This window comes from Nomascus leucogenys, chromosome 24, assembly GCF_006542625.1.
Source record: "Nomascus leucogenys isolate Asia chromosome 24, Asia_NLE_v1, whole genome shotgun sequence".
In the NCBI taxonomy this organism is placed as follows: domain Eukaryota; kingdom Metazoa; phylum Chordata; class Mammalia; order Primates; family Hylobatidae; genus Nomascus; species Nomascus leucogenys.
This window is the reverse complement of record NC_044404.1, coordinates 26,539,907-26,677,868: the sequence shown is the minus strand read 5'-3', so window position 1 is coordinate 26,677,868 and position 137,962 is coordinate 26,539,907. Positions and strand designations below refer to the sequence as shown.

General features: G+C 46.3%; 2 protein-coding genes across 6 annotated transcripts; both read right to left on the bottom strand.

Annotated features, from left to right (window-relative positions):
* Positions 1–20,564: 20,564 nt before the first annotated feature.
* Positions 20,565–30,866, bottom strand: PIGV (phosphatidylinositol glycan anchor biosynthesis class V). Of its 4 annotated transcripts, none has more exons than XM_030805670.1 (5): positions 30,786–30,813; positions 29,734–29,825; positions 27,864–27,996; positions 23,727–24,848; positions 20,565–21,404 (listed from the first exon to the last, which is right to left on the bottom strand). In XM_030805670.1, the coding sequence occupies exons 3-5, from the start codon at positions 27,939–27,941 to the stop codon at positions 21,123–21,125; spliced, it is 1,482 nt and encodes a 493-aa protein (XP_030661530.1). In that variant the 5' UTR covers positions 27,942–27,996; positions 29,734–29,825; positions 30,786–30,813; the 3' UTR covers positions 20,565–21,122. The 4 variants fall into 4 exon arrangements, with proteins under 4 accessions (XP_030661530.1, XP_030661529.1, XP_030661531.1 ...); XM_030805669.1 differs by lacking the exon at positions 30,786–30,813 and adding an exon at positions 29,945–30,472; XM_030805671.1 differs by lacking the exon at positions 29,734–29,825 and having other exon boundaries at positions 30,786–30,866.
* A 5,761-nt stretch (positions 30,867–36,627) lies between these two features.
* On the bottom strand, positions 36,628–123,329 carry ARID1A (AT-rich interaction domain 1A). Of its 2 annotated transcripts, none has more exons than XM_030805666.1 (20): positions 121,813–123,329; positions 88,285–88,497; positions 86,531–86,983; positions 85,356–85,472; positions 57,709–57,949; positions 57,331–57,420; positions 56,485–56,652; positions 55,495–55,807; positions 52,403–52,548; positions 52,203–52,312; positions 50,769–50,978; positions 47,439–47,646; positions 46,139–46,271; positions 45,783–45,958; positions 45,262–45,412; positions 45,038–45,178; positions 44,857–44,953; positions 43,535–44,426; positions 43,043–43,173; positions 36,628–39,719 (listed from the first exon to the last, which is right to left on the bottom strand). In XM_030805666.1, exons 1-20 carry the CDS (start codon positions 122,941–122,943, stop codon positions 37,986–37,988), a joined length of 6,855 nt encoding a protein of 2,284 aa, XP_030661526.1. In that variant the 5' UTR covers positions 122,944–123,329; the 3' UTR covers positions 36,628–37,985. The 2 variants fall into 2 exon arrangements, with proteins under 2 accessions (XP_030661526.1, XP_030661527.1); XM_030805667.1 differs by having other exon boundaries at positions 37,986–39,719; positions 45,783–45,955; positions 121,813–122,990.
* Positions 123,330–137,962: the final 14,633 nt, after the last annotated feature.

The following is a 137,962-nucleotide window of genomic DNA, read 5'->3' as shown; positions in this document are numbered from 1 at the left end:
GGTAAACCAGGCTGGATGGCTGGAGATGCCTATTATGCTATAGCAAAATATTTGGTGAAATTGTCGTCTTCAATAATGTGGAAGGTAAATGCTATGCCCACTCACCCTGCAACTATAAGGGAAGGAGTTGGAAAGAATCAGAGTAGGATATGGTTGGCCACTGTTGGGGTCTGAATCAGTCAGACTCTAGTCAGGAGACAGAAACCATCCCAGTTGTTTGAACAGAAATAATTTAATATAAAGAATTGGCCGGCCGGGCGCGGTGGCTCACGCTTGTAATCCCAGCACTTTGGGAGGCCAAGGCGGGCGGATCACGAGGTCAGGAGATCGAGACCACAGTGAAATCCCATCTCTACTAAAAATACAAAAAATTAGCCAGGCGTGGTGGCGGGCGCCTGCAGTCCCAGCTACTCGGAGAGGCTGAGGCAGGAGAATGGCGTGAACCCAGGAGGCGGAGCTTGCAGTGAGCCGAGATTGCGCCACTGCACTCCAGCCTGGGCGACAGAGCGAGACTCCGTCTCAAAAAAAAAAAAAAAAAAGAATTGGCCAGGCACAGTGGCTCATGCCTGTAATCCCAACATTTTTAGGAGGCCAAGGCGGGAGGATCACAAGGTCAGGAGTTCGAGACCAGCCTGGCCAATGTAGTCAAACCCTGTCTCTACTAAAAATACAAAAATTAGCCGGGCATGGTGGCACACGCCTGTAGTCCCAGCTACTCGGGAGGCTGAGGCAGGAGAATTGCTTGAACCCTGGAGGCAGAGGTTGTGGTGAGCAGAGATCACGCCACTGCACTCCAGCCTGGGCAACAGAGTAAGACTCTGTCTCAAAAAAAAAAAAAAAAAAAAAAAAAAAGAACTATTTGCAGCCTGGACAACATGGTGAAATCCTATCTCTATTTAAAAAAATACAAAAAAAAAAAATTAGCTGAACATTGTGGTATGTACCTGTGGTCTCAGTTACTCAGGAGGCTGAGGCAGAGGGATGGCTTGAGCCCAGGGGGGTAGATGTTGCAGCGAGCCATGATCACACCACTGCACTCTAGCCTTGGCGACAGAGTGAGAACTTGTCTCAAAAAAAAAAAAAAAAAAGAAAAAAAAGAAAAGAGAAGAAATACTTGAACTGAGTTCCTTGAGCAAAATAAAATTATAAATAAATAATTGTCAATTTATATAAAAAGCTAGGGCTGGGCGCAGTGGCTCAAGCCTGTAATCCCACCCTACCACTTTGGAAGGCCAAGGTGGGAGTATTGCTTCAATCCAGGGGTTCAAGACTAGCCTGGGCAACATAGGGATACTATGTCTCTACAAAAAAATTCAAAAATTATCCAGACCTGGGCTGGGTGCGGTGGCTCACACCTGTAATCCCAGCGCTTTGGGAGGCCGAGGTGGGCAGATCACGAGGTCAGGAGATCAAGACCATCCTGGTTAACATAGTGAAACCCTGTCTCTACTAAAAATACAAAAAAATAGTCGGGCGTGGTGGCAGGCACCTGTAGTCCCAGCTACTCGGAAGGCTGAGGCAGGAGAATGGCGTGAACCCGGGAGGTGGAGCTTGCAGTGAGCCAAGATGGCACCACTGCACTCCAGCCTCGGCAACAGAGCAAGACTCCGTCTCAAAAAAAAAAAAAAAAAAATTATCCAGGCCTGGTGGTGTGCATCTGCAGTCGCAGCTGTTCAGGAGGCTGATGTGGGAAGATCACTTGAGCCCAGCATAACTGAAAGGTTACAATATCACACAGGCACTAACAACAGGAAGCAGCTATGAACTCCTTGGCTGAGGGAACAAAGAAAATAGGTTGGAATTATAACAAATTAGAAGCTTAGAGCAGAACCCAAGGAAGAGGAAGAGTGCCAACCAGATTATGGTTTTTGTTTATTTTTTAAAGAGGTGGGGTCTTGCTATGTTGCCCAACCCAGAGGGCAGTGGCTATTTATAGGCATGACCTTAGCACACTACCAGCTTTGAACTCCTGGGCTCAAGCTATCCTTCCCCCTCAGCTTCTTGAGTGGCTGGTTCTATAGGTGCACACCACCACATACAGCAATGCTGGTGTCTTTGAGGTGAGGCATGATAAACTTGGTTCTGTAATCAGAAATACCTGCAAACTAAAATCGGCTCTACTGCAGAAAAGTACTACTTCTGTCAGGGGTGAAGGAGCACTGTCAGGTTCACTCATAGGAACTGAAAGTAATAGAAGGAGCCAATCTCTTCTTCCCTTCCAGCTCTGCGGTCTCCCTCTAGTGCCCCCTATTAGCAGAGCCAAACATAGATCTAGCTGGTAAAGCAGAAGCGTGTCTTGCAGAGCCCCAGCCTCAGTAACTCAAAGCTGAGTATAGACAGGCTGGTTTGGAGCTCAGGTAATAATACTGGGCACAGTCCACCTCTTTGGCTACTCAGTATCCACATGCACTTGCCTCTACATTTTTTTTTTTTTTTTTGAGACTGAGTCTTGACGTATCTCCCAGGCTGGAGTGCAATGGCGTGATCTTCGCTCACTGCAACCTCTGCCTCCTGGGCTCAATCAATTCTCCTGCCTCAGCCTCCCAAGCAGCTGGTGCACACCACCAAGCCCGGCTAATTTTTGTATTTTTAGTAGAGATGGGGTTTCACCATGTTGGCCAGGCTGGTCTCAAACTCCTAACCTCATGATCCACCCACCTTGGTCTCCCAAAGTACTGGGACTACAGGAGTGAGCCACCGCTCTTAGCCTGCCTCTACATTTTTGAACCTCTGTATAACAAGGCAACTCTAGTCTTCCACCTAACAAAGTGCAACTATACAACTGTCTTTTGTATAAGTACATTCTCACCCACTCCACCAAAATGAAGAAACGTGGAATCTTTTTTTTGTTGTTTTTTGGAGAGAGTCTCGCTCTGTCACTCAGGCTGGAGTGCAGTGGCGTGATCTCGGCTCACTGCAACCTCTGCATCCCAGGTTGAAGCGATTCTCCTGCCTCAGCCTCCCAAAAAGCTGGGACTACACGCACATGCCACCATGCCCAGCTTTTTTTTTTTTTTTTAGACAGAGTCTTGCACTGTCACCCAGGCTGGAGTGCAGTGGCCCGATCTTGACTCACTGCAACCTCCGCCTTCCAGGTTCAAGCGATTCTTCTGCCTCAGCCTCCTGAGTAGCTGGGACTACAGGCGCGTGCCACCACACCCAGCTAATTTTTGTATTATTAGTAGAGACGGGGTTTCTCCATGTTGGCCACGCTGGTCTCAAACTCCTGACCTCACGATCTGCCCGCCTCGGCCTCCAAGTGCTGGGATTACAGGCATGAGCCACTATCCGGCCTTTTTTTTTTTTTTGAGATGAGTCTCGCTCTGTTGCCCAGGCTGGAGTGCAGTGGCGCGATCTTGGCTCACTGCAACTTCCACCTCCTGGGCTCAAGCAATTCTCTTCCCTTAGCCTCCCGAGCAGCTGGGATTACAGGTGTCCACCACCACACCCAGCTAATTTTTGTATTTTTAGTAGAGACGGGGTTTCAGCATGTTGGTCAGGTCTAGAACTCCTGATCTCAACTGATCTGCCCACCTCAGCCTCCCAAAGTGCCAGGATTACAGGCGTGAGCCACCTCGCCCAGCCAATTTTGTATATTTAGTAGAGACGGGGTTTTGCCATGTTGCCCAGGCTGGTCATGAACTCTTGAGCTCAGGCAATCTGCCCACCTCAGCCTCCCAAAGTGCTAGGACTACAGGCATGAGCCACTGTGCCTGGCCAGAAATGCGGACTCAACAGTCATTCTATCTATCTCTGGGATATGTTAATAACTCCTCAAAATCAGTCGCATTCCTGTCTGGAAATGCTATTACTTAAAACTGAATTGTAAAGTTAAACAAAATTTGTATAAAATAATAAAAGGAAGGAGAAGGGAAAATTATATGCATGTATTTATATATTTATATATGTGTATGTATAACTACAAATTATTTATAAATATATTTGTCTTTATTTTATAATTAAAAAAATTTTTTTTTGGTAGAGATGGGGTTTCACCATGTTGTCCAGGCTGGTCTTGAACTCCTGGGCTCAAGCAACTCACCCACCTTGGCCTCCCAAAGTGCTGGGATTACAGGCATGAACCACCATGCCTGGCCTATAATTATTACTTTTTTTTTTTTTTTGGAGGCAGAGTCTTGCTCAGTTGCCAGGCTGGAGGGCAGTGGCATGATCTCGGCTCACTGCAACCTCTGCCTCCCAGGTTCAAGCAAGAGCCTCAGCCTTCCAAGTAGCTAGGACTACAGGCGTGCGCCACCACGCCCAGCTAATTTTTGTATTTTTAGTAGAGACGGAGTTTCACCATGTTGGCCAGGCTGGTCTCTCACTCCTGACCTCAAGTGATCCGCCTGCCTTGGGCTCCCAAAGTGCTGGGATTACAGGTTTGAGCCACCGTGCCCAGCCGATTTACAGAATTTTGGACCACCAGATAGTTCTCTGAAGTACCAGGCCCATGAGTTTTTGTGGTATTTCCCTCCCATCCTTTATTTCACGTTTTACTAAGGCATCTAAAAGTACTTTCTACTTCTTTGTTACATGCCAGGTCAAGATAATCAAGGTCTCTGTGGACTACATCATGACAGAGAACCAAGAAGTTGACACAAACTTGAGGCAAGACTGTGCAAGTGTACTTTGGGCTCTAAAATGTAAAAGCAAATGGCCTCTGGTCTTCCCTTCCCTCTCCTTCCCTCCACTTCCCTCCCCTCCCCTTCCTTCCTTTCTTTCCTTTCTTTCCTCTCTCTCTCTCTCCCTCCCTCCCTCCTTCGCTCTCTTTCTTCCTCCCTCCCTCCCTCCCTTCCTTCCTTCCTCCTTCCCTCCCTCCCTCCTTCCTTCCTCCTCCCTCCCTCCCTCTCTCTCTCTCTTTCTTCCTTTTTTTGAGATGGAGTCTCGTCGCACTGTCACCCAGGCTGGAGTGCAGTGGCACGATCTCGGCTCACTACAACCTCCACCTCCCGGGTTCAGGTGATTCTCCTGCCTCAGCCTCCCGAGTAGCTAGGATTACAGGCACCTGCCACCACGCCCAACTAATTTTTTTGTATTTTTAGTAGACACAGCATTTCACCATGTTGGCCAGACTGGTCTCGAACTCCTGACCTTGTGATTCGCCCGCCTCAGCCTCCCAAAGTGCTGGGATTACAGGTGTGAGCCACCGTGCCCAGCCTTCTTTCTTTTTTTTTTTTTGAGATGGAGTTTCACTCTTGTCGCCCAGGCTGGAGTGCAATGGTGCAATCTCAGCTCACTGCAACCTCTGCCTCCCAGGTTCAAATGATTCTCCTGTCTCAGCCTCCTGAGTAGCTGGGATTACAGGCCTGAGCCACCTCTCCTGGCTAATTTTGTATTTTTAGTAGAGACGGGGTTTCTCCATGTTGGTCAGGCTGGTCTCGAACTCCTGACCTCAGGTGATCCACCCGCCTTGGCCTCCAAAGTGTTGGGATTACAGGCATGAGCCACCATGCCTGGTGGCTCCTGGTTTTTCTTACAAACTATATGGAGGAAAAAAAATCATGTGCCAGGTCAACAGCTGAACACCAAATGCCAGGTGCACTGCTACAACTGGAACAGCAGCTGTAATTGGAGTTATTATTTGATAAAATTTATTATACTTTTTTTTTGGAGACAGGGTCTTACTCTGTTGCCCAGGCTGGAGTGCAGTGGTGCGAACATGGATCAATGTAGCCTCGACCTCCTGGGCTCAAACAATCTTCCCACCTTAGCCTCCCAAGTAGCTGGGACTACAGGTGTGTATCACCATACCTGACTACTTTTTAAATTTTTTGTAGAGACAGGATCTCCCTGTGTTGCCCAGGGTGGTCTTGAACCCCTAGGCTAAAGTGATCCTCCTGCCTCAGCCTCCCAAAGTGCTGGATTACAGGTGTGAGTCACTGTGCCTGGCCACTTTTTTTTTTTATGACAAGCACCAGGGTCTTACTATGTTGCCCAGGCTCAAATGCAGTGGCTATTCACAGGTGCTATCTCAGTATTGATCATCACAGGAGTTTTGACCTGCTCCATTTCTGACTTGGGCTGGCTCACCCCTCCTTAGGCAAACTGGCGGCCCCTCGCTCCCAGGAGATTACAATATTGATGCCAAACTTAGTGCAGACACCCAATCAGAATAGTGCAGTATAGCTCAGAACTCCTGAACTCAAGCAATCCTCCTGCCTCAGCCTCCTCAGTACCTGGGACTACTTTCATTCTCCAAGATCCAGTTGCCTTATTTACTGGCCAAACATGTGTGTTAAACAGGAAAATGACAGAATGCATCACCTTAGCATCTTTCAAGTCTTTGATGGTGACACTAATATCTGCAACTCCTCCAACGTATTAGTCAGCTAGGACTGCCAGAACAGAATGCCACAGGCTGGGTGGTGTGAAGAACAGAAATTTATTTTGTCACAGTTCTAGAGGCTGGAATTCCAAGATCAAGGTGCCAGCAGGGTTGGATTATGGTGAGTCCTCTCTATGGCTTGCAGATGACAGCCTTCTTACTCTGTTTTCACATGGCCTTTTTTCTGTGCACAAATACTGCAAGTGTTTCTTCCTCTTCTTGTTTTTCTTTTTTTTTTTTTTTTTTGAGACAGAGTTTCGCTCTTGTTGCCCAAGCTGGAATGCAATGGTGCAATCTCAGCTCACTGCAACCTTTGCCTCCTGGGTTCAAGTGATTCTCCTGCCTCAGCCTCCCAAGTAGCTGGGATTACACACCTGTGCCACCATGCCCGGCTATTTATATATATATAATTTTTTTTTTTTTTTGAGACGGAGACTTGCTCTGTCGCCCAAGCTGGAGTGCAGTGGCGCGATCTTGGTTCACTGCAACCTCTGCCTCCTGGGTTCAAGCGATTCTCCTGCCTCAGCCTCCCAAGTAGTTGGGACTACAGGTGCGTGCCACCACGCCTGGCTATTTTTTTGTATTTTTAATAGAGGCGGGGTTTCACCCTGTTAGCCAGGATGGTCTTGATCTCCTGACCTTATGATCTGTCCACCTCGGCCTCCCAAAGTGCTGGGATTACAGGCGTGAGCCACCGCGCCCGGCCTTAATTTTATATTTTTTTAGTAGAGAAGGGATTTCACCATGTTGGTCAGGCTGGTCTTGAACTCCTGACCTCAAGTGATCCACCCACCTCGGCCTCCCAAAGGGCTGTGATTACAGGGGTGAGGCACCGCACCCGGCCTCTTTCTCTCTTTATAAAGACCTAAGCCCTATCAGATTAGGGTAGGCCCTATCTCTAGATACAGTCACATTGGAGGTTTAGGGCTTTAACATATGGATTTTTGGGGGGTGTGGGGGCGGTCACAGTTCAATTCACAACAGCCAGGTATGCAGTTTACTTCTAGTTTGCTGTCTTCATAGAGAGGGGGAAGGCCCAGAGGCATCTACTTGGCCTTTCCCACCATAAGGGCCCTTACTCTGTGGGTCAGAGAGCCAACTGAACCCATGTTAGTTGTTAAATATGTCAATTCCAATTATAAATTCAGGAACTTGGGAGATAACTCCAAGGTATGTCCAAAGAGGCCACCAAGAGCCCCTACTTTAACTGGCAGGCCACAGTGGCATTTTGGGTCCCTAGGAATTAGCATCAGTTCAGAGCCAATATTTAGTAATCCCCTAAAGGTCTGGATATTTCCTTTTCCCCACTGCACAGTTGCTCTAGTAAAGGGTTATAGATGTTATGAAGAAAATTTGAGGGAAAATTTACCATATATATTTCGGCAGTGTTGCTGGGTCCTTTCTTAAGGGGACTTGGCCTCCCTTTCAATCAAGGGGCCCTAGGTCTGTTAACTGACTTAGGTCTAAAAACTGGATAAGAGGCCATGGCTCCCCATTGTTGGTGATTCAAATCATATTTCTGGCCACTAGATTCTCAAAAAGACTCTACTGCTCTTGATGGCAAATGCATCTACCTTGTATTTGTCAGTTAAGCACTACTACTTGGCCTCTGATACTCTGAGATCCTCTCATCTCTACTGAAACTAGGGAGCCCATCTCAATGGCAGAATTTCCAACTATCATTCTTGAATCACAGAGGGGAGTCCCCACAGAGCTTTCTGAGAATGCAGATGCTCCCCTCACCAATACATTTCTCAACGCTGTGGTGAACAGAGTGTCCTCTGGGCCCTCTTGGGAGACAGAGAGGACACAAAGTTTACATATGATAAATTTATTACAACATTCTTTTCTCTCTGGTCCTTTGAATTTTGTCCTCTCCAGTGAATTCTTCCCATCTTAGCCTCATTAAACATAGGTACCAGCTGGACACAGTGGCTCACACCTGTAATCCCAGAACTTTGAGAGGCTGAGGCAGGTGGATCGCCTGAGCCCAGGAGTTCGAGACCAGCCCAGGCAACATGGCAAAATCCTGTCTCTACAGAAAATACAAAAATTAGCTGGGCGTGGCCGGGCGCGGTGGCTCACACCTATAATCCAGCACTTTGAGAGGCCGAGGCGGGTGGATCACCTGAGGTCAGGAGTTCGAGACCAGCCTGGCCAACATGGTGAAACCCCGCTTCTACTAATAATACAAAAATTAGCCAGGTGTGATGGTGCATGCCTGTAATCCTAGCTACTTGGGAGGCTGAGGCGGGAGAATTGCTTAAGCCTGGGAGGCGGAGGTTGCAGTGAGCTGAGATTGCACCACTGCACTCCAGCCTGGGCGACAAGAGCGAAACTCCATCCAAAAAAAAAAAAATTAGCTGGGCGTGGTGGCACACACCTGTAGTCCCAACTACTCAGAAGGCTGAGGCAGGAGGCTTGCTTGAGCCTGGGAAGTTGAGGCTGCAGTGAGCTGAAGTTGTACCAGCCTGGGCATCAGAGCAAGACCCTATCTCAAAAATAAATAAATAAATAAAATAAAATAACAGAAGTAACATTAAGTCAGATTTTCAGTCAACCAACCAAGTAAGCCATTAGAGCCACTTGTAGCTATGTGAGGTAACACTTTAAATTCAGAATCGCTAACAAGTGCATACATGTGAATACATTTGGCTCAGTCCTGTGTTATATTTCATCCTCATAGGTCTAACATGCTAAGAATGCACTCCCATGTGTATTCCCCAGATTTCTGTCTCTATGTCAGCAAAATCTTGAAATGATTGTGATGTGTAAGTTATTTCCTTCTGAGTCAGATTTTGTACTTGCCTCCTTGGAGAATGCTGAGATTGCATCCCAGTTGTGGGTCTGGTGGCAACAAGGGGTAGCTTGGGTGGATCTTGGGGAGAATGGCATATCTTTGCGAGGTATATATCCTGCCCCAGAAGTTATTACAAGATTTTCAAGCAAGGGAAGCCTGGTTTCCTGAGACACAAGTCAACAAGATGCTTCTACCAGCAAGAGAAGCTCAAAGAGAAAGATAAATCTAAGATTTTCACATTTGTCTGAGTCAAATCAGATGTCCTCATTCCAAGTTTTGGGGTCCTACTCCTTCTGAATCACAGGAAAGACTCAGTTAAACTGAATTCAGCTGATGGAATTCTGCAATATGCACAATTTTCATGTTTTATTTGTAGCAAATCAGTCTGGTGGCTACAGGAAATAAGAGATTCTTTTATGGCTATCAGAGAAGCCCTACAGTTCTCTGACCATGAGTTCAGCTGAGAGTTTAAAGACCTGAGCTGGTAATTTTTTTTTTTTCCTGCAAGGCCTATGATGCAACTGGAAGAACTGATCCCATATCATAGTCCCTATAGTCATTATCACTGCCATAACAGTTAGTGCAACCACCACTTGGGCCCCCAAGACACTTGCTTTGGTTGGCACTTCATCACAAATAACCACAGGCAATGATTTCATTAATTATGATGCCACAGCATGCTATGGATCACATTCTCATTGGCAAGGAGCTCAGCACATTCAAACCCAATGACACAGCCAAGCTGATTTCCTAATCCCACCTTTTGGGGTCTTTTTCCTGGGGCCACTCCTAGTACCAATTTCTGTATCAGTCAGGGTCCAGGCAATGAGAGAGAAACCGCATCAGTCACTGACAGAGAGAATTTAATATAAAGAATGGTTAGAATAGTTAACTACGAATAAACTGTTAACTAGATAACTGTAAGGGTAAAAAGAAAACTAAGATATCATGGAGGCAGCAATAGACAGCAAGAAGCATCTATAACTCCTCGGGCTAAGAGTACAAAGGCAAGAGTTTGGAATTACTCAAAGTTAAAACCTTAGAGGAGGGCCTCTGCAGAGCTGAAACTTGGACCTCTGTCTGATGCTCCATCTAGTCTTTGAGCTTGAAGAACTCCGACCTCTGAAGACAGGATACTACCCAGCTGGTGCTGGTGTCTCTGAGTGGAACACAATGGAACTGGTTTGGCAATTGTTGGGAAAAACTACAAAGTGGATTCAGCAGCTGCTACAGGAAGGACCTGCTGCTGCCTGGGTGAAGGAGTGTTGCCAGAGTGACCCTTACAGGAATAGGAAGCAAAAAGAAGAGTCCCAGCTGGGCGCAGTGGCTCACGCCTGTAATCCCAGCACTTTGGGAGGCCGAGGCAGGCGGACCACCTGAGATCAGAAGTTCGAGACCAGCCCGGCCAACATGGCGAAACCCTGTCTCTACCAAAAATACAAAAATTAGCTGGCGTGGTGACGGGCGCCTGTAGTCCCATCTACTCGGGAGGCTGAGGCAGGAGAATCACTTGAATCCGGGAGGCAGAGGGTTGCAGTGAGCCGAGATCGTGCCACTGCATTGCAGCCTGGGCGACAGGAGGGAAACTCCATCTCAAAAAAAAAAAAGTGTCCCTTCTTCTTCCTCTGGCCTCACTATCTCCCTCTGGTGGCCCTTATTGGGAAAGCCAAACACAGAGCCCGCCGAAGCAAAAACGTGATTTTCAGAGCCCCCGCTCCAGTATCTCATTGTAGCGAATAGGTGGGTGGGTTTGGAGCTGAGAGACAATAACTTAATAACTAGCACTGTTGTCTTTATAAAGTATTCTAAGAAAGAGGTGAGTTTAGGTGAGAATATGCTGGATTTCAACAGAAATAGAGGAAAATAGAGAAAGAACAAAGATCATGGGTCTTTCAGGGTTGGAAAAGCTGACAGCTTCTGGACAACCAATAGTACAAAGTAAGATAGAAATGGTTGGCTGGGCACGGTGGCTCACGCCTCTAATCCCAGCACTTTGGGAAGCTGAGGAGGGCAGATCACGAGGTCAGGAGATCGAGACCATCCTGGCTACCGCGGTGAGACTCCGTCTCTACTAAAAAAAAAAAAAAAAAAAAAAAAAAAAATTGACCAGGAGTGCTGGCGGGCGCCTAGTCACAGCTACTCGGGAGGCTGAGGCAGGAGAATGGCGTGAACCCGGGAGGCAGAGCTTGCAGTGAACTGGGATCGTGCCATTGCACTCCAGCCTCAGCGACAGAGTGAGACTCCGTCTCAAAAAAAAAAAAAAAAAATTAAAAAAAAAAAATGGTTTTAGGGCAGGGCACGGTGGCTCATGCCTGTAATCCCAGCACTTTAGGAAGCCGAGGCAGAAGATCACTTGAGCCCAGGAGTTCGAGACCGGCCTGGGCAACATAGCAAAGCCCTGTCTCTACAAAAAATAAAAAATAAAAATTAGCCAGGCATGTTGGAGCGTACCTACACTCCTAGCTACTTGGGAGGCTGAGGCAAGAAGATCAGCTGAGCCCAGGGAGGTGGCGGCTGCAGTGAGCCGTGACTATACCACTGCACTCCAGTCTGGGCAACAGAGTGAGACCCTGGCTCAAAAAAATAAATAAAATAAAAATAAATAAATAGAAAAGGTCTTGAACAACATGAATTTAAAGATGCAATCTTTTTTTTTTTTTTTTAAACATTGTCTGGCTCTGTTGCCCAGGCTGGAGTGCAGTGGCGTGATCTCAGTTCACTGCAACCTCTGCCTCCTGGGTTCAAGTGATTTTCATGCTTCAGCCTCCCAAATAACTGGGATTACAGGCATGTGCCATCACACCCAGCTAATTTTTGTGTTTTTAGTAGAAATGGGGTTTTGCCATGTGGCCCAGGCTGGTCTGAAATTCCTGGACTCAAGTGATCAGCCTGCATTGACCTCCCAAAATGCTGGGATTACAGGCATGAGCCACTGTGCCTGGCCTAAGGATGCAATCTTTCTAAGGTAAATATCAGGTTAAGAGTGTGGCCTGCATGGCCAGGTGCAGTGGTGGCATGTGCCTGTAGTTCCAGCTACTTAGGGGGCTGAAGTAGAAGGATTGCTTGAGCCTGGGAGGTTGAGGCTGCAGTGAGCTGTGATCACACCACTGCACTCCAACCTGGGTGACAGCATGAGACCCTGTCTCAAAAAAAAAAAAAAAAAAAAAAAAAGAGCAAAAACTATAAAACTCTTAGAACAAAACATAAGGAGAAAACTTCATGACATCAGATTTGGCAATGATTTTGAAAAGGCAACTCACAGAATAGGAGAAAATTTTGCAAATCATATATCAGATAAGGGATTAATACCTAAAATATATAAAGAACTCCAACAACTCAACAACAATAAAAAAAAAAAAACTCCAAAACAGGTAAGGTTAGGAATAGATATTTCTCCAAAGACATACAAGTAGCCAATAAGCACATGAAATGATACTCAACACCACTAATCATCAGGAAAATTTAAATCAAAATACCACTTTACACTCACCAAGGTGGCTAGAATTAAAAAACAGAAAATAACAAATGTTGGCGAGGATATACAGAAATTGGAACCCTTTTGCCTTGCTGGTGGGAATGTAAAATGCGCAACTGCTGTAGAAAACAGTATGGCCATTCTTCAAAAAAGCAAACATGGAACTACCATATAATCCAGCAATTCTACTTCTGGCTGTATACACAAAAGAACTGAAAGCAGAGATTTGAACCGATATTTTTATATCTGTTATATAAAATGTTCATAACAGCACTATTCATTATAGCCACAAGGCAGAAGCTATCCAAATGACCATTGACAGATGAATGGATAAACAAGATGTACTACAATGGAATATATGCAGCCTTAGAAAGAAATTCTGGTGGCCGGGCGCGGTGGCTCACACCTATAATCCCAGCACTTTGGGAGGCCGAGGCGGGCGGATCACGAGGTCAGGAGATCGAGACCATCCTGGCGAACACAGTGAAACCCTGTCTCTACTAAAAATACAAAAAAAAAAAAAAAATTAGCCAGGCATGGTGGCAGGCACCTGTAGTCCCAGCTACTCAGGAGGCTGAGGCAGAAGAATGGCGTGAACCCGGGAGGTGGAGCTTGCAGTGAGCCGAGATTGCACCACTGCACTCCAGCCTGGGTGACAGAGCGAGACTCCATCTCAAAAAAAAAAAAAAAAGAAATTCTGATGCAAGCTACGATATGGATGAACCCTGAAGACCTTATGCTAACTGAAATAAGCCAGACACAAAAGGACAAATATTTTAGGATGCCACTTATATGAGGTACCAAGAGTAGTCAAGTTTATAGAGACAGAAAATAGAATGGTGGTTGCCAGGGGTTGGAGAGCAGGGGGAATGTCAAGTTATTGTTTAATGGGTACAGTTTCAGTTTGGGAAGATAAAAAAGTTCTGGGCCGGGCGTGGTGGCTGACGTCTGTAATCCCAGCACTTTGTGAAGCCAAGGTGGGTGGATCACTTGAGGTCAGGAGTTCAAGACCAGCCTGGCCAACATGGCAAAACCCTGTCTTTACTAAAAATACAAAAAATTAGCTGAGTGTGGTGGCGGACACCTGTAGTCCCAGCTACTCGGGAGGCAGAGGCAGGAGAATCGCTTGAACCCAGGAAGCGGAGGTTGCAGTGAGCCAAGATCGTGTCACTCCACTGCAGCCTGGGTGACAGAGCAGGACTCCGTCTCAAAAAAAAAAAAAATAGTTATGGAGATAGGTAGTGGTGTTGGTTGCACAACAGTGTGAATGTACTTAATGCTACAGAACTAACACTTAAAAAGTTAAGATGGTGATGTTGTTAGATACATTTTAGTGCACATACATACACAGTCTGACTAGTTGAGACTTAAAATAACTTTACGCTCCCTTGTTTTCACCAGTAGGAAGTGGCTTGGTGAAACCTGAGCATTCTCCAAGGAGATTGGTCATAATTCTCAAAGGAGAAGGTCATATTCCCCAAAGCCAATCTCAGATGTGGCCATGAAGAGTAATCAACAAGGAAGAAGTCAGGCATAGCAATGTGTGCCTGTAGTAGTTGGGGCTACTTGGGAGGATAAGGTAGGCAGATCGCTTGAGTCTAGGACTTTCAGCCTGCAGTGAGCTATGATCCTGCCACTGCACTCCAGCCTGAACAACAGAGTGAGACCCTGTCTCTTCAAAATAAAATTTTAAAAAGGCAAGGAAGAACTTCCTAGAAAGTCACATCCAGGAGTCATGGAGAACAATGGACAAAAGAGTCCATCCCAGGCCGGGTACAGTAGCTCACGCCTGTAATCCCAGCACTTTGTGAGGCCAAGGCGGGGGGATCACAAGGTCACAAGTTCGAGATCAGCCTGGCCAACGTAGTGAAACCCCATCTCTATTAAGAATATAAAAATTAGCTGGGCATGGTGGTGCATGCCAGTAGTCTCAGCTACTCTGGAGGCTGAGGCAAGAGAATCACTTGAACCCAGGAGGTGGAGGTTGTGGTGAGCCAAGATCGCGCCACTGCACTCCAGCCTGGGAAACAAAGCGAGACTCCGTCTCAAAAACAAAACAAAACAAAACAAAACAAACAAACAAAAAGTCCATCCCATAACAAAAACAAGGTCTAGGCTGGGTGTGGTGGCTCATGCACATAATCCCAGCACTTTGGGAGACCAAGGCAAAAGGATTACTTGAGGCCAGGAGTTCAAGACCAGCCTGGGCAACATAGCAAGACCTTATCTCTATAAAATATGGCAAAAATTAGCCGGGTGTGGTGGAACATGCCTGTAGTCCCAACTACTTGGGAGGGGCTGAGATGGGAGAATCCCTTGAGCTCAGAAGTTTGAGATTACAGTGAGCTAGTGAGCTATGGTCACACCATTGCCTTCCAGCCTGGGCAACAGAGTGGACCCTGTCTCTAAAAAAAAAAAAAAACAAAAAACAAAAGTCAAGTTCTAATCCAGGAACTCCCTGCAGTCCAGGGAAGGGGGCTTTGACCTACCTGAGCAGTGGGAATTCAAAACTGCTTTGGACCAGTGACTGTGGCACTTCTTCCATGCTTTCCTTTTCTGAACGGGAGTTTGTATTGAGGTTATCCTTTTCTTGCTCTACCAATGTATACTGGGTATGTTTGTGAAGTGCAGATATCTTCCTTTTTCAGTTCACAAATCACCATAAGGAACCACACTGAAGCTGACTGAGAGACTCTGAGCTGAATACAGTGACTAGATGGGATTTGGGGCTATTTCCCCTGGGCATGGGTAAGTGTATTCTATGAAGAGAAACAGGTATTTGGCTCACAAAGGCAGACTGTAACATACAATTATCTGTGTTCTCTTCTTGAACTCACAGCCAGACTTCACTTCCCAGTAGGGCTACCAGATATAGCAAATAAAAATACAGGATGCTGGTTACATTTGAATTTCAATTAAGCAAGGAAGAAATTCTTAGAAGTACGTCCCATGCAATATTTGGAATGTAATTATACTGAAAAATAACTTGTTTACCTGAAATTCAAATGTAACTGGGCATGCTGTATTTTATCTAGGAACCTACTTCCCCACTCCTTTGCGGTTAGACATGGCCATGTGACTAAGTTCTAGCTAGCGGAATGGAATGATGTGCTGACTCTTCCAGGCTGGCTCCTTAAAACTTTTCTGGGAGTAGCCAGGCGCGGTGGCTCACACGCCTGTAATCCCAGCACTTTGGGAGGCCAAGCTGGGTGGATCACGAGGTCAGGAGTTCGAGACCACCCTGGCTAACACGGTGAAACCCCGTCTCTACTAAAAATACAAAAAATTAGCCGGGAATGGTGCCAGGCACCTGTAGTCCCAGCTACTCTGGAGCTGAGGCAGGAGAATGGCGCGTGAACCCAGGAGGCGGAGCTTGCAGTGAGCAGAGATTGCGCCACTGCACTCCAGCCTGGGTGACAGAGCGAGACTCCGTCTCAAAAAAACAAACAAACATAAAAAACCACTTTTCCGGGAGTAGAGGACTCTGAGCTAGAGCAGGACAGTAACAAAATGGACAAGACTGGGTCCCCAATAATTGGGCGGAACAGACCTCCCTTCCTAAACCTGCACTAGACTATGAAGTAAAAAAGAAAGGAACTTTTATTATTAAGCCACTGAGTTTTGGCAGTTGTTTGGTATCGCCGTTAGCCCACCTTGGATAATATCCCTAATCCCTAAATTCAATAGTTTTTCTCATCCTTTCCTTAACAGCATATGACCCTGCTAACCATTTCTTTCTTCTTGAAACTTTTTTCTTGAGACAGGGTCTCACTCTGTCACCCAGATTGGAGTGCAGTGGAGTGATCACTGCTCACTGCAGCCTCGACCTCCTGGGATCAGGTGACCCTCCCACCTCAGTCTCCCGAGTAGCTGGGACTACAGACGCCCACCAGGATGCCTGGCTAATTTTTGTATTTTTTGTAGAGATGGGGTTTCACCATGTTGCCTAGGCTAGTCTCAAACTCCTGGGCTCAAGCGATCCACCTGCCTCAGCCTCCCAAAGTGCTAGGATTACAGGCATGAGCCACTGTGCCTGGCCTTGAAACTCTCTTTTCCGCCAATGGTACAATTTGTTTCTGGTCCTTTAATGATAATAATGATAATAAAATAGCTACCATTCATGAAGTTCTTGCCATACAGGCACTGTGCTAAGTGCTTTATCTTCATGACTGCCCATGTGGTAGATGCTATCACCCCCACTGTAGATGAGAAAACAGGCTTAGAGAGGTTGAGCCACCTACCCAAACTTTTTTTTTTTTTTTTTTTGAGACGGAGTCCTCGCTCTGTTGCCCAGGCTGGAGTGCAGTGGCGCAATCTTGGCTCACTGCAAGCTCCGCCTCCCGGGTTCATGCCATTCTCCTGCCTCAGCCTCCCGAGTAGCTGGGACTACAGGCGCCCGCCACCACGCCCGGCTAATTTTTTGCATTTTTAGTAGAGACGGGGTTTCACTGTGTTAGCCAGGATAGTCTCGATCTCCTGACCTCGTGATCCGCCCGCCTCTGCCTCCCAAAGCGCTGGGATTACAGGCGTGAGCCACAGCGCCCGGCCAACCTACCCAAACTCTTACAGCCCCTCTCTCTTCTCTCTCCACACTCTTTTTTTGACAATCCCATCCAATAGCATGGCTGCTGTAATTACCATGTCTGTGTGCGTGGTTCCCTGACCACTCTCTTGGTCTCCAGTTCCACATTTCCTGGCAAATAAATGTGCTGCTTGGCATCGTAAACCCAACATGTCCAAAATGCAGCTATTCCTTTGTTAGCACTGTTGTCAACACGTTTCATATGGTAACATTTAATTCCCACCACCACCCTATGAGATGTTATTATTCTTTTATCTATGAGCTAGATATTATCTACATTTTACAGATGAGTAAACTGAGGCTTAGAGAGTCAGTATCTGGCTCAAGTTTACACAGTTAGTACACAGTAGAGCTGGGCTTGGGGCTGATTTCAAAGCCTAGATTAAGACTTCAGCTCCGCTCACACTGGGCTCTCCCTGTCCTATCCTGTTCCATTTCCTGCCTTCTATATTCATTCTCTACCCTGAACTTTCAAATCCTACCTATCCTTCAAAGTCTAGCTCAACTATCATTTGTCCACGAAGTCTTTTCAGGTATCCCAAGCTGGAAGGGATCTCCATCTTGTGTGAACTTACAGAGTACATGCTCTGTGCCTCACTTACCTTTTTCTAAGTGCACAAATAAAACCTGAATTCATTCTAATCATAAAAAGTTCAAGTAGGGCTGGGCACAGCGGCTCATGCCTGTAATCCCAGCACTTTGGGAGCCCAAGGAGGGCGGATCACGAGGTCAGGAGTTCGAGACCAGCCTGGCCAACATGGTGAAACCTCGTCTCTACTAAAAAATACAAAAATTAGCTGGGCGTGGTGGCGGGCACCTGTAATCCCAGCTACTTGGGACGCTGAGGCAGGAGAATTGCTTGAACCAGGGAGGCGGAGGTTGCAGTGAGCCGAGATCGTGCCACTGCACTCCAGCCTGGGTGACAGAGAAAGACTCCGTCTCAAAAAAACAAAAAAAGTTCAAGTAGTGAGATATAGAGCAAGAAGCTTCAGTGTCCTTTCACTCCCCAGAATTTATTGCTTTCTGCCTTGATTAATGTTTCTGTGTCTATTAGCAACCCTATTAGACAGTTATTTGAGGACAGGAGGCATAGCTGAGTCATCTTTATTCCTCTAAAATAGGCATTAATAAACAATTACTGAAAGAATCAATCAGTTTCAAATCCCTTAAGCCTGCACATATTACATTTTCAGATGACAGTGAGAGGGTCTATTCAAGAAAAGTAACATTTCTCCAGGAGGACTGGTAAAGGTATGTCCAACACTCTCCTCCCACCTTCATTAAAGAACAAAAAAAAGCATCTACTTCTAGGTACGTGAGGCTGAGGCGTCTGGTTTCTGTTTTAGCAGGGTCTCAGAAGGAAATGACTTTTCTCTGAAACTGTAGACACCCCACCTAGCTGTGGCATTGTTAGGCCTCAAGGGTAAACAGGAAACTTCCTGCCTTGGGCCCTTCATGTCCCTCTCCCAGACTATTAAAGAGACTGTTAATAGGATGGTAAAAGGACAGCTGCTGGTCATAAAATCAGCCCATTCCTTAGATCCTTAGAGAACGACTAAATCCCTGCAAGGTCAGAGAGAAAACCTTGTCCAGCTCATGCCAGGTGAGCCCACCTAGCTGGGCTCCTGTTACAAGGTTTCTGGGCATGATGAGATCTAGTGTGAAGGTTAAACTGAGACTGCCAGAGCAGTGACATCACACCTACTCTGTGGGGTGTGAGTCACCTCTTCCAGTAGAGGAATAATCAGTCCTGATTATCCCCTAAAAGGAGGCAAAGAGGAGAGCGAAGAACCCAGTGCTCCTACCTTGGCAATAAAGAGCTGAAACAGGACCCCAAGACTTCCTGCACACAAGGTGGAAGTCTCTGGATTTGCAGCTGTTGGCAAGGAGAAAGGGAACAGTTTCTGCCAACTAACTGGAGGGATACTAGGGCAGGGGTGATCATCGTTTGCCAAGAAGGGCACTCGGTGTCTTGGCAGAAGGCAGAGGGCTGCCCCGATCTGTGTGTACATTTTCAGAAGCATTTGACTCTGGACCAAATTCTCTCAGCTGTCCTAGTGCTGGGGCGATGGATGGGAAATGCTTATTGGCCAAGCTGACCAGAAGCTCCAACAGAGGGTGCTGGGGCTCAGCCAGGAGCTTCCCTTCAGCTGGCAAGTTTAGCTGTCACGGTCAGAGGGACTGTGTCAAAATTCCAATTCTCGAGGCTCTCCAGAAGCTGCTTATGATTACCCATCTGTTTTGAAGAGTTTCTGCTTACTGGATTTTTTGGCTTAAATGTGAAATTAAAGAGGTGATGGATGATACAGAGCCAAACTCTCATCTGGCTCAAGGAATGGGCAAAAGTAGCTCAGCAGGGGTCAATGATCTTACTACCATTATAGTGATAGGCTTATGACCAAACGGGGGCCAGGAAGCAGGGCAGATACCATTTCATTCCACCTTGGACTTACGTACAATTTACCAATTCCTGCCGCCGTGTTGGCGCCTCTGACCCATGTCTACTGATCAAGTAAGCAGGCACCTGAGAATGGCACAACAGGCGCCTTATCTGCCAGATGTCACTGCTTTCCCTCATTGAAAGGAAAGACCACCTAAGTTACTCCCAAGAGTTGCACTCGGTGGAGGAGGAGTTTCTTCTAATTGCTGAAAACAGGAGAACTGGGTATTTTCTCCTAAAATCATACATTTAAGCCTCTATATTAGCGTTTAGACTGGGGTGATTCTGTTGTTTAAGGCAGTTCTTAAGATCTTAGAGCAGAAAGGGACCTACAAGAGACTGCATCGTTCACCACCACCCCCTGAAGAATATCATCATTTCCCATGGTTTCAGAGGTGGTAACTAAGGTTCTGAAAACTCTGCCAAATCACATGGCTGGTAAATGGGGTTTTACTGAGAGGACTAGAATCCAGGGTTCCTGATGCCTTCTTCTTGCCCTTTTTTCCCCCAACTGATTTATATTATTTTAATTTTTTTAAATTATTTTACTTTTCGCCACAAGAAGGGAACAGCATGGAAAGATTTGTATTATTTTTATTTTTTACTTTTTTTGAGAGAGAGCCTCACTCTGTTGCCCAGGCTGGAGTGCAGTCGCGCAAATGCAGCTCACTGAAACCTCCGCCTTCCAAGTTCACGCAATTCTCATGCCTCAGCCTCCCGAGTAGCTGGGATTATAGGTGTGTACCACCATGCCCAGCTAATTTTTGTATTTTTAGTAGAGACAGGGTTTTGCCATGTTGGCCAGGCCGGTCTCGAACTCCTGGCCTCAGGTGATCTGCCCACAGATCACTTGAGTGCTGGCATCACAAAGTGCTGGGATTACAGTGTGAAACGTCGTGCTTGGCCTGTATTATTTTTAAAAAGGCAATTCATTGCATGTACAACTGAAAGAAGTTTAATTTGCATATCTTTGTAAGATTTTTTTCATATAAATAAAAATACATGCACAAATCATAAAAAAAATACATCAGAAACAATGTCCCATTTGGAAAAAATGGTCCCACTTTACTACTGCCACTACACTGTTCAGGCCTGTATCATCTTGTGTGGACTGTTACCAGCCTGTCAGCTAATGCCTTTGATGAAATTTACACTTCAATAAATTGACATTTAAATTTACACACAGGTCAATGGTAGGTTTAAGACCGTCTCTGCTATGTTGATTGACTAGACAGATCCAGGTGTATTTTAGACTTGGAATAAGACAATCTTCACTTACAGAGAAAATAGTTATCTAAAATTTGCCCTAGCCAGGACCAGAAGGGGCTGTCTAGTGGCTGACACTTCTCCCATTGCTGACCAGCTTTCAAAGAGAAAGAGAAAGATTATAATGGACACAGTAATGATCCCAGGGCAGCAGAGGCAGTTCCAATGTGTATTTGTGTATTTCAGACCCCTGGGTTAAGTTGGCTTCCAGCCTGTCCCTGGAGAGTCCCCAGGTCATGTCCAAGGCAGGAAGTTGCAATGTAGGAGTAGTCCCAGGAGCCAGTAAGTCAGGAAGTAGCCTAGAATGTATCGTGTGACTGGAGAACAGGTTTTCCAGTGATACAAAAGTCCCATGATAGGATTTCTGGGGACCTTTTGTCCTGGTGGGGAGTCCTCTGCAAGAGGCTTCCAAGGCACAGTCTTTAAGGATCTCAACAGCGGCTCTTGATCCTGAAGCAAGTGAGCTGGAAACCAGTACATAATAGGAGTGGAGGAGCCCAAAAACCTGGTGAGAACCTAGAAATCATGAGAGGGGAATATCCAGACATTTACTGGAATGTCACTGACTCAAACTGGACCAGCTTGGGGACTTCTCTACTGCTGGGTGAACTACGGTCCCGTGACTAGAAATGTATTACACTGGAAAAGAAATTGAACACAGCTTAGGATCTGTCTTAGAAAGATGTATGTACAGCAGACAGGCATCCTCCATGTTACAAATAAACATAGCTACAGACTAATTACATTAATTACTATTAAAATAATGGGCCAATTAATACTAGAAACTCTATGGGGTCTAATTTTAGCCCAGGGCCTGGACTCTAAACTCTGTGATATTGATTTGGGGATTGGGAACCTGAGGTGGTTCCCTTATCCCATGGGATGGCAAAGCAGAGGGAAATGGGCAGAAGACCCATTGCTTGAACATTCTCTCTCCTACTGGAGTTCAGAAACAAGTTTCCAAATGGCCTCCCTCAGCTAACCTGGAAACTTTAAGCTTTGCTGGCACTCATTCTACGATTTAATCTAGCTAAAAACACAGAATGCTACTTTCTATTTCCTCTGTGTCTCTCATCCATACAGCTTGGAGAATTTTAGAAACAGCCAGTGTGCGACTCCAACAGGAAGAAACTGCTAAGAGGTCAGTATGAGGAAAAAAGACGTCCCCAGGGTGGGGCCACAGCCAAGAACAGAAAATCAGATATAAGATCAAACCCTTCCCATCCCTCTCTATCACCACCGCCACCACCCAAAACATTGGTTAAGGTATCTCCTCTGGAAATTGGGGGCCTGCCTGAGTTGAGAACCTCCAGAAGTCAACAGTCAAGAACCAATATGGATATAATTGTGTATTAGGGAAAAAGATCCCAGAGATATCCTGCGTGCTTATTACTGTATCTCAGTCCGATTAGGTCCTTTCACAACCCTCGTGTTTTTGCATATGCCCTTCCTTTTACCTAGAATGTTCCTCCTCTGCTTCTTACATGGAAAATCTCATTCTGCAGGACCCAGCTGAAATATGATGCCTTTCTCAAGTACTCCAGTGAGTTACCTACTTCTTCTTTGCCTCCATAATACTTTACCTGAGCTTTAAAAAAAAAAATCTTGCCGGGCTCGGTGGCTTGTGCCTGTAATCCCAGCACTTTGGGAGGCCGAGGTGGGTGGATCACGAGGTCAGGAGATCCAGACCATCTTGGCTAACACAGTGAAATCCAGTCTCTACTAAAAATACAAAAAATTAGCCAGGCATGGTGGCAGGTGCCTGTAGTCCCAGCTACTCGGGAGGCTGAGGCAGGAGAATGGCGTGAACCTGGGAGGTGGAGCTTGCAGTGAGCTGAGATCGCACCACTGCATTCCAGCCTGAGCAACAGAGCAAGACTCTGTCTCAAAAAAAAAAAAAAAAAAAAAAAAAAAAAATCTCAGGCTGAGCGTGGCGGCTCACGCCTGTAATCCCAGCACTTTAGGAGGCTGGGGCGGGCAGATCACTTGAGGTCAGGAGTTCAAGACCAGCCTGGCCAACGTGGTGAAACCCCATCTCTACTAAAAATACAAAAATTAGCTAGGTGGTGGTGGCAGGCGCCTGTAATTCCAGCTACTCGGGAGATTGAGGCAGAAGAGTCGCTTGAACCCAGGAGACAGAGGTTGCAGTGAGCTGAGATTGCACCACTGCACTCCAGCCTGGGCAACAGAGCGAGACTCCATCTAAAAAAAATTTAAAAAAATAAAATAAATAAAGTAAAATAAAATAAATCTCAAAATAGCACTCCCCTTTCTATCCCACTGTACTATAATTTTATGTCAAATGTCTGTCCTCCTATTTATACCATGAGACCCCCCAAGGCAGTAATTTTTTTTTCGTTTTTGAGATGGAGTCTCACTCTGTCGCCCAGGCTGGAGTGCAGTGGTGCAATCTCAGCTCACTGCAACCTCCGCCTCCCGGGCTCAAGCAATTTTCTGCCTCAGCCTCCCAAGTAGCTGGGATTACAGGTGCCTGCCACCACGCCCGGCTAATTTTTGTATTTTCAGTAGAGACGAGGTTTCACCATCTTGGCCAGGCTGGTCTTGAACCCCTGACCTCGTGATCCACCTACCTCGGCCTCCCAAATTGCTGAGATTATGGGTGTGAGCCACCGTGCCTGGCTGTAATTTTGTCTTATTCATGTTTCATCCTTAGAGGTCTGACCCAGAGTCTGGCACAAAGAATAACCCTAAATAGTCATTGAATGAATAAATTCAGTATGGATCACTCAAATGGGAGATGTTAGCTGCCTTCCCTGTCCTTAGCCAAGGGGTTTTGCCTGTATTCACATCCTTATCTCAGTCAGGAATTCACCTCACCTGAACATGCATGCACAGACCTCCAAACAGCAGCAGCACTGCAGCGTGGACCACGTACACAAACACCTGAGGACTGCAGAATCCAAGATCGGGCTTCTCTAGGGTCTTATTGTTCTTGCTCCTTTGCAGCCCAAGTGTAAGGCAGAGCCAAGGGTGGGTGGTCATGTATGTCCAAGTTGCCCAGGCAACCAGTATAGCCACTGGTGCAGCCAGTAGAAAATTGGGCACCTGCTTGAGCTCATAGTATTTCAAAAAGCCAACATTCCAGTAGACATCCTGGATATAGCTGTATATTAGTGGAACATCCCAGAAGCACCAAGGCGGTTCATTTCCCTCTGCAATCCGGTAGCCCTTGTCTATAGCTAACTGTACCAAAGGCTCAGGAATGGGGCGGGCTGAGCCTGGCAGACAGAATTGGGTGTAGGCATAATACTGAAAGAGGGCAAAGGGAAGGCCAAGTGTGAACACTGACAGAAACAGAGAGGCCATCAGCTTAAAGAGCTGTCTCAGAGGATTCAGCATCGTAAGAGAAGAGAAAAAGCCTTGGCATTGAGAATGCATGAGGAAGCCAACACTGACCAGCCCGTTGGAGCGTACCCCAGTGGCAATGGCAAAGAGGAGTCCACTCGTCCAGACTCGGCCCCTCTCCAGCTGCCCCATGGCACTGAATGTCAGGAGGGCAAACAAAGCTTCTGAGTAACCAGCTGCCAGGAAGACATTGGCAGGGCTGAGACAGAAAAGCAGAGTTGCATAAAAGGACTGGCGGGGACAGTGCAAAACCAGACAACCCAGGTCATGAAGTGCAACTGCAGCCAACATGAAGAACAAGAAATTGAGTGATGCTACTGAAATCAGCAGGCAACTGCGTAGACTCAGTAACCCCCGTAAGGGTCTCAACAGTTCAGTCCCCACCAGCAGGGCCAAGGGGAAACCAGGAAAGAAGGCAAAGTTGTGCTCATACAGGTAGCCATGCTCAGCAATGAACAAGAAGTGTTCAGCATCCCAGCGAGACAGGCCGCCCAGAAGACCTTCCACGAGTTGGTCCACAAAGCCTGAGGGGGCCAGGCGAGGAGGAGAGAAGGCCTCTGCATGGTGATCTGGGATGATGGCATTGAAGAGGGCCTGTGGAGTAAAGAAAAACCAGAATTTTGGTTCAGTAACTGGAAGAAAAGAATTGCCATTTAATAAAATGAGGAAGAAGGCCGGGCTCATGCCTGTAATCCCCACTTTGGCAGGCTGAGATGTGAGGATTACTTGAACCCAGGAGTCCATGACCAGCCTGGGCAACATAGCAAGACCTTGTCTCTATAAAAACTAAAAAAAAAGTCTGAGCACAGTGGCTCACGCCTGCTATCCTGGCACTTTGGGAGGCTGAGGTGGGAGGATCATTTAAGCTGAGGAGTTTAAGACCAGCCTGGGTAACGTAGCAAGACCTTGTCTCTACTAGAAATAAAAAAATAAAAATTAGCTGGGTGTGGTGGCACATGACTGTAGTCCCAGCTGCTTGGCGGGGGCCGAGGTAGGAGGATTGCTTGAGCCCAGGAGGTTGAGGCTGCAGTGAGCCATGATTGTGCCACTGTATTCCAGCCTGGGTGACAGAATGAGACCCTGTTTCAAAAACACTCACAACTCTTCTTGAGGACTGAACCCTGGACATGTTAACATCTGAAGGCTAGAAAGAGGATGAAAATCCAGCAATAAAGACAAAAAGGAACAGTCCGTGAGGTGGCAGGGAACCCAGGAGAGCATTAGAACCAGGGGAAGAAAAGGAGTGATCAACTCTGTGAAATGCTGCTGGTAGGTCCAGTAAGATGGGGGCTGAAGAGTGAGCGCTGGATTTAACAATGTGAAAGTAACTGGTGACTTTGACAAGGGCTACTTCAGTGGAGTGGAAGAGACGGAAGCCTGAGAGAATGGGAGAAAAGGAACTTTGAGGAGTTTTGCCATAACGGGAAGCAGAAAAATGGGGCAGGAGGTGAACAACCATGTGGGGTTAAGAGAAAACTTTAACGTGGGAGGTAAAGGTTTGTATGCCAGTGGAAATAACCCAGTAAAAGGGTATGCAGGAGAGAGGGGAGAATTGCTGGGTAGGCAAAAAGGGTACAAAGGTAGAGGAGCCAGCCTTAGAGAAGAGGACGGACGGTTCATCCAACCTTCAGTACTGAAAGCACAAAGGTGCAGACATAGGTAGGCTGAAGAATGTGATGGGCGCATATATGGAAGGTCTCTTCTAATGCCTTCTATTTTTCTGAGTTGTCATTTAGGAAAACAAGTTGTTACATGTTACGTGTTTTTCTCTTTCCTCAAATCTCTAACACCCTTTCCCCAGAACTCACACTGAACTGATAGACTCTTTTTAGGACACTGCACACATCATCTTCATTAATAATGAAATCACCAGGAAATCAATAGAAGTAGTGCTGGGAAGAGTGACAGTGAACCAGGAGCTAAAACCGTCAAGGATTAGCTGTCACTGACAGAGATGACAGCAGCATGAAGGGTAACTTAGGGATATAATCTGATGGCTTGAGCGTTGGAGGTAGAGGGATGATAATTAAATCGCATTTACTGTTAAATGTCTTTTTGCTGGCCGGGCACGGTGGCTTACGCCTGTAATCCCAGCACTTTGGGAGGCCAAGGCGGGCAGCTCACAAGGTCAGGAGTTCGAGACCAGCCTGGCCAACATGGTGAAACTCCATCTCTACTTAAAATACAAAAATTAGCTGGGTGTGGTGGTGGGCGCCTCAGCTACTTGGGAGCCTGAGGAGGGAGAATCATTTAAACCTGGGAGGCAGAGGTTATAGTGAGCCAAGATCGCACCTTTGCACTCCAGCCTGGGGTGACAGGGCGAGACTCTGTCTCAAAAAAAAAAGTCTTTTTGCCCTATTAGATCATCAGCTACTTAAGAGAAAAGAGACCATGTCTTTTTACACGTACCACCTAGCACAGTTCTTGGAACGCAATAGGTACTTTAAACATTTTTGGTGGTTGAATGAACTGCCTAGAGGAAATATACTGTTTCCAAAATTACCACCTGAATTAGAACCCAGCTGTCATGGTTCCCTATCCTGGATGCTGACTTGCAGCATTGCTCCTTTGGTTCTGCCAGTAACCCAGCTGATGCTGGTTGAGAGACATCACTGAGTAAGTCTCCCTAGACTGGCAACAGGAGCATAGCCCCATTTTTAAGGCTTTTTAACTTTTTGGTCAGTTTCCTTATCAGGCCACTTCAAACAGTAAAAACAAACAGGACAGCAGTGACAGTCACAGATAAACAGCCCTAGCCTGCAGGGGGACACGTTTAACTAATCTCGAAACCCAGCAGAGTCTGCTATGCCTCATATAGTGGGGAAGGAGAGAGGAAAGTTTCCACAAAGGGACCAGTTATGAGCCTCAGAGAGAATGGTACAGGGATAAAAGGCACACATCATTATGTGAATCTAACACCCCTAGGGTGTTGACATACATTCAACAACATTTATTCATTTATGAACATACTGAGCTAGGCACCAAGCACTGTGCTAGGCAGCAAATAATTCATATATACATGATATTTTATTAAAATGTGTATCAAGGGGAGCCTCAGAGGGAAAAGGGAGCTGCAAATGGGCAAGTGCACTGAAAATTGTGTGTGGGTGAGGCAGGCAGGGGAGGCACTCGGGGGAACAGGGGGAACCATTATATATCCAGATGGTCTCAGGACTTGCACATTGCCACGTTTCTCCCACTCAACTGATACAATGCTCAGTCTCCTAGTAGGGGGGACACAGGGCAATACTTTGAGCTGTCCCACCCTATAAGCATCTCTGATTACGGAACATCACAGTCTGTTGGAGAGACCACTAGCTCAGGAATTAGGAAACATGAGGTCAAACTCCAGCCCTTCTCTATCTTGCTATGTGGCTTTGGGGATGTCACTTAACCTTTCTGGGCCTCTGCTGCTTCATGGTAAAACAAGATTAACAGACCGTGTTTCTAAGATTCCTGACCACTTTTCAGCTCTAAAGTCTATGTCTCTGTGGTTCCAACCACACGGAGGGGCACACCTGAGAGGTGGAAAGGAGATGGGGACTCTTCTTATTGCCTAGTCCAGTCATGTAGCAATGGCATGTTCAGGACAAAGGATGGGAGACTGACCTGCAGCATCAGAGTCAGGATACGGGAGCTGACTGCAAACCTCAGCACCTCCTTCCGGGATGGGTCCTGGGGCCACATCCTCTTACCACCAGGAATTCAGGGGTGTTGCTACCAGGATTGAGCTCCCTCAGGCCTGTAAACCCCAAAGGAGGAAAATGTCACACATCGAGTGAAAGCAAATTCTTGAAAGCATTCTTCACTGGAACCTCCCCTCTCAGAATTACTATGACAAACTTAACCAACCACCTAACTTCCCAGATGAGGGGAAAGCATCTTGACAGCAAATGGGTTCGGTAGGTGTCACTTTGAAGCGCTGAATTGTCGTCGGTAAAGTTCCATACAGCTAGGCAAGTAGCTGGAAAGCTAAGGTCACAGAAAATCTTTTAAAGCCTATTGAATGCACTTCTGCAGGAACTAAAGATCTGGGTTCAACTCCTGACTCTGTCACTTACAAGTTCTCATTAGTCCCTCTGAGCCTCAGTTCTTTATATAAAAAATGGGAGCAGACTTTTTGTTTTTTTTTTTCCTATCTCACAAAATTGTCATGATGGTGAAACAGACCAAAGTGTGAAGTTCTACTCAAATCTGTGTTGTGGTTGCTATTATTTGGTGTGTGCCCTTTTCCTCTTGCCCAGAATAATAAACTAGGTCCCAAACCAGAGTCCCCAAAGTGGGGCATAAAACCATACTGGAAGACCATAATGACTCCACACTCTAGCTTAGCTCTCTGATGTGTGTTCAGCTGGTCTGTTAAATTAAGTGGGGAAGGAAAAGAAAACCACCACTCAGCAGGACCTCAGCCAGCTCACACTGCTGAAACAAACTGAGGGTGAAGACAGAGTAGACTACCAGGGATGGAGAAAACTGTTATTTGCCATCTCTTTGTTGGGATGGTAGCAATGTACAAACAACCGCAAAGCCACTCTGAGACAGGGAATGCACCTTAAGGCATCTTTTATTAATTCCTTGGGCTAAAAGAAGTCATAAAGGCTCCTCAAGAACTTTCAAACACCAGCCTGGCAAATTCAAAAGGAAAGCAAAGGCATCAGAGGCAGCTCATCAATTTGGGATGAAGAACTATGCCTAAAAGGAAAAAAAAAATTTGAACTGAGAAATTTAAGGAGGAGGGCTGGAAGACTCTTTTTCTTCTCTTATCTGGCGAATACCTAAAAAACCTGTATCACTTGTTTCTGGAATTCTCTGATCCTCACTAGACAGTGTGCTATGCCCTCATTACATTCTGCCTATTGCCGTTATTGCTATTGCTTATTTAAGTTGCTAACGGCAGGGGCTTTACATCACAACTATATGCCAGGGCCTAGAACACAAACAGGCATCTTAAACCTGTGTTCTGAATGAATGGAAGTGGTAGGGACAGGATACAGCATCAGCAGTTCATTGACTCTAGATATGAAATCACTGCCCCAAGTATTCTTCCCACCATATCTCATGTCAAGAGCAAGACGACAAAGTCACAGAAGCCACAGGAAAATAAAATTTCCCCAGAAAGGGAGCCAAGTTGGCCAATGGCAACAATACTCTTTCCTTGGCACAAGGGGGCGCCTGCTGCTTACTCCACCGCCAGGAGGCCTGGAGGAAGGGAGGGGCCCCCAATTCCACACCGGTTGGCTCACGAAAATTCAGTTCAAAGACAAGCTTCTGAAAGCCCCAGACAGCAACGGTAGTTTGTGAATCTAAACGTTTCCAACGTATGACTCGCTGAATCGAGAGAAATCACGGAAATGGGCATACCCAACCTCACACGGCTACTCCTCCCCTATCCTAGGGCGAATTCACTCTTTTTTCCTCTTCCTTGGCTTCCCACGCGCATGCAGAAGAGAAGCTGGGATCAGAAAAGCACTTAACCCACCTCTGCCACTTGACCATGCTTGCTTTCTTCCTCTCCTCTCTCGAGTCAAGCTTTAGCCTCAGCGACTATAGATGTGTGTAGCCCACACTTTGCTTACAGGTAAACCAAGTAAAAACAAAGCTAGTCAATTCTCCCTCTCAGCTAATTGCCCACCTCACTTCCCAACAACCCCTTTGCCAAATCACAGACTCTTAACTGGCAGGACACTTACAGATCAACTAGTTTCACTCTTCAAAAATTTTCCCGTGAGATAAATAGGCTCCAGAGATGTCATCAGATACTGTGAGGCCAGTATAATTACCATCGCCATTTTATGGGTATGGAAACTGAGGCTCACTGGGGTCAAGTGACGTACCCAGGGCTAAAGAGGCTGTCATGTTTTTTGCTTCTTAAACCTCACGGTACCAGCCCGCATCCCTCGCCAAAGGGTATGCGCCCATTCCGAGCCAGGATTATGACTCAGGTCACCCAAACGCCTAGCCCAGTACTTCCATGCCACAGCCTGCCCTTGCTGGCTATGCTTAGGGTAGTTGGGCCCTATCTGAGAATCTCGGACATCCTGTTGAACTGCAGCTCTGGACCCTCTGAGTAAGACCAACACCCCCTGCGCGGGCTGGAGAAGTCGCTCTGACCCAGGGTCCTCAGAGCCAAAGGCCTCGTGGGCCATCCCCAGATAGGGGCTGCCTTCTGTGAGCCCAGCCGTGTCCGCAGCCCGTTTCTGGCCGGCTCCTTTGGGACACAGTCCCTTCTGGGTACTAATCATCTACGCTCACCCCAGAGGGGCCACAGCCCAAGGACCACTCCCGAGGGAGCCTACGGAACCCCACCAGGCCCCAGGGCCGGAAGCAGGCGAGGGCAGGAGGCTGGAAAGGAAGAGGCGGTGCCCGAGGCTGTTATGGCGGAGGGGCGGGGCTCCCCGCTTCTCCGGGCCTCTGTCTCATTTCTACCGGCCTCCATTTGACAGCTTCCCTCCCGCCAGAACTCCAAGGCTCCCCAGCTGGCGCCGGGTCCTCAGCCCCTGCCCGTCCAGACCTCCCCGGCGGGGACCGAACCTCAGCTCCTCCATCCGGGGCCCACGCGGCCCGCGCCTGCGCGCTGGCTCCGCCGACGGCGCCCCCGCCCCGCTCCTGCCCGGACTTGGAGCAGCCCCGCCTCCTTTCGCGGCGGCCATGTTGACTCCGGGCAAGCGGGGTGGGGGCCGCTGCTCGGCGCTTCGCCTCGTAGCACCTTCCCACCGTGGAGACACCTGAAGAGTTCTCTCGTACTTCGCTGTCCTTCAAGGCCCCCCGCCACCCCGCCTTCAAATAGTGAGCCGAGGCTGCTGTCTCAGAGTCAGTGCTCTTGCCCCAGTTCCCGCTGACGTTCACTGAGTTCCCGGTGTGGGCCGAGGCTCTTGTAGTCGGGGGCTGACTCGCAGCCTCTTCACAGAAGCCAGAGCCGCGCTCTTCCTGCTGTCAGGCAACAACAGCTCAGCACAGGGCCTGACACAATAGATGCCCTCTGAATAGCCAAAGAAAAGCATTCTTGGGGTTTCTGTGGCCGGCAGCGGCACCCTGCGTCTTGGGTGTGAAGAAAGTGGGGGATCCCCCTGATTTTCCCCTCCTCTAGCTACCAGAGACCTTCTGTCCTACTTCAGTCCTCAGCCCCACCTCAGGTGGCTAATGAGGATGGTGAGGACCACCTCAGAGAACACCCTCCAGGGCCCCTTTCACCTCCCTCACCCAAGCAGTTTCTCTCATAGGAAGTGGGGTCAAAAAAAGAAGAAAAAAAAGAGGCGAACTCAACAAAACCGTCTACTGGGGGGAGCGGCCAGTTTGTACCCTTGTAACGGAAACTGTTAGAACAACTTTGCACCCTCCTTAAAGGAAACAGATGATAAATCCTTCTCCGTTGGTGGATTTCTTGTTTCTCAGGATTCCAAAGCCTTATGTGGTTTCAGTTATCTGCCCTCCAAACGAAGCCAGGGGCCGGGTTAGCCTCTGGCCACAGCCTGGCTCAGGGAGGGGTTTATCTTCTGCAACAGCTACTCATGTGGGTGGGAACAAAGAGATGGTTGCTACCTCTCCAGGCGAAGACCAGCCCACATCAGTCTGTGGGGGCCTGGGACTGTATCTCTTGACTCTTTATAACTCATTTCAGGCCCTGAGACCTAAATTGCCTTCAGATATTTGTTGTGTGCAAGGTGGAGAAAATGCAAATCATATTTAGTCGTTGTGTGTTGGAGAAGGGGGAAAAATGGAGTTTCATGGCCCTTCCCCCAGGTTTTTCAGTGCCACGCACTTGTTCTCAGCTCCAGAGGCCTGTGAGTAACGTGGCAAAGCCTGGGGGCACACTTGTGACTGGGGCCTAAGGCTGTGACTTGAATCTCTAGAAGTCCACCATGAGGCTCCAAGCAGCACTCTCTGCAAAGACAAAACTGAGAAATGAACTGTCCTTGCTCTGTAAATTCACAAGGGGAAAAAGACATGCATTCTCAGGGCTCCCTCTGTCCACATCAAATTCTCTCAAAAATCTATTTGTAAAAAGGCCAGGGGTCTCTAAAGACAAGTCAATGTTTTTTAAAAGCTCAGCTGTCACCCTGTAGAGGTAGAACTTTATCCAGATTTTCAGCTGTACTTTCCTGCAATTTCTCTTTTCCTTCTCTGCTACCCAACCCCCTCCTCTTCCGCTCTGTTTCCTGTTTCATTTTCTGACTTCTGCTCTGACAGGAAAACAAGGAAGCTGAATGTTGTGCTCTCAAAGCCCTGACTCCCTGGTTTCAGATTGGAAGAAGGCTAGGTGGGATAGGAGGGGATTCTGGGGCTCCAAGGCTTTGAGTAGTGGCGGAGGCAGCCTCTCAGTGTTCTTGTAGAGTCTGCAGCTAAGATGGAGCCTGCATCTACCCAGGGAGCCAGCTGAGCCACCAGAACTGTGGAAAGCAAGTGAGAAAGAGCTATATCCCAGGCTCCAGAAAGACTCCACACTTCCCAGCCACTTCCATTAAGAAGCACATATCCCACATCACCAAGAAACAATATCACATACAAATCCCTAACCAGAACAATGCAAGCAATGCATTACTATTCTAGAAGCTTAGGATTTAAGAGGGTTACATCATTTCTGTTCTTTGAACTTGCCTGGCTCTGCTCTTGCTATTTTCCCTGCTTGAAGCACTCTACTTCCACACCACCCTTTTGGCTAGCCCATTATGTTTGGGTCTCAGGAGAGATGTCACGTCCTCAGAGAGGCTTTCCCTGTACTATCCCATCAGTCTGTTCTGTTTTTTTTTTTTTTTTTTTTTTTTTTTAAGATGAGGTCTCACTATATTGCCAAGGCTAGTCTGGAACTCCTAGGCTCAAAGGATCCGCCCGCCTTGGCCTCCCAAAATGCTGGGATTACAGGTGTGAGCCACCGCGCCTGGCCTCTGTTTTCTTCATAGCACTTACCACCATCTGCTTGTCCTGTCCATGAATTTTACTTGTTTCAATGTCTGTTTCCCTATTCTGGAATGTAAGCTTCTGAGTGTAATGAAGGAGCAAGGGCTTTTGTTCACCAATGTATTTCCAGTGTTAGAACAGTGTCTTGCACACTGTGTGTCGTCAATAAATCAATTTCTTTAATCCTATACCTATATTTTATGGATGAGGGAGCTAAGGATCACAAAGGGGAAGTGACTGGCAAGAAGTCACATAGCTAGTGGTAGCAATGGGACTTGAATTCAGGTCTCCAGCCTCCCAGGCTGGTTCTCCCACTCCACACTATTTTAATCTTTCACAGATTTACCTCTTTCCCTCTCTTCCTTTTTTCCCATATGACTAAGAGTCTTTACGGGCTGTGCTAAGATGGGCACACCAAGTCTTAACAGCTCCGACCTACTCTTTCCTCCATCAAATTCCTATCTTATCCGTTTGATTTGTTCAACAGTACAGGAATGCCTACTATGTGATGGGATGAAGATGCAACACTGAGCAAGACAGAAACAATCCTTGCCCTGGTGGAGATGATATCTACCTCATAGGATTTATAGTGCTTGGCATACAATGCTCAATAAAGATGGGCTATTACAACTCACTGAACAAAAAAGTGATTTTCCCACTGAAGGTGTAGAGAAAAGTTAGGTGGTTCTCACAGAACACTCACTTCCCTGGAGCAACTGACAATTCATTTCTCTCTGTAGCTGCCTTGCCTTGCTCCTGCCTCCACTTCTGGAGGTGGCCTTGGCCCCAGGCTGGGCAGAGGACCAGCCCAGTAAGTAGCCCAACTACTCTCAGCAGTTCAGTTTCTAGAAGCTAAACTTTCCATGGCCCCAGTCCTATGGGATTGGAATAGCTGATACTAATCTGGGATGCTGGCTCTGATGTCATGCCATTGTGGGGCGAAAGTGACCATACTGGCCTGCTGTACTTTACCAGAACTTTATGCTACTTCTTTTTGCTGTGGATAAAAGGCATTCATTGGCAGTTTCCAAGGATGCTGGGTGACATTTACATCCATCCTGACACTTGGGGTGACACCAGTCAGGTCTCATATACCAAAAGCATCCTTTTTGGCCTCTGCCCAATCACTTGAAGATGCCCATCCACCCAAGGACAAAGACTTTACCTTGCCTCCAACTGCAGTAGCCAAACACTCATCATTTAAAGCCCATGGTCACTAGATATTTTTCACCGTTCCTTCAGTGTTTGCCTTTCAGTGGTTAGAAAACATTGACCCCACTGGGAGGCCTAGTGGGAAGGCCTTAGCCACTTGGGGGTGGCAGTGGCTGCAAGGCAAAAGAGCCAATGAGGTTGAGAGTATTGTTTAGGCTGGACTTGGCTGCTCTCCAGCCATGAAAGAAGGTTAAGGTCATTTGGGGGGTGGGGAGGGAGGAGCCTGGGAAAAGAACTACTGGCCACACCCCTGGGTTCTCTGCTGGCTAGGTTCTATTTACTTCTCAAAAGCAAATTACTCACAGCTCACTGGCCAGCAGTTCTCTTGGCCATGGTAACTCCAGTCAGAAACTGGAGACCAGGCTAGGCTCTCCCTGCATTGCAGGAGAGCAGATGAAAGGAACCCAGGAAACCGAACTCCTAGGTAATGCTCCACACACAGCCCAGATATGCACTTTCTAGATTAGCAAACGGAGCTCGAGGCCTACAACAAAAATAGCCACTAGCAATATTGCTTACCAAAATTGTAAATATGAAAAGCTTCCCATTTACCTTTTTCTAGAAGAATCCTAGGAAGGCATCTTGGTTACAAAGGGTTTCCTCTCTCAATTGAGAAATACTAATTATTCAAATCCTGTTCCTGACCCAAATATTAACAGCCACACTTAGTCTGATGAACACTTGATTGAAATTCTGAGGACAACTTTACCTCGTGCTAAAGACAATAAAAACCAATCTTGCTTGCTGAGCTCCACAGCTGGATCCCTTACTCCTGGTTGGGTTCTCATCCAGAAAGGAGGTAGTGTGGCATATTAAGAAAAGCATGATCCTTGGAGTCAGGTGGAACTTGCTTGGTGTATGAACTTAAAAAGCCTTTCACTTTTCTTAGCCTCTTTCAACTGTAAAATGGGAGCCACATACTGACTTCACAGGCACAGGGTTGTTGTAGGATTGTGATGTGCTATGTCCAGAATGTAAGTAGGTACACAGTAGAAAACTGTTGTTTCTTGCTTCAAATTTCACTTCTAAGTGTCCACAATGATAGCATTTTTTCTCTTATTGCTTCTGATTTCTCCTGAGGAACTTGAGGCTTCTCTATTGTTTCCCTAAGGGGGTGAACAGAGAAACTATATGTTGTGACATTAGCCTCAAAATCAACTGCATCTAGCCAACATCGACAGTATCATTCAACTACTACTTAAGTAGATGCTATGTGCCAGGCTGTGTGTTAGCACAGGGATGCAGCAGTGAACAAAACACCCCTCCCACCACCCTCACAGTTTACATTTCAGTGGAAGGTGACAGGTAAGTACAACATACAATAGGCCAGACGGTAACAAGTGCCACAGGAAAAATAAGGCAGACACGGGAAACGTAGTGGGGGGCAGAGATTGCTATTCTAAGGTGACCAGGAAAAGCCTTACTTATATATTTGGACAAAGACTTGAAGCAGTCGAGCACTTAAGCCATGCAGTTATTTGGTGAGAGAGTATAAAGTACAAAGACTCCAAGGCGGAAACATCTCTGTACAGTAGGGTGAACAACGGGCAAGACAGATGGTGCAGGAAAGGTAGAGGTAAGCTAGATAACTCAGGGCCTTGTAGGCCACTTTTTAAGTCTGGATTTTTACTTACTCAAGAGTCAGAAGCGCTGAAGGCATTTGATCTGACTTACCTTTTATAGGGGTCCTTTTGGTTGCTCTGTTGAGAATAGGTTCAACCAGGCAAAGCAGAAGCAGGGCGGCCAATTTGGAGAATCCAAGATATGACAGTATCTTGAACTACAGTAGTGTGGGATTGAGGATTTATGAAGAGTGCTAACAGATTGGATGTGGAAGTGAAAGAAGTCAAGGATTTTTTTGGCCAAGTGATAGAATGGAGTTGCCATTTACTAAAAGGAAAACACAAACAAAAAAAACAAAACTATGGGAGAAGCAGGTTTCTAGTGGGGAAGACAGGACATTTTAGCTTTGGCATGTTCAAAGTAAACTTCCAAGCAGGGATGACAAGAAGGTGGCTGAATGCTCTAGTCTGGAGTCAGGGAAAAGAGCCAGTCCAGAGATATTATAAGTGATTAAGTTGGAGGTTGCCTCCAGATAAATGGTTGTCTTATTTCGGAATATAGTAAATAAATGACAGGGTCCAGGATGCCACTATTTAGGGGAGATCTCACACTAAGGGAGCTTTGCAAAAACAGGACTATCCCCTTGCCCCCCCACAAAAGGTCAAGTTTTAATTTGAAAACAATAAAAAGCTTCACAAAAGTCTTACCAAGATTTAATGTACATTTATTCTTAACACGTGGAACATATAGTATAAAGATTTCATACTGAATAAATGATATTCATTAAGCCAAAAAAGGAAAAAAAGGAGGAATTTACATCAAGTTTTAGCTACATTGTTGAAATACAAATATGCAGATTTTATCACTGAAAAAATCTCAATTGTGTTTCTTCATCAGAACTTCAACTGAACCTAGAACTTTTTCACACCTCGATTAGAAAGAAAACAAAACAAAACAAAAACCCAGAAAAAAATAAACTATAAGTTGATTGGCTGCTGAGACAGCAAGGACTTTTTACAGAGACCTGTACAGCATCGCACCAAGAGGGGCGATGTCTGGCAAGAGATTAAATAGCTGTGTCTCGCTTTGTGCAGGTCACCAACTTGTTAACTCGTCATACTATAAAGGGGTAGCTGGGAGGAGGACCAAACTGTGGGGATCCAAGGGTATGTGCAATGTACAACGTCATATATATACACACGTGGCAGCGCAGCCGCTGCAGCTAAAGGTTAAAACCAGTTCTAAGAGGTGATCTCAGGGTTATTCATACAATCAAGGAGGAGAGAAAGAGGTCAGGGTGTTGTAGGTTCACACATGATACTTTGGGGGAAAAGCCTTTTTTTTTTTTTTTCTCCTCAACGTTTAACTAAAAACATTTTTAAAAACTACAGCTTGCTGCTGACCCAGCGTTTTCTCGTTTCCATGTGAGACATTATTATTACAGTATGTTTACAGTATCAGGTGTACAGTACAGTACATGAAAGGGTCTACACTCTACTGCACAGGCCTCTCCAGTGAACAGGGTCTGTTCACAACTGCGAACTTCTTGGCTCCTGCAAGATTGTGAATGTACAACAATAAACCACACACAGTTCAGCAGTCACCTTTTTTGTCCTTCAGAATTTTTTTTTGTATTTTTTTTCTTTTTTTTTTTTTTACCATTAAAAACAGTTATGAAATGTGGCGTCCCGTTGATGCAAGGACTGGGAAAGCCATTTTTATTTTATTTTTTTTTCCCCAAACTCACTGTAAACAACAGTAACTTTGGTTAAAATAAAAAAAGTCTTCTATGTAGGCAGAGCTTTGTCTTTTCAAAGAGGGTGGGGTGGGGTCCTGAGGGGAGTAAGGTGAGGACAAGGAACAGAAAGGTGTGAGGTGATAGAGGGAGGGGAGGTGGAAGGAGGAAAGAGAAACAGGAGAGATTTTTTCCCAAGGGAGAAGCTGGACAGCACAGGGTAAACTGGATTCTGAGGTGGTTTTGCATAAATAAAGGGCAACAGTCAGTTTCTAAGTTCTCCACACACGCACACACACACGGGGGGGGGAGGTGTCCCACGGCTGTCATGACTGGCCAATCAAAAACAGTACATCACAAATGACTTGTGAAACCAATGAGTTCATCAACGGTGATACCGAGATGTCCAACAGCCGTGATTCGTACAGAGTAAACTCTGAGTGGTTCTCGTCCACCTTGGCCAGGGCAAGCAGCGCGCGGGCAGCCCGCCGCATCATGTCCACACTAGTTGGCTCAAAGGGTGGGTTCTGCATGTGGAGGAGGCTCGCCTGGCTCTGCTGGAACTGCGTGGCGGCAAGGCTGTCCTCTAGGAAGCCCAGGAGGTTGCCGATACTGCCCTTCTGCACTGCAATGGCACGAGCTGCCAGGCTGTCCCCCTGAGCCAGGTTGGCCAGCAGTACCACAGCCATCTCCCGGCACACCGGGTTCTTTCGGTCACTGAGGAAGCGCACCATAGTGCTATACAACTTCTCCAGGCGGCTGAAGGGGGGTGTGGCCAGAATCAGGTCCACATTGTTGTCCTGGATGCTGAGTTTGCTGAGGGTTTCCAAGACCAGTCTCTGCGGGGAAAGGACGGCATTGGGGCCCAGGGTGGAAAAGGGGTCCTGGGCTTCAGCTGAAGGGCAAACTGCCCAGTGTAGGAGTCCGTCCAGGACAGGCAGGCAAATGCTCTCGGGGTATGGGGATAGGTCCAACTGCCCCGAGATGTTGGCGAGTGTAACCAAGGTATTTTCCCGGAGCATCTCCAAGCAGTCCCACCACCACTCCACTTTGTTGCAGCTCACCCCTTGGTCCTGTTCCTCCTCCTTTTCATAAGTTAGTGGTGCCTGCTTCCGTTCTGGGTGCTTGTGGTGCAGCAGGATCAGCTTGCCCAGGATGAGCAGCAGCCCTGGGTGTTTGGACATCTCAAAGTCATTGCCTGGCACAAATGACAGGCTTCGAATGGTATTGGAGACACAGACGCAGCGCTTGGCAAGAGAATCCTGCCAGTCCAGAAGGGTACACAGTGGGGTCTCATCCTTACTGTGGGGTTCGTCCTCTAGGATCTTGATGTTCCGGTGGCTCTGTGCTGGGCTAATGCCAAATGGAAACTTGCTGCTCTCCTTGATGGCCTCTGAACTCTTAGCTCCATCCTCGGTCAAGGTGCTAGACCGAGTAGACAACATGTCATCCATAGTGGCTGTGATCCGTTTTTCTGGAGGTCCATCAGGCGGGGGCCCCTCCTGGTCTGTTGTCCCTGGCGTACCCTCTGCCGTTGTCACATGCTTCCGAGGGGCTGGTGGGCAGGGTGCATGAGGCCGGGAAGGCAGCAGCTCTGTCTTGCTCTCGAAGTGGGTCTGGATATGCTCAGTGGTGTCCCCCCCACCAATCCGCCAGTGCAGCAGGCCACTGTCAAACTCCTGCACACGCCCAAGCTTATCTGAGCAGTCCACCACAAATGGGTCATTCTTCTGTACGATCTTTACTGGAAGCTTGTCAAACTTACTGATCAGCTTCTCCTCACTATTCTCTGAAGCTGGCTTGTCCTTGCCTGAAAAGGCTATCTCCTCATCATTTTCAACTACTTCCTCTTCTTCTTCCTCTTCTAGTTTAGGACCTAGAAGTTCTTCTTCTTCTTCCCCACCCTCCATGGGAGCTGGACTAGACACCTTGCTGAACCTCCCAGGATCCAGTAGCGTTCTCTGTCCTGGGTCACCCACCTCATACTCCTTTAAAATGCCAAAGATCTCAATCAGGCATCGTCGGAAATATTCTACAAGGAGCTCTAGCAACCCTGGGAGCTAAAAAGAGAAAGAACAGGAAATTAATTAAGGGAGAAAAGTGGCCTAAGAACAGAATTCTTGACTTGAGAGACCTCCCCAAGTCTTCTCTATCAGTTGGGAGAGGCAGAGTTGTTCCTTTCCCAAAGGTTCTCCACAGAGCAAATTGTTCATCTTAATCTCTTCTACGCCCAACACAAAGTTCTTTCTTCTGCCCAACCTACCTTCATGTAAGCCTATCTCCAGGAACACTAGCCAACAGCTTTGCACCTCACCCACCAGGGCCAATCATCCCTTAGCCTTCTCTTTTCCCAATCAATCTTCTGCTTTTCTTCACCAGGCCAGTTTTCAACCTGGTGGTCATTGCCATTATCTCTTTTAGGACACTCTCTCCATCTCACTGCCAAGTGGAACCCAAGCTTAGGCATGGTGACTCAAGCTAAGAGAAGAGAATGCAATGTGGGCAGACGTTCATGGCTCTCTTCTCCAAGCTCCCCACTAGTCCGGGGGCTGGAACTCCATGGATCTTGCAGCATAAAGAGTGGGATGAGGCTTCAGCTCTCCAAATACTGGTCCAAGCTGGTGCTACAGAGACCCAAATTCCACCTTGGATAATATATAGGCCATTTATTTACCTCTAGAAGAAAACACTCCTCTCCAGTCACAATCTTTGGCTGAACAGTAGAGCAGATGGAAAAAAAATAAGGACTTTCGAATTAGATCTAGGGGCTGGAAGCAGTGGCTCACACCTGTAATCCCAATACTTTTTTTTTGAGACGAAGTCTCACTCTGTCATCCAGGCTGGAGTACAGTGGTGTGGTCTCGGTTGGCTGTAGCCTCCGCCTCCTGGGTTCAAGCGATTTTTCTCCTGCATTAGCCTCCCAAATAGCTGGGATTACAGGTGCCTGCCACCACGTTGGGCTAGTGTGTGAGAGAGAGTGTGTGTATTTTTTTTTTTTTTTTTTTGAGACAGAGTCCTGCTCTGTTGCCCAGGCTGGAGTGCAGTGGCGCGATCTCAGCTCACTGCAACGTCTGCCTCCTGGGTTCAAAGTGATTCTCCTGCCTCTGCCTCCCAAGTAGCTGGGATTAGAGGTGTGTGCCACCAGGCCCGGCTAAATTTTATATTTTTGGTAAAGACGGAGTTTCACCATATTGGCCAGGATGGTCTTGAACTCCTAACCTCAAGTGATCCACCCACCTTGGCCTCTCAAAGTGCTAGGATTACTGGCATGAGCCACTGTGCCCAGCCTAATTTGTGTAGTTTTAGTAGAGATGGAGTTTCACTATGTTGACCAGCTGGTCTCAAACTCCTGACCTCAAATGATCCTCCTGCCTCGGCCTCCTGAAGTGCTGGGATTACAGGCATGAGCCACTGCGCCCAGCCAGTAATCCCAACACTTTGGAAGGTTGAAGTGGGAGAATCACTTGAGCCTAGGAGTTTGAGACCAGCCTGGGCAACATAGTGAGACCCTGCCTCTACAAAAAATAAAGAAGTTAGCCGGGGCCTGGAATGGTGGCTCACACCTGTAATCCTAGTACTTTGAGAGGCTGAGGCAGGTGAATCACTTGAGCGCAGGAGTTTGAGATCAGCCTGGGCAACATGGTGAAGCCCCATCTCTCAAAAAAAAAAAAAAAAAATTCGCTGAGCATGAGCATGTTGGCACGCATCTGTAGTCCCAGCCACTTGGGAAGCTGAGGTGGGAGGATCACCTGAGTCTCGGAAGTCGAGACTGCAGTGAGCTGTGATTGCACCACTGCACTCTAGCTTGAGTAATGGAGACCCTGTCTCAAAATAAAAATAAATAAATAGCTGGACATGGTGGCATTTGCCTGTAGTACCAGCTACTCAGGAGACTGAGGCAAGAGGATCGCTTGAGCCCAGGAGTTTGAGGCTGCAGTGAGCCATGAGGGCACTACTACACTCCAGCCTAAGTGCCAGAGCCTCTTAAAAAAAAAATTCTGGCTTTTCCAGGAAGTAGCTGTATAAAATGATAAAAATTCCTAAACTTTACAGGGTTGTTCTGAGGTGTAAATGGGAGATGTAAAATACCTGGCATACGAAAATTGCTCTATCAAAATTTTTCCTTTCTCATGGTAGGCAATATTATGCAATGGAAATAAAATCAGGTTTAGGAATCAGATAGATTCTATTGACAGCTATGTGAACCTCAACAAGGATAAGACTGTGAGCCTATTTACTCATCCCTAAATGGCCATATCTCCTGTCCCTGAGGGCTGTTGCTAGGATGACATGAAACAAAATATTAAGGACCTGGCACAAAATAAGAGCACGATAAATGGTAACTATTAATAAGTCAGTTCCTTGATATACAGGTTGGTAGGTACTAAAGATGATCAAAAGAAAAAGAGTTGGATGATGCAGCACAAACTCTTTCCAGCACCTCCACTAGTGTGCACATCCTATGGAGAGTGGGTCTGAAGGATCAGCTTTGTAAGAATATTGTAGGGCCGGGAGCAGTGGCTCACGCCTGTAATCCCAGCACTTTGGGAGGCCGAGGTGGGTGGATCACGAGGTCAGGAGATCGAGACCATCCTGGCTAACACGGTGAAACCCCGTCTCTACTAAAAATACAAAAAATTAGCCGAGTGTAGTGGCGGGCGCCTGTAGTCCCAGCTACTTGGGAGGCTGAGGCAGGAGAATGGTGTGAACCTGGGAGGTGGAGCTTGTAGTGAGCCGAGATTGCACCACTGCACTCCAGCCTGGGTGACAGAGTGAGACTCTGTCTCAAAAAAAAAAAAAAAAAAAAAAAGAATATTGTTAAACAACCAAATCCCCCATCCACTCTCTATCTAAGGAAACTGGGATCAACAAAGGCCCCTACTGTTCAGAGAAGAAAGGGAGAAATGGAAAAAACATACTCTGCTCACTGAAAAAAATTTGACCACAGATTCAGGCTGGGCCTGGGTGGCTCATGCCTGTAATCCTAGCACCTTGGGAGGATCACTTGAACTCAGGAGTTCATGAACCTAGGCAACATAGTGAGACCTTGTCTCTATCAAAAAAAACAAAAAAACACAGATTCTTCTAGAAAATGTGGTGTCCCCACTGGCATCAATAGAATCTGCATTCTTACTAATACCACAAAGTGTCTCCCAAATTCCTTTTGAAGTCAATCCTGTGTTAAGGTTATCATGTAAACAAATCATTATTGCTCTAAAAATCCTGGGCCCGTGCCCAGAGGCAAAGGAAGCAAAGTACTGGCATGGAAGATATCTACAAGAGAGAAAGAGAAAGACCACGGTGGCTAAAGATGAGACATTCCCATTGTCTACACTAAGAAGATCCCAAACCCTCTCAATCTTCCCCAGGCACTGATACTCACCTGACTGAGGTTGAAGGTCATGATGCTGTTGTCATCATATAGCAGGATGTTGATGGTATCTAATGCCCATGTGCTCTCTGCCAGGAGACCAGACTTGAGGGACATCATTACCCGCCATGCCTCCGGGGTTCCTGAAATAAACCTCCATGTCATCCATCCACCAAGCCCAGGTTGGCTAGAGACACTCCCAGGGCTGCCCCATCAGTGAAGCTACTCTGAAGGTAACACAAGGTGGAAGGTTGTTTCTGTCTGGGAGATGACACACACCAGCCCCTCATGGGTTCTAAGCTGTCTGTCTAGGACTTCATTGCATGGCAATGTTTTGAAGGAAAACCTTTAGTTAGCTTATTTCTTCCTTTTCCAAAGTTCTTTGGTTCTATTTTAGTCAACACTGGACCAGATTCAACCTCATCCAGAATAGTAAGGTGGAGGGAACAATGGACAAGATGGAAAGGGGCAGATTAGGCAACCGAATGAGGAAAATCTCCTTACCAATGTCTTTCATTGTGAGCCGCCTCCTCTGCTTCAACACAGGCTGTGTGGCTTCAACAGAGCCAGGTGGGAAGGTGATATCCCGCCGAATCATGGGGGGCTGCACAGGGGCAGGTGCTATGTGCGAGGCAGGTACTGGGGGACCTGCCTTCTGCATTTTCATCCCAGAGTGCAGGAATGGAGACTTGCTAGGAGAGGTGCGGTTCTCCATTGGCCGGGGCAGGGGAGCAGGGCTGGATACCTGAGGAATGTGATTCTGCATGCTTGGCGGGGGCTGGTAGTTAGACGGAGGGGGCCTTGTCATGGGGGGCACAGGGGCAGAGGGACCATATGGGGGCTGGCGTGTGCCATGGGAAGGCCACGGGCCTTCGTGGTTGGCCCTCTGATCTGTGTGCAGCATTTCATCTGTTCGGTTCACGCCATGATAGGCGGGGCCCTGGGGGGCAGAGCCTGTGCTCTGCCTGTTGGCATAATTATAGGTCATGTCATTACGCCCCTGCCACATGGTGCCTTGCTGAGCAACCTCAGCTGATGCCTGTATGGGGCCGCCCATCATTTGCGGTGGCATGTTTTGCTGGGCATTGGTGCCAGGGGGTGCAGAGACACGGTCTCGGCCAAACTGGAATGGAAATTGGTTCTGGGGGCCGCCTGCTGGTCGGCGCTCAGTAGCAGCGGTGGCAGTGGCAGGATAGGCATTGCCATACTGGTTGTATACATCTTGCTGAGGGGAAGGCTGGGCAGCTTGTTGCTGGCTGGCAGGCTGGGGCTGGGCTGGGGGCAACTGCTGCTGCTGAGGCTGCCCCTGCCCAGTGCTGTATGGCACGCTGTACATCTCCCCTTCGTGCCGCTTGGCAGGAGGGCCATATGTGCCATCCATTGGCCGCTTGTAATTCTAAGGCAGAGACAAGCAGAGGGGAAGTTAATATTCTGCACTCAGGGACATAAAGCCCACAGATGCCAAGACGGCTACAACCAGATGCTTGGTGGACACAGACTCCAAGAAAACATGGGAATCACATTAACAAATTGTCTTTTGAAGTTGCTTCCAAAAGCAACCACCACTCTTTCTTCCCTTCCCTTGCTTAAGTAGAAAAATATACAAAACCTAAAAATCAAAATAAGGTCTATTTCTAGCCCTTTCCAACTCCAAATGGAGAAGAGACTGATGACTTGGCTTTTCAGGCAGGACTGGCCAGTAAGGTGAGAGAAGAATGCCAAAATATCTAAAGTGAGCTTCTTAGACTTCAACACGTTAGATTAGTGTACTAACTAGCTTTCAAGGCGAACCAGCATGCCAGTCTATTCCCAGCTACCCTCCTCACCTGCTGCTGCTGTTGATACATTGTGGTCTGCTGGCTGGGGAAGGGGCTGCCAGAAGGGGTGCCTTGGGTGGAGAACTGATTGCCATAGGAATCATGTCTATAGGAGGCAAAGAAACACAGGATCAGGATGGGCAGTGGCGAAGCCCGATCCACAGCAGCACCGTGACCAGGCTTTACTCACCGTTGCTGCTGCTGCTGCTGCTGCTGCTGCGGGGGGTAGCGGCTGGGAGAATACATCCCCGAGTCTGGGTTGGAAGGCATGAGATTCGGCTGTGGGGCCCCAGTGCTCATGTTTCCCTCAGGCCCTATTCCAGGCTCCGTCCTAAACAAAATTGGAGAGGCAGATTGAGCCCACTATAGCTTCAGGGTGCTGGGGGAGTGGACAGGAGCTGGGGTCATGCTTACCTCACTCTGTCATAAGGACCTCCATAGGGATAGTGCTGTCGTGGTCCCATCGCCACATTCCCTAGCCCAGGGCCGGCAGCACGACTGTAGGGGTCACCCATCCCGCCGTTGGGGCCCTGCCCTGAGGACATGAAGGGATCACTCCCTGGAGCTGAGTGTAGAAAGGCAAGCAGTGAACAAACTGCTAAGTTGGCAAGCCTGGTAATCTACCCTTTGCCTGCTCCAAAGACCCAGGCCCTCTTTAGAGTTCAGGTTTCATCTCATCGTTTTCCAGACAAGTTAAAAACAGAGATCTAAAGAGGCCCCAACCAGCGAAAAGCATGTACTTGTTAAGGGATGACAAGGTGAAGCCAAGGAGAAGACAAGAAAGGAGGTAAGGATGAAGAGGGGTAGTTAGGGCAGGAAATGCATTATCTCAGAGGATGGCTCCACAAGAACCCTGAGCCACTCTCAAGAATTCCCCCCATTTCACTGGCCCTGTCTTTTCGAGCACAAGTTCAAATAGCAATCAGATCAGTCACCTTTCCTCATGCTGCCATAAGGATCCTTATTTGGCTCATAGGACATGCGCCCCATCATGTCAGAGGTATTCATACTGGGCTGATACCCAGGGTTTGGAGTCATGGAATTCCGCTTCTGGAATGTGGAGTCACTTCCATCATTAAAGGCATCCTGGATCCCAACTGAATTGCTCCTGCTCCAGAGTGAGGAAAACCAAGTAAACCACAAATAAACCAATTCCTCCAATATAACAAAGGACACGCAGGAGTCACTGGCTGGGAAGGCAGAGGCAAGGACCACCCTTGGGCTGCAAGGAGTTCCCATGCACTTATCTCCAGCCATCCTCCCAACCATCTGCCCCTGCTCTTGGCCTTACCTCATGCCTGGCAATGGGGGGATCTGACTGTGTGGTGTGGATGCTGGAGTTGGTGGCTTTAAGTCTCCTCCTTCTGCCATGGAACTGCTGGTTGACTGGGGAGTCTGGGGCCCCTGCATAGATCCTGATCCCGCTGTGGACAGAGATACAAGTTGAGCAGTTTGCTTGGCATGAAAGTGTTTAACTCTCACACAAACACACGAATGACCCAGAATCTCTTTGGGAAAGTTCTTCCTAAGGCCTTTAAAGCCTGATCACCCTTCTTAGCAGAGGATCTACAAGGCCAGGTCATAAAGACGGGAATTTGAGGGTTTTGTAGCTCTGTTTTTGTTTTACATGTAGAAAAGAGGAGTGATGTGGCCATGACATCACCATGCTGGTGATTCCCTGAGTCACTGCCAACTTCCCTGGCTATCTTCACTCCTCCAAAGGACCTCGTCTAACCTACTAAACCCTGTAATGTTGGTGCATGAGCTCCAGTCAGAGCCTCCCAAATCCTGGGTGGGGAGGGGGTCCCAAATCTGGGATGTGTTTTAGGAGTCTAGGAGTTCCTGTTCTAAAGCATCCAGCATGGTGTCACCCCTCAACTTCGAATGTTCTTCTAAGCTGATGAGTACAAAACTACTAGTAATTAATGTTTCCAATAGTTACCATTCCCAGCAGTAGATATCCCACTGCTGAGGCCTCCCCAGCTGATGAGTCATCTCAGGCACTCATTACACCCTCAGAGGTCAACACCAGGGCACATGTGTTTACACCCACCTTCCAGGCACCCTGGCCTTCTTCCCTCTCTAGGCTCACCCTAGGCCTCAGCCTCCTCTCAGAAAGGAGGGTGAACAGAGGCACTCCCAACAGGGAGTTCCATTCATATCCCTTCCCCACTCCCTCCTTCCCATTCATTACCATCTCAGCAACCTGGGGAATTCAGGGCTCTAGTCTGAGCTGCATTCTAAGGTGCTGACATCAATGGGCCAAAGCTCCCAGATGGCCCTGCCTTGCTGCCATTTGTCAGTTCCCCCAACTCCTCTTGTGCCTCTCTCATTCACCAGTTTACAAACATTTGGCAAGTTGCCAGCTGCACAACAAAAATTAAAACTTAAGGGCTGCTGCAGAGTACCTCCCAAGGGAGTTTCCACTGCCCACTCTCTAGTCAGCCAACCTGTTAAACCCTGTGGTAGGGCAAGACAGAGCACAGATCCTTGGCATATCCTGTTGGATAAGCCTCTTATTCATATCCTGAATAAGAGGCTAGGGCAACAGGCCCTCTCAGCCTTGGTGGGGCCGCTGACCCCATCCTTACCAGGAGAGGGAGGCTGGATCTTGGGCTGGGACTTCTTGGAATCAGCAGCTGCAAAGATGTCTGGGGGAGGGTCTTCTCCCCGTTCAATCTTGCATTCAAAGGCATAGAGACACTGGATATACTGCTTTTTCAAGGAGCTGGCAGCACTGCTTGATGTGCCCACATTCAGGTTGGTTGCAAGTTCCCGCCATTTTTTGTTCTTGTTGACCTGTGTAACCAAACCAAAGGAGTCGGGGTTTATCTCCCGCCTGGTTTTCCTGCCCATAAGCCCCAAGCCCCATCAGGCTGTAAGGTATTCATCTTTGTAGAATCACAGTTCTTAGGTAATTGAAAAAGTTAATCTTGCTTGGTGGATAGTCCATAAGAAGTGTTAAATCTGCAGCTGGCTTCATTTTACCCTCAGGATGTTCCACTGCAACTATCAGACTGTGCTTATTCACAACAGGGCAAATTTCACATTACTACTGGAACAGAATTCACAGTCCGGTTTTTTAGTACACTGCTGAAAAGTGGTGTACAAATCATCTGGATATCTAAATCCTATTTTATTTATTTATTTTTGAGACAGAAAAAATAAATCTTGCTCTGTCGCCTAGGCTGGAGTGCAGTGGCGCGATCTTGGCTCACTGCAACCTCTGCCTCCCGGGCTCAAGCGATTCTCTTATCTCAGCCTCCCGAGTAGCTGGGATTACAGGCGTGCACCATCACGCCTGACTAATTTTTGTATTTGTAGTAGAGACGGGGTTTCACCATGTCGATCAGGCTGGTCTCAAACTCCCGGCCTCAAGTCATCTACCCACCTCAGCCTCCCAAAGTGCTGGGATTACAGGCGTGAGCCACCACGCCTGGCCCTAAATCCTATTTTAGATGCGCTAATAAAAACTAACATTTTATAAAATGGAGACTCATGATAATATCAATGACCACTCTGCTTGACTTGCTTTGTCAAACTGGGGATTTACACATCTGATTTTTTTTTCTTGGGGTGGTGCTCCCTGCAAATTTGACATTCTTGTGCCACTGCTCCCCTACATATCTCATTGACAAATAACCACAGGTCCCTCTCCCTCACCAGTCACTGTCTTGACGGTCCGGGTGTTCAGGGTCTTATTTATTTAGAGACAGAGTCTCACTCTGTCACTCAGGCTGGAGTGTAGTGGCACCATTTCGGCTCACTGCAACCTCCGCCTCCCGGGTTCAAGCAATTCTCCTGCCTCAGCCTCCCAAGTACTGGGACCACAGGTGCCTGTCACCACGCCCCACTAATTTTTATATTTTTAGTAGAGACAAGGTTTGGCCATGTTGGCCAGGCTGGTCTCAAACTCCTGACCTCAGATGATCCGCCCATCTCGGCCTCCCAAAGTGCTGGGATTACAGGTGTGAGCCACTGTGCCTGGCCCAGGGCCTTATTATGACTTTTGTACCTCCCCAGCAGCCAACATACAGTTCTGCCTCCTTCCCTCAGCTTCAGGGCACATTGACCAAGCCCATTCCCCAGATGCTCCCTACAATTAGTCTTTCTGCTCTAACTGGACAAGTCTCCTTCTTTATGTATTCTTTTGCTTATTCATCTACCATATGGTAAGCCTGTTCCCCCAAGGCCTGGGAACAAGGGTTTTCCAGTCCCTATACACAACGGAAGTTCGATAGGTTGTAATGTCTGCTGATATGGTACCCATGATACTAGAAAGAAGAGTTTAAAGAGGCACAAGAGGAGGACAACCTAGAGGGGCAGAGGTGACTAGGAATACTTCTTAGAGTGGGTAACACCTGAGCTAAGTCTTCATTGTTGGAGATGGCCTTGGTGGTAAATATCCAGACCCTCTCCCATCTCCGTGGCATCTAGGCCAGTCTACTGGATTGGCCACTCTTCCACCTAAACCCTACTAATCCTTTAGATAAGCTCAAGATTCAGCTTTGCTTTCTTGGAGCCTTCACAAACTAACTTATAAACAGCACTCTTTTGCCCCTGAATTATCACTGTCTCTATAAAAGTTCAATTACAATCATGGCATTTTAAAGGTTTGCATCCTTTTGCAATCTGGAAGACAGGCTCAGGCATTAGAATTCTCTCTGTATCTCATCCTAGGTTCAGTGAACCCTGAAGCCCACCCAATCAGAAGTGAGCGAAACCTAACCCAATGCTCCCTTTCCCTATAGGCAGGGAAGGCTTGACTATGAGATCTGAGTATTAGGGAGAATGGCAGGAATATGCATGAAGTCACCTCAAAAGCCTTCCGTGGCTTTGCTTCTCATGCCAGTTATGTGGCAGTATGCACGTGTCTTGTTTTGTTTTGTTTTCCTTTGTGGGGGAGGGGAATAAAGCCTGAAGGGAGAAGGAATTCATAACTGACTGTTGGCTGGCTTCATTCCAACCACTTTCTTTTCTGCTGGTGACAGCTGTTTTCCTCTTCTGATTTAGAAGGTTTGGAATAAGTCCCTCCCTGCCACGCCTCCCCGAGCTCAGCCACAAACTGATCCAACAGCAGGCTTCTGGTCTGGTGACTACAGAACACACACAGGAGGGAAGTCTGCAAGGCACAGTCTGCTGTCTGTCTGTGCTGCCTCACCTGTTTGCCTCCTGGGCTGAGTCTACAAAATTGTAAGGTATCAGAGTAGGCGCAAGCTCTGGGTAGTGTCCAATTCAGGTTTTCATTTAAGTTTCCCATACAGAATAACTAAACACATAATTTCCTACTACTTCTTCCTTTATTATAAACTATTTCTACTAAGCAGTTCCTGAAATCCTATCTCTACTGGGAAGCTTCCAGGAATGGGAAGATCTGCTTCTACTCTGGCTGCCTCTGTACCATCTTGCAGGCCGATTTATGTGGCAGAAACCTTGCTGAAAGCCAAAGTTATTTCTAACTTTTGACAGTCTAGTGGGTTATATACTGTTACATACTCTTTGTATTTTACAAATAAGGAAATTAAGGTTCAGAGTGGTTACACACCTTAAGGTCATATATGTTATAAGTGGCCAAGAAGCAATTCAAAACCAGGTCCATCTCTCCAAATCCTGTCTTTGCTACTATGCCAAATTGCCTCCCATGGAATCAGAATGTCCACAGACTTTCCCTAGCTTTACACCTCAATGGGACCCTAGATACACGGTAAACTTACTGCTAATACCTCATACTACCAGGGAGGTCTCTGCTTCCTGTCTTATCTTCTGGGAAACCTGTGCTCCCCGGTCTATCAATATTCGACTCAGAAAGCAGGAGAGGATGATGTCCCTGTGGGATGCATGGTACCACGTGAAGCCAGTGAGTACCTAGAAAGGGGTTTGTGGAAACCACAGGGGCAGTCAAGTGTCAGGCGCCCACTCACCTGAGTCAATCCACCAATCTCCTTCACAGACACATAGAGGCGATAGAGGTCCAGAGGTTTCCTACCCACAGCAGGCAGATTTGTCATGCCCATGGCCTTCTCCTCAGTGAAGGCCAGATAACGGTCCACCCACATCTTCCTCTCAGGCTCACCACCCAGCTCATACAACTTGGTGATCTTCTCATTGGTTGTAGTAGAAGAACTGGATTTCTGGAAGGTTCAGGTCAAAATTCATAGGAATGGGTCAGATTCAAAGCCTATGCTAAGGGTCTCAGAAGTCTCTTGACTGGAGCAGTGTTAACGCTTCTTACTCTGGGGTGGTCACTAACACCTGCCCTACCTTCATAAGGTTGAAGGGCCAAAAGAGAACCAAATTTTTTTTTCCTATAAAGGAAGGAAGCTAACGGTGAATATATGTTATGTACTGGGTGCTGTGCTAGATGCCTTTATATGTTAGGTATTATAAAATTATCCCCATTTTTAAAGATAAGGAAGCAGGCACCAGGAGGCAAAGCCTAAGATCTCACAGCTTTTAAGTGGCAGGCTGAGTATCAAATCCTTGTCCACCTGACATCAAAGCCACTACTGCTCCCACACTACTACCCAGGAGCCTGAACATACTTAGGTACTATGTTTTAGAGAAATCGAAAAACTCACAACACGATCTTGAGGCAATGGGATGGACTAAAATGAAAAGAAACTCTTTGCCTCTTCTAAACAAAGGAAGGGTCTCCCACCTGGTTGAAGGGCTTTGGATATCATCCTGTACAAGACAGGAAGATGGTCAAAAGGGCTGGGAGCCAGAGGTGAAGACTCACAGGAGGTTAACAGCTATGATTTTAATTTTCCCTATGTATATAGATAGGGAAAGTGAGGTATGGCCAAGGACAGAAATATTTCAAATGACCCAAATGCTGAGTAGGACCCTTTACTACCGCACAGCCTAACAGCACACCCAGGACCAACCTAAGGGAAGCCAAGGACTCAAGCCTCATCTGCCTTATCTCCCTCTTTACAGAACACAGGGTACCAATCCTGCTGCTATGAGTGAGGTTCAGGAAGAGAAGAGCAACTAGTTGCCCATGGCACACCCCATCTATCAATGCTTGAGTACAGGAGGCACGGTTTCAGAGAGGGCACCAGCCAAACAGTACAGAGAGTTTGATGCTGCAGGGTCTGACATTTCCCCCATAACAAACAGCTGTGAGAATATTATGTTATTTACCAGGATCCCTTAGACCAAACCAGACCCAACTCACTGAGCTATTATTCTGGGACCCTTCATGGTAAGAGGAGGCAACAGCAGCTTTTTCAGAGACTATCTAGTCCGGTGTCATAAAAGGCTGGGATCTTATCACTCTCTTTTCTTTTTCCTTCCTATCACTGAAAAAGATAGGACACAAAGTTGAAAGGAGTCAAAACAAAAATCACTACCTTGGATTTGGATTCTGTCTTGGGTGTCCCATCTGCCTTGTTGTTCATTTTGGTGGCTGGAGTTAACTTGACATCCCCAAGGCCCATCATCTCTGGGCTGGCTGCCATCCCTGTAAAAGAGAAAAAAATTCTCAAGTCCAGTAAGTTTAGCTGTGATGTGACTCTTGAAGAAATCCCTAGTGAGAATGACTAGCTCTTACCTGCAGAATTGTTGGCCATGGTTCCACCCATGGAATATGGGGGTCCCTGAGGGTTGATCATGCCAGCCATACTATTAATCCCTTGTCCATAAGGAGGTCCAGTTCCCATCATGCCCCCTTGATTCATATTGGGGTAGCCTGGCGGCCTAAGGAAGAAGATGGAAAGTGAGAGAGACAAAGGTTAGACTCTGAGCTTTTAGATTTGAACTTGAGCCAAATAGTGCTGTGTGATCATCTAGAAAGGATTAAAAGGAAAACATTTATGGGTCCCCAAACTAGAACTATGCAACATCCAGATATTATTTTTCTTTATTTTCTTGAGACAGGGTATTGCTCTGGCACCCTGGCTGGAGTGCAGTGGTGTGATCATAGCTTACTGCAGCCTTAATCTCCTGAGCTCAAACAATCTGCCTTCTTCAGCCTCCTGACTGCCTAAGACTATGAGCCATGCACCACCATGTCCAGCTAACACCCAGATTTTTTCTTTTTTTTTTTTGAGACGGAGTTTCACTCTTGTTGCCGAGGCTGGAATGCAATGGCGAAATCTCGGCTCACTGCAACCTCCGCCTCCCAGGTTCAAGCAATTCTCCTTTCTCAGCCTCCCGAGTAGCTGGGATTACAAGCATGTACCACTACACCCGGCTAATGTTGTATTTTTAGTAGAGACGGGCTTTCTCCACGTTGGTCAGGCTGGTCTCGAACTCCTGACCTCAGGTGATCCACCTGCCTCGGCTTCCCAAAGTGCTGGGATTACAGGCATGAGCCACTGAGCCCGGCCAACACCCAGATTTTCTTATCTTCTACCTCCCATGAAAGATACTAAGAGAGTTCAAGCTCTAGATAGCAAACAATAGTTTAATTCTTTTTTTTTTTGAGATGGAGTCTCACTCTGTTGCCCAGGCTGGAGAGCAATGGCGTGATCTCAGCTCACTGCAAGCCCCGCCTCCTGGGTTCACGCCATTCTCCTGCCTCAGCCTCCCAAGTAGCTGGGACTACAGGCGCCTGCTACCACGCCCGGCTAATTTTTTGTACTTTTAGTAGAGACAGGGTTTCACCATTATTAGCCAGGATGGTCTTGATGTCCTGACCTCGTTATCCGCCTGCCTCAGCCTCCCAAAATGCTGGGATTACAGGGGTGAGCCACCGTGCCTGGACAATTTTTTTTTTTTTTTTTTTTTGAGATGGAGTTTCACTCTTGTCTCCCAGGCTGGAGTGCAATGGCACAATCTCGACTCAATGCAACCTCCGCCTCCCGAGTTCAAGCAATTCTGCCTCAGCCTCGTGAGTAGCTGGGATTACAGGCGCCTGCCACCATGCCTGGCTATTTTTTTGTATTTTTAGTAGAGATGGGGTTTCGCCATGCTGGGCAGGCTGGTCTTGAACTTCTGACCTCAGGTGATCCACCTGCCTCAGCCTCCCAAAGTGCTAGGATTACAGGAGTGAGCCACCGCACCCGGCCACAATAGCTCAATTTCAAAGGGTACAATTCTTTGAAGCAGAGCCCTGCTGTGTCCTTTAAGTACTGCCTTCCTCAAATCCACCTCCAAAGTCAAGTTGTATTTCCATTTAAGGGCCCTGTCTGTGGCAAAAGGCATAGATGAAATGCCGAACTGTACCACTTTTCGTCATGCTAAATCCCAACCAGACTGGAACCCTCAGCATAGCACCCAGAGGTGGCTTTGCATTATTTCTTGAGGGGCCTAATGCAAACTTTGCACTTCCATCATTGTGAAGTTCTACCAAATCTACCTCTTTATAGTCAATCGCCCTATTCTACCTTGGTTCATCAACAACTCAGTAAGATTTAGTAGCCAAAGAAGTCGTTAAACCTAATCCCATAAGCCTTCTGCACTCTCGCACCAGAGTCAACACGTAGGACCACATAAAACAGTAGGAGAAATGGCAAACCACAAGCTTACCATTTGCTATTTCTAACACCAAAGATCCAAGACATATGTATCATTAAGAATCTTTTTGGAAACCAAAAAGTTGACTGATAGAAGTTAAACCACCTACTCCGAACACTTATTTTGCACATCAAAATAAGCAGTCTTTAGCCCTGGCAACATAGTGAGACCCCATCTCTATTACAAAAAAAAAAAGGCCGGCCATGGTGGATCATACCTGTAATCCCAGCACTTTCGGAGGCCAAGGCAGGCAGCTCACTTGAGGTCAGGAGTTTGAGACCAGCCTGGCTAACATGGTGAAACCCAGTCTAAAAATATAAAAATTAGCAGGGCATGGTGGTGGGTGCCTGTAACACCAGCTACTCAGGAGGCTGAGGCAGGAGAATTGCTTGAACCTGGGAAGCAGAGGTTGCAGTGAGCTGAAAGTGCGCCATTGCACTCCTGCTTGGGCAACAGAGTGAGATTGTCTCTAAATAAATAAATAAATAAGTAAAATTTAAAAAAAATTAGCCAGGTGTGGTGGTGTGTGCCTGTAGTCCCAACTACTCAGAAGGCTGAGGTGGAAGGATCACTTGAGCCTGGGAGGTCGAGGCTGCAGTGAACTGTGGTCATGCCACTGCAATTCAGCCTGGGGAATAGAGCAAGGCCCTGTCTCAAAAGACCCCAAAACAAAACAAAACACCCCACAAAACCCTTTTTTTTTTTGACAGTCTCGTTCTGTCGTCCAAGCTGGAGTGCAGTGGTGCAATCTCGGCTCACTGCAACCTCCTCCTCCTGGGTTCAAGCGATTCTCCTGCCTCAGCCTCCTGAGTAGCCGGGATTACAGGCGTGTGCCACCACGCCCAGCTAATTTTTGTATTTTTAGTACAGACAGGGTTTTACCATGTTGGTCAGGCTGGTCTCAAATTTCTGACCTCATGATCTGCCCGCCTTGGCCTCCCAAAGTGCTAGGATTACAGGCGTGAGCCACCACGCCCGGCCAAAAACCTGTCTTTTATAAAGCTCTTTACATATGATGTTTAGTCACGTGAAATTTCAGACCCATCTAAGGTATGTAAGAATTAACACTTCATACACACACACCCATTTTCCCCCCTGGTTTAGGTCCAGAAGCATCTCAATAATCTGAGTGGGTCTATAATACATTTTCTTGCACTGACGCCCTCTCCACTTCCCAGGCCTTACCTGTTTTGGATAGAGTTGGCAGTAACATGCATGGCGACAGCAGTTTCTTGGGTTTTCCGGTTCATGCCCCCTGGTGGGGGACACATCCCTGACCCAACCTGAGGTGGCATATTGGCCATGTTAGGGCCATAAGGCCGGTTGCCCATGGAGGCATGACTCATCCTCCCTGGAGGAAGTGTGCCATAAGGTGGGATGCCAGGCTGTCCATGCATTTGACCTCCGGCACCCATGGGGTTTATGCCTCCAGCCATGCCTGCACTGGGGTAGTTGGCATTGGGCAAGGCATTATAGTTTGGCTGCCTGGGGTAGCCACCTGGGAGGGGAGGAAGAGAAGACTTGGTTAGTCACTCACTAGCAACTCACTAATATCTCTCAACTCTAGAACACCAAACAATGTCATTCAATATTTTGGTTAGAAAAGAGATCAACTTCATGGTAGCCTTTATCGCCATGAGAAAAAGGGGGGGATGCCAGAAGCAATGTAAAAGCAGGTCAGTTATCCCCTCCATCTTAAAGGCAGCACAGAGCAAGGCTGGCTTTGCTGCCACACAGGCATTTCAACTTCCAGAAGAAGATAACTTCCTTTCTATTTCCACGCTCTGTGTAAGATTCTCAACTTTTGATCGGCCTAGGGCTGCAATTTTGAGCAAAGATCTATTCCATTATGACTTATTCACTAAAAATAATAAAAAAAATAACCAATAGCTACCATGTATAAATTGTCTGTGCTCAATGGTGGAGTAAACACCTAATCTCCATTTTTATAAATGAAACAGAGGCTCAGTGAAATTGAAAGACTTTCTCATGGTGACAGAGTAAGTGAAGACAAATGGAATCTTGCCTTGCCCTACTTCAGGGCCTGGGCTGGGTGGATTAAAGGCAAAGGACAGACCTTCTCTCACAAGGTTACAAGCTAGATGGCAACATATCAGACAAGGAACTGTTTTCTCCTCTCACCCCTATCTACTCCTAACTGGGTAGTATACTGACCTTGTGGGCCATACTGACCCCCCTGGGGACCATAGCTCCCCATGGAGTTCTGCTGGTAGGAGCCCATGCCTGTGTGTATCTGTCCTCCGGAAGGCTGACGCGGAGATAAGGCTGAGCCAGGCTGGGGGGAACTGTACTGGGGCATCTGGGGGTTCCTCTGCATATAACCTATTTGAGGGTAGTATCCATATAGTTATTAGCTTTATACAATGCGAACAAATGCTCTCCATCCTTATCCTGGGACTTAACCATCTACATTTTCTTTAGCAGCTACTTGCACGGAGTCTCTAACTGATTTTCTATATAGTGCTGTGTCATTTTAGGCACCTTCAGAGTGACATAAACCATTAACCAGGGCATGCCAACTGTTTCTACTAAATGGAGGTTTGAAAAGACAAAGAACAATGACAAAAACCAAAATGAATGACTTAATGAGTGAAGACCGAATGTTGAGTCTTCAGCAACTGCCGACCAAATGAGGCAAAATGTAACGGGGCAACCATCAAAACACAGACAAGTACTGAGAAATGGAGACACTAACATGGCCAAGCCCACTCTAACTTCACAATTTGCTGCTGGGTCTCAGCACAAAGAAGTAGTAAGTGTTTGAGATTATATATCTGTTAATTACCCTGATCTGATCACTATACGTTATATCTACTGAAACATCATTATGTACCCCATAAATAAGTACAATTATTATGTCAACTTTTAAAGAACATAAACACAATTTGCTGCAGGGATTGTCCTCAGCTTCACAGTCAAACAGCTCTCCAAAAGCTACTGCACACGGCACTCAAATGTCTGCCCTAGCTCCCTGCCCCTCCCCAACACCCAGGCTCTCACCTCGATCTTGGGCAATGCTTGATTGGTTCATGGAAGGATGCATGATGCTGTCCGACTGGCCACTGGGTGGCCGAGGTGGCATCTGGTTGCCTGCTCCAGACAAAGAACAACATAAGCATATCATGGCTAAGCCTGGGAATTCTAACTAGGAAGTCAATTCAGAGCTAGAAATGGCTCATGAAGAGGCCAAGCACCTCCCAGTACCACCCACAAAGAGATCCAGCCAACAGGTTCCAATCTCCCTTCTCCAAATGCTAAGGGGAAACTATGCAGGCATGAGCCAGAGATGCTTTCTCTGCCAGTGGAAGACTAGGGCTCCTTAATATTCCTGGGGGCAGTCACCTTTCCCTCTCCCTAAAGCCCAGCACTTGAGGGTACCTGGCACTGCAGCAGGCGAGAGTGGTCCTGAGCGAGACTGAGCAACACTGGCGGGAGAGCCAACAGGGGAAGGGGAAGGGCCTCGGATGCCAGGCAGGTGAGGGGAGGTATGAGGAGAGAAAGGAGACTGAGCTGGATTACTCTGCTCTCCTTGGCTGCTGGAAATCCCTGATGTGCTCACTCCAGGACTCAGAGCTCCTTCTGTCCCCATAGGGAGGTCATCTATTGAACCAGATAGATCCTAGAACATATATGTAAGAACATGGATTAGTAATATTAAGCAGAAAAATTCTACTTTCAATAATCCTACTACTTGCTTAGCATTTTCCTTAAATAACCAAGAGCAAATACATCACACACGTTCTTTAGTCATGATACTATTTTTATTAAAAATTTTTTTTTTTTTTTTTTTTTTTTTTTTGAGACAGAGTTTCGCTCTTGTTGCCCAGGCTGGAGTGCAATGGCGCGTCTCGGCTCATTGCAACCTCCGCCTCCCGGGTTCAAGCAATTCTCCTGCCTCAGCCTCCCGAGTGGCTGGGATTACAGGCAAGTGCCACCACGCCTGGCTAAATTTTTGTATTTTTAGTAGAGACGGGTTTTCTCCATGTTGGTCAGGTGATCTCCCGACCTCAGGTGATCCACCCTCCTTGGCCTCCCAAAGTGCTGGGATTATAGGCATGAGCCACCGTGCCTGGCCCCAGTCATCATACTGTAACTTACATATGGCAAACTCCGTTAAGGACCAGGTGGAATATATATTAGATCTTTGTGGGCCATAAAGCCTCCTTCAAAACTACTCAACTCTGACACTATAGTGCAATAGTAATCAGACAATATACGAACAATGGTGTGACTGAGTTTTGCTGACTCCTATTCTATCCCTTCAGAAGCAGATCTAGCACTTTCGTCTTCTTTCCCAGTCATAACTTCTACAGTCATAAGAAAGCAACTATTTCAGTTGAGTCTTCAGTTCTTTTCTAATAGCAAAACTTTACAAAATGCTGCCAGGATGGCACCAGGAGCTACAAGAGAATGTTAACAAGTTTGGGAAACATTTATAGATCCCCTCTCCTTCTATTATATATTACAATGATTATTATTATTATAGATTATCATAGCCTCCATTTGCCAAGGACTCACTCCAAGTCACCATACTTTGCAACATAAGGGGTAGGAGGTAAGAAAGAGAGACATTGGATGAGAAAGACAATTTCTTAACTGCCAAGAAGGTCTGGGACTACACTCCTAACACCTGGTCTATAACAGTAATCAACAAATGTTTGCCAATTGAACAAATTCTGTTTTTTTTCCCAGCTTTTATGTTTTTCAGTGAGAACTTGGTATTTATTTGTTGGCTTTGCTTGTCTTGAGTTAATCAATGAAGAGTTCACTCTAGGTCAACAAACTCCAGTATTAGCAAACAAGAGCTCAATATGAAAAATATTCACCCCAGAAAATGTACCCTAACTCCATCCCCTGCCCCATGTTCATTCTCTAGCAACATTACTTCAGGCTGAGAACTAACTGTAATTGAAGAAAGGATGAAAACCCTGATACTTAAATGGTAAAGAAAAGAGTTCTCTTAAAGAAACACACCGGGCCACGTGCAGTGGCTCATGCCTGTAGTCCCAGCCTTTTGGGAGGCTGAGGTGGGCAGATCACTTGAGCCCAGGAATTCGAGACCAGCCTGGGCAACATGGCGAAACCCTGTCTCTACTAAAAATACCCTCAAAAATAAGCCAGGTGTGGTGGTGTGCAGCTGCAGTCCCAGCTACTTGGGAGGCTGAGGTGGGAGAATCACTTAAGCCCAGGAGGAGGAGGCCGTAGTGAGCCGAGATTGTACCACTGCACTCCAGCATAGGTAACAGAGCAAAACACCATCTCAAAAACAACAAACAAAAACAAAACCGAAAACACCACACATCTCGAGGAGGAGGAGATCCAGGTTGGTTTGATTTGAGTCTATTCCTGCTCACACAAACAAGCTCACCCTGGAAAGATCGGCTGAAAGTGACTTTGACCCTAAGATCTGACAGTAACACTGGAGGTCAGAGGGCACCTTTTAGGCTCTCCTTCAAGTATCCAAGCTGGGTGGACCTTCCACAAACCACTTGGGTACCTCACTAGGCTGACAGCATTTCTGCTGAGCTCTTGGAGACAAAGTTTGCTCTGAAGGCAGGTAGGTAGGTGTGCATTTGTGCCTGTGTCCAGCTTTCCATGTTAGCTGAGAAGTCAGAAAATGCTAGCTTTCTTGTTGGTAAGAAGTAGGCCAGGTATGCCATAGCATACTTTAAAAATGCAGTGAGAATTCGTTCCAGCATAGAATGATTTCAAGAGGCCAACCACGAGGTAACAGCAAAGGACATCTTCCTTTCTCGAAGGACTGAAGTACTTGGAGCTATGAAGAGCCCCACGTTAATCCCAAGATAGAGGGATTACATCCTTGGTTCTTTTTTTTTTGAGACAGGGTCTCACTCTGTTACCCCAGGCTGGAGTACACTGGCATGATGCCAGCTCCCTGCAGCCTCAACCTGCCCAGCTCAAGTGATCCTCTTACTTCAGCCTCCCGAGTAGCTGGGACTACAGGCACGCACCACCACATCTGGCTCTGTATGTGTGTGTACACAGGCAGGCGCCACCATGTCTGGCTGTGGTGTATGTGTGGAGAAGGGATTCTGCCATGTTGCCCAGGGTGGTCTCAAACTCTTGGGCTCAATCCTCCCACACTGGCCTCCCAAACTCCGGATATGATAGGCATGAGTCACTGTGCCCAGCCCCATCCCTGTTTTGATGGCTAAGTTATACCACGGACATCTAGCCTCTGAGCCAAGAACAAACTAAAAGAGGCAGCAAGATGACAAGGAGAGCCACTGTAAGTAGAAAGGGTCTCAAGAGAGCACTCGTTAGGCCCTACAGTCTATAGCAAATTCCACAGCTCAATGCCCTGTTTTAGGGACCAGAAGTTTCCCTCACCCACTCCCTTCCTACAGTCTCCACTCCTTATCAAACTGCCAGCTTCTGGTAATAAGAACTTTCCTGCTTACAGGAAAAAGAAGTGTATTTCAGAACAGAATAGCAATCAAGGATCCACCCATCAGACGAGAACTTGGTTCAGTTCAAATCGCTTTGAAAAACTGTATGTTGGCCAGGTGCGGTAGCTCATGTCCGTAATCCCAGCACTTTAGGAGGCCGAGGTAGGCGGATCACGAGGTCAGGAGTTCGAGACCAGCCTGGCCAACATGGCAAAACCCGGGCGTGGTGGTGGGCACCTGTAATCCCAGGTACTCAGGAGGCTGAGGCAGGGAGAATTCCTTGAACCCGGGAGGTGGAGGTTACAGTGAGCCAAGATAGCACCACTGCATTCCAGCCTGGGTGACAGAGTGAGACTCTGTTTCAAAAAAAAAAAGTTTTGATTATTTTTGTCTTTAGTTGTACAAGTAAAACATGAACATTCTCATGATAAAAACAATTCAGATATTACAGGTGAAGCCAAAGTCCCCCACACCAAAGTTCCCCACAGCTGTCTTTCTGTTGCCCTCAACAGAGAAACCGCTGTTCAATTATTTGGTGCGTATCTTTGTGCGTTTTTATTCCCCACCCCTTTTTTTGAGACAGAATCTTGCTCTGTCGCCCAAGCTGGAATGCAGTGGCGCTATCGTGGCTCACTGCGACTTCTGCCTCCTGGGTTTACACCATTCTTCTGCCTCAGCTTCCCGAGTAGCTGGGACTACAGGCGCCCGCCACCACACCCGGCTAATATTTTTTTGTATTTTTAATAGAGACGGGGTTTCACCATGTTAGCCAGGATGGTCTCGATCTCCTGACCTCGTGATCCGCTCGCCTCGGCTTTTTTTTTTTTTTTTTTTAAGAGACAGGGTCTCGGTCTGTCGCCTAGGCTGGAGTGCAGTGGCATGATCTCAGCTCACTGCAACCTCCACCTCTCAGGTTCAAGCGATTCTCCTGCCTCAGCCTCCTGAGTAGCTGGGATTAGAAAAATTAAATGTTTTGTTTTGATCATTTTTGTCTCCTGTTATACAAGTAAAACATAAACATTCTCATGATAAAAACATTTCAGATATTGGGCCGGGTGCAGTGGCTCACACCTGTAATCCCAGCACTTTGGGAGGCCGAGGCGGGTGGATCACAAGGTCAGGAGATCGAGACCATACTGGCTAACACGGTGAAACCCCATCTTTACTAAAAATACAAAAAATTAGCCAGACGTGGTGGCGGGCGTCCGTGGTGCCAGCTATTCGGGAGGCTGAGGCAGGAGAATGGCGTGAACCTGGAAGGCACGGCTTGCAGTGAGCCGAGATTGCGCCACTGCACTCCAGCCTGGGCGAGAGAGTGAGACTCCGTCTCAAAAAAGAAAAAAAAAATTTCAGCTATTATAGGTGAAGCCAGAGTCCCCCATGGCTGTCTTTCTGTTGCCCTCAATAGAGAAACCGCTGTTCAATTTGGTGTGTATCTTTGTGGGTTTTTTTTTTTTAAAGAGACAGGGTCTCGGTCTGGGTCTGTCACCCAGGCTGGAGGGAAGTGGTATGATCTTGTGATCTTGGCTCACTGCAACCTCCACCTCCTGGGTTCAAGTAATTCTCCTGCCTCAGCCTCCTGAGTAGCTGGGATTACAGGCGTGCGCCACCACACCCAGTTAATTTTTGTATTTTTAGTAGAGACGGGGTTTCACCATGTTGGCCAGGCTGGTCTCTAACTCCTGACCTCAGGTGATCCACCCACCTTGGCCTCCCCAAATGCCGGCATTACAGGCATGAGCCACCATGCCCGGCCCCCCGGCTAATTTTTTAATTTTTTTGTAGAGATGGGGCCTTGCCATGTTGCCCAGGCTTGTCTCGAACTCCTGGGCTCAAGCGATCTGCCCTCCTCAGCCTCCTAACGTTCTGGGATTACAGGCATGAGCCACTGCCCCTGGCCTTGGTGTGTATCTTCGGACATGTACTGAAGCGCTAAGAAAAAAAACAAAAACAAGAAACAAAACAAAAAACCAAAACCTGGCCAGGCACGGTGGCTCACGCCTGTAATCCCAGCACTTTGGGAGGCCGAGGTGGGCAGATCACGAGGTCAGGAGATCGAGACCATCCTGGCTAACATAGTGAAACCCCGTCTCTACTAAAAATACAAAAAAATAGCCAGGTGTGGTGGCAGGTACCTGTAGTCCCAGTTACTCAGGAGCCTGAGGCAGGAGAATGGCGTGAACCTGGGAGGCGGAGGTTGCAGTGAGCCGAGATCGCGCCACTGCACTCCAGCCTGGGCAACAGAGCGAGACTCCATCTCAAAAAAAAAAAAACAAAACCCACCAACCACTCCTATCAGCTCAGGGCAAGAACTGAGGAGGTCCTTTCAGCCACACTTTCAGTTAAAAAACCAGGCTCACCATAGATCCAAAGGAAGAATGCCCCTGGTCCACCTGAGGGATCCTAGAAGCCTAAAAAAAACCTTTGCAGCTCTTGGGGCTGGGGTCTCAGAACTCTGGAGGCATCCGTGGCTGGCAAAGAGGTGGCTTCCCCTTCTTCAGGAGACCTGTCACTTTTGGTAAAGTACCCTGAGCTTCTTGGAGAAAAAGTGCTAAATAAACCACTGTCAACAGTAGTCCCACCTGGCTGAGATGCCTGGGTATAGAAAAATACTGGGGAAGGAAGAACATTAATCTTCTTATCTCTCTGATTTGGCTGGCTTGAGGCCAACCTCTCAAACTGTCATTTTCATTAGATGGCAACTGGTCAGCATCGGATAGTTGGTTTCAAATAATTTTAAGAGCCAAAATGTTAGCATAGAAAGGGGCAAATCATTTACGATTAACAACAGCTACCATTTAAGCATCTACTATATGCCAGACACTTAGCAAAGTTACCCAATTGTCTGCAATTCTTGGTTATAGATACTACTACCATTACCATTTTGGTTTTGGTTTGTTTTTTTTTTTGAGTCAGGGTCTGGCTGTTACCCAGGCTGGAGTGCAATGGCACAATCTTGGCTCACTGCAACCTCTGTCTCCTGGGTTCAAGCCATTCTCCCACCTCAGCCTCCAGAGTAGCTGCGACTACAGACACCTGGTTAATTTTTTTGTATTTTTGTAGTGATGGGGTTTCACCATGTTGCCCAGGCTGGTCTCAAATTCCTGAGCTCAAGCAATCCTCCTACCTTGGCCTCCCAAAGTGCTGGGATCACAGGCGTGAGCCACTGTACCCAGCCACATTACCAATTTGAAGTTGAGGAAGCTGATGCCTAAAGAGACTGGGTTACATGCTTAGGTCATCTGGCAAGTGGTGGAAGCCAGATTTTAAACCCGGGCCTGCTGAACCCCATAGGCCATGCTGGCTTTCTCCATTATGTTGTGACACTTTATGAACTGAGGAGAAAGGTCATACCTCTGAGTTAGGAAACCAAGGCCCAGCTTTTGGTACTTATCAGTTGTGACCTTAGGCAAACTGGCAACAAGCCAGGCTTCAGTTTTCTCACATATACAATCAGAGAGGGCTGGATAAATCTAAGTCTGTGACACTCCTGGGGCATAGGCATGAAACCCCCCTAGCACCATATAGTCAGGGTCAAACAACCAGCAGCAATATTCTGGAATGAGAGATATAACAACATACCAGCAACAGAAGTTCTAAGACATACCCACCAGTCCCAGTGGCTAGTCATAGTAAATATTTTTATTGGGAAATGGGAAGGAGTGGTAAGGGCAGAAGTCTCCGAAAGATGTCTTGCCCCTCTATCTACATGAACAGATATTGCTCTCAGCTCCACGTCCTTTTATTACACAGGACACACCTCTGCTTTCTACTCTACAAAAAGCCAGTTTTTCAGGTCTTTTGTTCCACAAAAAGCCAGATGTCTGATTGTTGAGTCAGACCTCAATGTTCCTAACAGTTCAGTTTTCTACAACACATTTATCATTAATAAAAAGTTCAATCGGGCCAGGTGTGGTGGTGGCTCAAGCCTGTAATCCCAGCACTTTGGGAGGCCGAGGCGGGCGGATCACGAGGTCAGGAGACTGAGACCATCCTGACTAACACGGTGAAACCCCATCTCCACTAAAAAATACAAAAAATTAGCCAGGCGTGGTGGTGTGCGCCTGTAGTCCCAGCTACTCGGGAGGCTGAGGCAGGAGAATGGCGTGAACCCAGGAGGCGGAGCTTGCAATGAGCCGAGATTGCGCCACTGCACTCCAGCCTGGACGACAGAGCGAGACTGTCTCTCAAAAAAAAAAAAAGGTTCAATCAATCCAAGCCCCTATTCTCCCTGGGGAGAGATGCCCTTGGCATCTCAGGACTCTCAGGTTCTCAATTTTCCCAAAAGAGCCCACCTAACAGGCATCTTCTGGAAGGACTGCGGAAATAACTGTAGCAATGCCCCTGTAATGGGAAGATTTCTTTTCCTGGGTTTGTTCTCCAAGTATAACCCTGCTGAGAGATGGGAGGTGAGGATCAGCCCACTCAGTGCCCTACCAGTTCCAAGGAAGCAGCAGGGCCAGGAGAATTTCCTCACGTGTTTCCAATGTGTTTTGTGCATTTTATTGCTCATCTACCATGCAGATCAAAAGCGCTGGAGCAGATCCAACTATTTCACACAGAATCTCACACTCCAGGCTGGCTACAGCCCTGAAAGCCTTCATTTCTTCACTTGAAATACTGCCCAGTGTTATTTTGGGATGTGACCTGATAGAGGAAGCCCATAGGGACTCCATGACGATACCCGTTCCAGCTGTGATTGGTTGCCCAGCCCTAGTGAGTGCCAACAAGAGTTTGTCAGGCTCTGCTGACAAACAGAACTCAGCAGCTAACACCTTCTCTTCACACCACAACAAAACCATGCCTGAAATCACACAGTCCATACCTTATTTTGTGGGGCAGGGGCGGTGGGGGTGCTGGTACTCTCACAGGAAAAACTGCAAGTTCTAAGATGAATTGGCTGCCCACTGAAGAATATTTTTAAGCAGCAAGATACCAGATCAGGGTTAGAGGAGGGAAGTTTAAATTATCTCCCAATAGAGCCACATGAGGATGACATCAGTTCATTTTGCTGAGCAGGTTAAATGGCAACACGTTAAGTATAAAGAATAGGCTCATGGCAATGCTCCGATTTAGGGTTTTCCCATAAATCTGGCTAAATCCTTGGGGAATCCCAGATGGAGTTCTTATATCCATTTAGTTGGGAAAAACTTTTGCTGAGTTGTGCTGATATTGGCAGGTAAACCACCCATCATGGGAACCAGGTAAATCCTACACACATGCTTGTAGTGTGAGCACTGGGAACCTTGCAGCTCAGCCATCTCCACTTAAATGACAATACTTGAATAAAAAATTCCATAATGACCAAATCTACACTAGTAATTTGTCAGTCCCCTATCCCCGCCCCGCCCCTAGGCTGCTCTCATGCTGAAGAATGGGAGGAAATCCTGAAGAACACAGAAGAGACTGGGAAACATAACCCATGAAGAAAAGGAAAAGGTAGGAGAGGAGGCAATAGCCTTAAACTCTAAGGAAGAAAAACTGAGACAAAATTAATTACTTAAGGCAAGTAAGTTTTTGGGAGACTTGGCTTTTCATAAAACCTTCCTTAAGCAACAACTTGTTGAGGGTAGCAGAAGAGAAAAGGCTACCTCTACTGAACACTTGTGCAATAAAGTTTCAGTCATAAGCTCTCTTTTTTTCTCCTTAGTCTTTGCTATAAATGTAAGAAAGAGAAATTTGACCCACCCCAGACTGGTAGGGACTCCAAGAGTTACAGAACTGCTGTGACATTATTCCACAGAGTGGTCTCAATCCAACAGATTAACTGCCACCTATGCCTAGAGAGCAGGCTTGCTGATGTTAACTGAAATGCCAAGAAAGAATCAACACACAGAATAGGCTGCCTTTCACACCCGGTGGTAATTCCAGGTCAGGAGTTAAGCAGGTAGTAAGGAAGGGGAAGAAAAGATGCAGAGGTTGACACTACCCTTTTAGTGTAGGACCAAGCCCTATCACCCACATGACTACCCTCCATGGTTTAGAACAGCAGAAACTACTCCAGGAAAGGCTCAGAAAAATCTGTTTCCTACTTGCCCCCGTCCAGTTTCCAAAAACTTGGTTTGTATCTTAGAAACCATCGCATAGGATGAGATCCCCCACCAAACTCCCTCTTCTCTTTTTCTACAATAGGCTGTTGTTCTGAAGATAATGATTCATTCTTCCTGATACCTTTTGGCCACCTGATGGGGAAGACAAAGGAGAGAAGGGTTAAGACTCTTCTTGTCTCCAGAATGCTTTTCAGGGGCCCATCTCCAAGAGGAAACCCCCTATATACACATCAGAATTCATAAAGAAAGCTCTGGAGACCAAATCTCCAAATACAAAGGATGTTGGAAAAAGTTAATAAAGTTCCTTTATATCTTCCTTTTGAAAGGAAGCAGAATTGACATGAATATGTGACTATCACATATTCAACCCTAAGGTGAGTGGTTGACTCTCATTTAATTTTCACAATCATCTTCTGATATAGGTATTACCCCCATTTTAACAAGGAAGCAGGTTCAGAAGTGACTTGCCCAAGGACAGACAGCTATTAAATAGACCTGAGGTTCAAATCCATTATTACTTTACACTCTTTCCATAAGGTATTAATAGAAGCTTGACATGATCAAAGGCTGAGTTCCATGCTCCAGTAGAGGTAAGGCCAACAACCTATATCACCAGATACGCTGTGTGATTAGCTACTTGACTCAACTGGCTAACCTCACGAGGCTCACTTAACTCCTTTATTGAAGGAAAGACTTATACTAGATAATCAAACTCTACAAATCTATGATGCTATGTGTTCCCCTCTTTCCTTTTTTTTTTTTTTTAGATGGAGTTTTGCCCTGTCCTCCAGGCTGGAGTGCAGTGGTGCAATCTCAACTCACTGCAATCTCCGCCTCCCAGGTTCTAGTGATTCTCCTGCCTCAGCCTCTCGAGTAGCTGGGATTACAGACCCTCACCACCACGCCCGGCTAATTTTTGTATTTTTAGTAGAGACGGGGTTTCACCATGTTGGTCAGGTTGGTCTCGAACTCCTGACCTCAGATGATCCACCTGCCTCGGCCTCCCAAAGTGCTTGGATTACAGGTGTGAGCCACCATGCCCAGCCCCCCTCTTTCCTAATTACTCTTGCCATAACTTTCAGCGTTTATTTCAAATCAGCCCTTTCACTGATAACCTTCAACTTCAACCTAATTTTTCTATGCTAAATTAAAGGATACAGTACTTTTTCTCACCCCTGGGTTTTCTGTAGGGTACTTAATGTGTAAGAGGACAAAGGGCTGTGGGGAGGGTGACTTTGAATGTAGGGAAACAAGCAGAAGTCTCATGAAGGAAGAAGTCCCATGAAGGTAGGAGAGCCTGGTCTCTGCTGGGTATTCAAACTGAATATGTTCTAATCCTTTTATCAATCACAAGGGTGTGGCTCAGAGAGAAAAAAAAAAATCAAGATATTCCTAGCCTCTAGATGGCCTCCTCTTAGGCCACTTCAAACCCGCACACTTTCCTCCACACCCAGCACTGCAGCCACCCTTCCAAACTGCAGGATGTTTGGGTTTTGTTTAGGGGCCCCACTCCCCAAGCTACAAGATGGGAAGGCTCCCTTCTAGAGGCTTTAAAAGCCAAGCAAGCTTCAACCCTCTGACCACAGAGGTGCTCCAACAATAGGGCAACTGAGCTCTCCTTTCACACACATCAGGCTGGCTGATTTCCCAACCACCAGAGTAGAATTGGCATTATAGGTACAACAACTACAGGCTAAAATTGTTTTTTAGCCTTGGGAACTTCCAAGATAAAAACAGTTTTGTGAAGGCAGTGAGGAATCAGAAGCCTCCATGCTCCAAGCAGAGACCTGCTAGCCATTCTATTAAACCATCTACTTTGACCCAAGTCACAGGACTAGTTCTCTACACCCTATAGGCAGGGCCCAGAGTTCCTCTGAGGCTCCTTCCTCTAGATGCAGTGTTACAGGACTGATGGCACTGTGTTCTATCTGCCCTTTTTCTCCACTAGCCTGTGGGACCAGAGCAAGATCAGGCTATTAGTGACCAGAAAGATGCCAGACACACAAACGACAAGATGCTTGATAAATGTTGCTCAATGAATTATCTACTCAAAAGCATCCTCTTTAGACGCAATCTCTATTAGTCTTCTTTCTTTCCCTTAATCTCTATTCCCCCATCCTATACCCCAGTACCTGAATTCTAGCCCCCCACAAGGGAGGGGCTCTTGGGTGCTGGTATCAAGAGAATCGATTCTCCTGTTTAAAATTCAGAAGTACAAGCCCGAATGGGTCTTGGCAACTTGGTAAGAGCTGTTGCTAGAACTGCAGCAGTGCAGAAAAGGAATGTCTGGAAAGGAGGCTGCCGGAGGCAGGGCTCTGTGTCACTGGAGAAATTTCAATCTAATTGTGAAAATATGAGAACGTGCTGTTCTAACCCACCTCTGCAAAATCTCTTGAGGCAGGTCTGACCCTTTGGGTGGAGGCTGAGGGCACTGCTCAGGTAAAAAGGTGGGGAGAAGAAAGACTGCTGGGCTGCTTGCATTCCTGTGGTGGGAGCCCCTGCAAACAGCGGCTGGGTCACTGCAGCAGCCATTGATTTTTCAGGGGTCGATATTCTACTCCCACAGATCTGCTCAGCCGGAGGTTTAATCACATCGAGTGCTTCTGCTCAACATTTCCCCTGTCGCTCCCCGCCACCCCCCAACAAACCAATAAAACAAACACCAAACACAATGAGAACTGGCAAAGGATAGATGAGAAGGTGCTCCTCATAGCTGTCCCCCACCCCCGGAGAAACTCTAGGCACCAGCTCAAAGGGAGTAAATCCAAGAGAGAGCCAAAGCTACACGGGGCAGTCCACAAGACACTGCAGGGACAGACCCACAGGCCCCAGAGAATTATTATTATTATTTTTTTGAGACGGAGTCTCATTCTGTCACCGAGGCTGGAGTGAAGTGCCGCGATCTTGGCTCACTGCAAGCTCCACCTCCTGGGTTCACACCATTCTCCTGCCTCAGCCTCCCGAGTAGCTGGGACTACAGGCACCCGCCACCACGCCCAGCTAATTTTTTGTATTTTTTAGTAGAGATGGGGTTTCACCGTGTTAGCCAGGATGGTCTCGATCTCCTGACCTTGTGATCTGCCTGCCTCGGCTTCCCAAAGTGCTGGGATTACAGGCGTGAGCCACTGCGCCTGGCTGATAATTTTTTAATTCATTGCCTAACACCCTCATACAGACCCCAGGCATATAACTTCTTCCAAAAGAAAAATAAAAAAGATGATGATGATGATTCTGGAACTCCCATAGGCCACTAACTGGTTGAAACCCTGCTTTTCAGTTTGTCACAGTCCCCATCAGGCCTGTATACCATGCTACCTGCCTGACCAGTCACCCTGCCCCCCAAAGGCTTCTCACTGTCTTATCCACTCAGTAACCACTTTTTGGCCAAAAATGTGTGAAGTGTTTTGAGGGTCACTAGTTAATAGACTCAAATCTGACACACACACACACACACACAAAAAAAAAAAAAAAATCTGGGTCAGAGCTGGGCCCGAGTTAGAGCAGCCAAGAGCAGTGCATATTTATGGAATAGGGCTGTTCTAATCCCAGCAGGAAATAAGAGCACTGTAAAGCTAGAGAAGGCAAAGACGTTAGGAACCCCTTACTTTCTCAAAGCCAAGCATTCCCTGTTAGGAAGGTCAACCAAACAGAGTTTGTTCTATTATGAAGATCATCAGCTATAATCTTAGAACTTGAGTAAAGAGGGCAGGAAAGGGGAGTGAGAGGAAAGGAACACAGAAAGCAAGCAGAGTTCTGGGTATGAGAAGTGTAACAAGGAGGGGGTGTTGCCTTAGGTTTCCACATCATCTGGCTCTCCTCTCTACAGCAAGCCTGGCTGCCCCTCAGAATTACAGCAACCAGAAAGCAAGCAAGGACAGCCAGGGAAGGCAAAGTTGGCACTGTGCTGAACATGGCTTAGAACTAGTGGGCTGGATGGCCTCCTTGGTTTTGTAAACTCTTAAATTTATACTTGTCAGTGGTCTTCCCTACCTTAGCCTACTGGTCTATATAAAATGCAAATATTTAGGGGGAGAGGGTAGAACAAACAGATCTGAGAGTGAGAAATGGATAGAATCTTAAACCAGAATACAACCTCAAATGACTTTGAAAAGAACAACTCTGAACACAGGAGAGCTATAATCAAGTTCTAGAAAATAAGAGGGATAAAAATCCAAATATTGTTGATAATGGTTCCTCTGAACACTGACCTATATTATTTGTTTGTTTTTCAGACAGGGTCTTGCTCTGTCACCCAGGCTGGAATGCAGTTGTGCAAGCATAGCTCAATGCAGCCTCAAACTCCTGGGCTCAAGCGATCCTCCTGCCTCAGCCTCCCAAGTAGCCAGGACTACAGGCATGCACCACCATGGCCAACTATTTTTTTTTTTTTTTTTTTTTTGGTAGAGATGGGGATCTCGCCGTGTTGCCTAGGCTGGTCTCCAGCTCCTGGCCTCAAGCAATCCTGCCTCAGCCTCCCACACTGCTTACAGGTGTAAGCCACCACACCTGGCCACTGATCCCTTTTAGTCTAAATTTGGTTTCTCTCTTACCTTCCCCAAAATGTCAGGAAAAATTACTTTCACCCATTTCCATCTCATTAAACAATATTCAATATTCTTCCTACATCAAAGCTGGCCTTAAGGGGACAGGTTCGCTGACTCTCAAGATTAAGCCTTCAACCCCTAGTTCCCACCTTCAAAAAGGCATGGATTCTTAGCTTCTTTGGGAAAAGTCAAATGGGAAGGAAGCTAGCAGCTTGGAGGTAAGCTTTGCCTCAAGGCAATCAGATTATGTCACAATACCAACCAATTCTATGCTGATAACAGGCAGGGAAGATGAAACACTTTCAGGCCATGGAGTAGGGGGATCAGGAGACCAAGCACTGGTCCCCAGAGGGATGGCAACAGAATACATATCCATTTCATCACAGCTTTCTAGTATGTCATAGACACAGAAAAAAACAATAGGGCTAATTCTACACTTGATTTATCGGGTATGGTGTTGTTTTTTGTTTTGTTTTGTTTGAGATGGAGTCTTGCTCTGTCACCAGGCTGGAGTGCAGTGGCACGATCTTGGCTCACTGCAACATCTGCCTCCTGGGTTCAAGCAATTCTCCCTGCCTCAGCCTCCCAAGTAGCTGGTATTACAGGTGCCTGCCACCACGCCCAGCTAATTTTTGTATTATTTAGTAGAGACAGGGTTTTACCATACTGGCCAGGTTGGCCTTGAACTCCCGACCTCAGGTGATTCGCCCGCCTTGGCCTCCCAAACTGCTGGGATTACAGGTGTGAGCCACTGCGCCCAGCCCACACCCAGCTAATTTTTCATATTTTACTAGTAACAGGGTTTTACCATGTTGTCCAGGATGGTCTCAATCTCCTCACCTCGTGATCCACCTGCCTCGGCCTCCCAAAGTGCTGGGATTACAGGCATGAGCCACTGCGCCTGGCCAGGTATGTTAACATAGCTCCACACCTACAGGTCCTCCCCTCTGGGCCAAGTTTGAAGAAACAGATTCTCACCTTGGCTTAAAGGACCCTAGTGGTTTCTACAAAGATAATATTTCTGGGTGGACTTGGCTCATTTCCTGTTCAAAAGACCCAAGTCCCCCCAAGGACAGGCATGAAACGGCTGGGCAACCAAACATATGGGGGCTGGTTTTCTGATTTTGGTTGACCTTTTTGGACAGAAAAGCACCAATGGCAAAAGAAAAGGCAAGGGGGAATAGGTGAAGGTGGGCCACTGTCACTACAACTGAGTTCATCCATGATGACTAAGGAATATCAGGACATTCTAGTTTTTGAGAATTCTTCCTTTCAGAGTAAATGCTTCTTACATCCTTCTGGAGAACAGAACTAAATCCAGAAGCTGTAATATCATTAACTTTGCCTAGAAATCTAGAAATCTCAACCTCATATCTGTTCATAACTCCTTCCCTTTCTCCAAAGAGAATACGGAAGGCAAAGTCCATTTTCTGAATATGGCATTTTTCCTTTTCTTTTTTATTTTTTTGAGACAGAGTTTCTCTCTTGTTGCCCAGACTGGAGTTCAGTGGCACAATCTTGGCTTACCACAACCTCCCAGGTTCAAGCGATTCTCCTGCCTCAGCCTCTCAAGTAGCTAGGATTACAAGCACATGCCACCACACCCAGCTAATTTTGTGTGTTTAGTAGAGAAAGAGTTTCTTAATGTTGGTCAGGCTGGTCTCGAACTCCCGACCTCAGGTGATCTCACTGCCTCGACCTCCCAAAGTGCTGGGATTACAGGCGTGAGCTACTGCGCCCGCAGCCTTCCTTTTCTTAAAGGATCTTTTTGCTGGTCTTGTACAGGAGTTGGTCCTAACAGTAAAAGCAACAGTAGAACCATTGGACTAGCAGTCACAGAATCCAATGTTCTCATTTACTGAATGACCTTGGACAAGTCTCTTGCCCTTTCTGGGCCTTAGGTTCCTCATACGTAAAGTCGGGGGTGGGAGGGGAGACAGGAATGGGGGTGTCAGTATTGTAAATATTCTGTTGGGCTGGTTCATGCTGCCTCCATTCTATTCTTTCTCTAATTGTAGAGGTTAAAAAGCTTAAAAACGAAATTTCCAAGAATCCCTTGGTTTTGGATACAATTCAGCTTCTGCTAATGAGAAGCTGACTCATGAGATTAGATCAAAGTAAGCAGAGACCATATTTCTGTCTCCTTTACTTGTTTCTGCAGGAGCATTTTGGTTCCATCCTCCACTTAACTGGGTGCTGGTACTGGCAGCAGTAGCTAATGCTTCTTGATTCCAGCTTACTGATCCTGGATCACAGGTTTAGGGGTATGATTCAAGAGCAATCAATCTAATAGTAGCTCCGAGATAGACGTTCCCCTGGTAGGTCAAATCTAGGTTAAATCTGGGTCTGGTTTCTTGGAGGCCAATCCTAGAGCAAGCTCCCTCACTCCTTCCAGTTGTAAGCCCAAATTCCCTATATTAAATCTCTCTCTTTTAAACATAGCTAGACCTAGGGTCCAGTACAGAAATCCTCTGACTCAGTATTATCAAATGATCCCAAAAGAGTGGCTGTAAAAGAGAGAAAAGATTAATTCACAAAGCACATTTTTTGTAGGAAATGGGCAAGAGGGGGGAGCCTTAGGCCTTTAAATACATTTGTCCAGGACAACCTCCTTCACTTCTTCCCTTTTTACAACCTCACTGTACTTTCTCTCTCTCACCCTAAGCTCTGAGGAGGTGGGTGGGGGGTTTGAATTGCTCACACAGGATGGAGGGTTGAGTCAGCACATGCTTTCTTTTCCATCCCTATGTTTTCTGCAGCCTGTTATTCTGCTGAGGATGGCATAACCTGCCCAACTCAAAATAAGTATCACCTGGGCTTCAGGGACGCTTGGGCCAGAGAGGATACCAAGTGTCTTCTTGAGCAGTAGGAAATACATTTACAAGCTCCAGGTACAAAAGAATCAGGACATACCAGTCCTGACAGCTCTGTGTACTAATAAGTGAGGACAAGTTTGGCCCAACTTAGCTTCCTACAGCAAGGCTGAGGACAAACTGAAAAACAAGGTAAAATTCAAATGGTGTGCTTAATGGGGAGGAGGTACTTCCAGCCAGTCCTCTGTAGGACTAAGTGACTCAAGAGCCATCATACTAGAGGTAAGGCTCAGTTGCTTTTCAAAGATTGAGGCTGTTCCGAAGGAAACAAAAGGTTCCAGCAAGAGGAATCTGTGTGAGACACACAGGCAGGAAGCAGAGCTGAGCCACCAGCGACTAGAATAGAAACAGGAAATGGGCCCAGGAACAAGCATACAGTAATCTGCTGCAAGCAGCACAGGCTCAAGCAGGCAGCAGGCAGTATCAGGGTTGGAGCAGTGTGACTAAGATGGAGAAGTGGATTGGCCAGTCCAGCCCAGAGAACCAGCGTTCTAGAGAAGGGATGGCTACATGCACAGGGTACATGCTGCTCTTAGCAGTCTGGGCAGATATGACAGAGGGCGTGGGGATTTCCTTTTCGAGACTCTGAGAGAGCACCTGGGCTATAATTCAAGGGGAGCAGGCACAGATACATGGTCAGCTATAAAGAAAACAGGTCACCAACCTCAGAAAGACCCTGCTTCTCTGGTTACCAAAATTGCTAGTGACATTTCTGTTATCTTTTTGAAAATCAACCATCAAAAACCTAGATAATGACCGTGGGCCCTCTCTCCTTCTATCATGAAATGAACAAAAGGGAACAGAAACTGTGTAAAATTAAAATCCTTCAAACGTTCTAATTTTTTTTTTTTTTTTGAGATGGAGTACTGCAACCTCTGCCTCCCGGGTTCAAGAGATTCTCTTGCCTCAGCCTCCTGAGTAGCTGGGACTACAGGCCCCTGCCACCACACCTGGCTATTTTTGTATTTTTAATAGAGACAGGTTTCGCCATGTTGTCCAGGCTGGTCTTGAACTCTTGACCTCGTGATCTACCCGCCTCAGCCTCCCAAAGTGCTGGGATTACAGGCATGAGCCACCGTGCCCAGCCAAACGTTCTAATTTTTAAAGCATTTATTGAGAGGATTTGTCACTCCTCTCAATAAACCTAAACAACAAAACGTTAGCTCCCAAAGCTTAGCTAGGTAGCAAGAATCTAGGAGGTATTCAACAAAAGTTTACAAATATCTGCCTGTTCTGGGCACATGACAGGTGTCAGATACAGTTCAAGCAGAGGTACCAGCATAAGGCTATGCCAATATGAAAATGGGGAAGAAGTCCCAGAGAGGGTATTTCAGCTAGGTTTTGAAGCCAAAGTAGAAGTTTGCTGAGCATGACAGAGAGAAAGAGAAACAGGTATACATCCTAATCAAGAGGACCAGGAATTGTGAGGAGCTTAAGGTACAAATGAGTGGCTGGAGATGAAGTTGCAGAGGTATGCTGGGAGCTGTGGATGGCTCCATTATGGGTTCTGAACTGGGTAAGGAACCAGGAGCCAGGGTCCCCAAAACATGCACGAAACAACTGGTGGTGGTCTCCCACACTCAGAGATTACTTAAATATTACTGGATACAATCTGTAAAATTTATGACGTTCCAAAGTCCCCAGCTTGATATTTTTTATATTTCCTTTTTTTTTTTTTTGAGACAGAGTCTCGCTCTGTCACATAGGCTGGAGTGCAGTGGCGCGACCTCAGCTCACTGCAACCTCCGCCTCCTGGGTTCAAGGGATTCTCCTGCCTCAGCTTCCTGAGTAGCTGGGATCACAGGTGCGTGCCCACGCCCGGCTAAATTTTTGTATTTTTAGTAGAGATGGGGTTTCACCATATTGGTCAGGCTGCTCTCGAACTCCTGACCTCATGATCCACCCACCTCAGCCTCCCACAGTGCTGGGATTACAGGTGTGAGCCACTGTGCCCGGCCTACCAGCTTGATATTTCATTTGAAAATTTTACTCTCAGCTCTCAGGGTCTCTGTGCTTCTAAACCATTAGACATATGAATCACTTAGAGATCTTATTAACAGAGTTAGATCCAATAAATCTAGGATAGGGCCTGAAAATCTACATTTCTAGCAAGCTTCCAGGTGATGTTGGTGCTTCTAGACAATGGACCACACTGAGTAGCAAGGATCTAACTGATTAAAGTTAGCATTGACCAGGACAGTGTGTTCTAAGAAGACAGACACAGAACAGGGCTTGCTCTCATCCAACACAGGAACCAAATAACCAAACTCTAGTCAATGGTTCACTGTTTGAGGTGATTCCTTAGTTGGCTAGTTCCTCCAAGCAGGTCCCATAGGTTTGGCTATCTTTCCTACCACTCGCTCTTTCCACAACTCATCTGTGCCTCCATCACAGGGATGTCTCGGAAAACAGAAGTAAAATGGAAATCCATTGACATTCCTTCTTTTAGGACAAGTCTAGCAAATGCTAAATGGCAAAGAGTTGAGTCTTTTGCCTAAAAGTGAAGAGAAGATCAGATTGTCCATGTCTTTCCTCTACTGGGTGGGATGCTGGAGGAAATATTTCACCTGAAATATCAGAGCTAGATTCAAATCTTGATTCTGACCCTTGGTTTTTCATATGTAAAACAGGAGGAGGGTATTCTGTACATTCCAATTCCTATCTTTTCAGAATAACTGATGTTGACTATAGCTCCTTGCCTGGCCTTAATCCTGCCCTCTAAAATTTGGATTCTACAGGCACAGCATAGCTCCCTCCCATTTCCTCTTTCTAGACCAATGTAATTCCAAGATCTCAGTGTCTGAGAGCATTACAGAAGTAAAAATATGAATGGTAATAGCTAAGATGTTAAGTGAAACCTAAAGAACGGCTCAGAAACCCAAGGGATAATTTGATAGACATTACAAATCCTAATTCTGTTCTCCACCTCCCTCCTGGCATCAATAACATTCACTCCTACCTAACCTGAGGAAATGAGTATGATCCAATCTTCAACAACAGCCTTTAAGATTACCTTTCTTTCAGCCAAGGGTATAGTGTCCCTTAGAAATTAATATCCAGTGGGCCAGGCGCGGTGGCTCACGCTTGTAATCCCAGCACTTTGGGAGGCCAAGGCGGGCGGATCACGAGGTCAGGAGATCGAGACCACGGTGAAACCCCGTCTCTACTAAAAATACAAAAAAATTAGCCGGGCGTGGTGGCGGGCGCCTGTAGTCCCAGCTACTCAGAGAGGCTGAGGCAGGAGAATGGCGTGAACCCGGGAGGCGGAGCTTGCAGTGAGCCGAGATCGTGCCACTGCACTCCAGCCTGGGTGACAGAGCCAGACTCCGTCTCAAAAAAAAAAAAAAAAAAAAAAGAAAATAAATTAATCCAGTGGATGCCTTTGATTCCTTTTTCTCACAACTCCAGAAAGATGTGCCTGTTTATACCCTCCTAATATTCTGCCAGCACCTTCACTTTTCCCTCTTCCATCTGCCTTATACACATGCGGGTCTTTGGGATGAAGCGGAGGAATTGGACTGATTCAGCCAGACTCTCCTTTTTCTCAGTGCCTTTCAAGAGTGCTCTTTCCCTTTCCCTTGCTCATTTCCTTTTCTCAAGCTCTCAGAAATCAAGCCTTTTCCTTATCTAAAAAGGATCCCAATAAAATCCTTTATGACAAATCCAACTACCTATTTTCTTTGAAATATAAATTTGACACTGTCCCTCAGAAATATTACACAATCCTGGTCCTTCTCCGATCTCTCCAACTCTCTGATGGCTGCTTCTACCTGATGGCCTCCGGCATCGTCCCGAGCTCCATCTGGCTTCTATCTCTAAACTCCACAGTTTAGGAGGCCTGCTTCATTCCATGGTTTAACTATTAACTACCACACAGATAACTCGCAAACTTGTATCCAGACTCAGGTCTTACCCAAGTTTCAGTTTCCTATCTCCAACGAGCAACTGGACATTTGTTTTCAGAAATCTTACTATATTATATTCCACAAAATAAATATGGAATTTAACTTTTCCTCAAAAATGAGACTCCCCCTGCCCACCAGTCAATCAAATTCTTTAAATATTCCACCCCATAGAACCCACTTATTTGCAGTCCTGTATTCTTTCCTGCATGTTCCACATGTCGGAGCAGGTGGCTATGCAAATGAGACAGAAGAACCAGAACTCCATACCTCTTGCCAGAAGTAGTTTTACGGTTTAACTTATTCCACTGCTTTAAGACTCCCGTTTTCAAAGCATACTACAAACTAATGGATCATTTTTGTAAAACATTAGTTTTATCACATGATTGCTCCAGTTACCTATCTGCAAGCCCATAAGATCAGATCTAAATGGCTTAAGCTCAGCAGGATCCCTGTGATCTAGCTTTCCTTCCTGTTACTTCCTTCCCCAGGAAGCTGACCAGCCCCCAAGTATCTATACTGCACCTCATCCCCATCCCTGCATGGCCTCTGTTCAAGCCGGACTTTCCCTTTGTAACCACTTAAATACATCCACGTCTAGCTCATACTGACTGAACGTCAACATGACTTCTTCCTTCAACTATTGAGACATAAATGGATCAGTGACTTCACCAAACTCTGACAGCACTCATTATAACATACAGGCACATGGTCTTCTGTTTTATGTCTATTTTACTAATGAAACACAGGAGGATCCTTCAGGATAGCAACCGTATCATATTCAGAATCACGGACCCAAGAGTTCAAATGACCTGAGAAGTCACGCAAGTTCAACCCTTGTCAAATGTCTGTTTGTCTTCTACACAACACCCAGAGCAAAAAGGGTGCCAGGTTTTACTCCAGGGACAGGAAACTTACCTACATCTCTCCTCATCCTCCAGATCCCAAAAGAACTTACTTGTATGTCACACTTGGACTTAAATCTACAGACAACAGGTAGCCAGGTTTTAAAGCATTAACATAACTTGGCCAGGTTTTTTTTTTTTTAGATGATCACTCTGGTGATTATGCTGAGGACAGACTTGGAAGGAAAAGAGTAAGAAAAGAAACAGAACAGTCAGAAGTTTGTGGCAAGACACCAGGTGAGAGATAACAGGGACCTGAAAAAACAAAAGGCAGTGGAGAAAGACAGGGGAAACCAGATTCAAAAGCAAAAACCATTTCTGTGGTAGACTAAGATTTGGTGACCAACTAAGTTTGGCCCCACTAAAGGAAGGGATCCAGTGACGAGCACCATAGAGCAGAGGAGCTCCCAGGGTGGTACTGGCAGGCTACCCAGGAATAAACTGCAGTGAGGCCACAGCTACAGTCTAGTTTCTTTTAAGTCTCTTTTCTTTCTACCATTCTTAACCCACAGTGTGCCTTCCAAATAATCAAGAGTCAAACTATAGTGTAAATCACCACTATTATTCTAGTTACTGCTGTGGCTTCCTAGTCTAGTAATTTTTTTTCCTTCCCTTTTCAAAAGGTTACTACCTACCTCAGTCTCATTCCAATTGTGGTCTTCTGAACTGGCAGCATCTGTACCACTTTAGAGCTTGTTAGAAATGCAAATTCTTAGGTCCCAACCCATACCTACTGAATCAGAATTTCTCAGGCAGAGGCAGTAATTCAGGTGATTCTTAACATGCTAAAGTTTGTGAAGCACTAGCTAACCTCTTCAGATCACAGCTTTCAATCCTGTATCCATTTTCCATTACTCTATCCTAGGTATACTTTCAAGACCAAAATGTAAATTTACAAATGTGTCTTAGTAAGAAAAGTTACAGAAGCTGGGCCGGGCGCAGTGGCTCATGCCTGTAATCCCAGCACTCTGGGAGGCCGAGGTGGGTGGATCACAAGGTCAGGAGTTCAAGACCAGCCTGGCCAAGATGGTGAAACCCCGTCTCTACTAAAAATACAAAAAAATTAGCCAGGCGTGGTGGTGGGTGCCTGTAATCCCAGCTACTCGGGAGGCTGAGGCAGAGAATTGCTTGAACCTGGGAGGCGGAGCTTGCAGTGAGCCCAGATGGCACCACTGCACTCCAGCCTGGGCAACAGAGACTCCGTCTCAAAAAAAAAAAAAGAAAAGAAAAGTTACAGAAGCTGGGCGCAGTGGCTGATGCCTATAATCCCAGCACTTTGGGAGGCTGAGGTGGGTGGATCATTTGAGGTCAGGAGTTCGAAACCAGCCTCGCCAACGTGGTGAAACCGTCTCTACTAAAAATACAAAAACTAGCCGGGAGTGGTGGCGCACACCTGTAATCCCAGCTACTCAAGAGGCTGAGGTAGGAGAATCGCTGGAACCCGGGAGGCAGAGGCTGCAGTGAGCCAAGATTGTGCCACTGCACTCCAGCCTGGGTGACAGAGCAAGACTCTGGTAATATAGTCAAGCTGCTCCTGTCAGATGTATACTTCCTGAATGAGCACTATAATGGATGCTGCTCAGGTTCATCTATTCAATAAGTTGGAGCCTACTATATGCCAGGCACTATGGCAATAAGCAACTAGATGCCAGGCACTATAGCAATAAGCAAGACAGCAGGTCAGCCCTCAATGAACTTGCATTAAGTAAGTAATTTAAATTATACTTGAGATAAGTACTAACAAGAAGTATGGGTGCTAAGAGTTTACTATAGGCTGGGCACCGTGGCTCACGCCTGTAATCCCAGCACTTTGGGAGGCTGAGGCGGGCAGATCACCTAGGTCAGGAGTTCAAGACCAGTCTGGCCAACATAGTGAAACCTCGTCTCTATTAAAAATACAAAAATTAGCCGGGTGTGGTAGTGGGTATCTGTAATTCCAGCTACTTGGGAGGCTGAGGCAGGAGAATCGTTTGAGCCCGGGAGACAGAAGTTGTAGTGAATTGCGATTGTGCCACTGCACTCCAGCCTGGGTGACAGAGTGAGACTCCATCTCAAAAAAAAAGAGTTTACTATAGGAAAGGAACCTGATAGTCTGGAATAGATCTCTACCTGCAAATCAAGATTCACCTGGGACAGCTGCTAACCACACCAATGCCCAAACCCCACATCAAACAAATCAGAACTCTGTGAACCCTGGGCATTAATTTTTTCTTTTTTTTTTTTTTGAGACCGAGTTTCGCTCTTGTAGCCCAGGCTGGAGTGTAATGGCACGACCTTGGCTCATTGCAACCTCCGCCTCCCAGGTTCAAGCGATTCTCCTGCCTCAGCCTCCCTAGTAGCTGGGATTACAGGCATGTGCCACCACACCTGGCTAATTTTGTATTTTTAGTAGAGATGGGGTTTCTCCATGTTGGTCAGGCTGGTCTCAAACTCCAGACCTCAGGCAATGTGCCCGCCTTGGCCTCCCAAGCCACCGTGCCCAGTCTTTTTTTTTTTTTTTTTTGAGACAGAGTCTTGCTCCGTCACTCAGGCTGGAATGCAGTGGCACAATCTTGGCTCACTGCAATCTTTGCCTCCCGGGTTCAAGCAATTCTCCTGCCTCAGCCTCCTGAGTAGCTGGGACTACAGGTGCCCGCCACCACGCCCAGCTAATTTCTGTATTTTTTAGTAGAGATAGGGTTTCACCATATTGGCCAGGCTGGTCTCGAACTCCTGACCTTGTGATCCGCCTGCCTCAGCCTCCCAAAGTGCTGGGATTACAGGCGTGAGCCACCGCGCCCAGCTATACTTTTTTTTTTTTTTTTTTTTGAGATGGAGTTCACTCTGTCGCCCAGGCTGGAGTGCAGTGGCGTGATCTCGGCTCAATGCAACCTCCGCCTCCTAGGTTCTAAAGTGATTCTCTTGCCTCTGCCTCCCGAATAGCTGGGACTACAGGTACCCGCTGCCATGCCTGGCTAATTTTTTATATTTTTAGTAGAGATGGGGTTTCACCATGTTTGCCAGGATGGTCTCAATCTCCTGACCTCGTGATCTGCCCGCCTTGGCCTCCCACAGTGCTGGGATTACAGGCATGTGCCACTGCACCTGGCCTTTTTTTAAAGGTAAAATAACAATGGCCTTTAGTCAATGAAGTCATCATAGAAGTTATTTAAGCTGCGTCTTGAAGCTTGATTAGGTAGTAGTTTTCTGAAGGAACAATCTTTAAGATATAGTCTGAAAGATGAACAGGAGGAGTTGAGGGGAAAAGTATGAGGCAAAGGGAAGGGTGTGTGCAAAGGTCTGAAAGCAAAAAATAGCATATGGTGCCTTAGAGAAACTGAAAGAAAGCCAAGAGCAAGGCAGAGAAAAAAGAATAAAGTAGAGGTTCTCAAAGTGCCATCCCTGGTTTAGCAGCAACAGAATCACAGAGGAACTTGTTAGAAATGCACATTCTTGGGCCCCACTCCAGACCTACTGAATGAGAAAGACGCAGGGGATGGGAGCTGAGAGGGAACAGCAATCTGTGTTTCTGATGTCTAACATTAAAGATTCTGGATTTTAGGCCGGGTGAGGTGGCTCACGCCTATAATCCCAGCACCTTGGGAGGCCAAGGCAGGTGGATCACCTGAGATCAGGAGTTTGAGACCAGCCTGGCCAACCTGGTGAAACTCATCTCTACTAAAAATACAAAAATTAGGTGGGTGTGGTAGAGGGCGCCTGTAATCCCAGCTACTTGGGAGGCTGAGGCAGGAGAATCACTTCAACCTGGGAGGCTGAGGTTGCAGTGAGCTGAGATCGTGCCATTGCACTCCAGCCTGGGTGACAGAGTGACACTCAGTATCCAAAAATAAATAAATAAATAAATTAGTTGGGTGTAGTGGTGAGCACCTGTAAACCCAGCTACTCGGGAGACCGAAGCAGAAGAATCACTTGAACCCATGAGGTGGAGGTTGCAGTGAACCAAGATCGTGCCATTGCACTCCAGCCTGGGCAACAAGAGTGTGAAACTCTCTCTCTCTCTCCCAAAAAAAAAAAAAAAATTCTGGATTTTATTCTAAGGTTAACGAAAAAATAATTGAGAGGTTTAAATATAGGGATAACATGATCAGGATAATAGCACCTAAATGGCTTGGCATCAATAGCTGAGCAAAGACTCCTCAAAATTTAATTTTTGTAATATTCAAGGGTCACAATCATAATGCCTTCAGGGCCAGGGAGGTAACGTGAATGAGTAAGGAGGGCAATGTTAAATCTGAGGGGCTGCTCTCCAGCCAGCCTGGAATCTGCTCTGGTGCCAATAGGTACCTCATAAACATTTGTTTAGTGAAGGGATGCACTGGCAAACCTAGGGATCATTTAACACAACTGGTTAAGAAAGGAGAGGGCTCTTGTAGGGAATCCAACTTCTCATTTCTTCAGATGGGGCTGCTTCCTAGCCTGCGTAGGCAAATCTGGCATCAAACCAAAGTTTCAAAGAATAACCACTTTTTGATGCCTGCCCAAGTAGCAAAGGGATAAAAAGCAATTCAAAAAACAAGATGACAATAACCCAGCCAGCTTACCTCCCACATGGAGCTTCCACCACTGAGCAAATGACCCATTTGGATGAATCTTTAGAAAAAGCCCAAACTTGGGAATGTTCCTTGTGATAGCCTTCCCAGGAACAACCATCCCCTGGGCCTAAAAGGCTGCCAACGCCTTCACCTTCACTTCAGTGGGTCAGATAAGAAGTTCTTAAGATTCCCAACCCTTACAAGGCATGTAGCATCTCTGGATACAAGCCTTCTCAGGATCAAAAAAAAAAAAAAAGCCAAATACAGATCTATCAAAAGGTCACCAGAAGCAAGCAAAACTTTTTGGAATGAAGCAACTTACAGCACTGACAGAAATCCACCGATTTGGGTTCTTGACACAATAGCACCTCACCCAGATTTAGCCACAGACCACAGATGATGAGGGAGTGGTTACACATTCTGACTGAATCAGGTTAAAAAGCACATTCCAATGAAGTTCAGGATGCAGAAAAGGATTGCAACAGACACTAATGAGAAGGGAACAAAGAGTGATCACTTTATTAAGGCACTTCCTTCCCTCAATTCCTCAGTTGAGAAAGTCAACAGTCTCAGACGTCCTATCTGCATTCTGGCCTCAGAAGCCTGAACACCAGGTACTAAGGGACTCTGCAGACCTTGCCCTATTGAGGTGTCTCAGAGACCTTCAGGGGAATCCATGGGAGGCTTCATGATGAAGAGAGTTCCCGCCTTCTGCCTATTTCTTAGAGATCCTGAAACCATTTCTCTCAGGTCAGAATAAATGAAGACACAGGCTTTACATCCAAGTAGAGTCAAAATTCCAAAAGATTCTTATCTGGGTATGTGGCTAAATTTCCATTTCCTAACTGAAGCAGGATTTGTCATGGTGGGTTTGCTACCCACCATCTTACTAGACGACTAGATTTCAGAGTAGCCTATTTTATTTCTGTGCCCAGCAGATTAACTTTCAGACGCTGAGTAATTGCCCACAGAGCTAAGACTAACAGTAAAGGTTCCTACAACCACCTAGTATGGTGTTAACTGCCTTTCAGGTATAAAGCACAGTCCCAATGCCCTCTGAGGCGATGATTACAAAGGCTGACATTTATGGAGTGCTTACAATGTGCAGTGCTCGTGTGCGCTCTCTTGTAACCTATTTAATGTTTGCCACCACCCCTATGAAACAGAGTTGGTGGCAGAATCTAGAGCCAGGAACTCTGGCTCTAGAACCCAAGTTCTTAATCACTAGACTGTACTGCCTTTCTCAGGATATGGTCAGTCCATCCCATAAATAAGTACCTGATTCCATAACTAAGCACCTGGGCATCAAGTACTCCACCAAAAAAAAAAAAAAAAAGTATTCACACAAAATCACCACCAGAAAAACTGCTTTTGCTCCAGCCACGCTCAATGTGACAATGCATGCTGAATTGCTCCAGGATCCTACCTCGTAGCTAAACATTAAGCCAAAAACCTAAAAATTAAGCCTGTAAGAGTAAAGCCAAGAAACTGATACTTTTCTCAACTTTGATGGAGAGCAGACAATGCTTCTGATATCTCCATCTTCTCTGCCCCTCATATGGGTCCATGTCTAAAAGCACAAGACTTAAATTAAAAAGACAAAAACAAACTAAACAGATCACAAACCTATTCCCTGGGCAGGGAGACAGAATAGACATCTACAAGTCAGCCTTTAAGTTCCTTGAATTCAAGAAATAATTTATTCATTTAGGGCAAAATTAGCTAAACTTCTAACCAGAAACTAACTAGTTTGCGTTGGTTTCCTCTCTGCCCCTGTCGCCTTTCTCTAGAAGGTGCAGAAATACTCACAGGCAAGCTGGAGGGTCTTGACTGAAGGCTCAGGTTCATATCTTCTTGCCCTCCCTTACTGGAGGTCATTGAGGGGGCTGAGGATGCCTGAGACCCAAATGAATCTTGAGATAGCTCCTACAACAAGAAAAACAAACGCTGTGATGGCCTGGTATTGATAAACCAGGCAAGCTTACTTCACTGTGAAAGGGTTATGGGACTGTCTCTCATGAGTGTGAGAGAAAGCCCAGTTGCAAAAAGTATTATCTGAAGGCCAGAAAAATCCAAGCCGTGACTCGTAAGAATGTCAACAGTGGACTCTTTCTGACAGAATTGTCACCCATTTATTGCTACCTACAGAGGGCTGTTTCTTGGGGTTAAATGCTAATGTCTGGCCAACTTCAAGTTAAATCTATCAAGGACTGAGACCAATGAAACCACAAAAATCATGCTAGAACCTCTGCATTAAAATGAGTACTGCTTCCTTCAAAGACATCACCTTGGGATGAGATATTTATTCCAACAGTGCCACCAATACATAAACTTTTTAGTGGACCTGTCATCACTCAGTCATCTCTCTTCTTTGGGCTCTACAAGAATAAAGCCCCAAATGCTATTTTAGGCTCTATTACCTACATCTTGTTCACCAGACATAACTCCAAATGAATTTTTGCTATTTCCCCAAACAAAATCCACCCGCAAAAAATAAGATTTGCCACCACTGAGAGTATTCTAAAGAATGTGGTATCAGCTCTGGTGGCGATTCCCAATGAAGGGATCCAAGTATTTTGAGCGATAGCAGAATGGAATGGCAGTTGGAGTGAATGTACAGTACCGCCTCTCAAAGTGACTGTTTTGAAAAAAGACCAACTCACTTGGATGCTCAAGTTCTGATGTTGATTTACAAAACAAACAAACAAAAAAAACCAGTCCCATTATCTTTAATTTCTTATCCATCTATGCAACTTTCCATTGCCCTATTTCTTCATTATTAAGGAGAGCTACAGGTCTTTATGCAGTTAAGGAGGTTATGCCTTTATTGGTTCAATCAATCCAGGCAGCATGTTTACCCAGAGTTTAATTGGTCTTTAAGTGCACGTTAGAGAACCACTCTGCACAGCAAAGTTCTCATGACACTAATCCCCAAACTGTCTGTAGTCACACACAGGGAAGAGCAGGAGGCAGGGATATCTTACCTGCGGCGGAGGGAAGCGCTGCTGGGAATAGGCAGTTTGCTGGGACTGCTGAGACTGGGGCTGAGGATATGCAGCCTGCTGGGAGAGCGTCGAGGGTGCTGGCTGCTGAGGTTGCTGCTGCTGGTAAGGAGACTGAGCCTGTGGCTGTGAATAGGGGGGCTGGCTCTGGGGGTGCTGCTGTGTCGTGGACTGCTGGGAGGGGTATGGAGCCGGGGACTGCTGATGTGGAGGCTGGGATGGCTGCTGGGAGTATGGAGGCTGAGAGGACTGGAGCTGTGGTGGTTGAGACTGTGGCTGCTGCTGATACGAAGGTTGGGCATGAGGGGTCTGGGACGGTGGTTGCTGGGAGTAGGGTGGCTGCTGCTGCTGAGGGTGAGGACTTTGCTGGTTGTAATATGGAGTCTGGCCCTGTTGACCATACCCGCTGGGGCCTTGTTGTCCATAAGGAGGAATCTGTAGGAAAGGAAAATATACTTTTAGCACTGACTCTCCTACATGAGGAAAGATGAAGTGTTTTGTGAGAAGCTATGCACTGATGATGAGTACAGAAAGCGAGCATGCAAGGCCTCATACTTAGGAGGCCCAGGGTTTTTCTCTCATCCCTGCCTAAACTGAGCCAGGAAGGATGGCCAAGCTGGGTTTTTAGGTGGTTTGTTTACAAGTGGACTACATTTATCCACTGAAAATTTACACTATTTACTATTTGGGCAACTAACATAAGTTTAAGCGCAGCTGTTTCTACCAGTGAACCTACTCTTTTTATCACAGCCTAGACTGTTTTTATAAGTGTTAGGAATCTGTACCCTAACCACAATGAATAGTCAATAGCAGCCTGGCTCAACCAACTGAAAACCTAGGGTTTAGTAATTCAGACAGTGTGCAAATCACTAAGCTACTTTGGTTCTCTCTTTTAGTTTTCATTCAGAAAAAATATTTGACAGCCTACTCAATTACTTGTACCAGGCACTATTTTAGGCACTGGGGATATATTTAGTAAGCATACAAAAAAACAAAAATAAATAAATAAATAAATAAAATTACCTCATCTCTCCTCTATTGGAAAAAAGAGACAATTTTCTATATCAAAGGCGTACTTTGCTTTAAAGTCTTAGAAGTAAAATTTGTTTTATATTCTCTCCCTCACTATTTTCAGTATGAGTATCACTCAAATATAAATGATAGAAAACTTTATCAATACAAAAATGACAATAAAGAGATAATGATGTGAATGGTTCAACAAAAGGAGATGGATAAGGGGAAATCTTAACATTCGTATCAATGCTGTTAACATCTTTTCTGTTTAATCTTCCCCTTTTCTTCTACTCCCAGTCACATTCATTTTGAACCAGACGGCAGATATGTTAAAGGTATTGAGAAGCATAAAGGGCCTCTTCCATCCCCAGGGCAGATGATATGAATGGTTTTCTTAATAGTAGCAGTGCCTACGTGTTCAGCCACTGCCTTTCATCTCACCTCATTCAGAGATCACCACTCACTAGGTATAAGCTGGCCAGTCAGGTCAAGAGAAAAAGAGATATGTACCTGTGACCAGGGAGTAAGTAGTTTTCCTTGGAGCACACATTGGACGGTGCCTATAGTTTTGGCTTTGTTAGCAGCACTCTGTAATTAACTAAGCCAACAGGTCTACATTCCTGTCAAGAGGCTTGGAAGCCAAAGATACATTCTGATTCTATAGCTCACAAATCAGATTTTGGACAGCAACAAGGATCAAGGTAATCACAATCACCATCTACCTGCTGTGTATAAGAGAGGCCGCCCATGGCACTCTGCGCCCGGCCCTGCATGGTCATCGGGTACCGCTGCGGGGTCTGGGACCCATATGGCTGCCCTGGGTACCCATGTCCTTGCTGCGGTCCTGACGGAGGTCCCTGCTGTTGCGAGTATGGGTTAGTCCCGCCATATGGCTGAGGTCTCATCTTGCCCATCTGATCCATTGGACTGGATGGCTACAAAATAAAGAGCATTTCATTAACCTGAGCTTTGATGGCCTCTGGCCACTGAATATACAACCCAAGTACACAGGTTTTTTTAGTCTGTATGCTACAAAGAAATCCAGTTACTTCGAAAGAGCAATGAGACCAATCTAGTAACCTTTAAGTCAACTGACCCGCCTCAGAACCCTAATTTTGTCATTTGAAAAATGAAAATACCACCTATTTGTGAAAACATTTTGAAAGCTAAAAACTACTTTGTAACTGTGGTACTGCTTGAGATCCAAGGGACAGGCCAGGTGTAAACAAAGGCCCTTCAGCTGGTAAAGGACGGTGCTGCTATGCACTGCCATCACCTTGTTAAACACCAAAATTGATGCTTCAATACCATGACAGGGAATTCAAATACACAAACATCTAGATGTTTCTATTCTTCCAATAGTGGAAACTCCCCTTACACATCTATAGCCTGTTTGCACTATGGCACAGTTAAATTTATGCTTTCTTCCAAATAAGCAAAGAAGTTAAGTGACAGCTGAGGGAATGGTAACTCTGAATTAAGAGCCTTGTGCATCTCAACTGAAAAGCTCATTTCCTTTAATATTCAAGAGTTTGAAGATATAAGAAGAACAGAACTTTTGTCTCTTTGAGAGACAAGAAGATTCAATGGTAGGCTGTCATGGAAGTTAAAAAAAAAAAGAGAACAAGAAGACAGAGAGGTACAGCTAGCACCAATAATGAAAGCTCAAAATTCAATTCACAGGTATTTGATGCAAACAGCTTTCTTTCCAGCTCTTTGTGGAGCAACAGGTTCAATCAGCTCATTCACTTTTTGATATGCCTTTATCCTCCTGGCGCTCCAGAGCACTTTCCCCTGCCAGAAATATCTACCTATATCTATCTATTGGTGGTGTGCGGGGAGGGGGAAGTTTCTCTAAGCACCTTTAAGATGCACACAAGATGGAGAGCAGGCATGGGTCTGATATAAAACTTAAAAACTAGCTCTTACATTGGGGGTGAAATAGATACTGATACTCTAGGCCTATCATTAACCGTCAAATGAAGGAGTTCAGTGGTTCATTGATTTTAGCATGCATCAGAATCACTTGAAAGGCTTGTTAAAACAGACTGCTAGAACCCACCTCCCAGGACTGGTCTAGGTTATCCCTAGGGTTCCTTCCAGTTCTATTATTCAATGATTAATAAGCTATTCTATAATTTAAGCTGTTAAGACCTTAAACAACAACAAAACCTCCAAAATAAAGGAAGGGGACATCCAAACAATTCGTTCTCTGTACGTGTTTATTTTTTTTATTTTTTTATTATTTATTTTTTTTTTTTTGAGATGGAGTCTTGCTCTGTCGCCCAGGCTGGAGTCCAGTGGCGCAATCTCAGCTCACTGCAAGCTCCGCCTCCCGGGTTCACGCCATTCTCCTGCCTCAGCCTCTCTGAGTAGCTGGGACTACAGGCGCCCGCCACCACGCCCGGCTAATTTTTTGTATTTTTTAGTAGAGACGGGGTTTCACCGTGGTCTCGATCTTCTGACCTCATGATCCGCCCACCTCGGGCTCCCAAAGTGCTGGGATTACAAGCGTGAGCCACCGTGCCCGGCCGTGTTTATTTTTTAATAATGCTATTAAGTGTTTTATAGTAGAGGAAGTAGAGCTTTCGTGAAAGAAAACAGGTAAGACAATAAGCCACACAGGTTGTTCTTCTTAATATCAAAAGGAAGAAAGAGAAGTAGAGTTATTTCTTAGGCTATATCTGAAATCTCAGCTAAACTGGTGAGTGATGATGGGAATACTCCTCCCCCATGTTTCTAAACTGTACAAAATCATAGTAAAATTGTGTCCCAAATCACTACTACATGTCAATAGTATTAAAGTACTGTTTCCAACAATCCTAACTAAACAATTTTTGCCCAAGTCTTTCTTCCATATCAAAAGCTCCAATAATGTTGCCTATCATAATTTTAGAGCTACATAGATTTTAGGGTTACTTAGGAAGTTCGAATTTAACAACAATTCATAAATAGCATATGGTCCTCCCCAATACACCTGGCAATGGAGCCAAAACATCACCATTCTCTCCTGTAAAGAGCTTGGGGCCTTACATGGCCATATCATGCCACATATCACACTGAGGTCCTCATCTCATCACAGACTGCAGCTGCTGTCCATGTGGCCTCCAACTGGAGAGACTATTTTGTTGAACAAAGAGATCAGCCTGCTCTGGGTATCTCTGTCAGTCTAGGTCTCCCCACAACATGAAGGGCAGTCATTACCATGGTTACTATAGAGCTTCTAGAGCAGTAGCTATTAACCAGGGCTGCAGATTAGAATTGTCTGTGAAGCTTCACAAATGGCTGGGCCTCTCCCTAGAGATTCCAATTTACTGGGTCTGGAAGGGCTTGTGCTCTTCTCCAACCTCCTTAAGATCTTTGAATGAGTCTGGTGTATACTATTAGCTAAGAACCAGTGATCTAGAGAAGCACTGGCCAGTAACATTTTCTGTGACGGGTAACTATTCAACATTTGAAATATGACTAAGGAACTAAATTTTTATTTTTATTTACATTTAATTAATTTAAATTTACATAACTACATGTGGCTAGTGGCTTATTATGTTAGAGCAGTTCTAGGACAATGCTGTTCCCAAATCACTTCCACCACTCCCCGGTCAATAATAGTTCCAAACTTCCTAACTACTAAATCCTGCACAGTATTACTACATAGAGCATAGTGTAGTAATTTGATAGACTTGGGTCCAAATCCTACCTCTCTCACCATCCTACCTTGAACACATCAGTTCTTTAAATGCACATAACACACTTCACACAGTGCCTGGTATTTAAATGTCCAATAAATGGTAGTGATTATCAGTAATGATAAAACAGTGCTTCTACCTGGCTCTAAAGCCCTCTACAATGTGAACCAGTTTTCCACATTTTTTCAGTCTCACTCCAAGATTCCCCACACACTGTACATGCCCAGCTCTATGCAATGGCACCCTGCCCTGCCCTCCTGTCCACAGTGGCTTCTAGTAACAGAAACTTGACCTTTCAAAATGAAGCCACTTCCCCTATCTTCAGCACACTTTGATCTCTCATATTTCTAAATGCCCTATTGTAAATCCAGTTAGCATCCTAAGATTTAACACTTGGTTGCAGCTAACTATTCCAACTAACTGACTGCATTTCTCAAGACTTCTGGGAAGCCAGAGATCAGGTGTTTTATCTTCAAAGCTCTCCCAAATACCAAAGTACAGAGCTTGGGCTCAGTGACTGTTCAATGTGCAATGCTGTCCTATTCCAAAAAAGGGTAGGAGACACTATGGGGACAAAGCCCAAATCAAACTACCTAGCCATAAAGCCAGGGTCATAGCCTAAATCTAACCCTAACACAGGGGTTATGATTTGAAGGTAGAAAAAAAGTTGGACTGAAGTGAAAGAGGAGAAAGAAGGATGAGAATATTCAAGGGAGAACAAGTACACTTTAAGAATAACCTGGCTGGGCACAGTGTCTCATGCCTGTAATCCCAGCACTTTGGGAGGCCAAGGCAGGTGGATCACTTGAGGCCGGGAGTTGGGAGACAAGCCTGGCTAACATAGCGAAACCTCATCTCTACTAAAAATACAAAAATTAGTTGGGTGTGGCGGTGCATGCCTGTAGTCCCAGCTACTCGGGAGGCTGAGGTATGAGAATCACTTGAACCTGGGAGGCGAAGACTGAAGCGAGCCGAGATCGCGCCACTGCACTCCAGCCTGGGCAGCACAGCAAGAGTCTGTCTCAAAAAAAAACCCCAAGGCTGGGTGCGGTGACTCATGCCTGTAATCCCAGCATTTTGGAAGACTGAGGTGGGTGAATCACTTGAGGTCAGGAATTCCAGACCAGCCTGGCCAATATGGTGAAACCCCGTCTCTACTAAAATACAAAAATTAGCCAGACGTGGTGGCGCACGCCTGTTAATCCCAGCTACTCAGCAGGCTGAGGCAGGTGAACCGCTTAAACCTAGGAGGCAGAAGCTGCAGCGAGCGGAGTTCGTGCCACTGTACTCCAGCCTGGGCAACAGAGCGGGACTCTGTCTCAACAACAACAAAAAAAGTTTATACCAGAGAGAATTTCAGAACTGCAGGGGCATCCTCATATACACTGCTTAAAAACAAAAGGCTAAGGACACGTCACCTTTTCCTCTCTCACACGGAGGCCTGCACTCCCAATTGAGTACAGCTACTTACATGAGGGCTATAAAGGTTTCAAGGAATGTCCCACCTCAACTTTAGGAAATCTTTGTAGACCAAAAATAAATGTACATCAAAGAAATTTTTATTCTAAAAATAAAATTAGTATGCTTCCTTTTTCTGGTCATCAGATTTCTGACTCCCTCCCATCACAAAAGGCTTATGATCAATAGAATATGCAGCTTATTTGGCAAACTAAATATATATTCAGTTCAAACAATCAGATTATTCTGATCTCATGTAAAAGTTAGACATCTGCTCAAATCAGAAGGGGAGGTGGGCAGGGACCTAATTCACACTTATGACATTTAAAACCATCGTGAAAGATTTGTGATTTGCAGTTATAGATGAAATGCCATCTCCCAATCTCTTGTAACAGAGAAGCGGCCTTAAATCTTCACTAATCAGTTTTATTGGAAAGTAGCAATTTCAGACCAGAAAAATCCCTACAGTCAAGATACAAAAGCCAGTATCAGCAGTCTGCAGGCACAAGGCAGGGGATGGAAACTCCAAACCCTAGCTGCAAAAAGCCAGAGATTCCACTCTGGGAAAGACAGAGGAAATCCTTTCAATGGGAAACCACAGGAGTAGATTACTGTGATTACACTTCAAAAGCAAAGGCTCTGCCACAGAGACACATAATTGAGAGGAAAATGCTGCCCCTTGATCAGCAAAGTGGGGCCCCCTGCTATATACTCTCCTGCATTCATAAAAAATAAAAATAAAAAAGGGGGAAAGAGCCATAAGAAAACTCCTCATCTCCATCTACCACTTATCTCCTTCCAGATCACTGGCCATGTTATAAACTGCCTGCCAAATGAAATGTATCAAAAGATGCAGTTTAGGGGCATCAAAGGCAAGGATGCCTAGCAGCTTGTCCTTCTGAATATATTCAGAACAAACAGCTAGCAGACAGACCCCTTGCATAGGGAGTTCCCTTGCTCCAAGCCAATAAAATTACAAGACCCTCCAGACTAGTCGGCTACTGGAACCTCTTACAACTTCTTATTGCATCAAGGAAAACCAAAATGACCCTCAAAAACTGCTGAAATAACAGACTAGACTTTTAAGGTGGACCTGGGTTAAACGTCTTACAACTCAAAGTAACCGCTTTGTGAAACTGACAGATTAAAATAGCTGCAAATTATCCATCTGACCATGACCGAGGAGAGAGCAGAGAAGACAGAGCCAAGAACTCAAAACTTCTAAGCAGAGATATACCATTCACAAAAATGTACCACACCACGTGGCAGTGGCACCAGGAAAGAGAAACTTCATAATTTCATTTAAATAAAAGTCCAACTGAGGAAAGCTCCAGTTCCAATCCAAGGATATAGAAAGAAGTGACCAGGCAGCAACCCTAAGGAGCTAAATTTAGTACTCAACAGTGCCAAGGGCCAGCAAGAATAAGAACAGAGACGGTTGCGCCAGGGGCTGCCAAAAAGATGTCCATCAGAGAGGAGAAGTCTTGACCACCACTCATTTTATCATCCTAAATGCTAACTAGTTGGGGCTAGTGTAAACCTAGAACTATAACCTTGGCTTTTGGACATTTAAATATTATTATTCCTTGTGCTTTCAATTTATTCCTGGCTAGATTTGTTATATGACTTTTAATAATAACAATAAAAAAATGCATCCCTGGCTCTTTAACCAAAAGAACCCCCCTAATTGATTCCCACAGTAATTAACCTGCATTTTACCTCAGAGAGCGGTAGTTAAGGAAGTCGGCACTGCTATTTATAACTCATCTCAAATTGAGGGCAGACTGCCTAAAATCTAACACATCCCAGCTGTACTCCTGTTTGAACTGGGGCCAAGGGAATTTTTTAAAGCAATCTTGGCACCGAATGAATGACACCAACAGTATGAGAGTGCGAGTGGTTGTGTTGTGGTGACGTAGCATTGGAGGTGGAATGGAGAGGGGGGCCAGTGTACTGTGATCCCTCTGGTGCATGCCTGCTGCTTGCTGAGTCCCAGTACAGTAAGCTGGGAACCGCCCACTGAGAGCCAAACACAGGAAAAGGCTTTTCCTGTGGAACGCCTTGAAGTGAGAAACACATGGCTAATCTGCATAAACTCGAAGCCACACCGCCCCTGCCAGGAAGGTTAGTGCTCGTAATCTCTGGCCATGAAGCTGGCTGCCTGGGAGGACTTGGACTGGCGCCTGATAACCCAGAAAGAGCCGAGAGAACAGATGGGTAAGGACCCCAGCAGAAAACAGCCCCAGGTCACATGACTCGCCACATGGCCCCGCCAGCACAAACTATTGTCTGGCTTCAGAGCTCCGTATACAAAGGCACCCCGTCCTCCGCTTCCTGTGATTCCAGGGACAGGCGGCAGCTGTTGATCCAGTGCCAGTATGGGACCCTCCCCTGTGACAGGGCATTCCAGGCAGGGGCAAGTGTAAAAATTAAGGCCTCTCCCAACCAACAGCTTTCAGCTTCCTGCCAGCTGCACGTGGCTCACTTAGATCTCAGGAGTAATATCTTAGGACAGACTATGCTTCCACCAAAAAAATCACCCTATGTACCCTGGTACATAAAATGACCAGCATAAATCATTCTCATTGTCCCTTCTCTCCCCAGCCAGACATCTGTATCTAATGCCCCTTATCCTGTCTTTTCTCTATCCCTTAGTATTTCAGGCCTTCTTTGAAGACTAGTCAAGAACCCCTAGCCCCCAATTGAGGAGAAATTGTCCAGAAACATGTTTGTCTTAAGTTTTACTCCTAGACCCCGCCTCCTAAAATAAGGAGACTCCCTTCATCTTGTTTTAAATAGTGGGGAAACATGACTGTTTATATGACCTAGGACAATAAGAGATTTCTAACCTCCTATTTGGCCTCAACAGAGACAACACTAAAGATTTCCTGAAGCCAAGCTGATGACAGGAAAATAAAAAAACTCATCAGATTATACCAACACCTGACGCAGGGAATCAAACCCACTCAACCTATGATTCTCTTCATTCATAACCTAGGAACCATACCTCAGTTTTCTACTTCACAATTCCTTCATTCTAGTTCATTCAAGTTCTAAACAAACTGACCATCTGCCTTTGGTGAAAGAGGAATCATCAACAACTAGTTTGCAACTACCACTCCCCAAAAAAGTTTTGTTTTTTAAAAATTCTTTCAAACTTCCATAAATTTCCAAGTGGAATAAAAATTGGCCAGACACAGTGACTCACGCATGTAATCCCAACACTTTGGGTGGCCAAGGGGGCAGATCGCCTGAGGTCAGGAGTTTGAAACCAGGCTGGCCAACATGGTGAAACCCCGTCTCTACTAAAAATACAAAAATTAGCCCAGCATGGTGGCACGTGCCTGTAATCCCAGCTACTCAGGAGGCTGAGGCAGGAGAATCGCTTAAACCTGGGAGGCAGAGGTTGTAGTGAGCTGAGATCACACCACTGCACTCCAGCCTGGGTGACAGAGCGAGGCTCTATCTCAAAAACAAACAAAAAAAACCACCACGAAAATCAGTGAAAAGTTCTATCTACCCCATTCTGCTTACAGAAACCATTCTAGAAGATCAGACACATTCCCCTTTGCAGACTTAGCCCATTCCAATGATATCCCCTGAAGCACTAGCCTGATCAAACCTCCAGGAAGGGGCTTGCAACCAGATGTCAAACCAAGAACATCTAGAAAGTGATGTAAAACAAGACAAAGGCTTCATTCTCTTCTGGGCTTAGAGATATATAGACTACCATCTCTATCCTTCCAGAGCAGAAGATAAGAGAAAACTCACTAAGGTTAGAAGAAGGAGACCAAAAGGAGAAGAGTCATTGAATCATGTAGCAAAACTCAATCAGATTATGAGAACCAACCATAATAACCACCTCACAGCTGTCTACCAAAAAGAGGCATGCCAGAAAAACCACAACCAGGTGACTGATACTTCTTCACTTCTTTGGCACCAGAAAGGGCCCTTCAAATAAAGCAGCTAGAGCATCAAACTAATGAATCCCAGCAAATGATAAGTCCTTCTCTCTTCATCCAGGGCACTTTCATTAGCCACATTTTCCATAACAGGTGGCTATCATCATTTCCAGAGAAAATGCTCTTCCTAAAATGATGAAGATCACTTTTTTCTAAGACTAAACTTAACCAATTTCTCCCTATTTCAAACAAATTACAAAAGCCACTAAGGAAACCAAGTAACTTCTCTGGAAAAAAATCCTTTCAGGTACTGCTTAAAACCCAGGGTTAGGCCAGGCGCGGTGGCTCACGCCTGTAATCCCAGCACTTTGGGAGGCCAAGAAGGGTGGATCATGAGGTCGGGAGTTGGAGACCAGCCTGGCCAATATGGTGAAACCCGGTCTCTACTAAAAATACAAATATTAGCCGGGCGTGATGGCACGCGCCTGTAGTCCCAGCTACTCGGGAGGCTGAGGCAGGAGAATCACTTGAACCTGGGAGGCAGAGGTCACAGTGAGCCAAGATTGCACCACTGCACTCCAGCCTGGGTGATAGAGTGAGACTCGGTCTCAAAACAAAAACAAAAACAAACCAGGGTTATAAAAACAATAGTAAGACCCCAAGAAAACTATGAAACAAGAACCAAAATGTCATCTCATAAAATTAAACGTCCCCTTCTTTACAAATTTTTATCTCAAAAGGCAGCAGTACAACCAGGTGCAAAAAGCAGTAAACTGAGAGGCAGTAAGTACATCTGGGGTCCAATCCCAGTTCTCAAACCAACTTCCTGAGGGAGTGGTCAAGACAATCAACCAGGTTGAACCTCAACCTCCTCAGCTACTCAATCCAGTTCTACCCTCCAGATTCTTAATTAGCAGGTCTGGGATGGGGGCTGGGCCAGGAATCTTTATTATTATTATTATTTTTTTGAGACAGCGTGTCTCAATCTGTCACCCCGGCTGGAGTGCAGTGGTGCAATCATGGCCCACTGCAGCCTCAACCTCCTATCCTGGGCTCAGGTGATCCTCCCACCTCAGCCTCCTGAGTAGCTGGGACTATAAGCACATGCCATCATAGCCAGTTTTTGTAGAGATGGGGTTTCACCATGTTCCCAGGCTGTTCTTCAACTCCTAAGCTCAAGTGATCTGCCAGCTTCAGCCTCCCAAAGTGCTGGGATTACAGGCATGAGCCACTGCGCCCAGCCAGGAATCTGTATTTTTATTTTATTTATTTATTTTTTTTGAGACAGAGTCTCGCTCTGTTGCCCAGGCTGGAGTGCAGTGACGCGATCTTGGCTCACTGCAAGCTCCACCTCCCGGGTTCACGCCATTCTCCTGCCTCAGCCTCTCCGAGTAGCTGGGACTACAGGCGCCCGCCACCATGCCCGGCTAATTTTTTTTTTTGTATTTTTAGTAGAGACGGGGTTTCACCGTGGTCTCAATCTCCTGACCTCGTGATCCGCCCGCCTCGGCCTCCCAAAGTGCTGGGATTACAAGCGTGAGCCACCGCGCCTGGCCAGGAATCTGTATTTTTAATCTTAAGAGACTCTCATGTCCAGTCTGGGAGCATTTGGGCTACATGGCCAAAGGTTAACTGACAATCAAATAAATTAAGGTTGTACTTTTTTTTTTTTTTTTTTTGAGATGGAGTCTTGTTTGCTCTGTCACCCATGCTGGAGTGCAATGACGCCATCTCAGCTCACTGCAACCTCCACCTCCCGGGTTCAAGTGATTCTCCTGCCACAGTCACCCTAGTAGTTGGGATTACAGGCCTGTGCCACCACGCCTGGCTTTTTTATTTTTGGTGAAGACGGGATTTCATCATGTTGGCCAAGCTGGAAGGTTGTACCTTTTTTTTTTTTTGAGACGGAGGCGCACTCTGTCACCAGGCTGGAGTGCAGTGTGCGACCTCGGCTCACTGCAACTTATGCCTCCCGGGTTCAAGCAATTCTCCTACCTCAACCTCCTGAGTAGCTGGGATTACAGGCATGCGCCACCACGCCTGGCTAATTTTTGTATTTTTAGTAGCGACGGGGTTTCATCATGTTGGTCAGGCTGGTTTCAAACACCTGACCTCGTGATCCACCTGCCTCAGCCTCCCAAAGTGCTGGGATTACAGGTGTGAGCCACCACGCCCAGCCCAGTTGTATCTTTTTTGTTTTGTTTTGTTTTGAGACGGCGTCTCGCTCTCTCGCCCAGGCTGGAGTGCAATGGCGTGATCTCGGCTCACTGCAACCTCTGCCTCCCGGGTTCAAGCAATTCTCCTGTCTCAGCCTTCCGAGTAGCTGGGATTACAGGCGCATGTCACCATGCCCAGCTAATTTTTGTATTTTTAGTAGGTTTCATCACATTGGTCAGGCTGGTCTCCAACTCCTGACCTCAGGTGATCTGCCCGCCTCGGCCTCCCAAAGTGCTAGGATTACAGGCGTGAGCCACTGTGCCCGGCCTCAGTCGTACCTTTTTAAAAAGAAAAAAAAGCATAGAGTTTCACACCACTTTAAGCAAGTCACTTCATCCCTTGGCACCAGAACCATCTGTAAACAGGGATTAAAAACTGTTTAACAAAAATATGAGATAGTTCAAACGATAAGTATGTGAAATGCTTGTTATAGTGCCAATCCGTCTCCAGCACAGAGTGTCTCTAGAATTCAGATGTACATTCGTTTTCCTTAGCCAAACAATGGTCTGAAGAGGGCAGTGCCTGGCCAGTAGAGAAAAGCTAGAAATGCACCTCAGATTCCCAAATGAGCAGCACTTTCAGCCAAAATCAAGCTTTCCCAAATTCCTATACTCAGTCTCAGATTTTTCTGGTTCACCTGGGCAAGTATCATAACATACTAACGCTTTACTCATTTATCTTGTTTGCTATCTGTATCCTTGACTAGAATATAAATTTCAGGTAGGCAGAGATAGAGATAGGTATACAAAACAAACAAATGCTCCCCTATGCCCAAAAGCAGGAAAGGAAAGGGGAATGTAGAAGAGAAAGTGAAACTCTAGTGGCCTGGCAATTCCTGTCTCCATTAACGCTGAACCGAAATGCTTTGGATCTACAGGAGTCCCCACATTACCCTTGATTTTGCTTTCCAAGGTTTCAGTTACTCATGGTCAACCACAATCTGAAAACATTACATACAATAGGATATTTTGAAAGAGAGAGACCACAATCACATAATTGTTGTATTTTATCATTAGTTATTGTTAATCTCTTACTATGCCTAATAAATTAAACTTTATCATAGGTATGCATGTATAGGAAAAACAAAGTACAGCCAAACCTTTGCATCCATGGGTTCTGCATCCACAGATTCAGCCAGCCTCAGATCAAAAACGTAGTTAGTAGGCCCACGATGGTTGTGCCTGTACTGAATGTGTGCACTTTTTTCTTGTCATTATTCCCTAAACAATATAGCATAACAACTACTTACATATCTACATTGTATGAGGTATCATAATCTAGAGATGATTTGACGTATACAGGAGAATGTATGTATTAATGGTTTATATGCAAGTGCCATGCAATTTTATATATTCCACAGATTTCAGTATCCTCAGGGAGTCCTGGAACCAACCCCCTACGGATACCGAGGCGCATTTGTACATATAGGGTCTGGTACTTTCAGGCACCCACTGGGGGTCTTGGAAGATATCCCCGCACAGATAAGGGAGGACTACTGTACATGGCCAGTTCTAGGCAGTGGCTTAAGAGCTCTGCCCCTGCAGTGCCTTCAACTTTTGTCTCTCAAGTTTCCTTATCAACAGAACAGATAGTAGTACCACACTTCAGGGTCGAATAAAGTAAATAAAGAACAAAACAACGGCCTGGTGCAGTGGCTCACGCCTGTAATCCCAGCACTTCGGGAGGCGGAGGCGGGCGGAACACCTGAGGTCGGGAGTTTGAGACCAGCCTGGCCAACATGGAGAAACCGTGTCTCTACTAAAAATACAAAAATTAGCCGGATGTGGTGGTGCATGCCTGTAATCCCAGCTACTCAAGAGGCTGAGGCAGGAGAATTGCTTGAACCTGGGAAGCGGAGGTCGCATTGAGCCAAGATTGCACCTTTGCACTCCAGCCTGAGCAACAGAGCAAACTCTGTCTCAGAAACAACAACAACAACAAAAATAAGTAACAACAAAAACAAACAAACTGTTCCTCAAATCAGCTGGGCATCCTCTAGCCTCAGAGCCTTTGTATTCACAGATCCTTCCACCTGGAATACTTTCTTCACCCAGATATTAGTATAGCTCACTTTCATGTCAAATATCACTTCAGTGTGGCCTTCCCTGGTGAACTCATCTAAGATTTTAACCCTGCACACTCCTATACTTGGTTCCTGATTTTTCTCCCAAGCATGTATCACTAGCATACTATATATATGGTTCACTTATTTATCTTGTTTAATCTGTGTCCTGTGTGTGTTTAATTCACTGCTGTATCCTCTAGCACCCAGAATGTCAGCTATCATCATCCTACACAAGTGCTAAGTTTCTGGCAGTAGAGCTTGGAAATTTGTAGAACAATTAAGGTCTGTCCCATACACTTAAGACCAGAAGCCCAAAGTCATCAACTAGAGGCTAACTGACAATCAAATAAATTTAGGTTGTACTTTTTTAAAAAGAAAAAAAAAGTATAGTTTCACACCACTTTGAGCAAGTCACTTTATCTCTTGGCACCAGAACCATCTGTAAACAGGGATTAAAAACTGTTTAACAAAGATACAAAACAGTTCAAATGATAAGTACGTGAAATGCTTGTTACAGTGCCAGTTCATAAAGTACACACACAATGGACATTACTTCTCTCTCTTCACCCTCAATAGAGAAATGGCAAAATGGGGTTGAGAGCAGTTTCAAAATACCTACTTAAAAAACATGAACACACAAGTCAGACACCAAAAGGGTTGGCCAGTCCAAGTCTCAAGCACCACCTACTTTCAGTCTGTTCTCCCAGAGGATTTTGTTCAATGCTCCTTCCAAGAATCCTGACAGCACAGCCAGTAGAATTCAACCGGGGCAATACCAACCACTGAGAAGTGTTTGGAAATAAATGTATGAAAGTGCCTTTTTTGGTTGTCACAGCAACTCTATAGTGCTGCTGGCATTTATTACCTGGGGAGCAAGATGCCAATGTCCTGCAATATAGCACCACAAAAAGAAGAGCCTTCCTGGCCAGGCACAGTGGCTCACCCTGTAATCTCAGCACTTTGGGAGGGCGAGGCAGGCAGATCACCTGCAATCAGGAGTTCAAGACCAGCCTGGCCAACATGGGAAAACCCCGTCTCTACTAAAAATACAAAAATTAGCTGGGTGTGGTGGTGCATGCCTGTAATCTCAGCTACTCGGGAGGCTGAGGCAGGAGAATGGTTTGAACCTGGGAGGCAGTGGTTGCAGTGAGCTGAGATCACAACTGCACCTCACCCTGGGTGACAGAGTGAGACTCCATCTCCCCGCAAAACAAAAACAAAAACAGAAGAGCCTTGCTGAGGAACAATGAACTCTAGCCCAGTATGCCTCAATGGATAACTTCCTATAAAACTTGACCCTAGAGGGAAAGGGACTCAGAACTGACCAGCACCCATCCTAAGAGCTCAAGAGTACAAAGCCATCCATCAGACAAGATGAGCATAAATAAAAATTTTAAAAAACAGCTGTAGGTCCAGGCACGGTGGCTCACGCCTATAATCCCAGCACTTTGGGAGGCCAAGGCAGGAGGATCAGGAGGTCAGGAGATCGAGACCATCCTGGCTAACACAGCGAAACCCCGTTTCTACTAAAAATACAAAAAATTAGCCGGGCGAGGTGGCGGGCGCCTGTAGTCCCAGCTACTCGGGAGGCTGAGGCAGGAGAATGGCGTGAACCCCGGAGGGCGGAGCCTGCAGTGAGCCATGATAGTGCCACTGCACTCCAGCCTGGGCGACAGCAAGACTGTCTCAAAAAATAAATAAATAAATAAATAAAATAAATAAATAAATAATAAAAAAATAAAAAACGGCTGTGTGGTTCTCCAATGCATTTATTACAACTGTAAACTATAGTTATTTGTGCTTATCGGCTTACATATTTTTCCCCATTAGAAAGTACTCCATGGAGGCAGGAATTATGAATCCTATGTTCATAACATACTATCTGATTCACTGTAGAAGCTCAATAAGTGTTGTTTTTGCATTAATGTAAGCAACTAGCATCTAGCATGTGGCAGATACTTACAGGTTTTTTTTTTTCTTTTTCTTTTCTTTTTTCTCTTTTTTTTTTTTTGAGACGGAATCTCGCTCTGTTACCCAGGTTGGAGTGCAGTGGCGCAATCTTGGCTCACTGCAACCTCTGCCTCCCGGGTTCAAGCGATTGTCCTGCCTCAGCCTCCTGAGTAGCTGGGATTATGGGCGTGCGCACCACCACTCCCGGCTAATTTTTGTTATTTTTAGTAGAGATGGGGTTTCACCATGTTGGTAAGGCTGGTCTCAAACTCCTGACCTCATGATCCGCCCGCCTCAGTCTCCCCAAGTACTGGGATTAAAGGCGTGAGCCACCGTTCCCAGCCTGATACTCACAGGTTTTTCAAAAAAGATTCTGCCATATGACTTCTTACATTGGCAAGGCCCACCTATTTTATGTTTTTTTTTTTTTTAAGACGGGTCTCCCTGCATTGCCCAGGCTGGCCTGGAACTCCAGGGCTCATGTGATCTTCCTGCCTCAGTCTCTGGAGTAGCTGAGATTATAGGCGTGTGCCACTCTCCCTAGCATATTTTATGCTTTAAAGTAAACAACATTTCAACAACAGGACTGGGCAATTAAGTGAACTTTAAAAAGTTCTTATCCTGGCCGGGTGCGGTGGCTCACGCTTGTAATCCCAGCACTTTCGGAGGCCGAGGCGGGCGGATCACGAGGTCAGGAAATCGAGACCACGGTGAAACCCCGTCTCTACTAAAAATACAAAAAAAAATTAGCCGGGCGTGGTGGCAGGCGCCTGTAGTCCCAGCTACTCAGAGAGGCTGAGGCAGGAGAATGGCGTGAACCCGGGAGGCGGAGCTGCAGTCAGCCGAGATTGCTCCGCTGCACTCCAGCCTGGGCGACAGAGCGAGACTCCGTCTCAAAAAAAAAAAAAGTTCTTATCCTAAAAATTCCTGAGAAACGGAAAGTATCATCAAAGTCTAGGAAATCTTGATGGTACGCAAAGACACACTGGTATACTGCATCCCAATATATGCTCAAAAATTAGAAACTTTTTCCCCATGTGAGGTGATATAGATTGAAATCAGAAAAAGGTACTTCCTCCCACAGACCATCCTCTGGTGCTTCTACTAGGCAAAGGTCCTTGGTATGGACGGACCACATGCCCAACTGAATATTGCTGTCCTTTTGATGTTTTCTGCCCTACTTATCATTACCTACCATTAAGTGATATGGTACACTTAAGAAATACATGGAGGAATACAGGAATGCACATTCCAACTTTTGTTCTAAATGCATCTTCTGATCTAGTTTCTAAAATACTCCTCCCTCTTCCATGTTAAACTGATTTGCAGGTAAGTGCTGAAAACAAACAAACAAACAAAGTAAATAAAGGTAAAAACTGCCCCTAGCCACAAAACTTCAAAGCCTTGTTTTCTTTCTCTAACTTCTCCCATTCTTTTATCTACAACTGCAAACTTGGGCTGGTCTTTCAGTTATACAAAAAAGATCCTAAATTTCTCTAATACATAGTTTTCTATATCCTGCCAAAGAAGGTATCTGTGACCTATCACTGAGCTGTAGGAACTTAATTTACATGCAGTCTGGGATTCTGTTTGTCATCATGCTTCTACATCAATCCAATCAAGTACTGTATGTTGATAAAAACACCAAGAAGCAGCAGCAATGCCACTGTTTATTTCATTAATTCCTAGGGCTGCCTTGGACTACTTCCCCAAAATACCAGTCTTTCACTAGGTCCCCCTAAGTCCATTCTGAACACATAGCAGGCACAATTAAATAAGTTAAAGAATGGCCCAGGGAATAGTCAACCTTATTAAGATTATAGATGTGGCGCGGTGGCTCATGCCTGTCATCCCAGCACTTTGGGAGGCAGAGGCAGGTGGATCATGAGGTCAGGAGTTCGAGACCAGCCTGGCCGACATAGTGAAACCCTATCTCTACCAAAAATACAAAAATTAGCCCGGCATGGTGACACGCCTGTAGTCTCAGCTACTCGGGAGGCTGGGCTGAGGCAGGAGAATCGCTTGAACCCAGGAGGCGGAAACTGCAGTGAGCCAAGATTGCGCCACTACACTCCAGCCTGGGCAACAGAACGACTCCGTCACAAAACAAAACAAAGATTACAGATGCATCCAAATCCTTAGGTTTTAAGGTCAGCAATTCCCTGGATGGAAAACCAGAGTACTACAAATTCTATAGTTCTTCTCAAAGTTCCGAAAGTATGCTGGTACATACCAACGTCATCTACACCACTGTCTATACAAACTATACAAGTATGTACAGGAGACCCTCACTTCATGATTTATCCCAGGAGTACACAGGGTCATACCAGTCACCAGTTGTCTTTTCAGAAGCTTATTGTCTCTATTCTTTGCCATCTCTGGCCAGGATAACCAAGTTGGGATGGACACTTGGCATTCTAAACTAGTCAACATTTAACTCTCTTTTTCCCTACCCCCTTCGCAGTCTATGATGCCTCGAAATTTCCCTTTGGTGAATGTGTTTGGCTGGGTGAGCCCAGCTATCTTAATTTCATTTTAACCCAAAATACCATAATGAGACCACATATTGGCCACTTGAGGTTTTATGTTGGAGTTTTAAAGAAGCCAATTCAAAGTGGCACTGGGAAAGCAGAGGACTGAAAGCACAAACTGTAAAGAAAAACAATGTTACAAATCTGTCCTGGGTCAACAGAACCCCAAAAACAGATGAAGGAATCTGTCTCCAGACCAAAGACAATAAAGTGGGAAATGAGAAGAGGTAGAGACCATTTAGGAACTTATTAATCAGACATAGACATTTCCTCCCTCTAGTTAGCCAGGCTTTTCCAAGAAAGGAAAGCAGATACCAAAAATCTTCACCGGCTGGGCGCACGCCTGTGATCCCAGCACTTTGGGAGGCCGAGGCAGGCGGATTACTTGAGGTCAGGAGTTCGAGACCAGCCTGACCAACATGGTGAAACCCTGTCTCTACTAAAAATACAAAAAAATAGCCAGGCATGGTGGTGGGTGCCTGTACTCCCAGCTACTCGGGAGGCTGAGGCAAGAGAATCACTTGAACCCAGGAAGTGGAAGTTGCAGACAGCCAAGATCATGCCATTGCACTCCAGCTTGCACAACAAAGCAGGACTCTGCCAAAAAAAAATAAAATAAAATCAATCTTCACCAAAATGATGTTAGTCTGAAACTGGTGTATGCTGTATCTCCATTTTACCAGCTCTGGTGTGGTAGTTACTGGAGTTTCCATGTGCTCTGCATTCTACTAACGCAGAGTTAGACATCAAAGGAGAAAATGAAAAAGGAAAAAAGAAAAAGCCAAGAACAGAGAAAATAAAGCTTAAAAGTGGTAGTTTAAAACACACATGCACACACACACAAACATAAGATTCCTTACTAAAGTACTCATCTGTACATACAAATATGAAATCACAGATTAAACTGTAGTCTCCTCCTGGAAACTACTGCCTTCACTGCCAGCTAGGTCCCAGTGATCACAGCTACGCTTCTCAGGCAGGAGGGAAAAGAGGCCTGGTAGCAGAATACTTGTTTTTAATGGGAAGGACAGAGAAACCACATAAGGTGTTCATAAAGTCCAAATGAATTAGAACACTGGTTCTTCACTTGGTCTTCAAACTGTTAATATTTATCACCTGACCACTTCTGTAACTCCCACATCTGTGCCAAGCACAATCCTTATTCATTACGTTATACAACCGGAGACAGGTCTTGGCTCAAATGTCCACCCCTCAGAGAGTCCTCATTCACTGCAGAGATGAGGTGGCTTGTTCAGGAATCTACTTAGAGGGTTTATTTTTATTTTTATTTAAGACAGGGTCTTGTTCTGTTGCCCAGGCTATATGTAGTCCAATAGCACAATCAGGTCTCACTGCAGCCTCCAGTTAACTCCTGGGCTCAAGTGATCCTCCTACCTCAGCCTCCCAAGTAGCTGGGACAATAGGTGCATGCCACCAGGCCCAGCTAATTTTTAAAATTTTTTTTCAGTAGAGACAAGGTCTTGCTATGTTGCCGAGGCTGGTCTCGAACTCCTGGGCTCAAGCAATCTTCTCATCTCAGCCTCACAAAGTACGGGGATTACAAATGTGAGCCACTGCTCTCGGCCTACTTAGAGGGTTTATTTACTAAAACTTCACAAGAGACACAAGGAAAGGAATTCACAGCAAAACTCAGACTGGCCACTAAGCAGCAGGGGGTGAGGGAGAGAGGTCAATAAAGGCTTACTGTGAGAACACCAAATCACCCAATGCCCTGTTCTCAGATCAGACAGCCATCACAGGCAAAAGGGACATCATGGCATTTAATTAGTGCTCCAGCACTGACCTTTAAGTGGCATTTTCAAGAATCACTTTCTTGGAAAAGTGTACTGTATTGGCCATACTTGGAGACCACCATAGTCAAGATCCTTTTTTTTTTTTTTCTATATATAGACAGGGTCTTGCTGTGTCACCTAGGCTGGAGGGCAGTGGTGCCATCATGGCTCACTGCAGCCTCAGCCTTCCTTGCTCAAGTCATCCTCCCATCTCAGCCCACAAGTAGGTGAGACTACAGGTGCGCATCACCATGCCTGGCTGATTTTTTTGTTTTTGTAGAGATACGGTTTTGCCATGTTGCTCAGGCTGGTCTCGAACTCCCAGGCTCAAGCAATCCGCCCAGCTCAGCATCCCAAACTGCTTGGATTACAGGCATGAGCCACCATGCCCTGCCAGTCAAGATCTTAAAATAGCTTTCCCACCTTCATCAAAATCCCAGGACCACAGGTCCAGATTATCTTCATGCCATACTGCCAAAGAACTAAGAGAAAGAGAAATGGAAGGCAGGGAGTCCCCAAGTCCTATAAACAAGCAGATATGTTTTGCGACTAGAACTTATCACTGCACAGTAAAGGTCCATCTCAGAAGTATTTTCTTTCTTCTCCTGTTACTGGCTGAATGTTTCTGAAACCCTGAAATTAATGTTGAAACCCTAACCTCCAACGTCATGGTATTATTAATAGGAGGTGGGGCCTTTGGGAGGTAATTAGGGTTAAATTAAGTCATGGGGGTGTGCCCCCGTGATGGGCTTAGTGCCCTTATAAGAGCAAGAGCAGGGGGCGCTGGCTCACGACTGTAATCTCAACACTTTGGGAGGCTGAGGTGGACAAATGGCTTGAGGTCAGGATTTTGAGACTAGCATGGCCAACATGGTGAAATCTCGTCTCTACTAAAAATAAATAAATAAATAAATAAATAAATAAATAAATAAATAAATAAATAAAATTAGCTGGGCGTGGTGGCGTGGACCTGTAATCCCAGCTACTCAAGAGGCTGAGGCAGGAGAATCACTTGAACCCGGGAGCTGGAGGTTGCAATGAGCTGAGATTGCGCCACTGCACTCCAGCCTGGGTGACAAAGCGACACTCTGTCTCAAAAAAAAAAAAAAAAAAAAAAAGAAAAAAAAGAAAAGAAAAGAAGAGCAAGAGACATAAGAGGCTAAGAGGGCACTAATTGGGGTGGTAGACCAGCAAGAAGACAGAAGACAGTTGCCTACATGCCAGGAAGATGACTGTCACCAAGAACCCGATCTGCCAGCATTTTGATCTTGGATTTCTCACCCTCCAGGACTTCAAGAAGTAAATGTTTGTTGTTTAAGCCACCTCGTCTATGGTATTTTGTGACAGCAGTCCAAGCAAACTAACACACTCCCCTGGCCTCAAGCATTTTAACCTTTTCTCCATTCAGTAATACTTTTTTCATAGGAGGGCACATATACATAAAACATCAATCTATGGTATAACTTAGAAGCAGCCCCTCAGGTAATCTGGATATACTCTGCAGCCCAGTTGAGTGTAAATGTATAAATCTAGTAGTTCTCAAACTTCAGTGTTCATCAGAATGGCCTAGAGGACTTGTTACAACATATTGCCAGAGTTTTGGATTCAGTAGGACTGGCCAAGGGTCTGCGCTTCTAAACAGGACCTAGTAATGCTGATGCTGGTGGCGAGGGACCACACTGAGAACCACTGCACTAATCCACTTCTCAAGCTGGAACAACAGGTGCTGTGTGTGTGTGTGTGTTATTATTTTTTGAGACGGTGTCTCGCTCTGTCGCCCAGGCTGGACTGCAATGGCGTATTCTCGGCTCACTGCAACCTCTGCCTCCTGGGTTCAAGCAATTCTCCTGCCTCAGCCTCTTGAGTAGCTGGGACTACAGGCATCCGCCACCATGCCTAGCTAATTTTTGTACTTTTAATAGAGACAGGGTTTCACCATGTTGGCCAGGATGGTCTCGATCTCTTTCTTGACCTTGTGATCCGCCCACCTTGGCCTCCCAAAGTGCTGGGATGACAAGCATGAGCCACCGCACCCGGCCTGTGTGTGTGTTTTAAAGCACTGATAGGCCGGGTGCAGTGGCTCACGCCTGTCATCCCAGCACTTTGGGAGGCTGAGGTGGGTGGATTACCTGAGGTCAGGAGTTCAAGACCAGCCTGGCCAACGTGGTGAAACCCCGTCTCTACTAAAAATACAAAAATTAGCCAGGCGTGGTGGCACACACCTGTAATCCCAGCTATTCGGGAGGCTGAGGCAGGAGAATTGCTTGAGCCTGGGAGGCGGAGGTTGTAGTGAGCTAGATCGTGCCACTGCACTTCAGCCTGGCCGACACAGCGAGACTCTGTCTCAGGAAAAAAAAAAAAAAGCAAGCAAGCTAGCCCTGATAGCTGGCATAGTGACACGTGCTTGTAGCTCAGCTACTTGGGAGGCTGAGGAAGGAAGACTGCTTGAGGTCAGGAGTTTGAGAGTGGGTTATGATTGTGCCTGTGGATAGCCACTGCACTCCAGCCTGAGAAACAGAGAAAGACCCAGTCTCTAAACAAATTTTAGTTTAAAAAAAAAAAAAAAAAAAAGCATTACAATAACTCAGATGTAGCTAAAAACTAGGGAAAATTTTGAATTCGGTAAAGACCAATATTAGCTTTAACCACTCAATTCTATCTCTCCTGAATTGAGAAGCAGGGCCAGTGGGAACCTGGGGTCCTGGGTGGGGGGTGCTGTCAAGAACTTCCATGGTAGTGCTGCCATCTTCCTACGTCACCCTTCTGGCCTCCTGGCTGGAGCAGGGTGGTAGCATTCCAGGGGTGCTGGGTGCAGGGGAGGAGAATGTGAGGTAGATTGGTGGATGCATAGGAGGCAGGTGGGAATAGTGGTATCAACTCTCCTGGAAGCTTGCTTCTGAAAAGGACGGTTGGAGAGTGGGAGAGATAGTTGTGGGATTGACCAATCAGGAGTCACGTTAGAATTGTATCTGATAAACGAATAGTACTTTCACATATCTAATATTTACTATAGCTTCAAGGTATATATTTTTCCTCATTATATAGTTGAGAATACAGATTCAGAGAAGTGACTTAGCTAAAGTCATAGTGCCCTAAGAGAACTTTAAAGCTAGGTTTTAAGAGATGACTCTGCTATGAAACTTTGTATGTGGCACTCAACTTTATGTGTTCATTTCCCCCAAGTGGCAAATTAAGACAATAATCCGCCAGGCGCGGTGGCTCATGCCTGTAATCCCAGCACTTTGGGAGGCCGAGGCGGGCAGATCACGAGATCAGCAGATCGAAACCATCCTGGCTAACATGGTGAAACCCCATCTCTACTAAAAATACAAAAAATGAGCCGGGCGTGGTGGCGGGCGCCTGTAGTCCCAACTACTTGGGAGGCTGAGGCGGGAGAATGGCGTGAACCCGGGAGACGGAGCTTGCAGTGGACCAAGATCGCGCCACTGCACTCCAGCCTGGGCGACAGAGCGAGACTCCGTCTCAAAAAAAAAAAAAAAAAAAAAAAAAAAGACAATAATCCCTGCCTCTTCAGCAAGTGCTCCAAGTTTCTGGAAAAGTAATATCACTCTGCATATATTTTCATAATTCAAGTCACTTTCACTCAGATCAAAGTGAAAGACTCTGGCTGGGTGCAGTGGCTCACACCTGTAATCCCAGCACTTTGGGAGGCCAAGGCGGGTGGATCACAAGGTCAGGAGTTCAGGACCAGCCTGGCCAACGCAGTGAAACCCCATCTCTACTAAAAATACAAAAATTACCTGGGCGTGGTGGCGGGCGCCTGTAATCCCAGCTACTCAGGAGGCTGAGGCAGAAGAATCACTTGAACCCAGGAGGCAGAGGTTACAGTGAGCTGAGATCGCACCACTGCACTCCAGCCTGGGCAACAGTGCAAGACTCCGTCTCACAAAAAAAAGAGAAAAAAAAGTGAAGGACTGTATCTTAAAGCCTGAATCTCACTCTCAACCCCAAAGATCCCTGTTGAGAAAGAGAGGACCGGGGACCAAAGGACCGGATGCTGCCAGTTCTCACCAATGGAATCACAAGGCAGCTATAAACCAAGTGCCATGGCCATTCATCAGAAATCCAAAACAACAAAACCCTAAATGGAAGGGATGGAAAGGACTGACAGGACAGAGCTCTAGGCACGATGTCAAATTCTAACTAATGGCTTTTCAGTCTTTCACCCCATTTAAGAGTTTCAGGCTATTGTAAAAATAATGTCCTAAACAATCTTGGTGCCTGAGTAATTTATTTTGGAGAAGCAAAATTAGTATTTTAGACTGTAATACCTTTGAAGAGTCAGACAAACCTTGTCTACCTTGTCAGACAAACCCAACTCTACCTTTTACCAGCTATTTTCCCTAGGGCAAATTTCTTATCTTACTCTATTTCCCCATTTGTAAAGTAGGAAGATTAATAATAGAACCCACCTCCTATACAGTTTTGAAGATTAAATTAGGAAATTCATCAAGAGGACTAAGCATAATGCTTAGCACATAGTAAGTACTCAAATGCATGGCGGCCATCATTTGAAAGTCAGGATCCTTGCTAGGCACAGTGGCTAACGCCTGTAATCCCAGCACTTTGGGAGGCCAAGGCCAGCGGATCACCGGAGGTCAGGAGTTCGAGACTAGCCTAGCCAACATGGTGAAACCCCATCTCTACTAAAAATACAAAAATTAGGCTGGGCGTGGTGGCTTATGCCTGTAATCCCAGCATTTTGGGAGGCCAAGGCGGGTAGATCACGAGGTCAGGAATTTGAGACCAGCCTGGCTAACATGGTGAAACCTCATCTCTACTAAAAATACACAAATTAGCCGGGCGCAGTGGAAGGTGCCTGTAATCCCAGGTACTCAGGAGGCTGTGGCAGGAGAATCACTTGAACCTGGGAGACGGAGGTTGCAGTGAGCTGAGATCACACCACTGGACTCCAGCCTGGGCGACAGAACAAGATTCCATCTCAAAAAAAAAAAAAAAAAAAAAAATCAGCCAGGCGTGGTGGCGCATGCCTGTAGTCCCAGCTACTCAGGAGGCTGAGGCAGGAGAACCCCTTGAACCCACGAGGCGGAGACCGCAGTGAGCTGAAATCGCGCCACTGCACTGCACTCCAGCCTGGGCGACAGAGCAAGACTCCGTCTAAAAAAAAAAAAAAAAAAAAAAAAGTGAGGATCCTGGTGAGGATCTGTGACCCAAGAACAGATAAACTACCTACAGAATTGTTCTCCAAAAGCTTTGTAATATGGTTCTCTTTAGCAGCCTAAATTCCCAAACAAGCAAAATGTTAGAAATCTGCAGACTAGAAGCCGGTTATCCAAACCTAAATTACCAAGAGTTTCACATAACGCTAGATCAACCTGTGAACTCCAACACCTTAGGACCAGAACAGAATGTTGTCCAAAGGGCAAGAGAAAAAGACATACATATTTGCCAAAGAGAGACAGTAATAAACCAATTCCCAGCATTTCTGCCCTGTTCTCTAAGGACAACAGAAAGCAATAATGTCTACCCCAGACAGGAGAAATCACCGGGCAAGAAGAGCCCAAAGATATATCAGTTTCCTCCAAAAGGAAGCATCCAACACTATGTGGCCTTTAATCCTCTACCACGTGGCTGAACTTGCACTTTTCTTAAAGTCAAAGTACACGGCAGTTGAGAGTAAACAGCTGGGCCCAAAGGCATTCATGCCCGGCAAGCATGTTGTGACCTCAAAGAAAACATGAGGCAAAATAAAAACACCAAGCACACACCAAATGGGCTTTTAATTGACTGATATCACACCAACCCCCAAGCTCCCCTGGTGCTAGATCTTAAGGGGAAAGAAGGGTTCCTTTTAACAGAGACGCCTATAAACAAGCAAGCTGAAAACGAACAAGTTTAAGAGAGAAAAGCATACAAAAATCTTGGCTGCTAGTGATGAGCCATGGAAAATCATGAATGTGCCAGTGCCAAGGGAGGAGGAAGTCTAATATCTAACTTTGCAGACTTGGGAACATAAAAGCAACAAAGCCATAAGGAAGCCCAAATGCAAAAGAGAGAAAAAAAGGCACATGGCACATTTCCTCTTCATATGGGTAGCAATTCAAGCAGCGCTTTGGGCCTGCAGAGCACTTAGCTCAGTACCCAAAGCCCCTTAGTATTTGTATCAACATAACTTCCTGGAGGGTGACAAAAATCTGTCCTGGATTACTGGGTGATTTCTAATATGTACCATAACCAACACTAAGTCAACATTTTAGGGATCAAATTTCCTACTCTGCAGCATGTTGGAATGCATTCTTGGCATTAGACTTCTTCCCATTCCAGTCCACCCTTAGAAAATGCAGAAGCCACTGGGAAATAAAGACTCAACCTGTCCCAAGATAATATTCCAGCTATGCACAAGTGACTAACAAAAACAAACAGAAGTTCATTCAGATGTCCCTTCACATTTAGTAAAAAACTAATTTCATCCATTTAAATGGAGAGGAGGGGTAATTTCAGGAAGAATACTCAAGGCTATTAAGTCAATATTCACCCAAACTTGGATTCCTCTAAAACCTGGGATTGATCAGAGTTCAAGCCCCTAAATACCTGTAATCCATAGGAGGTTAACTATGGTGCCCAATTCTGAGTAACTGAAAACCCACTTTTGCAAAATGCCAAAATGGCAAGGCAAAAAAAGTGGAAGCAATATTTCTAAACTAGAATGTTTATCCAAGACTCCAGTACTTTCGGCAGGTCATGGACTATTATTTGAGGCGAAAAAAAAATGTCCGAGCACGGTGGCTCACACCTGTAATCCTAGCACTTTGGAAGGCCAAGGTGGGTGGCTCACCCAAGGTTGGGAGTTCAAGACCAGCCTGGCCAACATGATGAAACCCCACCTCTACTAAAAACACAAAAATTAGCTGGGCATGGTGGTGGGAGCCTATAATCCCAGCTACTCAGGAGGCTGAGGCATGAGAATCGCTTGAACCTGGGAGGCAGAGTTTGCAGTGAGCCGAGATTGCACCACTGTACTCCAGTCTGGGTGACAGAGTGAGACTCCATCTCAAAAAAAAAAAAAAAAAAAAGACTGCAGTACTTCTGTACTGGAGCAGTGTAACCAATCCTTCTCCAGGTAGAAGCATTACAGTGGCCTGGCACTGGACACGCCATGCAACTTCAGCTGTTAAGCATCCACTCATGATCCTTGACCAGTGAAGTGCCAAGGCCCAACCACAGATGGACCAGCAGGTAAAGAAACCAAAATCACTATATTCCAGAGGCTCCACAAGGATTAAGCATTGGTGAGTAGCATTTGTTAGCTGCTTGGCCATAGCAATCTAATAAAAAACAATTTTTTCTTTTTGTTTTTTCTGAGACAAGGTCTTGGCTCTATTGCCCAGGCTGGAGTGCACTGGCGTAACCATGGCTTACGACAGCCTCAACCTCCTGGGCTCAAGCGATCCTCCTGCCTCAGCTTTCTAAGCAAACTGGGACCACAAGGCACGTACCACCACATCCAGCAATTTTTGTGTCTTGTAGAGATGGGGTCTCGCTATGTCAATAGCCTGGTCCCAAGGCTGGTCCTGGGCTTGGGCAATCCTCCCACCTTGGCCTCCCAAAGTGCTGGGATTACAGGTATGAGCTATCACGCCCGGCCAAAAACAGTATTAAAGGCCATTTCTATGAATAAATGGGCAGACTGCGTATGTGAGTAACTTACCTAACCCATCAACCTCAACATAAGGTCTAACACAAGCAACTTGACTTGAGCACAGCTCCCAGCTCTTCAGAAATAGCAGCCTAAGAGTCCCAACAGGTACTTCATCGCTCTTGTTTTAAGAAAGGTCAACTAACTCTGCCAAGACAGAAAAGGTCCAGACTCACCAACAAAGTTGAACCACCATTACTACAGAGCTGTCCAGGGCACACAACTCTGAAGGTGACATGACCTTCCAAATCCAAATTTACTAGAAAAGTGCCCCTAAACTAGCCAAGAACTTAACAGTCTGTACCAAAGGCTCTACCTGACCACAAGAACCACTAAGACCCTGGAACCACTCTTTCAGGGAGTTTTATGATTAGACTCCAAATTCTCAAAGTCATTGGAACACTGAGACGACTACTGGTCTGGAGATGGATGTGCAATGTGGATTCTATCAAACCCATGGAACTTAAGAATAGCATTATGAAAAGGCAAATTAGTATTCTAAGTTTCTTGAACATTTAGCTTCACAAAAAAAGCCTCTGAAAAGCTGTCCCAGGTTAACCCTGCCAAACTGATTGAACTTTTTCCTCTAATTCCTTCAGCTCACATATTTAGTGTGGTCTATATCCATTTATGAAACCTTGCTTTTCAAGTTTTCCAGATGTGTGCACATAAGCATCCTGCCTAAGAAAACTAAATGCCTCTGAAGGAGATATTGTTTCTACCTTTTAAATCTCTTCCTAGTACCTAGCTGGTGTAATCACACAGGGCTATTTCCCATCCCCATTGGAATTTCCAGATCTCTCTGACTTAGAAACAATGCTCTCAGCAATAAGTCTGAAGTTCCTAATACCCTCACTACCAACATACTGGGAAAGGACCACGCAATATTAAGCAACCTATGTCAGTGCCAATCCAAGTTTTTGTGTTTTGTATTAAAACAAGCTGATAGTCTTTGGTAGTAAGTTAGCTGAACCTAAAAATCATAGTCAGGACCATAATTACATTCATATTCCCTGCTACTATATAAACAGCTAAGTCAAAAGGACACTTCCAGGACTCTGGTCTAAAAAACACTTCTTATAAAGAAAACTGGTGTCAGAGTCAATGAATCTAGTTAAAAAACATTCTGAGAAGGCAAATCTGGTCATCTCACAAGGCTACCAAAGAAGAGGACCACAGACAAGACAGCTAAAATATTCATAGATTCTTCTTCTTCTTTCATAAAAACAATGTGTCACTGAAGGAGCCCAGATATGTTTTTAATCCTAAAATGGCAATTTCAAAAACAAAGACTGTATCTACTCACATAACCCTTCAAATAAGATGCAGTGAGTCCCCAAACATTTGGACTTTGTACTGACCCAGGAACAGGATGTAAAGGCATATTAATTTTATCATAAGTGATGCACAGAAGTCCAATAAAAACTGTATAAATAAACCCAGGCCATTGGGTAGTGGACTTATAATCCCAAGTCGAACAGCAAAAGTGAGGATAAAGATGACACTCAAGCTGCAGTATCTTTTTTCTCCTTTCGAATATTCCAGAAATGCAAACCCAAGCCAAAAATAATCTCACCAAACTACCCTTTAAACCTCAAAGTCTCATAAGCCAAGTGTCTGGGGTAATACTTACCTTACTATTGACAGTTAGGATCTTCTTTCCAAACTTCTATTTTCACTACAAAACTGCAATTGACTTTAACAGGATACCACATGCCCTGAACTTAGCATGCAGCCAGGGCCACAGAGGTTTCACTGCCAGGGCAGCATCTTTCCATTTCAATTTTTTTTTTTTAGATCACTTCTTATCTCCACACTCACTGCCCCCCAGCACTACCCTTTTCCTATCCCCAAGTCTTTTTCCCCAATGCTATTTTACTCCACCACATGAGGAGGCTAGCACTATCTTTGCTCAAAAACTGTTTATTAATTTGCCTGTCAAACATTCTATAGAACAGTTTACATCTTACTACAGAAACCTCCTGGGTACATATTGACAGCTCAGCAAGTATTTACACAAAGCTCTGAAACATTTGGTTCCTTCAGAGATGATAGAAGATGCTGTATCAAGCAGAGAATTATCAAACACTGTTCCCTCTGCCTTTTTCCCTCCTTTATAAAGGGAAGCTTCCTTCCTCTAATATACTTAAATTACACTTCTAAACTACTAAGCCAGGAAGAGAAAGAATAGAAATTCAGGTTTACTGGAGAAGAGAAAGAATAGCATTTCCAGGACCACGTGCAAAGCACACCATGTAGTTTTTTAAACCATAGCTATGAGAAACAACAAATGCACCTACGAAATTGACCCTGAAACACAGCTTTTCCTCTCCCAGTCTCAGGAACTTTTGCTTCTCTCTCAGCAAAACTTACAGGGCAAGTCCAGGCACTCAGATTACAACCAACTGCCCAAACCAGACCCAGACCTGCCCAAACACCGGGAGTCTGGAGAGCTTAATGCTGCCTCTCTCTCCCTACCCCTCCCCAAAAGCAGCAGAATATTAACACTGAACTTATGAATATCCATTCCTTACCCCAACCCCAAGTGCAAAAGCCTCCTGGGGATCCTGAAGCAACTATTTTTCAAATTTTGCTTTAATGACATCTACCTAACTTTCCAATGACTATTTAGTGTTTTAAAACCACCAGCCAGGTGGAATGACTAATGACAAACAGATTAACAGTTACAAGGCAACAGTGTGGTAGAGCTTTTTCTGTAAAGGTCCACAGACCACAATGGCACCCAACTGTTCAGAGCTTGTTCCTGTGAATCCCAGGAGAAAATAGCTTTGAGTTCCTTCAGCCCAGGGGAAGAGAGACCCCTGATTTAAGTACAGAAAGCTGCCCTCATAACAAGCCAGCTATGGAAGCACAGATGTGTAGCATCTTAGAGTGAGAAGGTCATGCAGACCAACTTCATTTTATTGATGTGGGAGAAAATGAAAAACAGAGAAAGCAAATGACCTGCCCAGGGTCACACAGCTTAATCTGGAGCTGTATGTGGAACCTAAACCTCCTCCTTCCTCCTCCTGTTGTGAGTCCTGTACTCTTTACCACTAATGCAACACACAACTCAAGTATGCATCAGTAATAACAACTTAAGTGTGCGTCAGTAATGATAATGACCAATCTAAACAACAAAAAACCCAGAGATAAAAGGAATCAGGACCCCATTCAAGCCCCAGGTATTACAGCTCACTGGCAGAAAAGAACTAGTCGGTGCCAATATATTTGAATACCACATTTTTACCGTATTTACAAGCTTCAGTTGCTTCTAGAATTTTGAGAGTTGAAGCCAATCAATACAACCTCTTGAGGGGCAGGAACAGGAAAGGGCCCTGCCCATTACTTTGTTAGCTTATTCCCACATTTTAAAAAAGTTCACTAACCTCTTTGCAAAAGGCCTACTGTAGACATTACACCTACAGGAGTCAATCCAACATATTAATGTTTAATACAATCCAAGACATCCTATTTCAGCAGGTGCTGCTTGTCATGGTTACTCATGTCACACACAAAGAAAGGAACCTAAAAAGTCCTCGCAGGGCCCAATACGCAAGAAGCCAAACTTGGTCCTGGCTGCTTTCTCTGTTCTCACACCACCATCTCAATCCTCATCACCCCAGTTCTCTCATGAACGGTAGAGAAACATGAAACCCCCACAACTAAAGTGCCATCTCAGTGTGGTTTTCCTGGTCCCTCCTACTTGAGAGAGCTCCAAGAGTCCTGTATTTCAGCCAGCCTAGAATTTCTGCCAGTAGGCATTCCCATAATAAATCTAGGATTCCTGTATCTGTTTCCCAGGAGTCAGAAATATCATTTGATGTTTCCATAGTAGAAACTAACAACCAAACTTCTACAATCAAATCCAACTTGTTCCTGGACTATTTATTGTATTTTATGTTTTACCTTGGTAAACTGGTACTACTCTCAAAGTATTATTGCTAAAAAGCGTCCCAATAAAAAGCCTTAAATCAACTTCATGTGTGTAAATAACCTAAAACTATATCATCAGTACCGGGATTCAACACTTGAGATACACTACTTATGAAAAGGAATAAAGTAAAAGTTTGTCTGAGATCTTCCCAGCTCCTCTGAAAAAGACATAGCCACAATACACACACTTACCTAATCTTTATTTCATAAGCGCAGAGTCAAATGAAAACGTTATCACCTTAGCTGTGTTAATTAAGTCTCTACAAAATATTCTTAATCTAAGACTGGGCCAGGGAAAGATGGGGACAGAGCAAGACTTTTTAATTTAAGAATGTTCAAGAGTAGAGCATCATGGTCTGAAAAGAGGTTTATCCTCAAGTGGCAAAGAGGAATTCAGAACAAAGTCTGAACCTACAACTCTCACCCAAACTACTACCACACACCTGAAGCAGTCCATAAAACTGGAAGCTGCACTGTCTCTTACACAACTGAATGCTCACCAGCCCATTCCCTGGATCTCTGGGGAGTAGACAACTGAGCTGAAATTAATTAGGAATCTATGTTGTGTGGGTCTAGTGATAATAAAAGAAATGAGAAAATTCATGCAAAGGCAGCACAGACAGGCTTCCAAACAGGGACTGTATCTATTCTCCTATCATCTACACAGAAAGTGTTCCATAATTTAATGACTGAAAAACAGAAATCATTATACCAAAAGAGTTGGCTTTTTCTTTAAAAACTTTGACTAAGTATTTCCAAACCAGCAGAATTCAAATCAATTTTGCTTTTAAATGAACCCTGACTTACCACCCCAAATGACTTATTCTAATAGTTTTCAAGAGGTAAAATTTTCAGCCAAAACCAAACAAAACAAGGGGAATGAGGGGAAAGAGGTTCAGACTATAGGATGACCCAGAGACAAGAGGATGCTGTCTTTTAAGACAAAACTTTTCCTCCAGACACTAGAAAAACAATGTAACATTTCCCTATTTCTTGTCCAGATGCAGAACATCATGGAAGATGTAGAATCTAGGCACAGAGCTCCAAGCCCACCATCTAACACAGCTAATTTCAAAATGCCCAGCTCAAAGGAAGAGTAGTAAAGTAGCTCTAGGATGGGCTGGGAATACAGCTAGTAAGTGAACAAAATTTCCTCCTAGCACAAAAGCGCAAGCGGTTTGGGAGGGGATGAATGGAGCTTCCCCCTCTTTGAAAACATGTATGACTCCACAGAATACTCAATATCCCTGACCAAAAGCACTGCTGACAGAGCATGATGAAGATGGAAGAAAAACAACAAAATAAAACAAGATAGAATAGTATAAAAAGGTACTTAGAAGTTGCAATTTCTAAGCAAATCTTAAGTGTCCTTCTAGGTCATATCTTCATATCTTGGAAGACAAGAAAAAAAGTGGAACATACATTAAAACGCAAAGGAATAAACTGGCCAGTCTCTATTTCAAAGCTCTAAAATGACTGATGACAAAACAGAAAACTAGACTTTTTTTTATTCCAGGAAAAAACAATTTCACCAAACCAAGCCTTTAGGAGAAAGTCCCTCAAGATCATGAAAGACACCAGCTTCCCTTTAAATTAAGCTGCTATTCCAAAGTTCAATTAACAAAAGTGTTAACAAGATTCAACATGTAAACAAAGAATGAGGCCAGCCTTCCACAAAACAGAACGCTTGAACCTAATACAAAATTCCTCAGAAAGCTCCCAGTTCTAAAAAAAAAATAACAAAAACTGTTTTCTCCCCCCCCATAAAGATCCCACATTTGCCACTCAATAAAAAGCCCAGTAAAATCATTTCAATTCTGCAAAGCAACCAGTGTCAAAATTACTCAAGACAAATGCATCTTCAGAGCCATCAAAGAAGTCATTTATACCATCAGGAAAGTCACAAAACCAAAACAAACAGCAAACCCATTGTAGAGAAAAAACTCAGCTACTGTTCTGACAACACAGAATTCATTTCAGGCTGCATAAAACATAACAAGCAAAATAAATCCAAGGTACAAGCAAAATGCCATTGCCTCCTCTTTTGTTTTGGGCACAATGTAACAAGGGCAGGCTGTCTCAGGCTTTGCTCCTGCTGATACACTATTGCTACTTAAACCTTCCTCCTCAAGGTCACAGCCAATTTCAGCTCTGGAATAAAAGGCAGATAGTGGCAGCGATGGTTTGGGTTATCACTGGCAGAAAAGCAGAGTGTAAAAGTTTATGAGCTCATCAGGATTGTTGTACCATTACATCAGAGGCAATTATAAATGGCCAAGAGCAGGAGATGGGGAGCCAATCAGATCACAGATAGGATGTCAACCTAAGACCAACTGTCTCCTGGCTTTGACAGAAGGATTTTACCTCCATAATTCAAATCCCAAACCAAAGCAATCTGCACTTACTACTCCAATCACTCAGCTGTTTACCAGCACTTCCAGGGAGAAGCCCAGGCCACTGGGCCGGCGGAGCCTAAGACAGGAGATGGCCCGGGCTGCCCTAGGTGAATCGCAGCCGGCCTCTAGCAGCTCCCAAGCAGTCCCCTGCCCTCCCCTCGAGGTCCCCCCAAGCTCTAGGGGCCCTCTTTGAAAGCACAGATGGGGGGCGACCCAGAGGAAGGCCGGGGGACGGAGAGGAGCGGCAGGTGAGCAAAGGAACCTTCATTCAACTCCTGGGCTCCTACCACTGCCTACACTCCTAACCTGAGCCCCCAGCACCCCCTCACCCCCGGGACCAGGCCCTTCCCCGCACACTCTGCCCCGCACCCCACCAAGACCCCTGGAGTTCGAAGGGACCAGGGGAGAGGAAAAAGAGGAGCAGACACGTCTGGGAAAGCCCGACACAAAGGCTGAAGGAGGGAAGGAGAGGAAGGCAGACAGGCAGCCATTTTAAGAGAGAAGAGCCAGACAATGGCAGCTCCCCAGCAGTGGGGGCCCGGGACTGAGGGGAGCCCAAGGCTGTGGCCCGCTCACCGCAGCCGCCACCCACCCCCAGGACCACGCTCGCCCCACCCCCTCCCCACTCAGCTGTGTACCTGAGGGGTCCGGGCGAGCGGCTGCCCCCCGCCGCCGCTGCTCCCGGGGCTCATGGGCGCGTGGTGGCTCCTTTGTTGGGCCCCTCCCGAGGCGGCCGCCGCCGCCGCCGCTGCCGCCGCCGCAGCCCCCCAACACTGCGAGGCCATGTCCGCCGGGCCCTTGCCGGCGCCCCCGTCCTGGGGCCCGCCACCGTAGTCGCCCCCGGGGTAGCCCTGGTAGCCCCGGGCCGAGCTGGGCGACGTGAGCAGTTGGTTGAGGGTGGGGGTGGCGGTGGGCTGGGGAGTTCCCCCGCCGGCCGCGGAGGGGCCGCCTCCCCCCATGGCCCCGAAGCGCTGCTGAGCGAAGGACGAAGACGACGAGGAGGCGGAGGCGCTGGAGGAGGGAGGCGGCTTGGAGCCGGCAGCCGCCGCCGCGCCGGAGCCCGGAGTGCCACCTCTCGGGGAGCTCAGCGCGTAGGCCGGGGCGGGCGGGGGGTAGGCGCTGCGGTTGGGGTAGTAGGAGTTGTACTGGTGGTTGGGGAAGCCGTGGTCGTGAGAGTTCTGCTGGGGCCCCGCGTAGGGCTCCAGGCCCCCGCCGCCGCCGCTCTGCAGCGCTGCCAGGCCAGGGCTTTGTTGTCCGCCATGTTGTTGGTGGAAGACGGCGGCCGCGGCGGCAGCGACGGCAGACGGGCTCCGGCCGTAGGGTTGCCCGAAGCCGTAGGCTGGGGGCGGCAAGGCGGCCGCGGCTGAGTGAGGAGGCGCCCCCACCCCATCGCTGCTGCCGCCACCGCCGCCGCCGGGCGGCTCCGTGAGGTTATTGTTCAGGGCGGGCCTAGGGCCCGCGTTCCCGTTCGAGTTCTTCAGGTCCGGCTCCGCGCCGGGCCCGCCGGCTCCGCCGCCGCCGCCACCCCCATTGCTCTCGGCCCCGTCCTGCAGCTCCTTTCCCAGCGGCTGCGGCGGCCCCACGGCGGGGCCCTCGCTTTCCTGCCCGGCGGCTGCCTTCATTTCCCCGCGCTCGGCCGCTGCCGCCGCCGCCGCCTCGCCCCCCGCCTCCTCCCGCTGCTGCTGCTCGGCTTTCTTCAGCTCCGAGGGCGGCGGCGGCGGCGGGTTGCCCAGGCTGCTGGCGGCGGCGGGGGCGACCTGCGCGGCCATGATCCCCGCTGTCTCGTCCGCGGAGAGACCCGGCCCTGTCTTCGTCGTCTCCCCCCCTCCCACCCCGCCCCGGGGCCGAGTCCCCCGGGCTGCCCTCCCCACCCGCCCGGGCGGGCCTCGCGGGGCTCCGCTGCTGCGCTGCGCTCGCTCCTCTCCCCCCCGCCCCGCCGGCTCAGGCTCCGGGCTGGCGGCGGCGGAGGAGGAGGAGGCGGCGGCGGCCGAGGCGCCGGCGGCTCAGCTGCTCCCGGCTCTGTAGGCTCGGGACCCGGCTCTCCCGGCTCATTCCCCCCAAGCCCTTGCCTGGGAATGAGGGGGGCGGTGGAGGCTCCGCTCCCCAGGGCCTGGCCCCGCTGTGACTCTCCGCTTTCTGCTGCCGGAGAAAGGAGGAGGGAGGGAGGGAGGGAGGGAGGCGAGGGGGAGGGGGCGGGGAGGGAGGGAGGGAGCGGGGGGAGGGGGACCCGGGACGGGCGGGCTGGAGGGCGCGCGGCAGCAGCCGGGGCGCTGGGAGCCAGAGTCAGAGCGCGGGCCGAGCCGGGCGCCCTGCCTCCCCTCGCCAGCCGCGGCTTGGGTCGAGGCTGCTGCGCGGCAGCGGGCGGGCGAGCAAGCAGTCGGCCGGACTGAGCGGCTAGAGCGCCCCACTCTCCTCCGAGTCCCCCTCACTCCGACACGAGGCTCAGCACTGCCATTTTACCCAGCGCCGTCGCGGCCGTCTGGCAAACCCGGAGTGGAGAGCGGAGCGGGCGCAGGCCGTGGAACGGACTCGCTCCCTTCCCCTCACAAAGGAGGAGGGGAGAGAACAAGCCGCGGCGGCGGCAGGCCCTCAGCAGCTTTCGCTAGGCAGCGCCGCCGCCGAAGGCTTCGGAGAAAACCCGGCCCGGAGCCCGCGCATCTCTGGAGCCTGCGCCGCCTCCCTCCCGGCGTCCCTATCCAGGTCTGTCCCCTCCCGGCCGTACCGAGGGGAGCGGGCAGCGTGAACTTTACCCGTGGCTGCAAAATTGGCCAGAGCCTGAGACCGCGGCCGCCTCGGCCCAGCCCTGACCCCCTGGCAGCGGGCCCGGTCCGTTGGCTGCTGCTTAGCACCTCTACAGCACTTTTCGTCTTCAAAGCCTTCTAAGGACCCCGCTAAAGACCCAACCTTTTTTACCCTCTTTGCAAGCCCGAAGGAATGACTGATCATTGTTCAGACGATTCGTTTCCCACTCGCCTGCCCTCATTAGCCGGTCTTTACAAGGCTCTGGGGGCATGAGGTCCGGATTATCCCCATTTTACAGAATTGAAAGAGAGGGGAGGGAACTGCCTGTCACTTAAAGTCAGAGGGCAGAGGAGGGTGACTTTAAAAAGAAGTGGAGTCACCAAAGCTGCCTTCGGTCTACTTGCCTTTAAAAAAAAAAAAAAGTCAAGTTGTGAGCACATTCAACAATGGGATCAGAATATCAAAATGGATTTGAAGTCAAAACTGATCATCTCACCACTGACTTAAAATGGAGGCCACTGAAGTTGCTTTAGGAGCATAGAACAGTTACCCAGCAGCAGAACCTAAGTTTCTCACTCCCTCTTAAGAAAACTTAGCCTACAATGACCAGTAGCCCCAGTCTCCAAAGACAGTACCTTCTAATACTGAAAACCCACAGAAGAGGCTCCAGGGACTGCAGGAACCTGAGTGTTCAAACCATTACAGAAGAGAGATGCAGAAAATGGAAACCATTTTCTCCTTGAAGAAAAGGCACAGTCCAACAAGTCACTTAGAAAATGGATGCTTCTCAGATTTGTTTTCTATCCTGTAGCGTAAAGATTGTTTAAAGTTTACCGTTACATTCTAAGAGACCCCGATTGAGCTGGAGTTGGGTAAAAGGCCAGGTTTATGTGAAAAGATCGACACACACAGAAAGCTCCAGTGTTCTCCTGATCTACAGGCCCCACCAAATCCCAGCAGCAGCCTTTTCTTCCTCAGATTTACTCGGAATGTTCTGATATGACAGGCTACAAAAGCCAGAGGAGATTCCAGCTCCTCACCAGACCCAAGGCTGCCTTGGGAAAGGCCCAGGCCAGTGTTCCTAGACACCAGGATCCCTTTTCCCCCTCAGATTTTGTAAAGGGAGACTTCATGGCCACAGGACCATTATCTTAGATTATGCAGGGCCCCGGAGTGCTGGCAATGTCCCTGGTCACTATGAATAATTCCAAAGCCTGAACTCATTTCTCTTCCCAAGAAAACTTAGTGCATCCTACACCAAAAAGGCAAAACCTTCCTGTTAATCTAAGAGTGATGAGATTTAAAAAAAAAAAAATCCCACAGTTTTATTCTTCTCCCCTCCCCCGGCCTCAAGCCAAGAACCAAACCAGCCTACCAAGAAGATCCGACTGACTGGTATGGGCCAGTGCCCTCTTTTCACTCACAGTCCTCAGGGGCAACAACTCTCCCCGGTGCATTAGGTCCTAGAAACCAAATTATAGGCTGCCTCATAAATAGAGCTTGGCTATTTAATCAACTGCCCCTGAGCTGGCAAACAGTCCTGAGTCCTGCACACAAATGAGGATTTTTTTTACACGCAATTACTCTGCCATTTTCCTCAGAGCTGGGGTGTAATGGGAAACCTGGAGCCCAGTGAAAATCTGGAAGCTAGAATGGATTTCTCTCCAAAGAAAGCCCTCATCCCCTTTCTTCAATGGCTGTGAAATATGGAAAGCGCCAAAAATCTCCTTCCCTACACGTGGGCAAGCTGTTTTGAAAACAGCCACCATTTTTCTCTAGCAATAAGGTAAAGTGCACAAAAATCTATCCACCTGAGTTGGAGGACATAATGTGGAATTTCTCTACTTTTTTTTTTTTTTTTTTTTAATTCACTAGGGTTCTCTTCCACTTTTACCTTTAGAGCCCCACACCACAATCCCAGGAACTGTTGGGCTGAGGGAACTTTTTTTAGAAACTGGCCCATCAGCTTTCCCTAGGGGCAGTGGCAACGGGAAAGGGGGGGAGGGGAGGAGCTGGGCACGTGGCTGGCCCGAGCAGCGAGACCCCGGCTGGGGGCAGTGGGTCCTCCCTTCGGTGGAGTTTTCTCCCCCACGGCCCCTGCCTTTTAACCCCACACCCAGGCAGCTCAGGAATCCCGGCGCAGATTGGAGAACTAGGACTAGGACAGCGCTACCCTCGCGAAAGCGCCTCGGCCAACAGCCTGATGGCAAATATGGACTGAATCGTTGACATGGAAACCGGACTAAAGTCTCGCTAGCTCTCCCTCACAGGAGAGTTCTTATCGCCGTCCCCGACCGCACGGCACTTAGCAAACGCGGACTGGATCTGCGGCCTGGAGGATCAGGCGGAGTTTCTGGGCGTATTAACTCCAGCGGCAGAGCAGCCAAGGAAGGGGGCAGGGCTGCCAGGACAAACCGGCTGAAAATGGCAGAGGATGTGCTCCCATTTTATCCGGCTGCACAGTGTGCATGGATTGGGCCCGAGGACAAGGGAACAACCTATTAAAATCCAGAGAGTCAACTGCAAAATGTGGAACCGAGGCCTGGAGGGTTTGCTAGGAGAGGGAAACGTTTGCAGGGAAGACAGCCCTTCCTCTCTCGCAATTTGCTTCCCCTAAATGTCTGAAATACAAAACTCAAAACAAACAAGATCGGGCTCGGCTCCTTCCTCCACCCAATCCTTATGGGAGAAGTCGTCTTAAGCCCAGGGACCCTAGTGAGGGTTTGCTTAGGTTCCTAACTAAGGCGTGGAGAATCGCTGGAGCGCCAGGTTGTTGCCCCCACACGTTCCCGCCGCGGCACAGCAGCAGACACCCGGCAGAGCTCTCTCGAGTGCGAACTGGAGCTGCGAGTTTGAGCAAAAGGGCAACTATGTCAGTTGACGGAAGCCAGAAGCAGAGTTCAAAGCCTGGTGTGGATTTCCGTCTGGAGCTGTCTGTTCTTAAAGTTTGTAACTCCGTGTTAAGAAACAGCCCCAGCGGAGGCTTTGGGATCGGTGTGAAAGTCTAGCACTACCATCTGACAGCGAGCTGCAAAACTTTGGGCTGCATATTAAGCGAGGAAAGTGGATTGAAGCGAGAGTCAAGGCAATTCATTATGTTACCGGCTCCCAGACGGGAGCTGTAAAATACGAACTGGATCCGCACACGGAGAAAAATGGAATGAACTCGGAATGGCTCTTCGCGGTAAAACTGTGCCTGCCAAGGACCTAGAATCCCAAAGGAGCAAACCAGGAGGCCTCAAATTTGGTGGGCACACAATAAGTGCTTTTCTAGATCTTTTCCCCACTCATCTCAAACTCTTAAGCAATTTAGGGTCATTTATATTTCAGAATAAGGAACACATTTTGAGAAATGTTAATTTCTGAATGAGACTTTTTTCCCCCAAAGTAGCTGTGAAAAAAGCCTCAGGCGTAAGTCAACCCGCTTATTTTGTCTCGATATAAAATAAAAATTACCCTCACCACCACCTCCCCCAAAACTAAAATAAAAAATAAAATAAGTAAAAGTCCAGGCTGGTCTGGCTTGTGGCATGTTTCAAACAAAAATAACACCCAGGGCCAGTCTAATATAACGAAAAAGATACCAAGGCTTTCATATTCTCCTAAGTACAGCCTTACTCACCAGTCTCACTGGTGAGCTTGTTGACCAGTGAGCTTATTTTTGGGGAAAAGACTGAGTAAAGCTACTACTAATATATTTTTTAAAAACAACAAAAAAACGGGACTGGGGTTTTATAAAACCACTGGGCAGATCAGGAATTTGGATTTCTTATTTCTGCTGAGCTCATTGAAGATTTGTATTCACCAACTAATACAAAAAATGCTGTATGAAAAACCTACTTAAAGAGGCTTGCGCCGGGCGTGGTGGCTCACGCCTGTAATCCCAGCACTTTGGGAGGCCAAGGCAGGTGGATCACGAGGTCAGGAGATCGAGACCATCCTGGCTAACACGGTGAAACCCCGTTTCTACTAAAAATACAAAAAATTAGCTGGGCGTGGTGGCACCAGCCTGTAATCCCAGTCACTCGGGAGGCTGGGGCAGGAGAATCGGTTGAACCCGGGAGGCGGAGGTTGCAGTGAGCTGAGATGTTGTCACTGCACTCCAGCCTGGGCAACAGAGGGAGACTCCATCTCAAAAAACAAAAAACAAAACAAAACAAACATCTTGATAGCCTCTTCATAGTCAATCAAAAGAGAAACGTAACAATTTTTTACTTGGTACTTATTACACTAAGCTGTTTTTAGATCTGGAAGGCTAAGCACCAACAATATTACCAAGGTAAGGTCACCAATCTTAGCACAGAAAGCTATTGCCCAGGAACAGGAAAAGTCTGTTATCTTGGACTTCCCATGTTAAACCAATGTAGGCTGCCTTTGTTTTGTTTTGTTCTCTAAAACCAACCTAGGGAAATTTCACACATATAATATGATTATAAGGGAAGTTTTTGAGAGTTGACAAGAAAATCAGAAGGAAAAATCAAACACTGTATTCTAGGTGGAGATTTCTTTCAGCCCTTGCCTGCATAAAGCTTTCTTACACTGCCATTTTACTGAGTTAGGAAAAAGAGTCAGTGGGAAAGTTTCTCACAGCAACTCTGGAATGGATCTGGAATGGAGTCTTTTGTTCCAACACAAGTTCTGTAGAAGAGTTGGAAAAAGAAGAAAAAAAACAGTGTAAGCACAGACAAAATGGAGGGAGGCAGGCATGCAGTCCTATGAAATAGGATAGGTGGCTAAAAAAGCAAATGTGCTGTGTGTTCTCTGCCAAGCAACCACCTCAAGAGAATCCTCCAGCGTGATGATACTGGATGTTTTTGTATAAGAATCAAAGAAAATCCAAAGAAACCTATTAGGTATAAGACAGGAATTGAGTGGCCCCTAATGAAAAACATTCTGACTAGCTTTAATAGGGTTTAAACCCATCTATCCCTACAGAAAATGCCTATTCCCAAAGATAAAATGGACCAAACCAAAAAGTCAGGCGTGGGAGTGACTCCTATAGTCATAGTAGCAGTGTGGCACTCCACTCCAGTGAAATGCAGAACTTTCCAATGACACCAAGGGAAAGCTGCCAGGAAAAATCAGACTGAGTTTTGGCACTTTTCCACATTATCACTTTCTTCCCTGAAATTTAACAATATTGAAACCGGATTCAGAAGTCACCAGAGGGGTTGGGGGTAGGGACCAGCAGGTTGGTTCTTATTGGCCTACCCCTCCAAAAAGACTACTAGAGACCTATATAGAAGTATGTTGTTGCTCTTCTAGTCTTGCTGTGGGAGGGAGAGAACAGGAGACAATGGAGGAAATAATCCAGCACACTTCATCAAGCCTATCCAACAAGCCATTTAAAAGCAACACGGGAGGCCGAGGGTGGCAGATCACTTGAGGTCAGGAGTTCGAGACCAGCCTGGCCAACATAGTGAAACACCGTCTCTACTAAAAGCACAAAAATTAGCTGCGCATGGTGGCAGGCACCTGTAATCCCAGCTACTCAGGAGGCTGAGGCAGGAGAAAATCGCTTGAACTCAGGAGGCGGAGGTCGCAGTGAGCCGAGATTGCGCCACTGCACTCCAGCCTGGGCAACAGGATGAGACTCCGTCTCCAAAAAAAAAAAAAGCACGGAAACACACACACACCTCTACCACAATGTGTATTCATTAATATAACTCATCCGCAAAGTACACTCAAGAGCACACTGTGCTGGGCAACACTAGGCACTATTTTTGCCCCAAACACCAAAACCAGGATGGAGATTACACATTTTTACTAGTCCCTTTCGACTTCAGAACAAAGCCCAAGAGCTCATTGGGGTAGTTTTCTCCTAATCACTCACAGCTACTTAAAAATATGGATACTCTAATTAGCCGGGCGTGGTGGTGGCCGCCTGTAGTCCCGGCTACTCAGGAGGCTGAGGCAGGAGAATGGCGTGAACCCGGAAGTCAGAGCTTGCAGTGAGCCAAGATCGCGCCGCTGCACTCGAGCCTGGGTGACAGAGCGAGACTCCGTCTCAAAAAATTAAATAAATAAATAAATAAATAAATAAATAAAATATGGATACTCTGTCGAACAGAAACCCGAGTTTGTGGCTAATGTGTTTGCCCCTTTAGCCTAGATAAAGTTGGAAGTCCAAAGTGTTTAGAAAAGAGGAATTCTAGTTGACTCCACCACACGTACCTTCCAGTTCTTTATGAAGTAGTAGCCAATGTTTCCAAGGTGGAATCATAGGAGAGTGGAGGTACCACACAGCCTTCAGAAAGAAAATATTCTCTAGGAAAAAGCTTCAAGGTGAAGGAGGTTGCAACCTGATTGGCTACTGAGGGTTTTCAGGAGTCTATCATTATTAGTACAATTTGTCACTGATTGTAGAGAGGGTCAACAGAAACCATTTTATAAGCTTAACCAAGTAATGTAGACCAAGACCACAGTCTCTACCCTAAATACTCACCTTCCATGATGAAGCAACTTTACTCTATGCACTTGTTCATCCTCAGCAATCCTTGAGTTGCACATGCTCTTCTGACCCAATTTCCACCAAAATCGGTCTTCTCCTAAGGCTTAGAAATTTTTGTGAGCCTGTTATTCTTTCAACTAGAAATTAACAGTATGACGATTGCTAATAATAACCATTCCAAAGCTGTATTTTAAAACTTCATTAAGTACCTTGTTCCTTGATTTAACTACCTCCTGGAATACTTATTAATGCTATAGAAATTACATTTAGCGCCTGGCACTGTGGCTTACGCCTGTAATCTCAGCACTTTGGGAGGCTGAGTCGGGCAGATCACCTGAGGTCAGGAGTTTGAGACCAACTCAGTCAACATGGTGAAGCCCTGTCTACTAAAAATGGAAAAATTAGCTGGGCGTGGTGGCGGGCGCCTGTAATCCCAGCTGCTTGGGAGGCTGAGGCAGGAGAATTGCTTGAACCCAGGAGGCAGAGGTTGCAGTGAGCTGAGATAGTGCCACTGCACCCCAGTGCAAGACTGTGTCTTGGGTTGGGGGGGAAATTACATTTAGCTACTACTTGGCAGTCGAATTTTAGTTTACTTTATTTATTTTTTTAGACAGGGTCTCACTCTGTTGCCCACGCTGGAGTTCAGTGGTGCGACCATGGCTTACTGCAGCCTTGACCTCCCCGGACCCAGGTGGTTTTCCTGCTTCAGCCTCCCTAATAGCTGGGACTACAGGCATGTGCCACCACACCCAGCTAATTTTTAAAAATTTTTTCGTAGAGACGGGGTTTCGCCATATTGCCCAGGCTGATCTGAATTCCTGGGCTCAAATGATCCTCCCACCTCAGCCTCCCAAAGTGCTGGTATTACAGGCATGAGCCACTGCACCCAACTGGCAGTAGAAATTTCTGAAATTCCACAATAAAATTCATAGGAGAGCCCTGCAATAGCAGTAGTGCTAGGACTAAATGCAGCGTCAAACAGGAGCAGTCATGCTGTGCCATAACCGTTCACTGACATCACCTTTTGACTGCCTGTGAGTGATTCGTATTCTCAGTGATCTGCTAATGTGAAGATTAATTTAGTAGGTTCTTCACCATTGCACATCGTGCTATAGAACCAAGTCTCCCCCTCACCTCCACCACACACATGCACACACATACACACAAACCTCTGGCATCATATTTTTGTGTGTGATGCCAAAATATGAGAAATATTTAACAGGAACAACAGGAGAAACATTTTCTTTTCTTTTTTTTTTTTTTTTTTTTTGAAATGGAGTTTCGCTCTTGTTGCCCAGGCTGGAGTGCAATGGCCCGATCTTGGCTCACAACAACCTCCACTTCCCGGGTTCAAGCGATTCTCCTGCCTCAGCCTCCCATGTAGCTGGGATTACAGGCATGTGCCACCCCGCCAGGCTAATTTTTGTATTTTTAGTAGAGACGGGGTTTCTCCACGTTGGTCAGGCTGGTCTCAAACTCCCGACCTCAGGTAATCCACCCGCCTTGGCCTCCCAAAGTGCTGGGATTACAGGCATGAGCCACTGTGCCCGACCCAGGAGAAACATTTTCTAAACAACTAAAAATATGCAGGGGACCTGGATAATAAGGGAGGTTTGTTTTCTATTTTGTTTAAGGTTTTTACTTCTGTCTTTTTAACCCTAGAAAACACACACACACACACACACACTGTCTCTCTCTCTCTCTCTCTCTCTCTAAATATATATATATATATACACACTCTTTTTTTTTTTTTAGGGATCAGAGATGCTGGCCAGGATTAAGGTTATACCAAACATATTCCACACTGCCATTTTCCAAACTAAATGAAAGAGCAAAAACGTGGAGAAGGAACTTACAGGAACGGAGTACTACAAAGACAGATGAAAACTCTACAGAGGTGTTCTTCTTGGAAATGAGTGGGAGTAGGAGATGAGGAAAGGAAAGTTCAAGGCTTATGCCCTACTCAGTATTCAAAGCAAGGAGCATATAGTTTGAGAGCTAGCTCTACTTTTGAGACAAATGTCTAGACTTTCATTCTAAGTCAGGTTTCTAAATGGCTGTATCCATTTATAAACTGTAATAACCAGGATTTCAAATAGACTCACAAAATCCAGTTGTAAGGACTTTGTCTGCTTAGAAGCATCAGAGCAGAGGGTCCCCTCCAGTAGAATAGCCATCTCTTCACTGTGATATTTTGAAACCAGTTTGCCATTTTCCACTTTTGGTTTGGGATGTCAATCCTTTCATTCAGTTTACTATAAATGGGAGATCCTCTTATAATTACTCTGCTATGATATACAACATTGAATATACACTACCGTTGTACCTCCCCTAAAGTACCTTATAAGCTGATATCTACTTAAAAGGAAAAACATACCTCCCAAATAGTACAAGCCTGTTGGATTCAATATTTGTTTATAAGTTCCTAGCACTAAGATCAAGATCCCTCATTTTGTCAGGTACCATGGCTACCCAGGAGGCTGAGGTGGGAGTATTGCTTGGGGCCTGGAACCCAAGGCTACAGTTCGCTATAATTGTGCCTGTGAATAGCTACCACACTCCAGCCTGGGCAACACATGGAGATGTCATCTTTAAAAAAAAAAAACAGGCCAGGCCCGGTGGCTCACACCTGTAATCCCAGCACTTTGGGAGGCTGAGGTGGGCTGATCACTTGATGTCAGGAGTTCAAGACTAGCCTGGCCAATATGGTGAACCCCCGTCTCTACTAAAAATACAAAAATTAGCTGGGCTTGGTGGCAGGCACCTGTAATCCCAGCTACTTGGGAGGCTGAGGCATGAGAATCGTTTGAACCTGGGAGGAGGAGGTTGCAGTGAGGCCAGATCGCAGCACTGCACTCCAGCCAGGGTGACACAGCAAGACTCAGTCTGAAAACAAAACAAAACAAAAACCCCTCATTTTCCAAGAAAGCCCATGAACAAAGAGAAGAAAAACAAGGAAAAACTGAAGACATGGCAACTCCTATTTTATGGGACCTTAAAGAGATTTTGGTGAGTACAAGGAAAATAATGAGGTTTTTTTGGTACTTCGAGGTCACTGGCATAATTATCAAAGGTATTAATATCAACATTATTACTACTCTGATACTCAGGTTTACACATTAGTCATTTTTTTCTCGTAGAGGATAAGATAATTAAAGTAACTTATCCTCCTCTTCTGCTCTTCCCTGTCCTTCTCTCTCTTCTCTTTTTTGTTTTTCTTTTTTTTTTGGAGATAGAGTTTTGCTCCGTCACCCAGGCTGGAGTGCAGTGGCGCGATCTCGGCTCACTGCAACCTCCACCATGCCCAGCTAATTTTTGTATTTTTAGTAGAGATGGGGTTTCACCATGTTGGCCAGGCTGCTCTCGAACTCCTGACCTCGTGATCCGCCTGCCTTGGCCTCCCAAAGTTCTGGGATTCCAGGCAAGAGTCACTGCGCTGGGACTTTTTCTTGTTTGTTTTTTGTTTTTTTTTTTTGTCTCAGGGTCACTTAGGCTCTCACACTGGGTGATTACGCTTGGACTAAATAGCACAAAAATGTCCACAATGTACAATTTATACCACACCGTATGCTCTCAAACTCAGGCTCCTGTACATAACAGTGCTCATGCCAAGGATTCCTGCATGGTTTGAAATCCAGTGCTCCTAAGGCAGCTATGTGGAATCATGAGATATTTGTTCTACTGATTCAGCTGACTCTGGGTTTAGAATGGTCCTCGGTCTTTGTAACAAGAGAAACATCTGTCCACCAAAATGAATGGCTAAGATGCACCAAATCAAATAATTTCCTTAATTGGACAGATGAGAAAGGAAAGAGCAAGCCCCACTTACAGGCCATTTCATTGGAACTCCCCAACAGAATCCTGGTGCTAGGTGAGGAAACAGAGTAAAGTCTTCCAATGAGGAAAGAGAATAAAGTCTTCCAATCTTTCAATCCTTCCTACTGAAAGCCTAGAATTTGATCTTTAGATCAGTGTTTGGTGGGTTTCAAAATCAGTGACCTGGGAAGTCCCAGACCGGCAACCAGCAGCACTTCCTCACTCCATAAAAGTGTGGCTGTCCCTTTCAGGTAGTTCATTCCTTCAGTTCAGCCTTTTTGAGTGCCTCACCTAGCAGCGACACAAAGCAGAACAGTTACCTGAAGAAATTTTAAATATTCAAAGCTGCATTGACTATGTAGACCCCTTGTTTTATTTTTCAAGTTTGAAAATATGTGTTCAGCCGGGCGCGGTGGCTCACACTTGTAATCCCAGCACTTTGGGAGGCCGAGGCAGGCGGATCACGAGATCAGGAGATCGAGACCACGGTGAAACCCCGCCTCTACTAAAAATACAAAAAAATTAGCCGGGCGTGGTGGCGGGCGCCTGTAGTCCCAGCTACTCGGAGAGGCTGAGGCTGGAGAATGGCATGAACCCAGGAGGCGGAGCTTGCAGTGAGCCGAGATTGGGCCACTGCACTCCAGCCTGGGCGACAGAGCGAGACTCTGTCTCAAAAAAAAAAAAAAAAAAAAAAGAAAATATGTGTTCAACAGAATTCTCTATTTAAAAAAAAGAAAAAGATTTTAGGCCAGGCACGGTGGCTCATGCCTGTAATCCCAGCACTTTGGGAGGCCGAGGTGGGAGGATCACCTGAGGTCAGGAGTTCAAGACCAGCCTGGCCAACATGGCGAAAACCCATCTTTACCAAAAATACAAAAATTAGCCGGGCATGGTGTCATGCGCCTGTAGTCCCAGCTACTTGGGAGGCTGAGGCAGGAGAATCACTTGAACTCAGGAGATGGGAGTTGCAGTGAGCCAGATTGCACCACTGCCCTCCAGCCTGGGCGATAGAGTGGGACTCTTGTCTCCAAAAAAAAAAAGTTTTTAAAAAATGGCATCTCCGAACTCAATTTTCTTTTTATTTCTTTTTTTTCTTTTTCTTTTTTTTTTTTTAAATTGACATGGGGTCTCACTCTGTCACCTAGGCTGGAGTGCAGTGGCGTGATCTCAGCTCACTGAAGGCTCTACCTCCTGGGCTCAGCAACCCTCCCACCTCAGCCTCCTAGTAGCTGGAACTACAAGGAACACCACCACACCTGGCTAACTTTTGTATTTTTGGTGGAGACGGGTTTTTGCCATGTTGCCCTGGCTGGCCTCAAACTCCTGGGCTCAAGCGATCCTCCCACTTCAGCCTCCTAGTAGCTGGGACTACAGGTGTACACCACCACGCCCAGCTAATTTTTGTATTTTTGGTGGAGACAGGTTTTTGCCATGTTGCCCTGGCTGGCCTCGAACTCCTGGGCTCAAGCGACCCGCCCGCCTGAGCCTCCCAAAGTGCTGGGATTGGAAGTGTGAGCCACCGTGCCTGGCCCCAAACCCAATTGTCTGTTATAGTATTTGTAAAAGTATTTGTTAACTATGTGATGTTTACCTTAAACTCTAAACATTTACCAGTTGACAGCATTAGACTCCTAATAATTTAGAAAAGAGAAGAAAACAAATTCTTAAGCTTCTATACTGCTTAGGCATTCATATGGGTAGTGCTGGGTACACAGTAATAGAAAGTTGTTGGCAAGAAGTAAAATTTATAAAAGTATGTTGAAAAATTATTTTAAAAGGAAAAAGCAAGGTCCAGCATGGTGGCTCACACCTGTAATCCCAGCACTTTGGGAGGCCGAGGTGGTTGGATCACTTGAGTCCAGAAGTTTGAGACCAGCCTGGGCAACATGGTGAAAAAACCCGTCTGTATCAAAAATACAAAAATTAGCCAGGCATGGTGGCATGTGCCTGTAGTCCCAGCTACTCAGGAGGCTGAGGCAGGAGGATCACTTGAGCCCAGGAGGCAGAGGTTGCAGTGAACTGAGATTGCGCCACTGCACTCCAGCCTGGGCAACAGAGTGAGACTCGTCTCCAAAAAAAATAATAATAAAAAATAAAAAAAGGAAGAAGCAGGCTGGGCGTGGTGGCTCACCCCTGTAATCCCAGCACTTTGGGAGGCTGAGGCAGGTGGATCATCCTGGCCAACAGGGTAAAACCCCATCTCTACTAAAAAATTAGCTAGGCACGGTGGTGTGCACCTGTAGTCCCAGCTACTCAGGAGGCTGAGGCAGGAGAATAGCTTGAACCTGGGAGGCAGAGTTTGCAGCGAGCTGAGATCAGGCCATTGCACTCCAGCCTGGGTGACAAAGCAGGACTCCGTCTCAAAAAAAAAAAAAAAGAAGAAGCAGCAGCATATTGCACTAACATGGTGTGCTAGAAACTTGCCTGTGACGGTATATGTCACATTTTCCTCCGTAGACTAGGAAAATCAGGGAGAGAAGGTCAGCCTAAAAGTTGAAAGAATATAACAACAAAATGAAAGCAAACAAATTGGGCAGCCTCTTGGGTCTGTCTTTATAACACTTAGAGGAAACTAGCCCAAGTATTACATAGGAGGACAAGGTGCCTGGGTGATCACCTGGTGCTCCAGTCTGTGAATCTCCTGGGTCAGAGTTCCTCAAGAAGGAAGCCACAGTCCTCACTCCAGACCAAGTTGTGTGCCAGTGATGTACAGTACTAGGAATCCTTCTTCCATGGGGAGCTATTGAGGAGCAACTCAGTTCCAAAACAGGGTTTTCCAAATTGACTCACTCTATAAGCTTCCCTGAGGGCCAGGCATTAGGAGAACTTGCCTGGTGTACCTGTAAAGGAAAAGGAAAACAACAGAGGCTGTAAACCGCAATAATGTAACTAAGTATGAAAGAATTTGTAACAAAAATAAAGATAAATTTTGTTGAATTATTTCAGCTTTACACTTAAAAATCAGAGACCAAAATTCCTTTTTGAATTTCTCGCCTTTTTTCTTTCCTTCCTTCCTCCCTCCCTCCCTTCCTTCTTTCTTTTTTTGTTTTGTTTTTTGTTTGTTTTGTTTTGTTTTGTTTTGTTTTTGAGATAGAGTCTGTCTCTGTTGCCCAGGCTGGAGTGCAATGGCATGATCTTGGCTCACTGCAACCTCCACCTCCCCGGTTCAAGTGATTCTCCTGCCTCAGCCTCCCGAGTAGCTGGGACTAGAGGCGAGTGCCACCATGCCCGGCTAATTTTTTTTTTTTTTTTTTTAGTAGAGACAGGGTTTCTCTGTGCTGGCCAAGATGGTCTCAATCTCTTGACCTCGTGATCTGCTCGCCTCGGCCTCCCAAAGTTCTGGGATTACAGGTGTCAGCCATCGTGCCTGGCCTTTTTTTTTTTTTTTTTTTTTTTTTTAAGACGGGGCTCGTTTTTTCACCTAGGCTGCAGTGCAGTGACTGGAATGCAATGGCGTGATCATGGCTCACTGCAGCTTCAACCTCCTAGGTTCAAGTGATCCCTCCCACCTCAGCCTCCTGAGTAGCCGTGACTACAGGAGCACACCACCACACAGGGCTAATTTTTTTGTTTGTTTTTTTGTAGAGATGGGGTCTCACTATGTTACCCAGGCTGGTCTCAAACTCTTGACCTCAGGCAATCCTCCTGCTTAGAGGTGTGAACCACTGCAACTGGATCCTTACTGAATATTGTAAACTTTTACTTTGTTTTGTTTTGTTTTTTTTTTTTTGAGATGGGGTTTCACTCTGTTGCCTAGGCTGGAGTGCAGTGGCACGATC

Bases quoted from the DNA above. Each gene is read 5' to 3' on its own strand.
- PIGV (XM_030805671.1), bottom strand. From the start codon at position 27,941: ATGTGGCCCCAGGACCCATCCCGGAAGGAGGTGCTGAGGTTTGCAGTC. The intron at 24,849-27,863 runs GTCAGTCTCCCA...TTTACTCCACAG, and splicing joins TCCTGACTCTGATGCTGCAG to GCCCTCTTCAATGCCATCAT. The intron at 21,405-23,726 runs GTGAGGTGAATT...CATGATTTCTAG, and splicing joins GTCTGTGCATGCATGTTCAG to GTTCTCACCAGGTTTTTGGG.
- ARID1A (XM_030805666.1), bottom strand. From the start codon at position 122,943: ATGGCCGCGCAGGTCGCCCCCGCCGCCGCCAGCAGCCTGGGCAACCCG. The intron at 50,979-52,202 runs GTAGTGATTTTT...TGAACCTTCCAG, and splicing joins AGACAGAATCCAAATCCAAG to AAATCCAGTTCTTCTACTAC. The intron at 39,720-43,042 runs GTGAGTATCAGT...TTCTCTTTTTAG, and splicing joins TGACCTTCAACCTCAGTCAG to CTCCCAGGGTTGCTAGAGCT.